The sequence below is a fragment of the Homalodisca vitripennis genome, chromosome 4 (assembly GCF_021130785.1).
Source record: "Homalodisca vitripennis isolate AUS2020 chromosome 4, UT_GWSS_2.1, whole genome shotgun sequence".
NCBI classification, from domain to species: Eukaryota; Metazoa; Arthropoda; class Insecta; order Hemiptera; family Cicadellidae; genus Homalodisca; species Homalodisca vitripennis.
Window position 1 is genome coordinate 202720043 of NC_060210.1, and position 144179 is coordinate 202864221.

Sequence of the window (144179 nt, forward strand, 5' to 3'; positions counted from 1 at the left end):
GATTGGAGTTGAAAGAGACCTGTTATATTTGTTGGTTCCTCACTAACATTTGTTTAATACTAAAGCAGCTGAAACTAGGGCAACTCTGTACTCGGGATTGGCAAACATTGTGCTGGTAATGTAGTAGCGAGTAGAGTGAAGAGATATCTGTGATATTTGTTGGTTCCTCACAAATATTTGTTGAATATTAAGCAACTGAAACTAGGACAACTCTGTACTCGGGATTGGCAAACTTTGTGCTGGTAATGTAGTAGCGAGTAGAGTGAAGAGACCTGTTATATTTGTTGGTTCCTCACTAATATTTGTTGAATACTAAAGCAACTGAAACTAGGACAACTCTGTACTCGGGATTGGCAAACTTTGTGCTGGTAATGTAGTAGCGAGTAGAGTGAAGAGATATCTGTGATATTTGTTGGTTCCTCACTAATATTTGTTGAATACTAAAGCAACTGAAACTAGGACAACTCTGTACTCGGGATTGGCAAACTTTGTGCTGGTAATGTAGTAGCGAGTGGAGTGAAGAGAGATCTGTTATATTTGTTGGTTCCTCACTAACATTTGTTGAATACTAAAGCAACTGAAACTAGGACAACTCTGTACTCGGGATTGGCAAACTTTGTGCTGGTAATGTAGTAGCGAGTAGAGTGAAGAGATATCTGTGATATTTGTTGGTTCCTCACTAATATTTGTTGAATACTAAAGCAACTGAAACTAGGACAACTCTGTACTCGGGATTGGCAAACTTTGTGCTGGTAATGTAGTAGCGAGTAGAGTGAAGAGAGATCTGTTATATTTGTTGGTTCCTCACTAACATTTGTTGAATACTAAAGCAACTGAAACTAGGACAACTCTGTACTCGGGATTGGCAAACTTTGTGCTGGTAATGTAGTAGCGAGTAGAGTGAAGAGAGATCTGTGATATTTGTTGGTTCCTCACTAATATTTGTTGAATACTAAAGCAACTGAAACTAGAGCAACTCTGTACTCGGGATTGGCAAACTTTGTGCTGGTAATGTAGTAGCGATTGGAGTTGAAAGAGACCTGTTATATTTGTTGGTTCCTCACTAACATTTGTTTAATACTAAAGCAGCTGAAACTAGGGCAACTCTGTACTCGGGATTGGCAAACATTGTGCTGGTAATGTAGTAGCGAGTAGAGTGAAGAGATATCTGTGATATTTGTTGGTTCCTCACTAATATTTGTTGAATACTAAAGCAACTGAAACTAGGACAACTCTGTACTCGGGATTGGCAAACTTTGTGCTGGTAATGTAGTAGCGAGTAGAGTGAAGAGAGACCTGTGATATTTGTTGGTTCCTCACTAATATTTGTTGAATACTAAAGCAACTGAAACTAGGACAACTCTGTACTCGGGATTGGCAAACTTTGTGCTGGTTAATGTAGTAGCGAGTAGAGTGAAGAGAGATCTGTGATATTTGTTGGTTCCTCACTAACATTTGTTGAATACTAAAGCAACTGAAACTAGGACAACTCTGTACTCGGGATTGGCAAACTTTGTGCTGGTAATGTAGTAGCGAGTGGAGTTGAAGAGAGACCTGTTATATTTGTTGGTTCCTCACTAACATTTGTTGAATACTAAAGCAACTGAAACTAGGACAACTCTGTACTCGGGATTGGCAAACTTTGTGCTGGTAATGTAGTAGCGAGTAGAGTGAAGAGAGATCTGTTATATTTGTTGGTTCCTCACTAACATTTGTTGAATACTAAAGCAACTGAAACTAGGACAACTCTGTACTCGGGATTGGCAAACTTTGTGCTGGTAATGTAGTAGCGAGTAGAGTGAAGAGAGATCTGTGATATTTGTTGGTTCCTCACTAACATTTGTTGAATACTAAAGCAACTGAAACTAGGACAACTCTGTACTCGGGATTGGCAAACTTTGTGCTGGTAATGTAGTAGCGAGTAGAGTGAAGAGATATCTGTGATATTTGTTGGTTCCTCACTAATATTTGTTGAATACTAAAGCAACTGAAACTAGGACAACTCTGTACTCGGGATTGGCAAACTTTGTGCTGGTAATGTAGTAGCGAGTAGAGTGAAGAGATATCTGTGATATTTGTTGGTTCCTCACTAATATTTGTTGAATACTAAAGCAACTGAAACTAGGACAACTCTGTACTCGGGATTGGCAAACTTTGTGCTGGTAATGTAGTAGCGAGTAGAGTTGAAGAGACCTGTTATATTTGTTGGTTCCTCACTAACATTTGTTGAATACTAAAGCAACTGAAACTAGGACAACTCTGTACTCGGGATTGGCAAACTTTGTGCTGGTAATGTAGTAGCGAGTAGAGTGAAGAGAGATCTGTGATATTTGTTGGTTCCTCACTAATATTTGTTGAATACTAAAGCAACTGAAACTAGGACAACTCTGTACTCGGGATTGGCAAACTTTGTGCTGGTAATGTAGTAGCGAGTAGAGTGAAGAGAGATCTGTTATATTTGTTGGTTCCTCACTAACATTTGTTGAATACTAAAGCAACTGAAACTAGGACAACTCTGTACTCGGGATTGGCAAACTTTGTGCTGGTAATGTAGTAGCGAGTAGAGTTGAAGAGAGACCTGTTATATTTGTTGGTTCCTCACTAACATTTGTTGAATACTAAAGCAACTGAAACTAGAGCAACTCTGTACTCGGGATTGGCAAACTTTGTGCTGGTAATGTAGTAGCGATTGGAGTTGAAAGAGACCTGTTATATTTGTTGGTTCCTCACTAACATTTGTTTAATACTAAAGCAGCTGAAACTAGGGCAACTCTGTACTCGGGATTGGCAAACATTGTGCTGGTAATGTAGTAGCGAGTAGAGTGAAGAGATATCTGTGATATTTGTTGGTTCCTCACTAATATTTGTTGAATACTAAAGCAACTGAAACTAGGACAACTCTGTACTCGGGATTGGCAAACTTTGTGCTGGTAATGTAGTAGCGAGTAGAGTGAAGAGAGACCTGTTATATTTGTTGGTTCCTCACTAATATTTGTTGAATACTAAAGCAACTGAAACTAGGACAACTCTGTACTCGGGATTGGCAAACTTTGTGCTGGTCATGTAGTAGCGAGTAGAGTGAAGAGATATCTGTGATATTTGTTGGTTCCTCACTAATATTTGTTGAATACTAAAGCAACTGAAACTAGGACAACTCTGTACTCGGGATTGGCAAACTTTGTGTTGTTAATGTAGTAGCGAGTGGAGTTGAGAGAGATCTGTTATATTTGTTGGTTCCTCACTAACATTTGTTGAATACTAAAGCAACTGAAACTAGGACAACTCTGTACTCGGGATTGGCAAACTTTGTGCTGGTAATGTAGTAGCGAGTAGAGTGAAGAGAGACCTGTTATATTTGTTGGTTCCTCACTAACATTTGTTGAATACTAAAGCAACTGAAACTAGGACAACTCTGTACTCGGGATTGGCAAACTTTGTGCTGGTAATGTAGTAGCGAGTAGAGTGAAGAGAGATCTGTTATATTTGTTGGTTCCTCACTAACATTTGTTGAATACTAAAGCAACTGAAACTAGGACAACTCTGTACTCGGGATTGGCAAACTTTGTGCTGGTAATGTAGTAGCGAGTAGAGTGAAGAGATATCTGTGATATTTGTTGGTTCCTCACTAATATTTGTTGAATACTAAAGCAACTGAAACTAGGACAACTCTGTACTCGGGATTGGCAAACTTTGTGCTGGTAATGTAGTAGCGAGTAGAGTGAAGAGAGATCTGTGATATTTGTTGGTTCCTCACTAACATTTGTTTAATACTAAAGCAACTGAAACTAGGACAACTCTGTACTCGGGATTGGCAAACTTTGTGCTGGTAATGTAGTAGCGAGTAGAGTGAGAAGAGATCTGTTATATTTGTTGGTTCCTCACTAACATTTGTTGAATACTAAAGCAACTGAAACTAGGACAACTCTGTACTCGGGATTGGCAAACTTTGTGCTGGTAATGTAGTAGCGAGTAGAGTGAAGAGAGATCTGTTATATTTGTTGGTTCCTCACTAACATTTGTTGAATACTAAAGCAACTGAAACTAGGACAACTCTGTACTCGGGATTGGCAAACTTTGTGCTGGTAATGTAGTAGCGAGTAGAGTGAAGAGAGATCTGTTATATTTGTTGGTTCCTCACTAACATTTGTTGAATACTAAAGCAACTGAAACTAGGACAACTCTGTACTCGGGATTGGCAAACTTTGTGCTGGTAATGTAGTAGCGAGTAGAGTGAAGAGATATCTGTGATATTTGTTGGTTCCTCACTAATATTTGTTGAATACTAAAGCAACTGAAACTAGGACAACTCTGTACTCGGGATTGGCAAACTTTGTGCTGGTAATGTAGTAGCGAGTAGAGTGAAGAGAGATCTGTGATATTTGTTGGTTCCTCACTAACATTTGTTGAATACTAAAGCAACTGAAACTAGGACAACTCTGTACTCGGGATTGGCAAACTTTGTGCTGGTAATGTAGTAGCGAGTGGAGTTGAGAGAGATCTGTTATATTTGTTGGTTCCTCACTAACATTTGTTGAATACTAAAGCAACTGAAACTAGGACAACTCTGTACTCGGGATTGGCAAACTTTGTGCTGGTAATGTAGTAGCGATTGGAGTTGAAAGAGACCTGTTATATTTGTTGGTTCCTCACTAACATTTGTTTAATACTAAAGCAGCTGAAACTAGGGACAACTCTGTACTCGGGATTGGCAAACTTTGTGCTGGTAATGTAGTAGCGAGTAGAGTGAAGAGAGATCTGTGATATTTGTTGGTTCCTCACTAACATTTGTTGAATACTAAAGCAACTGAAACTAGGACAACTCTGTACTCGGGATTGGCAAACTTTGTGCTGGTAATGTAGTAGCGAGTAGAGTGAAGAGATATCTGTGATATTTGTTGGTTCCTCACTAATATTTGTTGAATACTAAAGCAACTGAAACTAGGACAACTCTGTACTCGGGATTGGCAAACTTTGTGCTGGTAATGTAGTAGCGAGTAGAGTGAAGAGATCTGTTATATTTGTTGGTTCCTCACTAATATTTGTTGAATACTAAAGCAACTGAAACTAGGACAACTCTGTACTCGGGATTGGCAAACTTTGTGCTGGTAATGTAGTAGCGAGTAGAGTGAGAGAGATCTGTTATATTTGTTGGTTCCTCACTAACATTTGTTGAATACTAAAGCAACTGAAACTAGGACAACTCTGTACTCGGGATTGGCAAACTTTGTGCTGGTAATGTAGTAGCGAGTAGAGTGAAGAGAGATCTGTTATATTTGTTGGTTCCTCACTAACATTTGTTGAATACTAAAGCAACTGAAACTAGGACAACTCTGTACTCGGGATTGGCAAACTTTGTGCTGGTAATGTAGTAGCGAGTAGAGTGAAGAGAGATCTGTTATATTTGTTGGTTCCTCACTAACATTTGTTGAATACTAAAGCAACTGAAACTAGGACAACTCTGTACTCGGGATTGGCAAACTTTGTGCTGGTAATGTAGTAGCGAGTAGAGTGAAGAGATATCTGTGATATTTGTTGGTTCCTCACTAACATTTGTTGAATACTAAAGCAACTGAAACTAGGACAACTCTGTACTCGGGATTGGCAAACTTTGTGCTGGTAATGTAGTAGCGAGTAGAGTGAAGAGAGATCTGTGATATTTGTTGGTTCCTCACTAATATTTGTTGAATACTAAAGCAACTGAAACTAGGACAACTCTGTACTCGGGATTGGCAAACTTTGTGCTGGTAATGTAGTAGCGAGTAGAGTTGAAGAGAGATCTGTGATATTTGTTGGTTCCTCACTAACATTTGTTTGAATACTAAAGCAACTGAAACTAGGACAACTCTGTACTCGGGATTGGCAAACTTTGTGCTGGTAATGTAGTAGCGAGTAGAGTTGAAGAGAGATCTGTTATATTTGTTGGTTCCTCACTAACATTTGTTTGAATACTAAAGCAACTGAAACTAGGACAACTCTGTACTCGGGATTGGCAAACTTTGTGCTGGTAATGTAGTAGCGAGTAGAGTGAAGAGAGACCTGTTATATTTGTTGGTTCCTCACTAACATTTGTTGAATACTAAAGCAACTAAAACTAGGACAACTCTGTACTCGGGATTGGCAAACTTTGTGCTGGTAATGTAGTAGCGAGTAGAGTGAAGAGAGATCTGTTATATTTGTTGGTTCCTCACTAACATTTGTTGAATACTAAAGCAACTGAAACTAGGACAACTCTGTACTCGGGATTGGCAAACTTTGAGCTGGTAATGTAGTAGCGAGTAGAGTGAAGAGATATCTGTGATATTTGTTGGTTCCTCACTAACATTTGTTGAATACTAAAGCAACTGAAACTAGGACAACTCTGTACTCAGGATTGGCAAACTTTGTGCTGGTAATGTAGTATCGAGTGGAGTTGAGAGAGAGATCAGTGATATTTGTTGGTTCCTCACTAACATTTTTTGAATAACAAAGCAACTGAAACTAGGACAACTCTGTACTCAGGATTGGCAAAATTTGTGCTGGTAATGCAGTAGCGAGTAGAGTAAAAATATATCTGTGATATTGGTTGGTTCCTCACTAATATTTGTTGAATACTAAAGCAACTAAAACTAGAGCAACTCTGTACTCGGGATTGGCAAACTTTGTGCTGGTAATGTAGTAGCGAGTGGAGTTGAAAGAGACCTGTTATATTTGTTGGTTCCTCACTAACATTTGTTTAATACTAAAGCAACTGAAACTAGGACAACTCTGTACTCGGGATTGGCAAACATTGTGCTGGTAATGTAGTAGCGAGTAGAGTGAAGAGATATCTGTGATATTTGTTGGTTCCTCACTAACATTTGTTGAATACTAAAGCAACTAAAACTAGAGCAACTCTGTACTCGGGATTGGCAAACTTTGTGCTGGTAATGTAGTAGCGATTGGAGTTGAAAGAGACCTGTTATATTTGTTGGTTCCTCACTAACATTTGTTTAATACTAAAGCAGCTGAAACTAGGGCAACTCTGTACTCGGGATTGGCAAACATTGTGCTGGTAATGTAGTAGCGAGTAGAGTGAAGAGATATCTGTGATATTTGTTGGTTCCTCACAAATATTTGTTGAATACTAAAGCAACTGAAACTAGGACAACTCTGTACTCGGGATTGGCAAACTTTGTGCTGGTAATGTAGTAGCGAGTAGAGTGAAGAGATATCTGTTATATTTGTTGGTTCCTCACTAACATTTGTTGAATACTAAAGCAACTGAAACTAGGACAACTCTGTACTCGGGATTGGCAAACTTTGTGCTGGTAATGTAGTAGCGAGTAGAGTGAAGAGAGATCTGTTATATTTGTTGGTTCCTCACTAACATTTGTTGAATACTAAAGCAACTGAAACTAGGACAACTCTGTACTCGGGATTGGCAAACTTTGTGCTGGTAATGTAGTAGCGAGTAGAGTGAAGAGATATCTGTGATATTTGTTGGTTCCTCACTAACATTTGTTGAATACTAAAGCAACTGAAACTAGGACAACTCTGTACTCGGGATTGGCAAACTTTGTGCTGGTAATGTAGTATCGAGTAGTTGAGAGAGAGATCAGTGATATTTGTTGGTTCCTCACTAACATTTGTTGAATACTAAAGCAACTGAAACTAGGACAACTCTGTACTCGGGATTGGCAAACTTTGTGCTGGTAATGTAGTAGCGAGTAGAGTGAAGAGATATCTGTGATATTTGTTGGTTCCTCACTAATATTTGTTGAATACTAAAGCAACTGAAACTAGGACAACTCTGTACTCGGGATTGGCAAACTTTGTGCTGGTAATGTAGTAGCGATTGGAGTTGAAAGAGACCTGTTATATTTGTTGGTTCCTCACTAACATTTGTTTAATACTAAAGCAGCTGAAACTAGGGCAACTCTGTACTCGGGATTGGCAAACATTGTGCTGGTAATGTAGTAGCGAGTAGAGTGAAGAGATATCTGTGATATTTGTTGGTTCCTCACTAATATTTGTTGAATACTAAAGCAACTGAAACTAGGACAACTCTGTACTCGGGATTGGCAAACTTTGTGCTGGTAATGTAGTAGCGAGTAGAGTGAAGAGATATCTGTGATATTTGTTGGTTCCTCACTAATATTTGTTGAATACTAAAGCAACTGAAAATAGGACAACTCTGTACTCGGGATTGGCAAACTTTGTGTTGTTAATGTAGTAGCGAGTGGAGTTGAGAGAGATCTGTTATATTTGTTGGTTCCTCACTAACATTTGTTGAATACTAAAGCAACTGAATTTAGGACAACTCTGTACTCGGGATTGGCAAACTTTGTGCTGGTAATGTAGTAGCGAGTAGAGTGAAGAGAGATCTGTTATATTTGTTGGTTCCTCACTAACATTTGTTAAATACTAAAGTAACTGAAACTAGGACAACTCTGTACTCAGGATTGGCAAACTTTGTGCTGGTAATGTAGTATCGAGTGGAGTTGAGAGAGAGATCAGTGATATTTGTTGGTTCCTCACTAACAGTTGTTTAATACTAAAGCAACTGAAACTACAACAACTCTGTACTCAGGATTGGCAAACTTTGTGCTGGTAATGTAGTAACGAGTGGAATGGAGAGAGATCAGTGATTTTTGTTGGTTCCTCACTAACATTTGTTGAATAATAAAACAACTGAAACTAGGACAACTCTGTACTCGGGATTGGCAAACTTTGTGTTGTTAATGTAGTAGCGAGTGGAGTTGAGAGAGATCTGTTATATTTGTTGGTTCCTCACTAACATTTGTTGAATACTAAAACAACTGAATTTAGGACAACTCTGTACTCGGGATTGGCAAACTTTGTGCTGGTAATGTAGTAGCGAGTAGAGTGAAGAGAGATCTGTTATATTTGTTGGTTCCTCACTAATATTTGTTGAATACTAAAGCAACTGAAACTAGAGCAACTCTGTACTCGGGATGTGCAAACTTTGTGCTGGTAATGTAGTAGCGAGTGAAGTTGAGAGAGATCTTTGATATTTGTTGGTCCTCACTAACATTTGTTGAATAATAAAACAACTGAAACTAGGACAACTCTGTACTCGGGATTGGCAAAATTTGTGTTGTTAATGTAGTAGGGAGTGGAGTTGAGAGAGATCTGTGATATTTGTTGGTTCCTCACTAACATTTGTTGAATACTAAAGCAACTGAAACTGGAACAACTCTGTACTCGGGATGTGCAAACTTTGTGCTGGTAATGTAGTAGCCAGTGGAGTTGAGAGAGATCTGTTATATTTGTTGGTTCCTCACTAACATTTGTTGAATACTAAAGCAACTGAAACTGGAACAACTCTGTTCTCGGGGCTTTAAACTTTATGCTGAAAATGCAGTAGCGAGTGGAGTGTAGGGAGATCTGTGATGTTTGATGGTTCTTTACTGGCTTTGTTTCAATACTAGTTGTTGAATTTCTTTGTACTTTATACACATCTTACACATTTCCGGCGGTTTATTGTAATATAAATAAGAAATCTTTTATCTCTATAATATGGAACTTAACTATATTATTTGCACCTGACTTTAGAAAAGAGCTTATTTACAAAGAGTCACAACTGCATGGTAATGTGCGTTCTCCCGCTCCCAAATATTTCACTCTGGGAGTTATTTGAGCTTAAGTTTATAAATAATGTTGTATCATGTGAAATATAGGTGGTTACAGTAAAGATCTGACTTAAAACATTACAATTAACTTTTTGTGTTCAGTATGAATGAATGAATATTTATTTATTTCCTCTCTCATAGTTACAAAGATCTCAACATACATGCAAAAACAGGAAATGATCTCCACATGGGCATAGCCTGTGTGTGGAGATCGAGACGCGATCAGCAGCATGAATATGTACTCATCAACATAAAAAGTAATGTTAATCTCCGTATACAAAAACAAAACAACGTAATGACAACATGAACATCTCTCTCTCTCTCTCTCTTCTCTCTCTCTCTCTCTCTCCTCTCCCTCTCCCTCTATCTCTCTCTCTTCTCTCTCTCTCTCTCCTCTCCTCTCCCTCTCCCTCTCCCTCTCCCTCTCTCTCTCCTCTCTCTCTCTCTCTCTCTCTCTCTCTCTCTCTCTCTCTCTCTCTCTCTCTCTCTCTCTCTCTCTCTTTTGTTTAGTTTGTATATAAATAGGATAAGTGATAATATATTGTTTCGTAATACGATGATGTATGCGGATGACATGCAACTATATATTCATTGTGACGTAGATAAATTGAATCATACAATTACGAACCATCTTAATATTGACCTTATGACTGTGTACTTTTGGTGTAGAGATCATGGCTTGAACCTAAATATAACGAAATGTAAACCAATTTTAATTGGATCTTCTAGACTAATGAACAATGTTTTACACAATAACATAGCTCCGATAAAAATTGGAGAGCAGACTATTAAGCTTGAAAGGGATGTTATTAACTTAGGTCTAAGGCTCAGTGATTCATTGTCTTGGAATAATCAAGTTAATTATGTCACTAAAAGGATATATCAATGTTTATATCAATTTAGACGTTTACGTTTTAGACCTTCTTTGGATGTAAGAAAGCAACTAGTTTCGGCTTTAGTGTTTCCTATAATTGATTACGGTATTGCAGCTTACTGTGATGTTAACAGTGTACTAACGAATCAATTACAAAAAGCTCAGAATGCTTGCATACGTTATATTTATAACTTGAAATACGATGAGCATGTAACACCGTACTATAAACAAATGAAATGGCTAAAAGTGCAGGAAAGAAGGGAACTTAGTGTACTGAATTTAGCTTTTAAGATTTTAAAATATAAAAAACCAGAATATTTATTTGAATGTTATAATGTAATGCACAATGTCCATTTAAGAGCAACCAGATTTGGCGATGAGATGTTTCAGTTTCCAATTCACAGGACTGTCACGTACACAAAATCGTTTTTAGTGACATCAATAAGATTGTTGAATAGTCTGGATAGTAGTATAAAGAGAATTGAAAAATAACACATATTTGCTGGTAAAGTAAAAGATTTATTGTTACTAAGATATGAGAACTAACAAAAAGAAAAATAATTTAAAAAAATGTAATTCCTGAGTTATATAAGATATGTATGTTTAGAAATAGTGATCGATTGTTATCAGTGATATAACTGTCAGCTCAATGTAATTGCAGCAACATCATAACTTTTGTAAGATAATATTGATATAGTGAATAGATAATCGTGTAATAGTTAACGCCAAATAATTTGTCCTCTATGATGTGTTGTAAGTGTATAATTAATGATAAAATAAGGACAACTGTATTGATTTTAGGATTTTTAGAGTTGTACAAAAAAGCGATCTAACTTGTAATATGAAATGTATTTAGGGTGTAGTAATATGTGCTATATAATATATAATATATTTGTATTTAGCAACAATAGTAAGACAAAACCCGCAATTGTAATGTTTTGTAATATTCTGTATATTTTTCTGCCTGTTCTGGTGTAAGAGTGGACCGTTGTTCTAAACCAGGGCAGGTTAAATAAATAATTTATCAATTTATCTCTCTCTCTCTCTCTCTCTCTCTCTCTCCTCTCCCTCTCCCTCTCCCTCTCCCTCCCCCCTCTCTATCCCCCTTGCTCCCCTTTACTTTTATCTCCCCCTTCCTGTCCCTACATTTACCACCATCAAAAGACACTCTATCAACACTCAATCCTACATAGTTACAACATCATGACACCAACCCACTGTCAATGCTACCGATGAACGAACATAGGTTCAACAATTATGCTAATGTGCATACAAAGAAGTTATAAAATATTCTAACTCAAACTTTATAAGTGATGGATTTGTACACACTTGGTAGCTTAAGACAATCTGGTAATTTAGGAAAAATTATATTTGCAATGTAGTGTGAATTTGTGCAATTGATGGACTTCTCTAATTTCGGGGCAATAATCCCAGAGGACACTGCCAATCTGGTCGAGTAACTATGGCTTACTTGATTAAAAATATTACTGTGGTTTTTGAACATGTACATTATAATATTTCTAACATATAAATGTCTAACGTTAAAAACCTTAAATTCATCAAATAACAAATCTGAAGGATAAAGACGATTTTTTTTCAAGGCAGCTTTAATAATTGCTTTTTGGACGATTTCTAAAGGTAACAGCGAGCTCTTAAATGTCCCACCCCAAGTAATAATTCCGTACTGCAGAATAGACTGTACGAATGCGTAATAAACCATTTTTAGTAAATCAAATGTTAATGTATTACAAAGTTTTTTAAAAATAAAAATGTGTTTCCTCAACTTACTTCTTATATATTGGATATGAGCTGTCAATTTCAACCGATTATCAAAAAAATACTCCTAAATACTCAGATACACGCTCTACACATTCACATGACATGCAGCCAGCTACTCCGCCACAAGTGTGAAGCCTCAGGTGTAAATTGTCCGGATCATGACCCGTCCGAAGTGCCACTGCCATGCACTTTGTTTTTTTGACGTTGATGGTGAGTCCATTTTGGTCAAACCAGCGCTTTACAGTGTTTAGACCACGCTCAGCCGCCCCATACACCTCTGGCCAGCTGGACCCCTCGAACAAAGAGCTGTGTCATCCGCGTATAAAAATATTTTACCATTTGCCATATTTATTTTACCTAAATTGTTCATATATATCAAGAATAATATAGGACCTAAAGTACTTCCTTGAATTACACCGTACTGCATGGTCTTCCTCGAACTCAGCTCCCCCTGAATTGTGACCACCTGACTTCTGTCTCGGAAGTAGTCTTTAAACCAGTTCAAGGTTGTATCGTGAGCCCCCAAGAAATGTAGTTTCTTAATTAATAAGTCCTGATTAATTGTGTCAAACGCTTTATCCAAATCAATAAATACCAATAGAGCCTTCCTGTTTTTGCCCACAGCATCATGTAACTCTTTAGTCAACAAATATAAAGCACCATTCAAATTTCTATCGCTCCTAAATCCAAATTGGTTTTGATAAATTATATTGTTGATTTTTAAATAATTTACAAGTTGGATCTTAACACATTTCTCTAAGACTTTTGCAAGTATCGTACACTAGATAAAGTAATAGGTCTATAGCTTACACACTCATGTTTCGGACCCCCCTTAAAAATTGGAATAACTTTACCCACTTTGAAAACATTCGGATAGATCCCTTTTAAAACACTACAGTTAAAAATGTGTAACAGTGGTTTTATTAGTTCGGTAATATTGTCTTTGACGATCTTAGCGGGAATCCCGTCAATCCCCGGAGCGGAGCCCCCCCTGAGTTCGGTGACACTCCGAAAAATATCATCCTCAGTGAGGGGAACCAACCTGAGGGCCGAATCAACCGCGAAGTCACCATCATCAATAACAAGCTCAGTCACGGGAGGGACAGCACTGGCTAGCCCTGCCCCAACACTGACATAATAATCATTGAAAGTGTCCGCAACCTTAATCACGTCACTTTTATCAGGCTCCCTATTCCCTTCCAAAAATGGGTCAATTTTGAAAGCTTCTTTTCGTTTAGTATTACCGGTAATTTCGCTAATACTTCTCCATAGGAATTTCGTGTTATTCTTGTTCACGTTAATATTATTACGAAAATAGTCTTCTTTCGCCGTTTTAATAAGGTTACTAAGTACATTCCGGTAGGATTTAAACTAAGCAATAAGAATAAGATTGAAAGGTTGTTTTTTTAAATTGCTAATCTTATCTCTGTGTCTGACCGACTTAACCAATCCTCTAGTCATCCACGGTTTTATTTTCATTTCTTTCGCGGGAATGTGTTTATCTTCTGTAGAGTTTTTCAATATTTTCTGTATCTGATGAACAAATAGCTCGCTAGAAGTGTTGACGTCGTCTGTTTCTACTACATACTCTCAATTAGTTAGGGAAATGAGATGTGCTACTTTTTCGAAATCTATAAAAATGTGTGTATGTTTTACTAAGTTTAGAATTGGTAATATTGTTATTAATTGCAGCAACTGTAAAATAATGATCCGTCATTTCTGCTTTAATTACACCGCATCTTACATCTTTCGTGGTACGTGAGTCGACAAAAATATGATCAATGCAGCTACTTGTATTTGTGGTGACACGAGTGGGTACGTTAATACCACAGACATAGCCCGCGCCGTAGAGCACATCCAGGTAACGTTGAGACGTTGGGTTATGTGTATCCGGCAGAATACAGCAGTTCACGTCACCTATCAGCCAGTGTGTCCTGTCCCACGGCCTGCTATCATAATACGACTCCAGATTATCAATAAACAGTTCAAGGTCAAGGTCAGGTGATGGGCTGCGGTACACAGCCAGGATACTGTGCCGGCCACTACCAGTTACTACGACTATTTTAATGCTAGTTGCCCCGTGTAAACTAACTTCCTCACTACTCACATTCAGATTTTCCCTTACATACACAATCACTCCATCATTCTGATTCCTACGCTTTTTGTTAACTAAAATATCGTAACCATGCATTCGCTCAAACACGCTACTTTCATCCATCCAAGTCTCCGTTAGAACTATAATATCAAATTTCTGGTTATAACTACGGTACTTAATATTAACATCAATATGCTTGTTGTAACTACGAATATTACAATGAAATATTGTCATTATCAGAGGCACTGTAAACATCATCATTCTTGAAAAAACAAAAGGAATTTATTCCCTCAAATAATTCGGTATTAATCGCAAAAGAGCCAATTTCTTCGATAAGATTTGGATTCATTAAAAAAGTATATACCCATGGCCGACCCACGCAAAAAAAACACATACAATGCTTACAGTAATACTTAATACTAAAAGTTCGTTCACTTATATAAAGATGTTAAACGTGATAGTACAACCATATGAAAAACTCGATTTAATAATACACTAAGTATGTGCTTTATATTTATTTAACTTATTTCATAATTTAGGTTTCTGAAAATGTAACAATTACAGATACATTATTGTTATTTCACTGAAGCTTTAAAATTGTATTTACAACAAAATGTATTTGAGTCAAAATTGTGGTCAATTAAAACAAATACTATTAGCAATAAGTGCAGGTTTTGATTAATTAATTATCATTGGAGTGAATTGATTAGACTATGGATAAATGTACAAGATAATCAAGACAAAAAACGTGATACCTAGAACCATTTTTTGAGAGTAATTAAATGAAAAAGATGTATCCTGTACTTAAACTAAAACAAAATACAAACCAATGCACAGATAGTACATAAACAATTTATAATTGAAACCAAAAACTTTTCAATATATTTTATTGTACAAAATAACTAAAAAGGAGAATTATTTTGAACTATTGGCTATCTTTTAAAGCATAATTATTATAGCCAATACTAAACTAATACATATATAAGTAAAGAATAGTATTAACATGTAATGAAAACTTAAAATAAAAATAGTTATACTGCAATGACACATTAAAAAAAATCTTTCGTGGGCATAAAACGAAACCCTTACATACCACACTAACATTTGATAATACGTATGATGTCAGCGTATTAGCTAGTGAATAATAAACATCCTATTATATCTTGTACAGTAGTTAGATCTAAATTTAGTTCATACACATTTATGATTACATGTTTATGTAATTATATTTTAGAAAAATATATTGGCAAACATTATGTTATTCTTCTGTTAGATCAATACACAACTCTTTACTATCTCTAGCAAAAATTAAATACTAAATCAACAAGGTGTCGATACCAACAAGGTATACAACTTACTAAAAGACCCGCCAATTTGGATTTATGAAATTTGATATAAAAATTTAATAATATGGTGAATACTTACATGGTTAACTACATTTAATAGAAATAGACATAGCAACTAAACAGACTAACTTTACAGTGTTAATGAAAAAACAATATTGTTCTTTAACACGTAATTGTATGACGGAAAAAACTGTATGGTCGATTATATTGGCCAGATACAATACTTAGTTGTAGGTGACATACTTGGTAGGATGAACAGCAGTCTCCCCTATTTCTCATTGCGAGTATGCTGTTATGATATATAAAAACAAAAAAAATATATACTCACTCATAACACTTTCTCGACAATTTTAACGTTTTCGAGCATACAACTTTGCGCACATATTGTGATATGATTGAGATGAGTACTATTAAAGTATTGAATGTTCACCCCTTAAGTGTGCTCAGCATAGAAAACTAAGTTGACGTAATGTTGCCAACATCAATTTCACTGTGACTATATATCTGTGATATTGGTTGGTTCCTCACTAATATTTGTTGAATACTAAAGCAACTGAAACTAGGACAACTCTGTCTCGGGATTTGGCAAACTTTGTGCTGGTAATGTAGTAGCGATTGGAGGTGGAGTTGAAAGAGACCTGTTATATTTTGTTGGTTCCTCACTAACATTTGTTTAATACTAAAGCAGCTGAAACTAGGGCAACTCTGTACTCGGGATTGGCAAACATTGTGCTGGTAATGTAGTAGCGAGTAGAGTGAAGAGAGATCTGTTATTTTTGTTGGTTCCTCACTAACATTTGTTGAATACTAAAGCATCTAAAACTAGGACTAAAACTCTGTACTCGGGATTGGCAAACTTTGTGCTGGTAATGTAGTAGCGAGTAGAGTGAAGAGATATCTGTGTTATTTTGTTGGTTCCTCACTAACATTTGTTGAATACTAAAAGCAACTGAAACTAGGACAACTCTGTACTCAGGATTGGCAAAACTTTGTGCTGGTAATTGTAGTATCGAGTAGAGTTTGAGAGAGAGATCAGTGATATTTGTTGGTTCCTCACTAACATTTTTTGAATAACAAAGCAAACTGAAACTAGGACAACTCTGTACTCAGGATTGGCAAAATTTGTGCTGGTAATGCAGTAGCGAGTAGAGTAAAAATATATCTTTGATATTGGTTTGGTTCCTCACTAATATTTGTTGAATACTAAAGCTAACTAAAACTAGAGCAACTCTGTACTCGGGATTGGCAAACTTTGTGCTGGTAAAAGTAGTAGCGATTGGAGTTGAAAGAGACCTGTTATATTTGTTGGTTCCTCACCTAACATTTGTTTAATACTAAAGCAGCTGAAACTAGGGCAAACTCTGTACTCGGGGATTGGCAAACATTGTGCTGGTAAGTAGTAACGAGTAGAGTTGAAGAGATATCTGTGATATTGTTTGGTTCCTTCCTCACTAATATTTGTTGAATACTAAAGCAACTGAAACATAGGACAACTCTGTACTCGGGATTGGCAAACTTTGTGCTAGGTAATGTAGTAGCGAGTAGAGGTGAAAGAGATATCTGTGATATTTTGTTGGTTTCCTCACTAATATTTGTTGAATACTCAAGCAACTGAAACTAGAGGACAACTCTGTACTCGGGATTGGCAAACTTTGTGTTGTTAATGTAGTAGCGAGTGGAGTTTGAGAGAGATCTGTTATATTTTTGTGTTGTTCCTCACTAACATTTTGTTGAATACTAAAGCAACTGAATTTAGGACAACTCTTGTACTCGTGATTGGCAAACTTTGTGCTGGGTAATGTAGTAGCGAGTAGAGTGAAGAGAGATCTGTTATATTTTGTTGGTTCCTCACTAACATTTGTTAAATACTAAAGTACTGAAAACTAGGACAACTCTGTACTCAGGATTGGCAAATCTTTGTGCTGGTAATGTAGTATCGAGTTGGAAGTTGAGAGGAGATCAGTGATATTTGTTGGTTCCTCACTAACAGTTTTTTTAATAACTAAAGCAACTGAAACTACAACAACTCTGTACTCAGGATTGGCAAAACTTTGTGCTGGTAATGTTAGTAACGAGTGGGAATGGAGAAATAATATCTGTGATATTTGTTGGTTCCTCACTAATATTTGTTGAATAAACTAAAACAACTGAAAACTAGGAAACTCTGTACACTCGGGATTGGCAAACTTTGTGTTGTTAATGTAGTAGCGAGTGGAGTTGAAAGAGCGATCTGTTATATTTGGTTGGTTCCTCACTAACATTTGTTTGTTGAATACTAAAGCAACTGAATTTAGACAACTCTGTACTCGGGATTGGCAAGAACTTTGTGCTGGTAATGTAGTAGCGAGTAGAGTGAAGAGAGATCTGTGATATTTTGTTGGTTCCTCACAACATTTGTTGAAGACTAAAAGTAAACTGAAACTAGGACAACTCTGTACTCAGGATTGGCAAACTTTGTGCTGGTAATGTAATAGCGAGTAGAGTTGAGAGAGAGGATATCAGTGATATTTTGTTGGTTCCTCACTAACATTTTTTGAATACTAAAGCAACTGAAACTAGGACAAACTCTGTACTCATGGATTGGCAAAACTTTGTGCTGGTAATGCAGTAGCGAGTAGGAGTTAAAGGAATATATCTGTTATTGGTTGGTTCCTCATAACATTTGTTTGAATACTAAAGCAGGATGCAGCTAAAAAAAACTAGAGCAACTCTGTACTCGGGATTGGCAAACTTTGTTTGCTGGTAATGTAGTAGCGATTGGAGTTGGAAGAGACCTGTGTATATTTGTTGGTTCCTCACTAAACATTTGTTTAATACTAAGCAGCTGAAACTGGGTACTCTGTTACTCGGGAATGGCAAACATTGTGCTGGTAATGTAGTAGCGAGTAGAGTGAAGAGATATCTGTGATATTTGTTGGTTCCTCACTAAATATTTGTTGAAGACTAAAGCAGCTGAAACTAGGGACAACTCTGTATCGGGATTTGGCAAATTTTGTGCTGGTAATGTAATAGCGAGTAGAGTGAAGAGGATATCTGTGATATTTGTTTGGTTCCTCACTAATATTTGTTTGAATACTAAAGCAACTGAAACTAGGACAACTCTGTAACTCGGGATTGGCAAAACTCTTTGTGCTGGTAATGTAGTAGTAGCGATTGGAGTTGAAAGAGATATTCTGTTATATTTGTTGGTTCCTCACTAATTATTTGTTTAAATTACTAAAGCAGCTGAAACTAGGGCAACTCTGTACTCGGGATTGGCAAACAAGTTGAGCTGGTAATGTAGTAGCGACAGTAGAGTGAAGAGATATCTGTGATATTTGTTGGTTTCCTCACTAATATTTGTTGAATACTAAAGCAACTGAAACTAGGACAACTCTGTACTCGGGATTGGCAAACTTTGTGCTGGTAATGTAGTAGCGATTGGAGTTGAAAGAGACCTGTTATATTTGTTGGTTCCTCACTAACATTGTTGTTTAATACTAAAGCAGTCTGAAACATAGGGGCAAACTCTGTACTCGGGATTGGCAAACTTTGTGCTGGTAATGTAGTAGCGAGTAGAGTTGAAGAGATATCTGTGATATTTGTTGGTTCCTCACTAACATTTGTTAAAATACTAAAGCAACTGAAACTAACAACAACCTCTCCTGTACTCAGGGATTGGCAAACTTTGTGCTGGTAATGTAGTAGCGAGTGGAACTGTGAATTGAGATACTCTGTGATTTGTGTTGGTTCCTCACTAATATTTGTTGTGGGTAAATACTAAAGCAACTGAAAACTAGAGCAACTCTGTACTCGGGATTGGCAAACTTTGTGTTGTTAATGTAGTAGCGAGTGGAGTTGAGAGAGATCTGTTTTATATTTGTTGGTTCCTCACTAACATTTGTTGAATACTAAAAGCAACTGAATTTAGGACAACTCTGTACTCGGGATTGGCAAACTTTGTGCTGGTAATGTAGTAGCGAGTAGAGTGAGGAGAGATCTGCTTATAATTTTTGTTGGGTTTCCTCACTAAACATTTGTTAAATACCTAAAAGTAACTGAAACTAGGACAACTCTGGTACTCAGGATTGGCAAACTTTGTGCTGGTAATGTAGTATCGAGTGGAGTTGAGAGAGAGATCAGTTGATATTTGTTTGGTTTCCTCACTAAACAGTTGTTTAATACTAAAGCAACTGAAACTACAACAACTCTGTACTCGGGATTGGCAAACTTTGTGCTGGTTAATGTAGTAGCGAGTGGAATGGAGGAGAGATCAAGTTTGATTTTTGTTGGTTCCTCACTAACATTTGTTGAATATAATAAAACAACTGAAAACTAGGACAAACTCTGTACTCGGGATTTGGCAAACTTTGTGTTGTTAATGTAGTAGCGAGTGGAGTTGAGAGAGATCTGTTATATTTGGTTGGTATCCTCACTAACATTTGTTGAATAACTAAAAGCAACTGAATTTTAGGACAACTCTGTACTCGGGATATTGGGCAAACTTTGTGCTGGTAATGTAGTAGCGAGTAGAGTGAGAGAGATCTGTTATATTTGTTGGTTCCTCACTAATATTTGTTGAATACTAAAGCAACTGAAAACTAGAGCAACTCTGTACTCGGATGTGCAACTTTGTGCTGGTAATGTAATTAGCGTGTGAAGTTGCGAGAGATCTCTTTGATATTTGTTGGTCCTCACTAAACATTTGTTGAATTAATAAAACAACTGAACTGAGGACAAACTCTGTACTCGGCGTATTGTCAAAATTTTGTGTTGTTAATATAGGGAAAGTGGAGTTGAGGAGAGATCTGTGATATTTGTTTGTTTCCTATAATAACAATTTGTTGGAATACTAAAGCAACTTACTGGAACAACTCTGTACTCGGATGTGCAAAAACTTTGGTGCCTGGTAATGTAGTAGCCAAATAACTGAGATCTGTTATATTTTGTGCGTTCCTCACTAACATTTGTTGGAATACTAAAGCAACTGAAACGTGGCAATCAACTCTGTTCTCGGGGCTCTTTAAATTTTATGCTGAATAATGCAGTATGCGAATGGAGTGTAGGGAGATCTGTGATGGTTTGATGGTTCTTTACTGGCGTTTCCAATACTAGTTGTTGAATTTCTGTACTTTATACACATCTTACACATTTTCCGGCGGTTTATTGTAATTATAAATAAGAAATCTTTTATCTCTATAATATGGAACTTAACTATATTAGATGCACCTGACTTTAGAAAAGAGCTTATTTACAAAGAGTCAAAACATGGTAATGTGCGTTCGCCCCTCATCCCGCTCCAATAATCTTTCACCTCTGGGAGTTATTTGAAGCTTTAAGTCTTAAGTTTAGAAATAAAAAATGTTGTATTCATGTGGAAATATAGGTGGTTACAGTATAAGATCTCAACTTAAAACATTACAATTAACTTTTGAGTTCCAGTATGAATTACAATGAATATTTATTTATTTCTCTCTCATAGTACAAAGATCTCAACATACATGCAAAAACAGGATAATGATCTCCACTCATAGCCTGTGTGTGGAGATCGAGACGCGATCAGCAGCATGAATATGGTACTCATCAACATAAAAAGTAATGTTAATCTCCGTATACAAAAACAAAACAACGTAATGACATAACATGAACATCTCTCTCTCTCTCTCTCTCTTCTTCTCTCTCTCTCTCCTCTCTCTCCTCTCCCTCTCCCTCTCCCTCTCCCTCTCTCTCTCTCTCTCTCTCTCTCTCTCCCTCTCCCCCTATCTCCCTCCTCCCTCTCCCTCTTCTCTCCCTCTCCTCTCTCTCTCTCTCTCTCTTCTCCTCTCTCTCTCTCTCTTTTGTTTAGTTTGTATATAAATAGGATAAAGTGATAATATATTTGTTTCGTAATACGATGATGTAATGCGGATGACATGCAACTATATATCATTGTGACGTAGATAAATTGAATCATACAAAAAAATATCATTTTTTTTAAAATACATTACGAACCATCTTAATATTGACCTTATGACTGTGTACTTTTGGGTGTAGAGATCATGGCTTGAACCTAAATATAACGAAATGTAAAACCAATTTTAATTGGATCTTTCTAGACTAATGAACAATGTTTTACACAATAACATAGCTCCGATAAAAATTGGAGAGCAGACTATTAAGCTTGAAAGGGATGTTATTAACTTAGGTCTAAGGCTCAGTGATTCATTGTCTTGGAATAATCAAGTTAATTATGTCACTAAAAGGATATATCAATGTTTATATCAATTTAGACGTTTTACGTTTTAGACCTTCCTTTGGATGTAAGAAAGCAACTAGTTTCGGCTTTAGTGTTTCCTATAATTGATTACGGTATTGCAGCTTACTGTGATGTTAAACAGTGTACTAACGAATCAATTACAAAAAGCTCAGAATGCTTGCCTTGCATACGTTATATTTATAACTTGAAATACGATGAGCATGTAATAACACCGTACTATAAACAAATGAAATGGCTAAAAGTGCAGGAAGGAAAAGAAGGGAACTTAGTGTACTGAATTTAGCTTTTAAGATTTTAAAATATAAAAAACCAGAATATTTATTTGAATGTTATAATGTAATGCACAATGTCCATTTAAGAGCAACCAGATTTGGCGATGAGATGTTTCAGTTTCCAATTCACAGACTGTCACGTACACACAAATCGTTTTTAGTGACATCAATAAGATTGTTGAATAGTCTGGATAGTAGTATAAAGAGAATTGAAAATAACACATATTTGCTGGGTAAAGTAAAAGATTTATTGTTACTAAGATATGAGAACTAACAAAAAGAAAAATAATTTAAAAAAATGTAATTCCTGAGTTATATAAGATATGTATGTTTAGAAATAGTGATCGATTGTTATTCAGTGATATAACTTGTCAGCTCAATGTAATTGCAGCAACATCATAACTTTTGTAAGATAATATTTGATATAGTGAATAGATAATCGTGTAATAGTTAACGCCAAATTAATTTGTCCTCTATGATGTGTTGTAAGTGTATAATTAATGATAAAATAAGGACAACTGTATTGATTTTATTTTTTTTTTTTTTTGGATTTTTAGAGTTGTACAAAAAAGCGATCTAACTTGTAATATGAAATGTATTTAGGGTGTAGTAATATGTGCTATATAATATATAATATATTCGTATTTAGCAACAATAGTAAGACAAAACCCGCAATTGTAATGTTTTGTAATATTCTGTATATTTTTCTGCCTGTTCTGGTGTAAGAGTGGACCGTTGTTCTAAACCAGGGCCAGGTTAAATAAATAATTTATCAATTTATCTCTCTCTCTCCTCTCTCTCTCTCTCCCTCTCCCTCTCCCTCTCCCTCCCCCCTCTCTCTATCCCCCTTGCTCCCCTTTACTTTTATCTCCCCCTTCCTGTCCCTACATTTACCACCATCAAAAGACACTCTATCAACACTCAATCCTACATTAGTTACAACATCATGACACACAACCAAGTATTAACATGTAATGAAAACTTAAAATAAAAATAGTTTATACTGCAATGACACATTAAAAAAAAATCTTTCGTGGGCATAAAACGAAAACCCTTACAATACCACACTAACATTTGATAATACGTATGATGTCAGCGTATTAGCTAGTGAATAATAAACATCCTAATTATATCTTGTACAGTAGATTTAGATCTAAATTTAGTTCATACACATTTATGATTTTTTTTTTTTTTTTTTTTTACATGTTTATGTAATTATATTTTAGAAAAATATATTGGCAAACATTTATGTTATTCTTCTGTTAGATCAATACACAACTCTGTTTACTATCTCTAGCAAAAATTAAATACTAAATCAACAAGGTGTCGATACCAACAAGGTATACAAACTTACTAAAAGACCCGCAATTTGGATTTATGAAATTTGATATAAAAATTTAATAATATGGTGAATACTTACATGGTTAACTACATTTAATAGAAATAGACATAGCAACTAAACAGACTAACTTTACAGTGTTAATGAAAAAACAATATTGTTCTTTAACACGTAATTGTATGACGGAAAAAACTGTATGGTCGATTATATTGGCCAGATACAATACTTAGTTGTAGGTGACATACTTGGTAGGATGAACAGCAGTCTCCCCTATTTCTCATTGCGAGTATGCTGTTATGATATATAAAAACAAAAAAATAAATACTCACTCATAACACTTTCTCGACAATTTTAACGTTTTCGAGCATACAACTTTGCGCACATATTGTGATATGATTGAGATGAGTACTATTAAAGTATTGAATGTTCACCCCTTAAGTGTGCTCAGCATAGAAAACTAAGTTGACGTAATGTTGCCAAATTCAATTTGACGAATAGCTGATCTAAGATCCTTCACTTTACGTCATAATCCACGTACTACCTTGAAAGTTGTAACGCGTGGGCCTCATGGCTTAAGTAAACGATTAAGTATTACCATAAATATAGTGATATGCCAATTCAAATAAATATGCCAATTATGACCTTCACTCTGGGCCATACTTCACTCAAAGTAGTTCAAGTGTTACTTGCCATTATTACTTGCACCAGGATTACTGGTGACAGGTTGTCCTCCACTGTGGCCTAAATGAATTCAAGTGTTACCTACATCGTTGCAGCTATTTATACAAAACTATCGCAGGAGTCCGTAATATTCCACCATTATTACTTGCACCAGGATTACTGGTGACAGGTTGTCCTCCACTGTGGCCTAAAGTAGTTCAAGTGTTACCTACATCGTTGCAGCTATTTATACAAAATTATCACAGGAGTCCGTAATATTCCACCATTATTACCTGCACCAGGATTACTGGTGACAGGTTGTCCTCCACTGTGGCCTAAAGTAGTTCAAGTGTTACCTACACCGTTGCAGCTATTTATACAAAACTATCACAGGAGTCCGTAATATTCCACCATTATTACCTGCACCAGGATTACTGGTGACAGGTTGTCCTCCACTGTGGCCTAAAGTAGTTCAAGTGTTACCTACATCGTTGCAGCTATTTATACAAAACTATCACAGGAGTCCGTAATATTCCACCATTATTACCTGCACCAGGATTACTGGTGACAGGTTGTCCTCCACTGTGGCCTAAAGTAGTTCAAGTGTTACCTACATCGTTGCAGCTATTTATACAAACTATCACAGGAGTCCGTAATATTCCACCATTATTACCTGCACCAGGATTACTGGTGACAGGTTGTCCTCCACTGTGGCCTAAAGTAGTTCAAGTGTTACCTACACCGTTGCAGCTATTTATACAAAACTATCACAGGAGTCCGTAATATTCCACCATTATTACCTGCACCAGGATTACTGGTGACAGGTTGTCCTCCACTGTGGCCTAAAGTAGTTCAAGTGTTACCTACATCGTTGCAGCTATTTATACAAAACTATCACAGGAGTCCGTAATATTCCACCATTATTACCTGCACCAGGATTACTGGTGACAGGTTGTCCTCCACTGTGGCCTAAAGTAGTTCAAGTGTTACCTACATCGTTGCAGCTATTTATACAAAACTATCACAGGAGTCCGTAATATTCCACCATTATTACCTGCACCAGGATTACTGGTGACAGGTTGTCCTCCACTGTGGCCTAAAGTAGTTCAAGTGTTACCTACACCGTTGCAGCTATTTATACAAAACTATCACAGGAGTCCGTAATATTCCACCATTATTACCTGCACCAGGATTACTGGTGACAGGTTGTCCTCCACTGTGGCCTAAAGTAGTTCAAGTGTTACCTACACCGTTGCAGCTATTTATACAAAACTATCACAGGAGTCCGTAATATTCCACCATTATTACCTGCACCAGGATTACTGGTGACAGGTTGTCCTCCACTGTGGCCTAAAGTAGTTCAAGTGTTACCTACATCGTTGCAGCTATTTATACAAAACTATCACAGGAGTCCGTAATATTCCACCATTATTACCTGCACCAGGATTACTGGTGACAGGTTGTCCTCCACTGTGGCCTAAAGTAGTTCGTGTTACCTACATCGTTGCAGCTATTTATACAAAACTATCACAGGAGTCCGTAATATTCCATCATTATTACCTGCACCAGGATTACTGGTGACAGGTTGTCCTCCACTGTGGCCTAAAGTAGTTCGTGTTACCTACATCGTTGCAGCTATTTATACAAAACTATCACAGGAGTCCGTAATATTCCATCATTATTACCTGCACCAGGATTACTGGTGACAGGTTGTCCTCCACTGTGGCCTAAAGTAGTTCGTGTTACCTACATCGTTGCAGCTATTTATACAAAACTATCGCAGGAGTCCGTAATATTCCACCATTATTACTTGCACCAGGATTACTGGTGACAGGTTGTCCTCCACTGTGGCCTAAAGTAGTTCAAGTGTTACCTACATCGTTGCAGCTATTTATACAAAACTATCACAGGAGTCCGTAATATTCCACCATTATTACCTGCACCAGGATTACTGGTGACAGGTTGTCCTCCACTGTGGCCTAAAGTAGTTCAAGTGTTACCTACATCGTTGCAGCTATTTATACAAACTATCGCAGGAGTCCGTAATATTCCACCATTATTACTTGCACCAGGATTACTGGTGACAGGTTGTCCTCCACTGTGGCCTAAAGTAGTTCAAGTGTTACCTACATCGTTGCAGCTATTTATACAAACTATCGCAGGAGTCCGTAATATTCCACCATTATTACTTGCACCAGGATTACTGGTGACAGGTTGTCCTCCACTGTGGCCTAAAGTAGTTCAAGTGTTACCTACATCGTTGCAGCTATTTATACAAAACTATCGCAGGAGTCCGTAATATTCCACCATTATTACTTGCACCAGGATTACTGGTGACAGGTTGTCCTCCACTGTGGCCTAAAGTAGTTCAAGTGTTACCTACATCGTTGCAGCTATTTATACAAAACTATCGCAGGAGTCCGTAATATTCCACCATTATTACTTGCACCAGGATTACTGGTGACAGGTTGTCCTCCACTGTGGCCTAAAGTAGTTCGTGTTACCTACATCGTTGCAGCTATTTATACAAACTATCGCAGGAGTCCGTAATATTCCACCATTATTACTTGCACCAGGATTACTGGTGACAGGTTGTCCTCCACTGTGGCCTAAAGTAGTTCAAGTGTTACCTACATCGTTGCAGCTATTTATACAAACTATCGCAGGAGTCCGTAATATTCCACCATTATTACTTGCACCAGGATTACTGGTGACAGGTTGTCCTCCACTGTGGCCTAAAGTAGTTCAAGTGTTACCTACATCGTTGCAGCTATTTATACAAACTATCACAGGAGTCCGTAATATTCCACCATTATTACTTGCACCAGGATTACTGGTGACAGGTTGTCCTCCACTGTGGCCTAAATGAATTCAAGTGTTACCTACATCGTTGCAGCTATTTATACAAAACTATCACAGGAGTCCGTAATATTCCACCATTATTACCTGCACCAGGATTACTGGTGACAGGTTGTCCTCCACTGTGGCCTAAAGTAGTTCGTGTTACCTACATCGTTGCAGCTATTTATACAAAACTATCACAGGAGTCCGTAATATTCCACCATTATTACCTGCACCAGGATTACTGGTGACAGGTTGTCCTCCACTGTGGCCTAAAGTAGTTCAAGTGTTACCTACATCGTTGCAGATATTTATACAAACTATCACAGGAGTCCGTAATATTCCACCATTATTACCTGCACCAGGATTACTGGTGACAGGTTGTCCTCCACTGTGGCCTAAAGTAGTTCAAGTGTTACCTACATCGTTGCAGCTATTTATACAAAACTATCACAGGAGTCCGTAATATTCCACCATTATTACCTGCACCAGGATTACTGGTGACAGGTTGTCCTCAGCCAATGAAGTGATTTAATTGAATCTTATTGATAATATTTGAAAATATTGTTTATTACATTTGAGATATTATTTGCACATACCACAGTTTATTATTGGGAGGATTTATTAATACTTCTCTAACGAACCACGTTACGGTAACTTAATACTACCAAAATTATTATACATTTTTGAAATTTTTTTACTCTTAAGTGCGTAGTGCTAAAGTATAGTTTTAATATTACTTTTATAAAGCCATTTTATGTTTATTATAATATATTTTAAATTGAAATGATAACAGATTTCGGACATTTGCCATCGTTATAGATTATAAAATATACAACACATTGTTTCGAGGATTGGAATCTATCCTCTTCGTCACCAATTTATGTGTATATTGATTCTACAGTTGATTCGACGTAAACTATGGAAAGAAAATAAAACTGTTTGCCATTTATCCCTATCTAACTATTATCTAAGAAGACATCACGTTAAAATATTTGCATCCAAAAGATTCGTTCCTTTAACTTCACATTTACATACAGTTTATTAATGTACTACTTAATGGAGAAATAATGTATTAAATTTGACTCTTCAGTTTAATGAATGTGGCTGGTTAGGAAGAACTCGCTGCAGCTTAAAGAAAGTTCCAAACAAACTTGAATGAATAATTATAATATGTGGGGTTTAGCTGGGAACTTGATAACGAGCTTTAAGTGCTTCTCGAGTAATTCTTTATCTTTCTTCATGAATGTTTCACGACCGGCTTTAACAGGCTGAAGCTTTATTTATTACGAGTTTGTGTAAATAGAGCTGTTGAACAGCACTACTCACTTGTACAAACATTTGTACAGTAAAATTCATATCTTGCGACACTGAACTCATAGCAATATCATATATACATAGTATTTACAAACCTGTTTCTTTTAACAATATTGTTAACATCTTTTTATTTCACAGTGGGGGTTTAAAATGGCAACGTTTCACAGTTATTAAGGGATAAGATTTAAACCACTTTTCATAATTGGGGGCTGAAAATGCTATTTCATCATCGAGGGCCAAAATGTCGCTATTTTACAATCGGGGGCTACTGAAGCATTAAATTTAGGGCTACAATGGCGCTATTTTACAATTATGGGTTACAAAGGCGCTATTTTACTATCGAAAACTACAATAGCGCTATTTCAACCATTAAGGGTTACAAAGATTTTTAGAATGTTTTTAAGCACTGTTCAAGAAATGATAGCGAACTCGAGTTCCATATACTCGTCTTATTTTACAATTGTTTTCTGGACATCAAAGCTAGAAATGGTGAGATAGATTTTATTGAGAAATACTTTACAGTAAAGCTTTGGTATTCGATTTAAACATCTAGCGTGTAATAATAAATGTTAAGTGTGAGTAGATATGTAGCTTCAAGATACACGAAGGTTATAGACGTTCTATAACATTAAGATGTGTATCCTGATCATAGGAACCTGCTCAAACTTGCCTATTGCACTTCCTTTTATCTCAGTTACAAAATACCGTGAAGAAGCTTCTTGCCACATTTTTGTTTTTACTTGTATACTTTAAATCTAAAATGTTATTGAATTTTAATTTTTAACATCACATAATTTGTTTCTTAATTTACGTAATTTGTATTCCTTCCTGTATTAATTCCTGTACGTTCGTGTTCATTGTTCACCGTACTCCACTTCCAACACAAATCCAATTACTGCTTTAGAAATAGATAATGTGTTTTATATTATAATTTTACGTAGATCTCAGCGTAATATTTATAGTTTATAGAACAGATAGAGTGGTAAACATTTCATAATGGATAGAAATAATTATTAACAATATCAAGGACCTCCTGTTGGGTCAGACACTGTTCTTGAAAAACAAGTAAGATGGATTCCTCAACTTTTGGAGAAAACGCCTGACGTCTAGTTTATTTTTATCATCAGTATTTTAGATTGGCTTTTTGAAATGTTCAGTTCTACTAGAACACCAATTAAGTTGTTATCGATTATACCGGGTGTCCCACAAATAGGTTTAAACTTTTGATTTTATTTCACTTGCCTTTCATTAAATAGGTTTTACAAATATTCTGTGATATTGTAGCTCTCTAGCGATTGTCGAATCAAAATGGTGGCATTTTTAAAACATATACATTAAAAAACAGTATTTGTGGTTTTGTAAAATTATTTATTTTCATATTCTAGAGAAATAAAGCGTATTAAATCAGGAAATTAGAACTAGCCTAAAAAAACTTCCATCCATCCTCAGCGACACACTGATAACAGACCTTAAAAAATGAATCGTAAGCTCTTACAAAGAAATTCTGCGGTAGCCAGAAAAGTTTCTCTTCAATTGATTTTTTTAATTCCTCATCATTATTGAAGCTACGAATATAAATTTGTTCCTCTAAATAACCCCGTACAAAGAAATCAAACACAGTTAAATCTGGGGATCGGGGTGGTCAACCTAAAAAATCACTTCAACGACCAATCCAATGGCCATAAAGGCTATCATTTAGTAATCGCTTGACAGGATTTGGGAAATAAGTAGGAGCACCATCTTGTTGGAAGATTGCTTGATCCATTTATGGAACCGTAAAATGAGGCAAGAATTGTTCATTTAGAACCAGTTCATACCTATTCCCAGTCAATGTACTGTCTGAAATGTCGTAAGATAGAACCCCATTACAACTGACAGCTGTCCAAACAGTAATTCCTTTTAATTTGATTAGAGTATGTTCAAGAAAGTGTGTGGATTGCCAGTGTTGTAATATTGTAATTATGCCTATTAATTACAGCACCATTGCGGTAGAAAGTGGACTCGTCTGAAAATCCAATTTGAGTATGTCAATTAGGATCTAGCTCATGAAACTCAATGATACGAGAACCAAATTCCACTCTCCTGTCCAGATCATCTTCAAGAAGATTATGGACTAGGTGGCATTTGTATAATTTAATTTTGGGTTTCTTAATTATTCTCTGTACTGAAAACTTCGGAACACCAGTTTCAAGTTCAACCTTCCTTAGATAGCGGAACATTGATGCGCATACCAGTACTCCCCTTTCCTCATTAGATCCTAGTCCTGAGTACTATTTTACGACACTTCCAGTTTCTAACAAAAGATTTTTCACTTAGTTATTGTTGGATTGCTATGTGGTTATACTCCTGGGTAGGCATCCTGAAATCGTCTAATTACTCCTGTGATGTCAAAAGTAATAGCCCATGCACAACACTTCACTTTTTGTTCAACAATAAAAGTAATTTCTAGAATATCAGTAAAACTGTAATGTAGAAGATTGTGCGTTTTTACAGCACAAGCAATATTTTTCAATCAAACAGCTATTTTCGAAAATGAGCGTTAGTAAACAGCTGTTCTTTAATTAAACTGCAACGAAGTAATCAAATCAGATCATTCAAGAAATGAAATTTTATAGGAAGCAAAATGGTAAAATTTTCAATATGTCACCATTTAGTTTCTAAAATTTTAAGGGAGCTTTGATTTTCACAGAATATTTTTTAAAGCTATTTTATTAATTTTGTAGTGTTTGAAAGTGTTCGGTGTATAAATGGGCAAGTAATATAAAATCAAAGTTTAAACCTCTTCGTGAGACACTTTGTAATTTTAACTGAGGGGTTTTAAATATTGAATGCTCAACATTCAAAATAATGGTCGTTATTTAAATCTATGATACGGACTCATATTATGAATTTCAGTTCGTACAGTTTATTATATTGAAGTGGCACTTACGGTTATAGGTTTACGACACGTATTGTGTAACTGTAAAACCTGCAAGTGATAATCGGTTGATTACAGTGAAAAATAGCAAACAATAAATACATATTAAATAGCATATACCTATATATATATATATATATATATATATATATATATATATATATATATATATATATATAATATATATATATTCTGAAATATAAATAATGAGTGAGATAATGTAAGGTGATAACACTCATTAATACATTATATGTGTAGATCAGGTGCTAGCAAACTAAAAGCCATCTGCTAGCAGCTTATTCCCAATGTTGTCTAGCAGTAACAGCTTATTCGCAATGTTGTCTAGCAGTAGCAGCTTATTCTCAGTGTTATCTATTGGAAACATCTTATCGCCAATATTGTCTAGCAGTAGCAGTTTGTTGCTAATGTAGTCTAGCAGTATCAGCTTATTGCCAATGTTTTCTAGCAGTATCAGCTTATTGCCAATGTTGTCTAACAGTAGCAGTTTGTTGCCAATGTAGTCTAGCAGTATCAGCTTATTGCTAATGTTTATTAGCAGTATCAGCTTATTGCCAATGTTGTCTAGCAGTAGCGGTTTGTTGCCAATGTTGTCTATTGGTTAGCAGTGCATTGTCCATGTTGTCTAGCAGTATCAGCTTATTGCCAATGTTGTCTAGCACTAGGAGTTTGTTGCCAATGTTTATTAGCAGTATCAGCTTATTGCCATTGTTGTCTAGCACTAGCAGTTTGTTGCCAATGTTTATTAGCAGTATCAGTGTATTGCCAATGTTTATTAGCAGTATCAGCTTATTGCCAATGTTGTCTAGCACTAGCAGTTTGTTGCCAATGTTGTCTAGCACTAGCAGTTTGTTGCTAATGTTGTCTAGCACTAGCAGTTTGTTGCCAATGTTGTCTAGCACTAGCAGTTTGTTGCCAATGTTGTCTAGCACTAGCAGTTTGTTGCCAATGTGTATTAGCAGTATCAGTGTATTGCCAATGTTTATTAGCAGTATCAGCTTATTGCCAATGTTGTCTAGCACTAGCAATTTATTGCCAATGTATATTAGCAGTATCAGCGTATTGCCAATGTTGTCTAGCACTAGCAGCTTATTGTCAATGTTTATTAGCAATGTTGTCTAGCACTAGCAGCTTATTGTCAATGTTTATTAGCAGTATCAGCTTATTGCCAATGTTGTCTAGCACTAGCGGTTTGTTGCCAATGTTGTCTAGGAGTAGCAGGTTATTGCCAGGTGCAGGCCACTGAACTGGGCGAGCTATTCATCAAATCCTTGCTCCAATACTCCTTGATTAACATGTAGATTGAGGGATACCAATAGGTGTTCATCACCAGTAACTGATAATATACAAGGCTCTAATTATGTATATCTAAATAATCAGATGAGTCATCCTATAATTGATTTGGTAAGCAATGTATTGCTGGAAACATTAGTATCTGATTAACTTATAACATTTACTAAAATTTCAGAATAATAGAGTACTGAAATAACTCTTGTACAAATTGTTATTATATTTGGTATAAGAAGAATGATTTTAAAAATATAAAAATGAAATCAGAACGTATAAACTAACGCGAATCGGCATGGCTATAAACACCGGGAGTTTTATAAACCGCAAGATATTTTATGAGTAGCCATAGTTGAAAGCTTAGATACTAGAAGATAGTTTGAGTGTTTTTGCTGGACATTACGATTTCTGTGGTTATTTTAGTATCATAGTTTAATTCCCTAAATTTCCGTAAAGTCATATCATATAAAAACATATCTGTCTATCAGTAAGACATCTCGAAAATTTTCTGACTTACAGACTTGACAGTTTACATGAACATTAATCTATATATATATATATATATATATATATATATATATATATATATATACATGTTATGTATATGTTAAAAATACTACATCTATGCAGTTTAAATTATTCATAAATCTTTATTTCTATATAGACAAAGGTCAGTTCAGGGTAATTTTCGGTAAAGTGTACAGTTTCGTGTATTGGCCTACATTATCTACAAATAACGATATAAAAATATATTGATTTCTATTAACTAATTTAATCAATTATAATAACGCGATGTGGCGTGCAGAACTTGTAACATAAAGATAGTCGTGACTGTTGTACTCAAGGTGACAACAAGTATTCATTACCTCTTATTAATGTGAGTTGTTGAGCATTAAAAAGATTCATAAATCGTAATTACGTCACTCAACACAATGTGACGAACAGAACTTGTAACATAAAGATAGTCGTGATTGTTGTACTCAAGGTGACAACAAGTATTCATCACCCCTTATTAATGTGAGTTGTTGAATATTAAAAAGATTCATAAATCGTAATTACGTCACTCAACACAATGTGACGAACAGAACTTGTAACATAAAGATAGTCGTGATTGTTGTACTCAAGGTGACAACAAGTATTCATCACCCCTTATTAATGTGAGTTGTTGAATATTAAAGTTAAAGATTCATAAATCGTAATTACGTCATTCAACACAATGTGACGAGCTGAACTTGTGCCATGAAGATAGTCATGAAGGTCGTGGTCGTTGAAGTCAAGATCTTGGTTTTTGCAGTCAAGGTCGTGGTTGATGTAGTCAAGGTCGTGGTTGTTGCAGTCAAGGTTTGTGGTCGTTGAAGTCAAGGTCGTGGTTGTTGTAGTCAAGGTCGTGATTGTTGTAGTCAAGGTCGTGGTTGTTGTAGTCAAGGTCGTGATTGTTGTAGTCAAGGTCGTGGTTGTTGAAGTCAAGGTCGTGATTGTTGAAGTCAATTTCGTGATTGTTGTAGTCAAGGTCGTGGTTGTTGTAGTCAAGGTCGTGATTGTTGTAGTCAAGGTCGTGATTGTTGTAGTCAAGGTCGTGATTGTTGTAGTCAAGATCTTGGTTGTTGTAGTCAAGGTCGTGGTTGTTGTAGTCAAGGTCGTGATTGTTGTAGTCAAGGTCGTGGTTGTTGTAGTTAAGGTCGTGTTTGTTGTAGTCAAGGTTGTGGTTGTTGTAGTTAAGGTCGTTTTTGTTGTAGTCAAGGTCGTGGTTGTTGTAGTCAAGGTAGTGATTGTTGTAGTTAAGGTCGTGATTGTTGAAGTCAATGTCGTGATTGTTGTAGTCAAAGTCGTGGTTGTTGTAGTCAAGGTCGTGATTGTTGTAGTCAAGGTCGTGATTGTTGTAGTCAAGGTCGTGATTGTTGTAGTGATTGTTGTAGTCAAGATCTTGGTTGTTGTAGTCAAGGTCGTGATTGTTGTAGTCAAGGTCGTGGTTGTTGTAGTTAAGGTCATGGTTGTTGTAGTCAAAGTCGTGGTTGTTGTAGTCAAGGTCGTGATTGTTGTAGTCAAGGTCGTGATTGTTGTAGTCAAGGTCGTGATTGTTGTAGTCAAGGTCGTGATTGTTGTAGTCAAGATCTTGGTTGTTGTAGTCAAGGTCGTGATTGTTGTACTCAAGGTGACAACAAGTATTCATCACCCCTTATTAATGTGAGTTGTTGAATATTAAAGTTAAAGATTCATAAATCGTAATTACGTCATTCAACACAATGTGACGAGCTGAACTTGTGCCATGAAGATAGTCATGAAGGTCGTGGTCGTTGAAGTCAAGATCTTGGTTTTTGCAGTCAAGGTCGTGGTTGATGTAGTCAAGGTCGTGGTTGTTGCAGTCAAGGTTTGTGGTCGTTGAAGTCAAGGTCGTGGTTGTTGTAGTCAAGGTCGTGATTGTTGTAGTCAAGGTCGTGGTTGTTGTAGTCAAGGTCGTGATTGTTGTAGTCAAGGTCGTGGTTGTTGAAGTCAAGGTCGTGATTGTTGAAGTCAATTTCGTGATTGTTGTAGTCAAGGTCGTGGTTGTTGTAGTCAAGGTCGTGATTGTTGTAGTATTGTAGTCAAGGTCGTGATTGTTGTAGTCAAGATCTTGGTTGTTGTAGTCAAGGTCGTGGGTTGTTGTAGTCAAGGTCGTGATTGTTGTAGTCAAGGTCGTTGTAGTCAAGGTCGTGGTTGTTGTAGTTAAGGTCGTGTTTGTTGTAGTCAAGGTTGTGGTTGTTGTAGTTAAGGTCGTTTTTGTTGTAGTCAAGGTCGTGGTTGTTGTAGTCAAGGTCGTGATTGTTGTAGTTAAGGTCGTGATTGTTGAAGTCAATGTCGTGATTGTTGTAGTCAAAGTCGTGGTTGTTGTAGTCAAGGTCGTGATTGTTGTAGTCAAGGTCGTGATTGTTGTAGTCAAGGTCGTGATTGTTGTAGTCAAGGTCGTGATTGTTGTAGTCAAGATCTTGGTTGTTGTAGTCAAGGTCGTGATTGTTGTAGTCAAGGTCGTGGTTGTTGTAGTTAAGGTCATGGTTGTTGTAACAAGTATTCACTGCCCATTATTAATAACGTGAGCTGATGAGAAGTTGTAGAAGTTGAGTAATCATTCCACAACTTTGAGAGTTTATGGTTCTCTGAAATCTTTTACATCAGATGTCGCACATTAACTGCACTTAAATTCTTAACATAAATTTTTCGTATATTTATGACTATTCATATTGAACCCCAGTATTGCAGAATAGGAGGAGCAAATTTACTCAATTGTTTTTATTCTGCGGTGTCATAAGATCTTTAGTACATCATAAAGCGGTATTATGTCAAATGCTATGAAAACTTTATTGATATACTATTATGTTTTAAAAGTAACTATAATAAGCGTGTTGATTGTTTGTGTTTTTATATCACACATACTTTAAACCCTCTATAACCCTACTAACGACACTAAACGGCCATTTAATTAATACTCATTCTACAGTTATAAAGATTCTTGTAGTACGTTCCTTGTGTGTCCGGCGTTATCCGACGTTCAACGTTAGCGCTCGTACGTAGAAACATTTATTAAAGATGAACAATGTTAGCTAACACGAAAATATTCATAGAAACAATTACGTTGTTGAGAACAATCACATTTTAAGAGCAACCCAACTGTAAATATTAAATAACAGAAATAAAGCTTTCTTCTGTTTTTACTGGACCATTTAAATGAACTCTGTTGAACAAATATTATAAATCCTAAACAATACATTTCGTTCCTGTTTGTATTCAAACAGTAACTTAAAAAACGTTAAAAGCCATTCTTCGTGTAATTGCATAACGGTCAGCGGTCTTATTCAACACCCCCACACGGAATGGGTGATGAAGCACTAACCACACACGTGAACCTGTTATTTTAACAGCTTGTATTCTATTTGTTGTTTCAGGTTTTTTGTTTGTCTTTCATTTCAATATTCTAAAAGCAAAAGTTCATCAAATTCATCCGTTTCATAATTTCACGGCCTAAAAACTGTAGAACAGAGAAACGAAACGGAATAGTTGAAAAAGTCAATAGTTTAATGTGGTAGGAGATAAGTTTATACTTACTATTGTGATCTATCATGAAGTAAAATAAATGCTTTAGGCTCGACCTCGGGTGATAAAATCTAAACTCTCTACTGCTGAAAATATATGTCTCATAAAAATATATTTTAAAGTACTCCGTTATCAAACTCTGCGCCATCGAACATTGGTGACATCCACAAACGTTTATATTTCAGTGATTTTTGCCCTATTTATTTTTTAGGACTATAAATTGTTCTTTCTGCGGCAGGTGCTTTGGGCCGAAGGTGAAGAGAGACGCATCGATTCTTTTGTGTTTCAGAGACACGGCCTCTTCTCGTATGAGACAAAGACTTCTCTAGAGCTCAATTTTATGTTCTTTATTAAAAGAATAAAACAGGTCCTACAAACGCAAGCCATTCTTTTACAAATAATTTACACGCCAATAAATAACTAAAAGCTTCGGCTGGTTGGTTTTGAACATAAGGTGCTTCAGTAATATTATAATAAAAACACGTTTCTTAAAAAAAACGAAATCTTAAAATTTGTGCTTCAGAAAGAACGAGAACAGCATTTTATTTCCATTAAAGGTAAATTTAATTTCTTTTCAAGATGAAATGCCACACCAACGCGATATCTACTTGATCGCGATAGACACACTGTAGCCGGTTCCTGTGTGAAAATGCCTGTTTGGTTACACATTAAGCTGAAGCAAACCTTCTATTATGTTAGTTGCAGTATTTCTGAACGTGATGGCTTATGTTGTGAGAAGGATAACTTTTAACGTGCATCTGTATTATTTGTAGTGCGCATATCTTATGTACTTTTAGTAATTCAAGGAAAACATCAGATTATTATAAATATCCACTGTGATCATTCTGGCAATTCAACCATAAAACTTCCATAAAGACTCAGATATCGGACACAATTATCTGGAACATACAGTAAAATTTTGCTATATAAAATATTGTGAGTATATTTTCATTGCTAGTGGTGCCAGATGGCCATATAAAAGCCCTTAAGTCTCTAGATATTCTGTACGCTTGGGAAGAGGTCTAGAAGTATTTAATTATAAACGCTGCCTGTATGGGCACCGTTACATGGGCTGTGTTAAAGCAAAGCTTCAAGATCGTATTGGTTGGTTGTATCTCCTCTCCAACTCGATCTCCTTTACACGTTTCTCGATTTCTTCGAAAAAAATTGTAAAATGTAAAAGAATAAATTGATAAAAGTTAATTGAAATCGAAACAAAAATTTGTTATAAATGCTCTGTAAAAGCGGTTTAGTTAATCCGACAATAATATTACAACAAACCCAATACTTTAGATTTTTTGAATACCCAGTTTTTTTTATTGCCTTTTTACTCTTCAAATTCGTTATATTAATAAATTAATAATTTTAATAGAAATAAACAACTAAAATATCGATTTAGACACAACACGATTTTAATTATATAACAGACGCTAAATAGTTTAAGAAACCATTCAATCAAAGACTTCTTCGACTAAATATTATTATAAAATTTGTATTTAATGGGGCTTCAACGCATGTTAAAATAATATATTAAAATTCTACCCATTTAATAGTCATATAACTATTTATAAATGAACCTTAACAAAATATTAATGTATATTCAGTTGCATATTTCAATATCACAGTCACAAATGAGATCCATCTTTCTTTTCGGTTGAGGCCGACGTAGTAACAAACTCAGTCAGGATCTACATTTCAGTACTTAATACAAGTTCGTGTAGACGCATACATTATATGATCTACATTACAAAGTTAATGGATGTTACGGCTACAAAATATATATTATAACAAAAGTAAAGTAACATTTAGATTGCGAATTGGACTGTACACGCACAAGGATACTTGAGATGGGGATTGAGATGAAGGAACGGGACAACCGACAAGGAAACGATGAAATGACGAGCGGGTAATGTGAGTGTCCTGGGAGCTGGCACAGTGTTACTGTTACCTTACTGACTCGTGTTACTCGACTAGAGGCAAAGTCAAAATATTTTCCACAGCTGTGAAATAAATAATCGAAAATTGTATTTATTTTGTTTCATATCTTAACAATCAATTATAATATTGGTTAGTATGTAGCCTATATAAAATATGGCATAAAGAAATGCTTAATGTAACGGTGGTGATTTTGTTCAGTTTTAAAGGTAAGTTAATAGCAACATTAACAATTACTTAACCATATGTGTATTCTACTCGTTCACTTTTTATGTATATAGAACGTTAGATAATATATATATAATATATATATATATATATATATATATATATATATACTAGCAGAAAAGTATAAGCACCTGTTTCTTTTTTTATGTTTGGTGGCAGCCTGTTATATACTACAGTACATATGTACTGTGGCCCTTTTTGAAAAAATGTAGTCGAATGTTGCCGCACTGTCAGTCGCTGCGCGCCCCTCGTTGAATACGAGTGGCAAGCCCCGCCAGCAGTAAACAGAGTGGGATTATTTCTAACAAACATGCAGCACTCATACCCCACCAGACCAGCCAACGTCATTATGTTTAATTCTTTAAACACCAACTGACAAGATTCCCTTCTGGTCATTTTCAACATTGCTCTTATACACCATTTTTGAATTTTGAAAACTCTTTGAAAATTTTTGTTACTTGACATACCCCAAAAAATAATTCCATACCTTAAAATTGATTCAACATAGGAGAAATATACAGCGAGAAGGACTCGGATGCTGCATACCTGAGCAAGGCGGCCGAGAGCATAGCAGACTGGGCGGAGCCTTTTGCAGATGACATCTACATGAGATTCCCAGAGATTGTCCATAGAACAATTGGTGAAACTTCATCTTTGCAATCTGCATTACACTACTAATCAAGCACTTTAGAATAACAATTTTCTAAATTTTAAATGTAAACAAATGTTTCTGCCTCTTTGATGAACTTCGGCTGAAAGTATTAACAGCTGTTTTAAGTAACAGTTCACTTTGTATTACGTATCGTAGCGCAGTCTGGCGGATCCAATGTAAAACACACCAACATCAACAACAAATTTATTATTAAAAAATTAATTAAATAAACTATTAAAATTGGACCGATTTATGAATCTAAACCATTCTCGGATCCACCTGAAGACACACAAAAAGTTTCATTAAAATCGGTCCACCCGTTTAGGAGGAGTTCAGGCCCATACCCACGCACACAAGAAATATATATATATATACTAGCAGACCCGACAGACGTTGTCCTGTACACACGTCTTTAATTCGAAAATTTTAAACTTTGATTAATCTGTAACAATCTGGGATGTTTTGATAAAAATGTATATTAAAAAGTTATTACAATATCTAACTTCATCACGTGTACATTTAATCACACTTCGACCAACCGATAGTGTGTGAGTATAGCATGAGTGATGTGAAATGTAGAGGATGTTTTAAATGAGAACTTACTTAATCTGAAGGTAAAAAAGTTGAAACAAACTATTTTATAACAGGTATATTTTTTCAATTTACAACTTAATTTATCGTAATGCCATTGAATGTACAATATTTTTGTTAATCCTTCAGGAGTATACACAAACAAATTAGATGATTTTCCGATAAGGCTGAAGTATAATAAGTGACCTCTATCACAATCGAATTTTGATATTTCTGAATAGCCTATATAACTACTATCCAAATTAGATTATAGTTATGTAAAGGCTGAAGTATAATAAGCGGCCACCATCACAATCGAATTATTGATATTTCTGAACAGTCTATCTAAATTACCGAATTTCATTATAGTTATTTAAAATTACAGTATAGTATCGGAACTGGACAACAGAATTTAATTTATCAAAAATACTAAAGAAGTATTCCGTATAGGGCTGAAGTATAATAAGTGGCCACCATCACAATCGAATTATAGATATTTCTGAATAGCCTATCTAAACTACTAAAATGACAAACTGAATTAGATTATAGTTATTTAAAGACTGAATTATAATAAGGAGCTTAACTCCTCCTAAATGGGTGGACCATCTTGGAATGTTTTACATTGTATCCAGCAGAATGCGCTACGATCACAGTTTCAAATGTTTTATATTTTAATTCCTGGTTTTCCTGACAGTTTGTGCTGCTATCAAATATGTGTGTTGTTTTGTAACATCGTGTAATTATTGTGTGAGTGCTAATTGTAATATTACATTAATAGAGATTGAAGATGTTTGAAGTACATAAAAAACTATAGATGTTTATTGAAGTTATTGAACTAATTTTGAAAATTTATTGAACGAAGTGAGTATATTGGTCGCATAACCTAAGTAGCATACAAATCAAAAGGTTGTGTTTCTATGTGTGAATAACTATTGTTAACAGTTTGGTCACATAAGTTCAAATTAAGTAGCATATAAATCACATGATTGAATAACTATTCGTCCTCTTCCACGAAGACGTGGCATTTTTCAGTAAATATAAAATTCTGTATAATAGTACACAATGAATATGAGTAACTTACTGAATATGTAATTTTAATTAAGTAACTTCTAGATAAAAATGTATAACAACGTAGACTACGGTATCTAAAATACTAAATAAGTATTCCCTATAGGTCTGAAGTACAATAAGTGGCCACCATCACAATCGAATTATTGATATATCTGAATAGCCCACCTAAACTACTAAAATGACGATCCGAATCAGGTTATAGTTATTTAAAGGCTGAAGTATAATAAGCGGCCACGATTTCAATTGAATTATTGATATGTCTGAATAGCCTATCTAAACTACTAAAATGACGATCCGAATTAGATTATAGTTATTTAAAGGCTGAAGTATAATAAGCGGCCACCCTCACAATCAACTTATTGATATTTCTGATTAGTCTATCTAAACTACTGAATTACATTATAGTTATTTAAAATTACTGTATAGTATCGAAACTGGCCAACAGAATTTAATTTATCTAATATACTAAATAAGTATTCCCTATAGGTCTGAAGTACAATAAGTGGCCACCATCACATTCGAATTATTGATATTTCTGATTAGCATATCTAAACTACTGAATTTCATTATAGTTATTTAAAATTACAGTATAGTATCAGAACTGGCCAACAGAATTTAATTTAAAACCAATTCCTACATTATTAACAATAGTTATTGACACATTCATGTGATTCTCTATTAATTTTATATTACAATTAGCACGATCACACAATAATTACACGATGATACAAAACAACACACAAATTTGATAGCAGCACAAACTGTCGGGAAAACCTGGAATTAAAATAGAAAAACATTTGAAACTGTGATTGTAGCGCATTCTGCTGGATCCAATTTAAAACATACCAGGATAAAAAACAATTTATTTATAAACAAAAAATTAACTGATCAATCGCTGCACACTCAATATTTAGGAATTTCAGTTAAAAGTGTATTTTAATAAAACTGCCTATTTTATATCTGGATAACCACTATTGATATTCCTGATTAGCCTATCTAAACTACCGAATTTCATTATAGTTATTTAAAATTACAGTATAGTATCAGAAATGGCCAACAGAATTTAATTGCTAACCAATTCCTACACTATTAACAATAGTTATTCACACATGTGATTTGTATGCTACTTAATTTGAACTTATCTGACCAATTTTGACTGCAGATTAAAAATGTAAATTACAACAAATTATTTTAAATCCATTAGTTTAAAACTTGATTATCTAAAATGTTAACAATAGTTATTCACACATAGAAAACACAACCTTTTGATTTGTATGCTACTTAGGTTATTTGAGGTAATGCGACCAATAATCTCTATTCATGTACTATTACAATTTTAGCACTCACACAATAATTACACGATGTTTTATTTTTTTTGTCTTCTTTTTGCCTGTTGGCTTTTATAAACTTATAAAGCGGCCACGTTGTACACTTTTTATAACTTCATTCTATTATATTTTAATGTTATTTGCCGTATTTACTTTTGAAACATGAACTTTACAAAACAACACACACACATTGATAGCAGCACAAACTGTCAATTTCAGTTAAAAGCTAAAACTTCCAATTTTATATCTGGATAATCTCTATCCTCCAAAGTGAGTACAGAATATATTGAAATAAGAAGTGGTGTTATTTTTATATGTTTATGCTTACTGTATGCTTTCAAGACTATTATTGATGAAACGTATGGCTGTGTTGTAATATTATAATGTTTACATAGAACAATTGGTGAAAATTTAACTTTGCAATCTGCATTAGACTCCTAATCAAGCACTTTATAATAATGTAATCTAAATGTAAACAAATGTTTCTGCCTCTTTGGTGAACTTCAGCTGAAAATATTCACAGCTGTTAAGTATCAGTTCACTTTGTATTACGTGTCGTAGCGCAGTCTGTCGGATCCAATATAAAACACTCCAACATCAACAACAATTTATAATTAAAAATTTAATTAAATTTGACCAAATAAATAACTATAATGAAATTCAGTAGTTCGGATAGGCTATTCAGAAATATCAATAATTCGATTGTGATGGTGGCTGCTTATTATACTTCAGCCATTAAATAACTATAATCCAATTTGGATAGTAGTTTGGATAGGCTATTCAGAAATATCAATAATTCAATTGTGATGGAGGCCACTTATTATACTTCAGCCCTATCAGAAAACCATCTCATTTGTTTATGTACACTCCTGAAGGATTAACAAAAAATATTGTACATTCAATAGCATTACGATAAATTAACTTGTAAATTAAAAAAATATACTTGTTATAAAATTAGTAATTTAAAATTACAGTATAACATCGGAACTGGCCAACAGAATTTAATTTAAAACCAATTCCTACACTATTAACAATAAGTAGTTATTCACACATGTGATTTGTATGCTACTTAATTTGAACTTATGTGACCAATTCTGACTGCAGATTAAAAAATGTAAATTACAACAAATTATTTAAAATCCAATTAGTTTAAAACTTGATTATCTAAACTGTTAACAATATTCACACATAGAAACACAACCTTTTGATTTGTATGCTACTTAGGTTATTTGAGGTATGCGACCAATATACTCACTTCAATAAATTTGCAACATGAGTACAATAACTTCAATGAATAACTATAGTTTGTTATGCACTTCAAACATCTTCAATCTCTATTAATGTATTATTACAATTAACACTTAGCACAATAATTAGGCTACACGATGTTACAAAACAACACACAAATTTGATAGCAGCACAACTGTCGAGACAACCTAGAAATTAAAATAGAAAAATATTATGGCTGTGTTGTAATATTATAATGTTTACATAGAACAATTGGTGAAACTTCATCTTTGCAATCTGCATTACACTACTGATCAAGCACTTTACAAATTTAAAATATGAATTTTCTAAATTTTAAATGTGAACAAATGTTTCTGCCTCTTTGATGAACTTCAGCTGAAAATATTCACAGTTTGTTGTTAAGTAACAGTTCACTTTGTATTACGTGTCGTGGCGCAGTCTGGCGGATCCAATGTAAAACACTCCACCATCAACAACAATTTATTATTAAAAAATTAATTAAATAAACTATTGAAATTGTACTGAATTATGAATCTAAACCATTCTCGGATCCAACTGAAGACACACAAAAAGTTTCATTAACATCGGTCCACCCGTTTAGGAGGAGTTCAGTAACATACACACGCACACAAGAAATATATATATATATATACGATCGCATAAATGCGCCAGAATGTACTTCAGCCCTATAGGAAATACTTATTTAGTATTTTAGATAAGTCAAATTCTGTTGGCCAGTTCCGATACTATACTGTAATTTTAAATAACTATAATGAAATTCGGTAGTTTAGATAGGCTAATCAGAAATATCAATAATTCGATTGTGATGGAAGCCACTTATTATACTTCATCCCTATCGGAAAACCATCTAATTTGTTTGTGTATACTCCTGAAGGATTGACAAAATTTATTGTAAATTCAATGGCATTATGTTAAATTAAGTTGTAAATTGAAAAAAAATACCTGTTATAAAATTAGTTATAGGTAGGGTACGATAAGCGGACCCGGTTTTTTATATCGAAAATGGCAAACAATATTACTTAATCATAACCACCGATATAATCAATCGATACTGATTGATTATTTTGAACAAATAACTTAAATAATCTACATCAACAGCTGTAAACACTTTAAAATAATACTTGTAAGGTAATATTTCAATTTTACATATTAATAAGTAACATTTGATTATTAAAAATGGCAGTCATTTTAGAAAACTACACGACATTGCTTTGAAAGATGATAAGACATGTTTTACGTGGCTTCAACATGTTGGACTCGTACCGAAAAATCTAAGAACAACTGTAACTGTGAGAGGAGCAAATATGGTCGTCTTAAGTTTTCCTAATTTTGTTTATGATAATTTTTTTTCATCACTGTAAATATTAAATCCATATTTTAATTTTAAACATATGATTGTTATTGAGGACTATAGATACTTTTATATCGATTGATAGTCTAGGATTTGAGATGTGGATATTAGGTATCGATGATTACATTCTTCAATATAAAAAAACCGGGTCCGCTTATCGTACCCTAACCATAGTTATTTAAAATTACAGTATATGTTGGACTCGTACCGAAAAATCCATTATGTGAAATTTGTGGGAAAGAACAACTGTAACTGTGAGAGGAGCAAATATGGTCGTCTTCAGTTTTCCTAATTTTGTTTATAACAATTTTTTTCATCACTGTAAATATTAAATCTATATTTTAATTTTAAACATATGATTGTTATTGAGGACTATAGATACTTTTATATCGATTGATAGTCTAGGATTTGAGATGTGAATATTAGGTATCGATGATTACATTCTTCAATATAAAAAACCGGGTCCGCTTATCGTACCCTAACCTTAATTATTTAAAATTACAGTATAGGCTAGTATCGGAACTGACCAACAGAATTTAATTTATAACCAATTCCTACAATATTAACAATAGTTATTCACACATGTGATTAGTATGCTAGGCCTACTTAATTTGAACTTATGTGACTAATTTTGACTGGAGATTAAAAATGTACATTACAACAAATTATTTTTAATCCAATTAGTTTAAACTTGATTATCTAAACTGTTAACAATAGTTATTCACACATAGAAACACAACCTTTTGATTTGCATGCTACTTAGGTTACTTGAGGTTATGCGACCAATATACTCACTTCATTAAATTTGCAAAATTTTTTATGCACTTCAAACATCTTCAATCTCTATTAATGTATTATTACAATTAGCACTTAGCACAATAATTACACGATGTTACAAAACAACACACAAATTTGATAGCAGCACAAACTGTCGGGACAACCTGGAATTAGAATAGAAAAACATTATGGCTGTGTTATAATATTATAATGTTTACATAATAATAATAGTATTAATATTTTATTCGTTCAAATTACAATACAGTTGAACACATCAAAGTAAGAACAAATATAACAAGTAAAATACAGTTTACATGTCTTGTATAAAGTCCTTCTTATAAAAGCCTTTTGTTACAAAATACTCTCTTAAAAGTCTTTTAAAAGTATAAGCACCTGTTTCTTTTTTTATGTTTGGTGGCAGCCTGTTATATACTACAGTACATATGTACTGTGGCCCTTTTTGAAAAAATGTAGTCGAATGTTGCCGCACTGTCAGTCGCTGCGCGCCCCTCGTTGAATACGAGTGGCAAGCCCCGCCAGCAGTAAACAGAGTGGGATTATTTCTAACAAACATGCAGCACTCATACCCCACCAGACCAGCCAACGTCATTATGTTTAATTCTTTAAACACCAACTGACAAGATTCCCTTCTGGTCATTTTCAACATTGCTCTTATACACCATTTTTGAATTTTGAAAACTCTTTGAAAATTTTTGTTACTTGACATACCCCAAAAAATAATTCCATACCTTAAAATTGATTCAACATAGGAGAAATATACAGCGAGAAGGACTCGGATGCTGCATACCTGAGCAAGGCGGCCGAGAGCATAGCAGACTGGGCGGAGCCTTTTGCAGATGACATCTACATGAGATTCCCAGAGATTGTCCATAGAACAATTGGTGAAACTTCATCTTTGCAATCTGCATTACACTACTAATCAAGCACTTTAGAATAACAATTTTCTAAATTTTAAATGTAAACAAATGTTTCTGCCTCTTTGATGAACTTCGGCTGAAAGTATTAACAGCTGTTTTAAGTAACAGTTCACTTTGTATTACGTATCGTAGCGCAGTCTGGCGGATCCAATGTAAAACACACCAACATCAACAACAAATTTATTATTAAAAAATTAATTAAATAAACTATTAAAATTGGACCGATTTATGAATCTAAACCATTCTCGGATCCACCTGAAGACACACAAAAAGTTTCATTAAAATCGGTCCACCCGTTTAGGAGGAGTTCAGGCCCATACACACGCACACAAGAAATATATATATATATACTAGCAGACCCGACAGACGTTGTCCTGTACACACGTCTTTAATTCGAAAATTTTAAACTTTGATTAATCTGTAACAATCTGGGATGTTTTGATAAAAATGTATATTAAAAAGTTATTACAATATCTAACTTCATCACGTGTACATTTAATCACACTTCGACCAACCGATAGTGTGTGAGTATAGCATGAGTGATGTGAAATGTAGAGGATGTTTTAAATGAGAACTTACTTAATCTGAAGGTAAAAAAGTTGAAACAAACTATTTTATAACAGGTATATTTTTTCAATTTACAACTTAATTTATCGTAATGCCATTGAATGTACAATATTTTTGTTAATCCTTCAGGAGTATACACAAACAAATTAGATGATTTTCCGATAAGGCTGAAGTATAATAAGTGACCTCTATCACAATCGAATTTTGATATTTCTGAATAGCCTATATAACTACTATCCAAATTAGATTATAGTTATGTAAAGGCTGAAGTATAATAAGCGGCCACCATCACAATCGAATTATTGATATTTCTGAACAGTCTATCTAAATTACCGAATTTCATTATAGTTATTTAAAATTACAGTATAGTATCGGAACTGGACAACAGAATTTAATTTATCAAAAATACTAAAGAAGTATTCCGTATAGGGCTGAAGTATAATAAGTGGCCACCATCACAATCGAATTATAGATATTTCTGAATAGCCTATCTAAACTACTAAAATGACAAACTGAATTAGATTATAGTTATTTAAAGACTGAATTATAATAAGGAGCTTAACTCCTCCTAAATGGGTGGACCATCTTGGAATGTTTTACATTGTATCCAGCAGAATGCGCTACGATCACAGTTTCAAATGTTTTATATTTTAATTCCTGGTTTTCCTGACAGTTTGTGCTGCTATCAAATATGTGTGTTGTTTTGTAACATCGTGTAATTATTGTGTGAGTGCTAATTGTAATATTACATTAATAGAGATTGAAGATGTTTGAAGTACATAAAAAACTATAGATGTTTATTGAAGTTATTGAACTAATTTTGAAAATTTATTGAACGAAGTGAGTATATTGGTCGCATAACCTAAGTAGCATACAAATCAAAAGGTTGTGTTTCTATGTGTGAATAACTATTGTTAACAGTTTGGTCACATAAGTTCAAATTAAGTAGCATATAAATCACATGATTGAATAACTATTCGTCCTCTTCCACGAAGACGTGGCATTTTTCAGTAAATATAAAATTCTGTATAATAGTACACAATGAATATGAGTAACTTACTGAATATGTAATTTTAATTAAGTAACTTCTAGATAAAAATGTATAACAACGTAGACTACGGTATCTAAAATACTAAATAAGTATTCCCTATAGGTCTGAAGTACAATAAGTGGCCACCATCACAATCGAATTATTGATATATCTGAATAGCCCACCTAAACTACTAAAATGACGATCCGAATCAGGTTATAGTTATTTAAAGGCTGAAGTATAATAAGCGGCCACGATTTCAATTGAATTATTGATATGTCTGAATAGCCTATCTAAACTACTAAAATGACGATCCGAATTAGATTATAGTTATTTAAAGGCTGAAGTATAATAAGCGGCCACCCTCACAATCAACTTATTGATATTTCTGATTAGTCTATCTAAACTACTGAATTACATTATAGTTATTTAAAATTACTGTATAGTATCGAAACTGGCCAACAGAATTTAATTTATCTAATATACTAAATAAGTATTCCCTATAGGTCTGAAGTACAATAAGTGGCCACCATCACATTCGAATTATTGATATTTCTGATTAGCATATCTAAACTACTGAATTTCATTATAGTTATTTAAAATTACAGTATAGTATCAGAACTGGCCAACAGAATTTAATTTAAAACCAATTCCTACATTATTAACAATAGTTATTGACACATTCATGTGATTCTCTATTAATTTTATATTACAATTAGCACGATCACACAATAATTACACGATGATACAAAACAACACACAAATTTGATAGCAGCACAAACTGTCGGGAAAACCTGGAATTAAAATAGAAAAACATTTGAATCTGTGATTGTAGCGCATTCTGCTGGATCCAATTTAAAACATACCAAGATAAAAAAACAATTTATTTATAAACAAAAAATTAACCGATCAATCGCTGCACACTCAATATTTAGGAATTTCAGTTAAAAGTGTATTTTAATAAAACTGCCAATTTTATATCTGGATAACCACTATTGATATTCCTGATTAGCCTATCTAAACTACCGAATTTCATTATAGTTATTTAAAATTACAGTATAGTATCAGAAATGGCCAACAGAATTTAATTGCTAACCAATTCCTACACTATTAACAATAGTTATTCACACATGTGATTTGTATGCTACTTAATTTGAACTTATCTGACCAATTTTGACTGCAGATTAAAAATGTAAATTACAACAAATTATTTTAAATCCATTAGTTTAAAACTTGATTATCTAAAATGTTAACAATAGTTATTCACACATAGAAACACAACCTTTTGATTTGTATGCTACTTAGGTTATTTGAGGTAATGTGACCAATAATCTCTATTCATGTACTATTACAATTTTAGCACTCACACAATAATTACACGATGTTTTATTTTTTTTGTCTTCTTTTTGCCTGTTGGCTTTTATAAACTTATAAAGCGGCCACGTTGTACACTTTTTATAACTTCATTCTATTATATTTTAATGTTATTTGCCGTATTTACTTTTGAAACATGAACTTTACAAAACAACACACACACATTGATAGCAGCACAAACTGTCAATTTCAGTTAAAAGCTAAAACTTCCAATTTTATATCTGGATAATCTCTATCCTCCAAAGTGAGTACAGAATATATTGAAATAAGAAGTGGTGTTATTTTTATATGTTTATGCTTACTGTATGCTTTCAAGACTATTATTGATGAAACGCAGTCATTTTAGAAAACTACACGGCATTGCTTTGAAAGATGATAAGACATGTTTTACGTGGCTTCAACATGTTGGACTCGTACCGAAAAATCCAAGAACAACTGTAACTGTGAGAGGAGCAAATATGGTCGTCTTCAGTTTTCCTAATTTTGTTTATAACAATTTTTTTCATCACTGTAAATATTAAATCTATATTTTAATTTTAAACATATGATTGTTATTGAGGACTATAGATACTTTTATATCGATTGATAGTCTAGGATTTGAGATGTGAATATTAGGTATCGATGATTACATTCTTCAATATAAAAAACCGGGTCCGCTTATCGTACCCTAACCTTAGTTATTTAAAATTACAGTATAGGCTAGTATCGGAACTGACCAACAGAAATTGCTAACCAATTCCTACAATATTAACAATAGTTATTCACACATGTGATTAGTATGCTAGGCCTACTTAATTTGAACTTATGTGACTAATTTTGACTGGAGAATAAAAATGTACATTACAACAAATTATTTTTAATCCAATTAGTTTAAACTTGATTATCTAAACTGTTAACAATAGTTATTCACACATAGAAACACAACCTTTTGATTTGTATACTACTTAGGTTATTTGAGGTTATGCGTCCAATATACTCACTTCATTAAATTTGCAAAATGAGTTCAATAACTTCAATAAATAACTATAGTTTTTTATGCACTTCAAACATCTTCAATCTGTATTAATGTATTATTACAATTAGCACTTAGCACAATAATTACACGATGTTACAAAACAACACACAAATTTGATAGCAGCACAAACTGTCGGGACAACCTGGAATTAGAATAGAAAAACATTATGGCTGTGTTATAATATTATAATGTTTACATAGAACAATTGGTGAAACTTCATCTTTGCAATCTGCATTACACTACTAATCAAGCACTTTAGAATAACAATTTTCTAAATTTTAAATGTAAACAAATGTTTCTGCCTCTTTGATGAACTTCGGCTGAAAGTATTAACAGCTGTTTTAAGTAACAGTTCACTTTGTATTACGTATCGTAGCGCAGTCTGGCGGATCCAATGTAAAACACACCAACATCAACAACAAATTTATTATTAAAAAAATATTAAATAAACTATTGAAATTGGACCGATTTATGAATCTAAACCATTCTCGGATCCACCTGAAGACACACAAAAAGTTTCATTAAAATCGGTCCACCCGTTTAGGAGGAGTTCAGGCCCATACACACGCACACAAGAAATATATATAAAGATATATATACGATCGCATAAATGCGCCAGAAAGTAATTCGTTTTAAAACGTAGAGTTATGGGTTCCACGATTAGGAATAATAATAATACAGACAACTATACTCATTGAGTGACCGTTACCGATGAAAATGGAAACATTTCATTTCTGTCTCACTTCAGACAATCAATAAATATATATATATGGAGAACGAGTTGACTTGTAGACTTGAAATATTGCATGGATCTTTGTTTCTATAAAAGCAACACTGCGTTCTATGATAGGGTATGTTACTCCAAGAGACTTGGCTGAGCATTAGTGAATATTGTTATATTGGTCGTATGGGCAACCATGATGGCATTGTAAACATAGTTGAGACGTATGGCAACAAGTGATATATATATATATATATATATATATATATATATATATATATATATTGTATACACTTGTATACATAGAGTATTAAGCAAAACAAATAATAGAGTGGAAGTCAATGTTAATATTCGGTGAAAGATTTAATCTCGGCGAAATATTAGGTTGTAGTGCACTGCCTACCGTACCAGAACTGCTATGAAGCCTGACTAGTTTGTCTGTATGTGAATGTGACATGTGGCAAGATATGTTGGGAAAACTGCACATGTAGAGATATGCACGAACTATTAGGTTGTAGTGCACTGCCTACCGTACCAGAACTGCTATGAAGCCTGACTAGTTTGTCTGTATGTGAATGTGACATGTGGCAAGATATGTTGGGAAAACTGCATATGTAGAGATATGCACGAACTATTAGGTTGTAGTGCACTGCCTACCGTACCAGAACTGCTATGAAGCCTGACTAGTTTGTCTGTATGTGAGTGTGACATGTGGCAAGATATGTTGGGAAAACTGCATATGTAGAGATATGCACGAACTATTAGGTTGTAGTGCACTGCCTACCGTACCAGAACTGCTATGAAGCCTGACTAGTTTGTCTGTATGTGAATGTGACATGTGGCAAGATATGTTGGGAAAACTGCATATGTAGAGATATGCACGAACTATTAGGTTGTAGTGCATTGCCTACCGTACCAGAACTGCTATGAAGCCTGACTAGTTTGTCTGTATGTGAATGTGACATGTGGCAAGATATGTTGGGAAAACTGCATATGTAGAGATATGCACGAACTATTAGGTTGTAGTGCACTGCCTACCGTACCAGAACTGCTATGAAGCCTGACTAGTTTGTCTGTATGTGAATGTGACATGTGGCAAGATATGTTGGGAAAACTGCATATGTAGAGATATGCACGAACTATTAGGTTGTAGTGCACTGCCTACAGCACTAGAACTGCTATGAAGCCTGACTAGTTTGTCTGTATGTGAAAGTGACATGTGGCAAGATATGTTGGGAAAACTGCATATGTAGAGATATGCACGAACTATTAGGTTGTAGTGCACTGCCTACCGTAACAGAACTGCTATGAAGCCTGACTAGTTTGTCTGTATGTGAAAGTGACATGTGGCAAGATATGTTGGGAAAAACTGCATATGTAGAGATATGCACGAACTATTAGGTTGTAGTGCATTGCCTACCGTACCAGAACTGCTATGAAGCCTGACTAGTTTGTCTGTATGTGAATGTGACATGTGGCAAGATATTTTGGGAAAACTGCATATGTAGAGATATGCACGAACTATTAGGTTGTAGTGCACTGCCTACCGTACTAGAAACTGCTATGAAGCCTGACTAGTTTGTCTGTATGTGAAGTGTGACATGTGGCAAGATATGTTGGGAAAACTGCATATGTAGAGATATGCACGAACTATTAGGTTGTAGTGCACTGCCTACCGTACTAGAACTGCTATGAAGCCTGACTAGTTTGTCTGTATGTGAATGTGACATGTGGCAAGATATGTTGGGAAAACTGCATATGTAGAGATATGCACGAACTATTAGGTTGTAGTGCACTGCCTACAGTACTAGAACTGCTATGAAGCCTGACTAGTTTGTCTGTATGTGAAAGTGACATGTGGCAAGATATGTTGGGAAAACTGCATATGTAGAGATATGCACGAACTATTAGGTTGTAGTGCATTGCCTACCGTACCAGAACTGCTATGAAGCCTGACTAGTTTGTCTGTATGTGAATGTGACATGTGGCAAGATATGTTGGGAAAACTGCATATGTAGAGATATGCACGAACTATTAGGTTGTAGTGCACTGCCTACCGTACTAGAACTGCTATGAAGCCTGACTAGTTTGTCTGTATGTGAATGTGACATGTGGCAAGATATGTTGGGAAAACTGCATATGTAGAGATATGCACGAACTATTAGGTTGTAGTGCACTGCCTACCGTACCAGAACTGCTATGAAGCCTGACTAGTTTGTCTGTATGTGAATGTGACATGTGGCAAGATATGTTGGGAAAACTGCATATGTAGAGATATGCACGAACTATTAGGTTGTAGTGCACTGCCTACAGTACTAGAACTGCTATGAAGCCTGACTAGTTTGTCTGTATGTGAATGTGACATGTGGCAAGATATGTTGGGAAAACTGCATATGTAGAGATATGCACGAACTATTAGGTTGTAGTGCACTGCCTACCGTACTAGAACTGCTATGAAGCCTGACTAGTTTGTCTGTATGTGAATGTGACATGTGGCAAGATATGTTGGGAAAACTGCATATGTAGAGATATGCACGAACTATTAGGTTGTAGTGCACTGCCTACAGTACTAGAACTGCTATGAAGCCTGACTAGTTTGTCTGTATGTGAATGTGACATGTGGCAAGATATGTTGGGAAAACTGCATATGTAGAGATATGCACGAACTATTAGGTTGTAGTGCACTGCCTACAGTACTAGAACTGCTATGAAGCCTGACTAGTTTGTCTGTATGTGAATGTGACATGTGGCAAGATATGTTGGGAAAAACTGCATATGTAGAGATATGCACGAACTATTAGGTTGTAGTGCACTGCCTACAGTACTAGAACTGCTATGAAGCCTGACTAGTTTGTCTGTATGTGAATGTGACATGTGGCAAGATATGTTGGGAAAACTGCATATGTAGAGATATGCACGAACTATTAGGTTGTAGTGCACTGCCTACCGTACTAGAACTGCTATGAAGCCTGACTAGTTTGTCTGTATGTGAAAGTGACATGTGGCAAGATATGTTGGGAAAACTGCATATGTAGAGATATGCACGAACTATTAGGTTGTAGTGCACTGCCTACCGTACTAGAACTGCTATGAAGCCTGACTAGTTTGTCTGTATGTGAATGTGACATGTGGCAAGATATGTTGGGAAAACTGCATATGTAGAGATATGCACGAACTATTAGGTTGTAGTGCACTGCCTACCGTACTAGAACTGCTATGAAGCCTGACTAGTTTGTCTGTATGTGAATGTGACATGTGGCAAGATATGTTGGGAAAACTGCATATGTAGAGATATGCACGAACTAGTAGGTTGTAGTGCACTGCCTACCGTACCAGAACTGCTATGAAGCCTGACTAGTTTGTCTGTATGTGAGTGACATGATATGTGGCAAGATATGTTGGGAAAACTGCATATGTAGAGATATGTGCACGAACTATTAGGTTGTAGTGCACTGCCTACCGTACTAGAACTGCTATGAAGCCTGACTAGTTTGTCTGTATGTGAATGTGACATGTGGCAAGATATGTTGGGAAAACTGCATATGTAGAGATATGCACGAACTATTAGGTTGTAGTGCACTGCCTACCGTACTAGAACTGCTATGAAGCCTGACTAGTTTGTCTGTATGTGAATGTGACATGTGGCAAGATATGTTGGGAAAACTGCATATGTAGAGATATGCACGAACTATTAGGTTGTAGTGCACTGCCTACAGTACTAGAACTGCTATGAAGCCTGACTAGTTTGTCTGTATGTGAATGTGACATGTGGCAAGATATGTTGGGAAAACTGCATATGTAGAGATATGCACGAACTATTAGGTTGTAGTGCACTGCCTACAGTACTAGAACTGCTATGAAGCCTGACTAGTTTGTCTGTATGTGAATGTGACATGTGGCAAGATATGTTGGGAAAACTGCATATGTAGAGATATGCACGAACTATTAGGTTGTAGTGCACTGCCTACAGTACTAGAACTGCTATGAAGCCTGACTAGTTTGTCTGTATGTGAATGTGACATGTGGCAAGATATGTTGGGAAAACTGCATATGTAGAGATATGCACGAACTATTAGGTTGTAGTGCACTGCCTACAGTACTAGAACTGCTATGAAGCCTGACTAGTTTGTCTGTATGTGAAATGTGACATGTGGCAAGATATGTTGGGAAAACTGCATATGTAGAGATATGCACGAACTATTAGGTTGTAGTGCACTGCCTACCGTACTAGAACTGCTATGAAGCCTGACTAGTTTGTCTGTATGTGAAGTGACATGTGGCAAGATATGTTGGGAAAACTGCATATGTAGAGATATGCACGAACTATTAGGTTGTAGTGCACTGCCTACCGTACTAGAACTGCTATGAAGCCTGACTAGTATGTGTGAATGACATGTGGCAAGATATGTTGGGAAAACTGCATATGTAGAGATATGCACGAACTATTAGGTTGTAGTGCACTGCCTACCGTACCAGAACTGCTATGAAGCCTGACTAGTTTGTCTGTATGTGAATGTGACATGTGGCAAGATATGTTGGGAAAACTGCATATGTAGAGATATGCACGAACTATTAGGTTGTAGTGCACTGCCTACCGTACTAGAACTGCTATGAAGCCTGACTAGTTTGTCTGTATGTGAGTGTGATATGTGGCAAGATATGTTGGGAAAACTGCATATGTAGAGATATGCACGAACTATTAGGTTGTAGTGCACTGCCTACCGTACCAGAACTGCTATGAAGCCTGACTAGTTTGTCTGTATGTGAGTGTGACATGTGGCAAGATATGTTGGGAAAACTGCATATGTAGAGATATGCACGAACTATTAGGTTGTAGTGCACTGCCTACCGTACTAGAACTGCTATGAAGCCTGACTAGTTTGTCTGTATGTGAATGTGACATGTGGCAAGATATGTTGGGAAAACTGCATATGTAGAGATATGCACGAACTATTAGGTTGTAGTGCACTGCCTACCGTACCAGAACTGCTATGAAGCCTGACTAGTTTGTCTGTATGTGAGTGTGACATGTGGCAAGATATGTTGGGAAAACTGCATATGTAGAGATATGCACGAACTATTAGGTTGTAGTGCACTGCCTACCGTACCAGAACTGCTATGAAGCCTGACTAGTTTGTCTGTATGTGAATGTGACATGTGGCAAGATATGTTGGGAAAACTGCATATGTAGAGATATGCACGAACTATTAGGTTGTAGTGCACTGCCTACCGTACCAGAACTGCTATGAAGCCTGACTAGTTTGTCTGTATGTGAAATGTGACATGTGGCAAGATATGTTGGGAAAACTGCATATGTAGAGATATGCACGAACTATTAGGTTGTAGTGCACTGCCTACAGTACTAGAACTGCTATGAAGCCTGACTAGTTTGTCTGTATGTGAATGTGACATGTGGCAAGATATGTTGGTAAAACTGCATATGTAGAGATATGCACGAACTATTAGGTTGTAGTGCACTGCCTACCGTACCAGAACTGCTAAGAAGCCTGACTAGTTTGTCTGTATGTGAATGTGACATGTGGCAAGATATGTTGGGAAAACTGCATATGTAGAGATATGTACGAACTATTAGGTTGTAGTGCACTGCCTACCGTACTGCTATGAATGAAGCCTGACTAGTTTGTCTGTATGTGAGTGTGACATGTGGCAAGATATGTTGGTAAAACTGCATATGTAGAGATATGCACGAACTATTAGGTTGTAGTGCACTGCCTACCGTACCAGAACTGCTAAGAAGCCTGACTAGTTTGTCTGTATGTGAATGTGACATGTGGCAAGATATGTTGGGAAAACTGCATATGTAGAGATATGCACGAACTATTAGGTTGTAGTGCACTGCCTACCGTACCAGAACTGCTATGAAGCCTGACTAGTTTGTCTGTATGTGAGTGTGACATGTGGCAAGATATGTTGGGAAAACTGCATATGTAGAGATACGCACGAACGTTTAGCTTGCAGATTTAAGCCAAGTTTGTAAAACGCTTGATATAGTATTCAGGTTCAGTTACACGATGCTACTTAGACAAGACTGACTGGACAGAACATGTACTACCAACAGTTTCGCTGAGCATCACTGATCTTTGCAACTCCTTGATAACGTTCACTCATTAAATATATTCAGGAGGATAATATTTAGTTATTTTATAAAAAGTTAACTTGATATATAGTCATAACTTTCCAGCGCTAACAAGGAACAGGTGGCTGTCACCTCATATTTTAGAATGGAAGATGAATTCATTATTAGATATTGATCTTAATTTGCACAGCACTGATGATGATAACGACTCTTTGTTGTTTACAAGTTAATATTCAAATTGGGTTTAATTGAACTACAGAGTTTTGAATGTTGTTCGTTAGCCAGTTAGAATAAATATAGTGTTTCTTTACAGCAACCGTTTGCTTTTCCAAAATACTTTATGCATCGAAACTACTCTCCAATAAACCACAAACCTACGTATTGTAATTTTAAATTATATTATCAATTATTTTCAATATATTTTTGTCTAGTAAATTTCGATACAGTTTAAGATAAAGTTCAAATGCAGTGGCTGTTCAGTTTCTAAAAGGAAAGGTAGTATTTTAGTTTGTAAAGTGAATAAAAAAAAGTCTAATCGGATTTAGAAGAATGCCATTAAAACTTTTTATTTCTTAAGGTTTCAAAATAGTGACAATACAAACATTAAGAAATATTCAAAGGACTACAAATGCTCGTATAAGTGTGTACGGGATGTAAAATAACATAAAATATTTGCATGTGAATATGTTAACAGACACTACAACTTAAATAGACTATCTACCTGCGTAAATAATACCAGTGTCAAGTTACATCACAATCCGCTATAAATTAAAGCAATAATCTTGGTCACTCCTATTTCCACTACGTTATTGTATATTGGAAGTTTTTAAATCCACTATTCTAAGACCTTACAATATGCAAAAAATTGAAGAAAACATTTTATTTTAAATTACTTTAACTTCCTTTTGCTCTATCGAGATAAAACAATTTATTTAAAAATATTTGGTTATCATTGTGAAATCTTAAACGATATTAACACATGAACTGAGTCGCAGTTGTCTAAGAAGTGCTTAATATTTCTAAAACTTTTTATTTCGTGTTGAAGTTGGGAAATGGTTAAAATTAAAATTTCGAGGCAATGCAAACTGCTGCTATCTTAACATGAGTGGGATTCCAATAGGCAAAAAGATTTTGGTTTGAAATTTACTTACAATATGATAAATAAACAATGGATCGATGTACAATAAAGCATGCCACCCCCACCCCTCACGATGAATGTTCAATATCCCCGATCTGTGAAGGAGAACAGTTGAAGTATTAAAGTTAATATGAAGGTTGAAGGCTGGAGTCCACCGAGAACTGGCACAGGAAATTACAACACAAGAGATTGTTAAACATCGGAAATGAAACACTGACATCGTCGGCTCGGAAATGTTTCCTTTACTTTAATACTCTTAATAAAAACCTCTCATTCTGTTTCATTGTGAAGAGCTCGTACATTAGTTATGTAGCGATAAAATCGTGTAACCTTGTAACATCGTGCAGTTCTGAATAAGCAGCAGCCGAGGGAGTAAATAAACATTAGCCATGACATCTCAGTCGTAAGAAACGATTGACTTATAGATTGTATCTATCTCACATTTTCATATTAAAAAAAATTTCCATTAGCCAAACTGGAAGATTTGTTGTACAGCTGTAAAGTTTAAACTCATAAAATAGTGTATAATAATATATGTAACTATATATAAACTACAGAATGTTAAGAAGACAACAATATCAAATGCTTCATACGTTAACTGTACAAATATTTAGTAGAAATTTTAAAAGAATGCTTCCAAACATGAAAAAGTACCTGGACACTAAAGTAATTTCTGATTGATAGATCTAGGAGGAAGATTAAGAGATGAAGAACGGGTAGAAACATTTCCCGTTACTCCAAGTGGATGTTGACGCGTCATCGTTAGTTAACAGAAGCCGCTATGCTGATGCGATGTAGCGGTTTGTGTGTGGAATACCGAAATAGACACAACCTTAAGATATGAGGAAACTCACTATGAATTTATCAGAGGAAATAAACGCTTCCTAGTGAATACTTTTTATACGATAACGTGTAGTCACTTAGAGTGGCGACATTAGAACTGTACACTATAGGCAGAGATGACATTGAGGTGACGTCGATGTGGTTAAGTTAGTTTTAGGAATGAGGGAAGATACAAAGTAGAGAGTTGTAGTAACGAGGGGAGATACAAAGTACATCACGCGAGAGAGTTTTAGGAACGAGGGGATATACAAAGTATATCCGTGAGAGAGTTTTAGGAACGAGGGGAGTTACAAAGTACATCGCGTGAGAGAGTTTTAGTAACAAGGGGAGATACAAAGTACATCACGCGAGAGAGTTTTAAGAACGAGGGGAGATACAAATTACATCACGTAAGAGAGTTTTTAGGAACGAGGGGAGATACAAATTACATCACGTAAGAGAGTTTTAGGAACGAGGGGAGTTACAAAGTACATCACGTGAGAGAGTTTTAGTAACGAGGAGAGATACAAAGTACATCACGTGAAAGAGTTTTAGGAACGAGGGGAGATACAAAGTATATCACGTGAGAGAGTTTTAGGAACGAGAGGAGATATACAGTACATCACGTGAGAGAGTTTTAGGAACGACCGGAGATACAAAGTATATCACGTGAGAGAGTTTTAGTAACGAGGGGACATACAAAGTACATCACGTGAGAGAGTTTTAGGAACGAGGGGAGATACAAAGTATATCACGTGAGAGAGTTTTAGGAACGAGGTGAGATACAGAGTACATCACGTGAGAGAGTTTTAGTAACGAGAGGAGATACAAAGTACATCACGTTAGAGAGTTTTAGGAACTAGGGGAGATACAAAGTATATCACGTGAGAGAGTTTTAGGAACGAGGGGATATAAAAGTACATCACGTGAGAGACTTTTAGGAACGAGGGGAGATATAAAGTACATCACGTGAGAGAGTTGTAGGAACGAGGGGAGATACTAAGTACATCACGTGAGAGAGTTTTTTAGGAACGAGGGGAGATACTAAGTACATCACGTGAGAGAGTTTTTTAGGAACGAGGGGAGATACAAAGTATATCACGTGAGAGAGTTTTAGTAACGAGGCGAGATACAAAGTACATCACGTGAGAGAGTTTTAGGAACGAGGGGAGATATAAAGTACATCACGTAAGAGAGTTGTAGGAACGAGGGGAGATACTAAGTACATCACGTGAGAGAGTTTTTTAGGAACGAGGGGAGATACAAAGTATATCACGTGAGAGAGTTTTAGTAACGAGGGGAGATACAAAGTACATCACGTGAGAGAGTTTTAGGAACGAGGGGAGATACAAAGTATATCCGTGAGAGAGTTTTAGGAACGAGGGGAGATACAAAGTACATCGCGTGAGAGAGTTTTAGTAACAAGGGGAGATACAAAGTACATCACGCGAGAGAGTTTTAAGAACGAGGGGAGATACAAATTACATCACGTAAGAGAGTTTTAGGAACGAGGGGAGATACAAATTACATCACGTAAGAGAGTTTTAGGAACGAGGGGAGTTACAAAGTACATCACGTGAGAGAGTTTTAGTAACGAGGAGAGATACAAAGTACATCACGTGAAAGAGTTTTAGGAACGAGGGGAGATACAAAGTATATCACGTGAGAGAGTTTTAGGAACGAGAGGAGATATACAGTACATCACGTGAGAGAGTTTTAGGAACGACCGGAGATACAAAGTATATCACGTGAGAGAGTTTTAGTAACGAGGGGACATACAAAGTACATCACGTGAGAGAGTTTTAGGAACGAGGGGAGATACAAAGTATATCACGTGAGAGAGTTTTAGGAACGAGGTGAGATACAGAGTACATCACGTGAGAGAGTTTTAGTAACGAGAGGAGATACAAAGTACATCACGTTAGAGAGTTTTAGGAACTAGGGGAGATACAAAGTATATCACGTGAGAGAGTTTTAGGAACGAGGGGATATAAAAGTACATCACGTGAGAGACTTTTAGGAACGAGGGGAGATATAAAGTACATCACGTGAGAGAGTTGTAGGAACGAGGGGAGATACTAAGTACATCACGTGAGAGAGTTTTTTAGGAACGAGGGGAGATACTAAGTACATCACGTGAGAGAGTTTTTTAGGAACGAGGGGAGATACAAAGTATATCACGTGAGAGAGTTTTAGTAACGAGGCGAGATACAAAGTACATCACGTGAGAGAGTTTTAGGAACGAGGGGAGATATAAAGTACATCACGTAAGAGAGTTGTAGGAACGAGGGGAGATACTAAGTACATCACGTGAGAGAGTTTTTTAGGAACGAGGGGAGATACAAAGTATATCACGTGAGAGAGTTTTAGTAACGAGGGGAGATACAAAGTACATCACGTGAGAGAGTTTTAGGAACGAGGGGAGATACAAAGTACATCACTTGAGAGAGTTTTAGGAACGAGGGGAGATACAAAGTACATCACGTGAGAGGGAATTATTATTTTACTATACAATGTATGCAAAGTATTAAGATCACTTGCAAATACACAACATCAACCTCAGGGAATACACTCAGCTAGTGGTTAGGTCATATGAATACTTAGAAATGTTTCTTTTCAATACATTTATCAATCTTTCAATACTTTCTTGACTATAACGTTAACAAACTTTTTTGGCTATAATTATATCGCGTAACTGCGACCATAGCAGAGTTACATTGTAGTACAATCATGGCTAAACCTTAGGTGTTACTTACAGCAATGAAAATAACATGTCTTATTAATATTTACTCATTTGATACTAATTACTCATAACAATACTGTAACATGCTTTCTACTTAATTTAGTATATGTCCCCAAATGAGCCTGATCAACTCATTAGAATATCTAGTTAAAGAGCTAGCCTTTAACGTTAGGACGGAATACTCAAGCCTGGAAGTGTTGCATTTTGCCTAACCTACCATAAGGGCGCAGGAGAAATTCATTTTGCGAGTGAAGGACATCGGCTACTGCTAACAGTAGGTCAACAGCTGTTTACCGGTAGGGCAGGCTGTTGATAGTGATATTGACATTGGTAGATTGATAGCGGCATCCCTGTTTAGACATGCTTACCAGTAAGGAACATTCTAGTGGCTTCTGGGCATTGATGATACGACATCGGGACTAGATGAACCCTCTACACTACGGTGGATTACTTTGGTTTTCAGAAGAACATTTTAGAGGTAAGCAGGTGTCCTTATTAATAATATGTATAATCATGGACAGAATATCCATTACCGATTTTATAAATTCAAGCCCCAACCATAATTAAAGTATCTGTAATATTTTGAGTAAAGGGTCGATTGGCCGTAGTAGGCGGAAGCGTCACCTCGTGGCGTTGCCGAAAATATTTTCATGTCTGGAAAAGATAACTATATATTCACAAAATATATCCCAATAATTTCATAAAGGTGTAAAAAAATTCATTTATATAATAGAATTGTTGGTTTCTGTATGTAAATTATTAATGATTATGTACGTTGCCTTGTTAATTATGGATGTTATAATATTTTCCCATTGTGGCCTAAGCAATTTAAAGCCTAATAAATATTAGATAATTTTATCTTGATCGCCAAAATGTAGAAAAGATAGTTTCTGTTCATATAATTTTATTATTTTACTGAAAGCCTCCCATTACTTCATGTAACTGCCCTACTTCAGTAGGTTAAAAATAATTCATCATGGTTGTAATAATTCATTTTACTTCTAGTATAAAATCCATTTCAAATGTTATAAAGAAATCATAATGAATACAATTAATCAGTCATGATAATTACAAAAATGTTTGTCTAACCTAATTAATTATATAGTAATTACAAATAAATAAATAAAACTAAATCTGTTTTATGTTTAGTATACATGCCATCTAAATTAGTAGTATACAATAGCACTCTTATTTAACAATACATTTAAAGTATAGTCATGTCCAAGTACAGTGTGCAACTTAGGTAAATGCTCAGATGAAAGTAGACACATAGTTCACTACTTGTTTCAAATATAGAGAACTTTCATTAAGTTATCATTCGTTGAGATAAATTAATTAAGTAATTTTAGTTATACGATCGTTGTAACAGGAGGATTAGAAAACCTATTCAGAGTTGTTGTGTTAATGTAATTTATTTAACGGTTGTCGTACAGTAGATGTTAAACAAGATAAACTATAAAACAACTTTGAATTAAAGCTTAATTAATTAAATAATTATTAATGCTAATTTGATTAAACCAATTTATAATTTTTATGTCTTGTAAAACAATGTCGTCATGTCACAAGTCTATATATCACCATGAAAAATCTTTGTAAATAATAATTGTGTATTCTAAGCTTATTTTCTATGTCACTAAATTTAATGTTTGCTCGCTCAGTAACATGGTAATTCCCTCGAAAATAATATATACCTGTATAATCTTTTAGTATCTAGTATTGGTATTGCACTGTGCAATGTGTGATTGATTGTTATTTTAATAAAACTGTTTCTTTGAAAATAATTAATAATACAGGCAGTAATAATGCTAAACTTTGTAAATACTAAAAGCAATTTAGTCCAAAAGCACTCCATTTTTAGTCACAAGACTATTCCGCTATGATACTTGTACCTTTTAGTAACTGTAATTGATGTTGCAATCCCGTAAAGATGCTGTGACTGTTACTTATAAAATATGTATTTTACTGTTGACTTGAATTATTATTCGTTATGGTGCTTTCGTTATTGTATTTAATATTCAGTGTAGTTAAAAACTTTGAATACGTTGTGTTGTAAGTAATTTAAAGAGCTGGGCTATCATCTTTGTACATTGTGCAGGGTTTTATTCCCTGGAGTCTGATCGTGGCTGCTGGACTGAGGATAATCTGTTAGTCCCACTGTTGCTGCGCTCTCCGAGTTGCTGTTGCCGGCTCCCGCCTGTTTGTCTGCCGTGCCGTACCGACCGACACTGCCGTACCGCACATCCGGTTCACCCGCGGTCGTGTGCTTCCTCTCGGTTCGGTCGACTTCGTTGAAGTTACCGGGCGTGGACTTGTCGTCTTCTGGTGAGTGACTTACAAATTTTTTGGTGATCTCTCAGGTTATACTGTATTCCTCTTCGAGACGGGGACCATTCCTCTCGATATACCTCTCGAAGGATACTCAGCGCCTGGGACTCCACAAATAAGAGTTGCATCAATTATTACTCTTTTACTGTCTTTAGGTAGTTAAGTTGGTTTATGTTAAATGTTTAATTATATATCTGTATTGTAAGAAGGGTTTAATTATCTTAAGGTATCTTATCTAAGTCTGTGTGGTTATATCAGTAATAGTCTTGGTTATATATATATATATGGAGTTGTTTTTTTGTTTCACTGTAGCGCAGATTAGAGGCAATACTGTCTGCAACTGTTATAAAATGATATAGGATACGTTTTTGCCCTTTACGGGAATTATTGCAATAAACTCGAGTCTGTAAAGTTCTGTAGTCTTGAGTTTTCCCGTCTTCACAGCTTAACTATTAGTTTCCTATACTTTTACTATACAGTACTCTACTAAGATCAACGAAAAGCTAAGGATTCAAATTTATAGTTATAGTAATATAGTTGGAGTCGCACCAAACATTTTCCTACTTACTAAATTTATAAATATATTCTTATTCTCACAATTAAATTTAACTTTTATTGTAAACGGTTCATCGACCTTTGGTAATTCTCTTGGGTCCCTACACCTGCTTACCCTGGTGAAGTCCCGGAACCTGGAAAGGACTGGTTCCTTGTTACAGTCCCTGGAGTCTCCTTCCAAAACAAGGTGGCGCCTCAAAATAAATATTGAACATTTTCGTCGTTGTTGTGGACTTCGCCTAGGACTTGGAACAACTTACCCCCCTTTCCCCTGAGCTAGCCAGCATCAGTAACAGAGACTGGTGTGGACTGTTACAATACATACAAAATATTGTTTTAACTTCAATTTGCTTCTTTACAGCTACGTCACTGTGTTATCATGTATAATTTTACTAATAAATAAGAAAAACAGTAATACATTTCTCTTGGTATGAAAGCACATATTTCACGCGTTATATAAACGACTAATCAAAGCTATGGACGAGACTTTAATAAAATGTACGATCGGTTTTTATCAACACATTTTCTGCGAGCTGTGGTCCTCTGTTGAAGGTTACTCTGTTACTTGTTCATTTCAAACATCCACGTCCTATTTAACATTGCAAATGCGATAGTTTCTGAAAAATAATGTTTGAATGTTTTGATATTTTTACACATTTGGTTGTTTGATACTCAATCACATAAAATCTAGTGGACACAATTAGACGTCAATTGGAATAGACACTATATATGAGAATAATACAAGTACATATTTTAACCTCAAATACTACCAATTATATAAATACAAATTCCAGATTTTGCATTTCCCTTATCAAAATGCGATCTGACATAATGTGCTGCAGATACATTGTGATAATAGTTGCGTTTGATATTTACTATAAAGGGTACCCGTGAGGAATTCAAAATATTGCGTACATAAGAAAACCATTGATGTATTGGAACAGCATATTTACAACTGATGAGGAAACAAACGGACGTAGGGACTCCGTAACCATTGCAAATGGAATCACAAAGCAATGTATGAACACAAACTGTTGTGCGTTGTGTGTGTGTGTGTGTGTGTGTGTGTGTCCGCACATTATCCAGAGAACTGCTTGATGCACAGTTGAGAGATTTAACAAACAATGATTATAATGTAATGTAAGAATAAGGCACATCTTATTATGTTGTTCACTCTATCCCTTCTACAGAAGAAACTAGCGACAGAAATATGTGTTTTGACCGAAGTAGGCCTCTTCCCTAAACTATATTTTCTTGATCGAGACATGAATGCAAACTCATTTGTGGCTACGGAAATATAGTTCATTCGAACCAGAAGTGGTTGTACAAGAGGTAAATCTAAATAGTAAAAGCCAGACGCAAATTCGTCTTACCTTTGACCCTCTTTATCGTAAACACTTGAATAATACTTCCGTTTTAAAATCATGTACAGCTCATCATTTTCATCATTCAATTTTTAAGTCTAAGGACTCGATTTTATTATAACTGCACACTAAAACATTTTCAAGTGTTACTGAAATCATTGCAGTAATTCTTAGAGAAGTTCGATTTACTTTATTGATCAATAATCATAAACATAAAAACTGTTTCACAAAGAAAGTACATTTGTAAATGTATCAGGAGATCAGAACCACCACTTATCTCATCAGTGTTTAATACGTCATTAAAGAGGATGTTGCTTTTACAAGCAAAGCCGCAGGTAATCTGCTGTTGCTTATAAAATATATACACTATTAAAAAAGGGGAAACTTTGATCAACGATAGTTCAAAACACACTTGAATACAAGTGGTTTCAGGTGAAATGCATAAGGAATTAAAATGTATTATAAATTAGCCGTAACCCACGACTTCGCACGCAATTTTGTAGATCTTGCACCTATATGAGTATTTCTGGTTCGAGTGAATTATATTTCCGACGCCAATGTTGAGTTTTCCTTTTTGCTGCATTCAACTAAATATGATACAAACTGTATATTTGTGGCCATTATAATTTACTTTGGTCTTTATTTTTTCTTCAATCATTGATTTTGCCTTTGTCCCTAACAAGAAAATATATATATAAATACACAGATTTGAAAAGTATCTTTTTGTCAAAAGACAACTAAGATAGGTTTTATAACAGTCTTTGAATTTATATTAAAAGTTAAAAAGTAACTTTGTCTTTTATATGTAATATTTAATATTTCCTAAAAATGTACGGTTAAAAGTATATTAACCATGACACTATTTACGTGTTTGTCTCTTTACAAACTGAATTTGTTTAAAATATTTTATAACATTTAGAGCTGGAATTGGTACTTACGTTAGTTTGCACGTCCACCAAACCTTCATCTAGCATAGGCCTAGTTCTTGCCGACTGCTTCAAAGGCAATCCTCCGTATCAAATTCTCATTATCCTATGTTTTACGACATTTAATACAGTACATTAGATTTGTAAGGTAGAGAATGTACTTATCTAATCGCTTAAATCTAAAAACGGAATATAAACTAATATTTACTCCTAAGAGAATTAGCACGCTATAAATGTAAACAAATAGTGGTTAAATTTATTAAAATTGTTGTGCTGTCATTATTAAGGTTTTCAGCTACTCACATTTGACAGGCTCTTTCAATTAATATTTTAACTGTAGAGACCGACGTGGGAATTTACGCTACTTTAAGGACCAGTGGGGCGTAGCCCGGGGAGAGTTTTGAAATAACAATAATAAAGACGTCACACAGTGGTTAATACTCTTATTCTTCCCGCAGCTAGGAACGTTCATAAGTCTATCTTCCCGCAGCTAGGAACGTTCACAAGTCAACTAGGAAGATTCACAAGTCAAAATATGGTAGAAACAATTTGATATGATGATGCTTCAAATATATATTTGAACAAATATAATATTTGTTAATTTTTAAAATCTTCACTGAATTATAAAACATACAATAATGGAGAGCACTTAGATAAAATAGTTTTGTCCTTGAATCCTAATGTACGTTTGTTACAAAAATATTTATGCGTTATATCGCGGAAAGGTAGTGTATACAATCAGAACTCTACACCACATATTTCAGTTAACTCTTTAACCAAAGACGTTTTAAATTTACAATACCCAATGTGAGAGTCATTTTGGCAATGTCGTCATTTACAGACCAATATCAACTAAATTTGCTATTGAAATGGTCAGTAACAGATTTTATTATTATTAACTAAGGGGGTAACAGATTTATACAATTTGAAACATATTTGTGCACTTACCAATAAAACCTAATGTTGTAAAATTTCTAAATATGTAATCATATTTTATCAGTTTTGATTTTAGCATGGTTTTACATGTGGAGAACAATGCCCAATAAAAAAATTAGACGATGCTTGTTGACTTTAAATTTTCTATTTAATTCCTGACCTTTGCCCATGGGTTGAATGAAGATCACAGCTTATAATACAATAAGTAGTTAGCAGGTTTGTCCAAGAGGTGACAGCTGGCAGTCGGGATATCCGTCCGAGTCAACCACATTTCCGAACTCGAAATCCTATGTACTGTGTGAACGTAGTGAAAGGATAGTAGACCAATATAGTATTGCTTCATATATAAGTCGCTTTACTTTTTATCACCATATTTCAAGTAAAATGTAGTATATATTATGAGTTTTTAAAGAATTATTTCTGCTTAAATGTTCAGCGTCAAAGTATTTTTTATATAAATTAAATTAAACTATAAGTGGAATACGATAAATCCAGCATTAGTTACATTGGAGTAAAAGAGAGAGTAAAGCAGTATTCTGGCCGGCCATTAGAGATCGAACTCCTCTGCAGGCAATAAAACACAAGCGGAGTGGTGGTGAAAGCCGGACTCACTCCCTCACCCCCGCTCCACCACCGCTCCACAATTGTTTTCCCACAGCCAAAACTCGGTTCTTGTTTGTGGTGGACTTGTTTGTTAATTTTAGTTCTTCTTTTTTGAAAAGTGATTGCAGTTGACCGACTAACATAAAGTATACGTGACATTTCATATAACATACGGTCGACCACAGCTCATGTTGACATCTTCAAGCGAAGCGTGTCATTGCCATTATAAACTATTTTTGTATAAACATAGTTTTGTATAATGAAATACAGTATCGCTATGACGAATTGTTTGCTGGGAGTTCTAGTTCGAGACGCTAGGTGCGCTAGTAGTTATAAGACGATGTAAATTGTAAATATCTACGTCTCTTAAAATAAATAGTTTATAGGTATGGCAGGAGAACAAAATTCGACTAAATAATATATGTATCATTCCTTTCCAACCCCTCGAGTATTCCTTCGTGAATTATGATGACGGCTGTGTAGATTAAGATCTCAGGTAGAGATGAGGGTTAGTTCTACTATTATTCAAGAGTATACCTTGAAAAAGTAATCCTGTAAAAGAACTAAATCAACCATGACCACATAATCTCACTTTAGCGAAGTAGTTAAAACAAACATTAAACTAAAGCCAACGTTCCTCACAACATTTTTCTTAAAAGAGGGTTTATAATTCACATCGTACATATTCGCTATTAACATTTACATTCAATTTGCCAAACTCTAACTCTAATACACATAAATACATTTTTAATAAAAGACTACTAGAACAATACACGTAGAGTATAGAGAATGCACTGTGTAAAAATAATTTATCCAAGTTTGAAGTTATACTATCAGATTAATGTGAACGGAGATAGCTCAATAAAGTGTTGTGTCCACAGTCCTGCCAACTTACTGTTATGCACTGCTGTAGCAATTATTTGTTATCAATGTTTGTTCTGTACTAATTTTCACTACACTTTTAGAGAACTGTTGTCATTAACGTCATAGTTTCCTTTTATGCACTGCTGTAGCAATTATTTGTTATCAATGTTTGTTCTGCACTAATTTTCACTACACTTTTAGGGAACTATTATCATTAACGTCATAGTTTCCTTTTATGCACTGCTGTAGCAATTATTTGTTATCAATGTTTGTTCTGTACTAATTTTCACTACACTTTTAGGGAACTATTATCATTAACGTCATAGTTTCCTTTTATGCACTGCTGTAGCAATTATTTGTTATCAATGTTTGTTCTGTACTAATTTTCACTACACTTTTAGAGAACTGTTGTCATTAACGTCATAGTTTCCTTTTATGCACTGCTGTAGCAATTATTTGTTATCAATGTTTGTTCTGTACTAATTTTCACTACACTTTTAGGGAACTATTATCATTAACGTCATAGTTTCCTTTTATGCACTGCTGTAGCAATTATTTGTTATCAATGTTTGTTCTGTACTAATTTTCACTACACTTTTAGGGAACTATTATCATTAACGTCATAGTTTCCTTTTATGCACTGCTGTAGCAATTATTTGTTATCAATGTTTGTTCTGTACTAATTTTCACTACACTTTTAGAGAACTGTTGTCATTAACGTCATAGTTTCCTTTTATGCACTGCTGTAGCAATTATTTGTTATCAATGTTTGTTCTGTACTAATTTTCACTACACTTTTAGGGAACTATTATCATTAACGTCATAGTTTCCTTTTATGCACTGCTGTAGCAATTATTTGTTATCAATGTTTGTTCTGTACTAATTTTCACTACACTTTTAGAGAACTGTTGTCATTAACGTCATAGTTTCCTTTTATGCACTGCTGTAGCAATTATTTGTTATCAATGTTTGTTCTGTACTAATTTTCACTACACTTTTAGGGAACTATTATCATTAACGTCATAGTTTCCTTTTATGCACCCCTGTAACAATTAATTGTTATCAATGTTTGCTTTTCTGTCGTAGCATTGAAGGCAAAACTCCCAGATATATAATTTGTCTTTTGTGTCAGAAATAATGTCAATGATACACTGCTTGCTCCCTTTTTGAACAAAATAATTTTTAATATTTCCGATTTGTAATATTAATAAGGCAGGTTTGCAATAACATCTTCGCCAAAAAATCTTTTCTTAAACAGTGAAATATATTTGGAGAATCAATATTTAATTTTCTTGTGAAGTAGGTTCTCTTCTTATTTCGTATCGTAATATTTAACTGTTTCCTAATTACTTTGAAATGTTCCCATGTCTGTGGTATATCTGATTCTCCCAAATTTTATTTCGAAATTTATTTTTCAGTTCAGTGAGTCTCTGATTTCTTGGTCCGCCGGGGGCCCCTGGTAATAACCCTCTGATAACCTTTTTGCAGACAACAGGCGCATGTTTATCATATATATTCTAATATTAGTGGTAATGAATCTCTGAATTTCATCATCAGTTTCTATTTCAGTGGTCTCAACCCACTTTATCTCTGATATAAGTACAAATACTTGACTTGGGTCAAAATTGGAGAAATTCCGACAACTTACAAGCTTTAAACTGGGGTCTCTTTCTTACAACCAATGCCACATTAATCGATCTTGCTGTCAGTAATTCTTACACGTCTGTGATCAACAATACTGGGAGCATCTATAACATCGGTCCTTTTGACCTCGACCGACTTGTCCACTATAATGTGGTCTAACAAATTTGCCGAGGTTTTTGTAACTCTTGTTGGTTCATTAACAGTCTTAACAGCACTAGATTTCTTCAAGTTTCTGCGTAAGTACTCTGTTATCTTGATCTGCATTCATATTCGTATCTCCCAAGTATATTACTGAACTGGCTTCCATCGCTAAATCAACAAACATGGCCTGAAACCAATCCTCTAGACGAGTGCACCTAATGCAGGGTGGCATACCTGTATACACTAAACACAAGCCGAGCCTGACTTCCTTCACTATCAGGAAAACGGAAACATGTTCAATACCATTGTCCTGATGAAGCCAGGTCTCCTTCACCCCAAGGACTGAAGGAGCTGCCAGCTACCAGACTTATACACCACACACAAGCCGAGCCTGACTTCCTTCACTCTCAGGAAAACGGAAACATGTTCAATACCATTGTCCTGATGAAGCCAGGTCTCCTTCACCCCAAGGACTGAAGGAGCAGTTCCGTCGTCTTGGAGGCCCCAGGCTGTGGCTGCTCTCAGCTATACTCATATTCAGGATCCTCGTTAGCCGTCAGGAAATCCTCATTTCTATAAGTTCACGATCTTCCTAAAGTTTCATTAAGATCCTCTGACCCAGGTTACCACAACTATTTTTTAATATGAGTATCGCGTAATTTAGGAAAAATATTTCTGTTTTCAAACCAAACGCAATACGTAAATTGAAAGCCTTAGAACTGTTGCTGTTACATTTTCCAGATTAAGTTTGAAAGTGTCTGTACTGGCAAAGTCAGCTTTGAAATTATGAATATAACGGATGTATTTTTTACTATTCGGTTACTGTACGAAGGCTATAACTAATTATGATTACACGCTTTGTTCACAATCAAACTAGGTACAGACATTAGATATATTCACAAATAACTAACTCAAGTTTCTCTTAGAAACCGGTGGGATTCATCTAGATCTCGCCTTATTTACAACCCTGTATTACGCACACCTATCTATGCCAGGTATCTCGTGTACGAAGTTAAATGAGTTTTTGATAATTATAAACTATGGATTGCAGTAAGTTATCTGCAACCTTCTGCAGACGTGAGTACAGAAAAAAGTTATCTGCAACATCCTGCAGCCGTGAATCCAGCAGAAAGTTATCTGCAACGTCCTGCAGACGTGAGTACAGCAGAAAGTTATCTGCAACCTTCTGCAGACGTGAGTACAGCAAAAAGTTATCTGCAACCTTCTGCATACGTGAGTACAGCAAAAAGTTATCTGCAACCTTCTGCATACGTGAGTACAGCAGAAAGTTATCTGCAACCTTCTGCAGACGTGAGTACAGCAGAAAGTTATCTGCAACCTTCTGCAGACGTGAGTACAGCAAAAAGTTATCTGCAACATCCTGCAGCCGTGAATCCAGCAGAAAGTTATCTGCAACGTCCTGCAGCCGTGAATCCAGCAGAAAGTTATCTGCAACCTTCTGCAGACGTGAGTACAGCAAAAAGTTATCTGCAACATCCTGCAGCCGTGAATCCAGCAGAAAGTTATCTGCAACCTTCTGCAGACGTGAGTACAGCAAAAAGTTATCTGCAACGTCCTGCAGCCGTGAATCCAGCAGAAAGTTATCTGCAACCTTCTGCAGACGTGAGTGCAGCAAAAAGTTATCTGCAACATCCTGCAGCCGTGAATCCAGCAGAAAGTTATCTGCAACATGCTGCAGACGTGAGTCCAGCGAGTGAACAGATTCCTTGCCGAAAATTCAACTACCAAATTAAATTATTCAATTGCAATAATGTATATCTAATGGGGTTTAACTCTTCACATACAAATAAAATTAGAATAATAAAATCATGGTGCATCTTCCATAATTGAATATTTTGTTCAGTAAAATATATATTTAACAAAATTAGGTAAATATATGGTACAAATCTAAAATGTACAATGTCGACATTCAAATTTAACGTTTAATTCCTATACATTGCATTTGAAACGTTAACTGTGCTAAAGTCTATAATGCAAAATTAACGTCTAAAGTCTGTGAAACAAAGCGAACAGCTGTTGTCAGTAATTTCGTTAGTTTCGCAGCCACCAGTGTTTGCCCAATGCTTCATCTACTATTCTCTTTGAATGTGTTTGATTAAAAGTGACCACAGACCGATATAACCCCACAACAATGTGGAACAACCGCGCTGGCTAATAAAAACTTCATTACTTTCCGATACAAATGTATCGTCTTCTCGACGAGAAAAATGTAACATGCTTTTTACTGACATTATTTGTGGAAAAGTATGTATGAAAGTACGTTTTCATTATTGTAATAAAAACAAGTTATTAACAGTTATTATGATGTTTCAGGGGTATTATTAATATTAATCAAACGTTTGAACAATGTATTTATGAAAATTACAAGCAATTCACAACGCTGCTATACTTGTGCAAGGTAATCACGCTGACAATATGTCCAGCGGCTTGTGACGGGATCGCGGTCAAGCATTAGTTATTGGAACTTACGATGATTGCTTACATTGTTGGAATGTGGTTAAATCTGTATAATTTCGTTCACACAATGTTATAGTTATAGATAATTGTCGAACCGTCAATATTTCCCAGCAGCTTGTGACGGGATCGCGGTCAAGCATTAGTTATTGGAACTTACGATGATTGCTTACATTGTTGGAATGTGGTTAAATCTGTATAATTTCGTTCACACAATGTTATAGTTATAGATAATTGTCGAACCGTCAATATTTCCCAGCGGCTTGTGACGGGATCGCGGTCAAGCATTAGTTATTGGAACTTACGATGATTGCTTACATTGTTGGAATGTGGTTAAATCTGTATAATTTCGTTCACACAATGTTATAGTTATAGATAATTGTCGAACCGTCAATATTTCCCAGCGGCTTGTGACGGGATCGCGGTCAAGCATTAGTTATTGGAACTTACGATGATTGCTTACATTGTTGGAATGTGGTTAAATCTGTATAATTGCGTTCACACAATGTTATAGTTATAGATAATTGTCGAACCGTCAATATTTCCCAGCGGCTTGTGACGGGATCGCGGTCAAGCATTAGTTATTGGAACTTACGGTGATTGCTTACATTGTTGGAATGTGGTTACAGCTTTATAATTGCGTTCACACAATGTTATATTTATAGATAATCGTCGAACCGTCAATATTTCCCAGCGGCTTGTGACGGGATCGCGGTCAAGCATTAGTTATTGGAACTTACGGTGATTGCATACATTGTTGGAATGTGGTTACAGCTTTATAATTGCGTTCACACAATGTTATAGTTATAGATAATTGTCGAACCGTCAATATTTCCCAGCGGCTTGTGACGGGATCGCGGTCAAGCATTAGTTATTGGAACTTACGATGATTGCTTACATTGTTGGAATGTGGTTAAATCTGTATAATTGCGTTCACACAATGTTATATTTATAGATAATCGTCGAACCGTCAATATTTCCCAGCGGCTTGTGACAGGATCGCGGTCAAGCATTAGTTATTGGAACTTACGGTGATTGCCTACATTGTTGGAATGTGGTTAAATCTTTATAATTGCGTTCACACACTGTTATGTTTATAGATAATTGTCGAACTGTCAATATTTCCCAGCGGCTTGTGACAGGATTGCGGTCAAGCATTAGTTATTGGAACTTACGGTGATTGCTTACATTGTTGGAATGTGGTTGTATTTGTATCCCTTACTTGTTTCGTGTAATCAGATTTTCCTTTTCTTTCTTCTATTTGTACCTAATGTTGCTTATGTAAATATCCACAGTTGAATCCACTGTAGTTAGTATAAATATCAGTATACTGATGTCGTGTTTGTCAGCGTGAGCTGTAATTGTGTGTATCTTACAATTATATAGCGTAATGACATTATCTTTATATCTCTGTTAATTGTTCGTATTATTTAAAGCTTATGTAAATACCCAAATTTGAAAACACTATAGTTAGTATACTGATTTTTTGTTAAGCGTGAGCTGTAATTATGTGTATCTCATACTTGTATCGTGTAATCCACTTAAATTCACTACGTTCTCTACGTGTTCCGTTGTGAGTATATCGCTTGACTTCACTAAGCTCTTCTCGCGTTCCGTTGTGAGTATATCACTTGACATCACTACGTTCTTGACGTGTTCCGTTGTGAGTATATCGATTGACTTCACTACGTTCTTGTCAGGTCCAGTTGTGAATATATCGCTTGACATCACTACGTTCTTCTCGTGTTCCGTTGTGAGTATATCGCTTGACTAAAGAACGTTCTTGTCATGTCCAGTTGTGAATATATCACTTGACATCACTACGTTCTTGTCGTGTAAAGTTATGCATATAACACTTGACATCACTACGTTCTTGTCATGTCCAGTTGTGAATATAACACTTGACATCACTACGTTCCTGTCATGTCCAGTTGTGAATATATCGCTTGACATCACTACGTTCTTCTCGTGTTCCGTTGTGAGTATATCGCCTTGACTTCACTACGTTCTTCTCGTGTTCCGTTGTGAGTATATCGCTTGACTTCACTACGTTCTTGTCATGTCCAGTTGTGAGTTTATCACTTGACATCACTACGTTCTTGACGTGTTCCGTTGTGAGTATATCGATTGACTTCACTACGTTCTTGTCATGTCCAGTTGTGAATATATCGCTTGACATCACTACGTTCTGATCGTGTTCCGTTGTGAGTATATCGCTTGACTTAAGTACGTTCTTGTCATGTCCAGTTGTGAATATATCACTTGACATCACTACGTTCTTGTTGTGTAAAGTTATGAATATAACACTTGACATCACTACGTTCTTGTCATGTTAAGTTGTGAGTATATCACTTGACATCACTACGTTCTTGACGTGTTCCGTTGTGTGTATATCGCTTGACTTCACTACGTTCTTGTCGTGTTCCGTTGTGAGTATATCGATTGACTTCACTACGTTCTTGTCATGTCCAGTTGTGAATATATCGCTTGACATCACTACGTTCTTCTCGTGTTCCGTTGTGAGTATATCGCTTGACTTCACTACGTTCTTCTCCTGTTCCATTGTGAGTATATCGCTTGACTTCACTACGTTCTTCTCGTGTTCCGTTGTGTGTATATCGCTTGACTTCACTACGTTCTTGTCGTGTTCCGTTGTGAGTATATCGCTTGACTTCACTACGTTCTTCTCCTGTTCCATTGTGAGTATATCGCTTTACTTCACTACGTTCTTCTCGTGTTCCGTTGTGTGTATATCGCTTGACTTCACTACGTTCTTGTCGTGTTCCGTTGTGTGTATATCGCTTGACTTCACTACGTTCTTGTCGTGTTCCGTTGTGAGTATATCGCCTTGACATCACTACGTTCTTCTCGTGTTCCGTTGTGTGTATATCGCTTGACTTCACTACGTTCTTGTCGTGTTCCGTTGTGAGTATATCGACTGACTTCACTACGTTCTTGTCATGTCCAGTTGTGAATATATCGCTTGACATCACTACGTTCTTCTCGTGTTCCGTTGTGAGTATATCGCTTGACTTCACTACGTTCTTCTCCTGTTCCATTGTGAGTATATCGCTTTACTTCACTACGTTCTTCTCGTGTTCCGTTGTGAGTATATCGCTTGACTTCACTACGTTCTTGTCATGTCCAGTTGTGAATATATCACTTGACATCACTACGTGCTTGTCGTGTAAAGTTATGAATATAACACTTGACATCACTACGTTCTTGTCACGTCCAGTTGTGAATATATCGCTTGGCATCACTACGTTCTTGTCCTTGTCAAGTCCAGTTGTGAATATATCGCTTGACATCATTAAGTTCTTCTCGTGTTCCGTTGTGAGTATATCGCTTGACTTCACTACGTTCTTCTCGTGTTCCGTTGTGAGTATATCGCTTGACTTCACTACGTTCTTGTCATGTCCAGTTGTGAATATATCACTTGACATCACTACGTTCTTGTCGTGTTCCGTTGTGAGTATGTCGCTTGACTTCACTACTTTCTTGACGTGTTCAGTTGTGAATATATCGTTTCACTTAACTATCTTCTTGTCGTGAACATACCGCTTGACTTCACTACGTTTTGACGTGTTCAATTGTGAATATATCGTTTCACTTAAATATGTTCTTGTCGTGAACATATCGCTTGACTTCACTACGTTTTTGTCGTGAGTAAATCGCTTGACTTCACTATGTTTTTGTCATGAATATATCGCTTGACTTCACTACGTTCTTGTCATATTTAGTTACGACTACATGTGATGGTATCTCTGTTTCTGTTCGTCGAAACGTCAAAAAGGTATATAACACTTTAGGACTATGAGAAGAATTAGGTGACTCTGAATTAAGGCAAAGCCTTATAAGTTTTATCATGAATTATTAAGCTTTAACTTACCAAGGCTAGTCGTATGGCCCGAGGAAATGTACAAACCTGAAAAAATATTACACATTAATTAAATAAAAATGCTAATTATTCAATAAGTGCAACTACATGTGGAAAGTATTTGAGCGAATACGAAGCAATAGGGATGTCTTTTTTAGTTATACCTATCCAAACCGTTATTAAGAGTATTATTTTCCATTATTCATGTTATTTTCAACGTCAATAAAAATTATGGAATTCTGTTTATGATATCACATTTAGAAGACGTAAATTAAACACTTGTGGTCCTGGAGGATACAGAAACCTCATAATTTAATGATTGGTGTAGTTTTAAAGACTTGTTTTATATAGAAATAAAAATATTTATTTTTAAGGACTATTGAGTATAACCAGGTCATATTCTAAGGATATCATGTACATTACAAGCATATTTGTTATTGCAATCTGTAAAATAACAATCCATTTGGGAAAGAGAACATCAAAAACTCTTAAGAACACATTTAAGTAATTATATTTGAGTAGAAAACTAAAAGAGTGTTTCAAACCAACGGCAACGTGTCGTGTCTGGAAACAAGTGACAGACCCCATGGTACTCGCCACACGAAACAAGTATCAGACCCCATGGTACTCGCCACACGAAACAAGTATCAGACCCCATGGTACTCACCAAACGAAACAAGTATCAGACCCCATGGTACTCGCCACACGAAACAAGAATATCAGACCTCATGGTACTCGCCACACGAAACAAGTATCAGACCCCATGGTACTCGCCACACGAAACAAGTATCAGACCCCGTGGTATTCGCCACACGAAACAAGAATATCAGACCTCATGGTACTCGCCACACGAAACAAGTATCAGACCACATGGTATTCGCCACACGAAACAAGAATATCAGACCTCATGGTACTCGCCACACGAAACAAGTATCAGACCTCATGGTATTCGCCATACGAAACAAGAATATCAGACTTCATGGTAATCGCCACACGAAACAAGAATATCAGACCTCATGGTACTCGCCACACGAAGCAAGTATCAGACCCCATGGTACTCCCCACACGAAACTCGTGGAGACAGTGGAGTGTTGGGATGAATTAATTTGGCGCCATGTCTCCTTGTTCCTATAATTCCGCCCAACGTTTCTGAGATTTATACAGCAGCCTTGATTTATCGGTGTTTTATTTTGTCTTCAGTAGCTGTGGGGAAGAAAGGAATATATTTGTGACATAATACCTTCACGTGGTTACTGATATACCCCTCACACACTTATCACCTTATTTAGTCAATCGGAGAGACACATTTACACATTGTTGGAAACGTCACCTAGCAGTACAAATGAAATAGTGATAGCTGGATTTATTAAACTAGTTATATATTGTACATCGTTATAGTTTAGTGACGACTTACTGAACAGTGCCAAATGTCCAGAAAAATTGTGTTTTATTCTCGATTAAAATATATTGTTAATTAGAAAATGTTTCATTAAAGAGCTAGTGATCGACTTTATGACTGTCAGCAAATGTTAACTAGTTATATATTGTACATAGTTATAGTTTAGTGACGATTTACTGAACAGTGCCAAATGTCCAGAAAAATTGTGTTTTATTCTCGATTAAAATATATTGTTAATTAGAAAATGTTTCATTAAAGAGCTAGTGATCGACTTTATGACTGTCAGCAAATGTTAACTAGTTATATATTGTACATAGTTATAGTTTAGTGACGATTTACTGAACAGTGCCAAATGTCCAGAAAAATTGTGTTTTATTCTCGATTAAAATATATTGTTAATTAGAAAATGTTTCATTAAAGAGCTAGTGATCGACTTTATGACTGTCAGCAAATGTTAACTAGTTATATATTGTACATAGTTATAGTTTAGTGACGATTTACTGAACAGTGCCAAATGTCCAGAAAATTTGTGTTTTATTCTCGATTAAAATATATTGTTAATTAGAAAATGTTTCATTAAAGAGCTAGTGATCGACTTTATGACTGTCAGCAAATGTTAACTTCTCCGTTATATTAACTGACAACAAACACGTTGGCTACACATATACGGCGTCGGCGCTGTACTTAGAGCTCATCACCACCGGTTTGTAGTACGTCGGTCTGGACGACGCGACGCTAACACAAGATATTTATAATTGCTTCAATTTTTTGCGTAAATTTAAATTGATTTTCAATTTTAAAATAATTGCTAGTTGAGATATTTGTGCCCTACTTATTTATAGAAGCTGTCTAAAATCAGCCATGGTGGTGTTTCTAAAATGTTAAGATGCAATAATGCGGCACTTATAACTTCTGTTACACTCTGCTAGAGATTGTCACAGAAGATATTTGTACCCTAATTATTTATAGAAGCTGTCTAAAATCAGCCATGGTGGTGTTTCAAAAATGTTAAGATGCAATAAGGCGGCACTTATAACGTGTCTGTTACTTACACTCTGCTAGAGATTGTCAGAGATTATTACAATTAATTGTGAAATTTCCTATCCAATATTTTCATAATAAATGTGCCCTCTACAGGAACGTTGTTAAGGGGTTGTGGTAACTCATGTTACCACTAAAACGTGCCCTTTTATAACACTTCAACTTTACAATCAATCAATCTATCAAAATAATTTATTTCTCATTGACGTTAACATGTATCGAGTATGGTCAATACGTATAAAATAACTAAATACTAAAAACATTCTTATTATAGTTTTGTGTCATAACAGTTTCTGATGTGCAAATAATTATAAGAGCTATACACAAACAGACAGGCACTACATGTATTAATAGTTCACATCGTATAACATATATTATAAATAAATACGAGTACATCATATACTGATAATCTTTATATTATATTATAAGAGACTGATGTGAAGGGGACCACCAACACTATATCCCCATAAGAACTATGTTAAAACTAATGCACTTCTATGTACTATTTTGGTCGTAGAATCATGGATGCGTCTCATGTTACAGGCATAACTAATACGTATCCATACGCTCTTACATTATTCAACACATTAGTTAGTTATAGAAATAATTTGTGTTTTATTGTTTTACACTGAAGTAGAACATTTGTGTCGATGTGTATAAGTTGCTGTTTAAACGAAAACAAAAAATTGTTTCACCACAACCTAGCCGGTTCATAAAACAAAGTACCGAAATACGAAATTAGTTTGAATACCTATGAGTTGCAGTTATGGTGAACACTAAAAGTATAAAAATAAAATAATAGCTTGTTTCAACTACAGCCGCCTAGTAGTACAAAGTACCGAAATACGAAATTAGTTTGAATACCTATGAGTTGCAGTTATGGTGAACACTAAAAGTATAAAAATAAAATAATAGCTTGTTTCAACTACAGCCGCCTAGTAGTACAAAGTACCGAAATACGAAATTAGTTTGAATACCTATGAGTTGCAGTTATGGTGAACACTAAAAGTATAAAAATAAAAAAATAGCTTGTTTCACTACAGCCGCCTCGCAGTACGAAGTACCGACTTGAACTATTGAATTCTCTTTATAAAATACAAATTACACTCTATAACTAGAACGTAACATTTGTATATAGTACTACTTTTCTTAAACTATGTTACTTTATTTAAATGGGTTTTTAACATCATTTTAGAGTGTAATATTACACTTCCAGCTATATTGGGTTCACGAATAAGGTTTTATACGTTCTTCGGAAATAGATAAACGTACAGCGTATCTCCTGTGTGTCATACAATCTTTCCTTTCTTCTCCTTTATCGTGAATTGACATGGATATTTCAAACATATATGCTATATCGTAATGTATATAACATTTTCATGATAAGAATACAAGAACATCATTATTATTAATAAAAGAACATACTTTTGGATGATGCCAAATGCATTACAGTCAGTGATCAGCGATGTTCATAAGTACCTTTATTCGCACACCTCGTGAAACAAAGGCGTTTGGGAACGAGTTTCCTTAATAGATACAAAATTGATTTCTTATAATGGCCACAGTTTAAATACGTTAATTTATTTACAGTTTTTTATTTGATACATAATCGCGTGAGCCTCTCACGGCACGTGCGGTATTCAGAACACGCATTGTTAATGGCCACAGTTCAAATACGTTAATTTATTTACAGTTTGTTATTTGATACATAATCGCGTGAGCCTCTCACGGCACGTGCGGTATTCAGAACACGCATTGTTAATGGCCACAGTTCAAATACGTTAATTTATTTACAGTTTGTTATTTGATACATAATCGCGTGAGCCTCTCACGGCACGTGCGGTATTCAGAACACGCATTGTTAATGGCCACAGTTCAAATACGTTAATTTATTTACAGTTTGTTATTTGATACATAATCGCGTGAGCCTCTCACGGCACGTGCGGTATTCAGAACACGCATTGTTAATGGCCACAGTTCAAATACGTTAATTTATTTACAGTTTGTTATTTGATACATAATCGCGTGAGCCTCTCACGGCACGTGCGGTATTCAGAACACGCATTGTTAATGGCCACAGTTCAAATACGTTAATTTATTTACAGTTTGTTATTTGATACATAATCGCGTGAGCCTCTCACGGCACGTGCGGTATTCAGAACACGCATTGTTAATGGCCACAGTTCAAATACGTTAATTTATTTACAGTTTTTTATTTGATACATAATCGCGTGAGCCTCTCACGGCACGTGCGGTATTCAGAACACGCATTGTTAATGGCCACAGTTCAAATACGTTAATTTATTTACAGTTTTGTTATTTGATACATAATCGCGTGAGCCTCTCACGGCACGTGCGGGATTCAGAACACGCATTGTTAATGGCCACAGTTCAAATACGTTAATTTATTTACAGTTTGTTATTTGATACATAATCGCGTGAGCCTCTCACGGCACGTGCGGTATTCAGAACACGCATTGTTAATGGCCACAGTTCAAATACGTTAATTTATTTACAGTTTGTTATTTGATACATAATCGCGTGAGCCTCTCACGGCACGTGCGGGTATTCAGAACACACATTGTTAATGGCCACAGTTCAAATACGTTAATTTATTTACAGTTTGTTATTTGATACATAATCGCGTGAGCCTCTCACGGCACGTGCGGTATTCAGAACACGCATTGTTAATGGCCACAGTTCAAATACGTTAATTTATTTACAGTTTGTTATTTGATACATAATCGCGTGAGCCTCTCACGGCACGTGCGGTATTCAGAACACACATTGTTAATGGCCACAGTTCAAATACGTTAATTTATTTACAGTTTGTTATTTGATACATAATCGCGTGAGCCTCTCACGGCACGTGCGGTATTCAGAACACGCATTGTTAATGGCCACAGTTCAAATACGTTAATTTATTTACAGTTTGTTATTTGATACATAATCGCGTGAGCCTCTCACGGCACGTGCGGTATTCAGAACACGCATTGTTAATGGCCACAGTTCAAATACGTTAATTTATTTAAAGTTTGTTATTTGATACATAATCGCGTGAGCCTCTCACGGCACGTGCGGGATTCAGAACACGCATTGTTAATGGCCACAGTTCAAATACGTTAATTTATTTAAAGTTTGTTATTTGATACATAATCACGTGAGCCTCTCACTGCGGCATCAGAACACGCGCATAATGGCCACAGTTCAAATACGTTAATTTATTTACAGTTTGTTATTTGTACATATGAGCCTCTCACGGCACGTGCGGGATTCAGAACACGCATTGTTAATGGATACGTTAATTTATTTAAAGTTTGTTATTTGATACATAATCGCGTGAGCCTCTCACGGCACGTGCGGTATTCAGAACACGCATTGTTAATGGCCACAGTTCAAATACGTTAATTTATTTACAGTTTGTTATTTGATACATAATCACGTGAGCCTCTCACGGCACGTGCGGTATTCAGAACACGCATTGTTAATGGCCACAGTTCAAATACGTTAATTTATTTACAGTTTGTTATTTGATACATAATCGCGTGAGCCTCTCACGGCACGTGCGGTATTCAGAACACGCATTGTTAATGGCTATCAAAGTCCACTCTTAATGTCTAGAATATTTATTTCATTTTACCTGATTACCATCTAATTGCTTAAAGTCTCAGTGAAGGTCATTAACGTCAATCATTTGAATTGTTTTTTTTTCAATATCCAACATTCTCTTATCATTAAAACCCAAAGATTGTAAGTATCAAATACCTAGTAGTCCGCAATACAGAATTTGGATTTCACGTTTTTACGGAAGCTAGCGATAAAAGGTAAGTCGAGTAGAAACAAAAAAGAGGAAAGAACTACAGGAAGTCAGTAAAACTGGGCAGAAAGTGAATTCAGACTTTCTACAATGTCACCGACAACTTTCTTGTTACAACTTTTGAGAATGGAATCGAGATAAAATACGTAACTGAAAATAACATATTAAATACGAAATATTTCTCTATACTCAGCTATAAGACTACAACGCGATGTACAATTCAAGGATGTAAATGACAATATTTTAGTTAATTATAACGTAATAGTCTGGTCGCAGTATACGAGTATATGTGTAAACAGACTAATCTGTTAAGTAGATGACATTTCGTTAACCAACTTTTCTACTGTATGAATTGGTGAAGTGGCATTCTTTTCTTCCCTCAGCACATAACATATGGGAAAATCTTGTAGTGACGACTTTAATTGTGGGAAGTAACAGTTAGATTTGAAGTAAGAGACAATTACGTTAATAGGTTAACAACATAACATTAAAGTACGAGAAGATTCAAAAAACTTATTGTAATCATGTATTTAGTCCCAAGCCATTATTCAATATACAAAGTTGCATATCAAAGGACCTTTAATTATGTTATTAAAATTAAAATCCTAGAATTATTGTATATTTAGTTTTATATTTAACAAGAGATATTTGGACTGCAATTTTTAAACTTCTCTACTGTTTCTGTACTAAATGGAAAAGGAAATATTTCTTAGAGAATAAATATTAATAATTTTAAATAGATTAAATTAAGATATTTTAAAACGTTATAAAAGGGATAAAAATGTGAGACTGTTTTGTCAATATCCGAGCATCTAAACCACTTAGCTTTCAGGTAAGATAACAATGCAGGGACAAATATCAAGCGAGCCTGTCAGGCGGAATTCTTGTATTTATTTTACGTGTAAAAGTAGGAAGTTGGGAGCATGTGCTATGGCCTATGGGCTGATACATCTGCGTGCTACAACTACTTCACCGGCTTAGTGATCGTATCTTAGTATAAAATAAAATAACGTGTTATGATTTAGAGACTACGACATACACTTCCGCTCTGAGTAGGATCAAATCAAATCAAATCTTTAATTGCTCGCATCAATTTCTTCACATTGTATGGCAAACGTCATAATTATTTCTAACTTTTAAACTCTCATACCACACAACTACCACATTCAAACTTACATAATTTTCATACATTCCAGTCTCGTTCATCCTTCACCAATTTCAACCCACTTACAGCGCTGGAGTCAGTTATCGAATTGGGTGGTCTCCCAGTTAAACGCCAGAAACTCGTCAACGCTGTAGAATGCCTTTGACACCAGAAAACGCTTTAGACGAGCTTTTGACGCCTTGGGCGTTTGGGCGTTTTTCATAGAATTTGGCAATCTGTTGATGAATTGAACACCCGCTTGCGAAGGCAAGTGCTCATAAACTACCGTTCTGTGTCTTCCAGTTCGGTAGTTATCTTTGCCTCTAGTCTCATACCCGTGTATGTCACGTCCTCTGGTAAGGGCACATTTAGACAAACAGAAAAAAGATGTTTCTAAAATGTAGAGACTGGCCAAAGTCAACAGTTTCAAATTTTTGAATGCTGTCCTGCACGACTCTCTGAAATTCAACTTTGCGATAATACGAATCGCTTTTATTGTAATTTGAATACCCCCAGGAAATTGTTGCCTGCACAGGCCCCCCACAACACCACCCCATAGGAAAGGTGGGAGTGAATTAGCCCATAATATGCCGCAATCAATACCTGACTGGGGCAATACCGGGCCAAGGACCTCAAAACATATATTCCTGAGGACAGTTTGGTACACACATGGTCAATGTGGTTATTCCATGTCAACCCTCGATCGAAGTGTATTCCAAGGAATTTTGCGGAGTAGACTTCTTCCAATATGGAATCTGCCAACATGACAGCTGACCCACATTGGGAGTCCACTGGGCGCAGCGCGAAAGTTAGCACGTTGGATTTAGAAGAATTTGTTTGAAGGTTGAGGCTGTTGAAATATTGAACACAGTTGTTGATATTGACAAAAGGTTTGTAGTTCCAAACCTTCTTGTGAGTTATCTCTGAAACAGAGAGTCGTGTCATCAGCATACTGCACGATTTTGCCATGCAGCAGCGATGAATGTACGTCGTTGACATACAAGAACAGGATTGGGCTGAGTATAGATCCCTGGGGAACTCCATAGCTCAGTTGCATTGGTTTGGAAAATTGGTTTGAGATCTGAACCACTTGAGCTCTCTGACTTAAAAATGATTTAAGCCATAAGAGCGGCACGCCTCTGATGCCATGAGATTGTAGTTTGTCAAGCAGTATTTCATGGTCAACGCAAGTTGGGAGCATGTGCTATGGACGTGAACACTGTGCTGCATCTCGGAAGATACATCTGTGTGCTACAACTACTTCACCGGCTTAGTGAACGTATCTTAGTATAACATAAAATCACGTTTAATGATTTAGAGACTACGACATACACTTCCGCTCTGAGTAGGAAGTTGGGAGAATGTGCTATGAACGTGAACACTGTGCTGCATCTCGGAAGATACATCTGTGTGCTACAACTACTTCACCGCCTTAGTGATCGTATCTTAGTATAACATAAAATCAGGTGTAATGATTTTGAGACTACGACATACACTTCCGCTCTGAGTAGGAAGTTGGGAGAATGTGCTATGAACGTGAACACTGTGCTGCATCTCGGAAGATACATCTGCGTGCTACAGCTACTTCACCGGCTTAGTGATCGTATCTTAGTATTACATAAAATCAGGTGTAATGATTTAGAGACTACGACATACACTTCCGCTCTGAGTAGGAAGTTGGGAGAATGTGCTATGAACGTGAACACTGTGCTGCATCTCGGAAGATACATCTGCGTGCTACAGCTACTTCACCGGCTTAGTGATCGTATCTTAGTATTACATAAAATCAGGTGTAATGATTTAGAGACTACGACATACACTTCCGCTCTGAGTAGGAAGTTGGGAGAATGTGCTATGGACGTGAACAGTGTGCTGTATCTCGGAAGATACATCTGCGTGCTACAGCTACTTCACCGGCTTAGTGATCGTATCTTAGTATTACATAAAATCAGGTGTAATGATTTAGAGACTACGACATACACTTCCGCTCTGAGTAGGAAGTTGGGAGAATGTGCTATGGACGTGAACAGTGTGCTGTATCTCGGAAGATACATCTGCGTGCTACAGCTACTTCACCGGCTTAGTGATCGTATCTTAGTATTACATAAAATCAGGTGTAATGATTTAGAGACTACGACATACACTTCCGCTCTGAGTAGGAAGTTGGGAGAATGTGCTATGGACGTGAACAGTGTGCTGTATCTCGGAAGATACATCTGCGTGCTACAGCTACTTCACCGGCTTAGTGATCGTATCTTAGTATTACATAAAATCAGGTATAATGATTTAGAGACTACGACATACACTTCCGCTCTGAGTAGGAAGTTGGGAGAATGTGCTATGAACGTGAACACTGTGCTGCATCTCGGAAGATACATCTGCGTGCTACAGCTACTTCACCGGCTTAGTGATCGTATCTTAGTATTACATAAAATCAGGTATAATGATTTAGAGACTACGACATACACTTCCGCTCTGAGTAGGAAGTTGGGAGCATGTGCTATGGACGTGAACACTGTGCTGCATCTCGGAAGATACATCTGTGTGCTACAGCTACTTCACCGGCTTAGTGATCGTATCTTAGTATTACATAAAATCAGGTATAATGATTTAGAGACTACGACATACACTTCCGCTCTGAGTAGGAAGTTGGGAGCATGTGCTATGGACGTGAACACTGTGCTGCACTCGGAAGATACATCTGTGTGCTACAACTACTTCACCGGCTTAGTGAATGTAAAGCATATATTCTGTATGTCAGTTTTAGTAAACGTGTCTTACTATAATATACCACGTCTGAAAACTAAATCGAGGAATTGTCCCTGTGTTTGAAAAGCTGTTGAAAGCGACACGTGTAGTATGATTACAAGAAACCAGGTTGGCTATTAATAACGTAAAGATTCTTCGTACACAACCAGAAATCTGAGGTGAGTTACGTGCCTAAATAACATTCTTGCATGGACCTTTTCAACCGTGAAGACCTATATTTTCACAAAAAGTCGCCTAAAGTGAAAATAAACAGCTCATTTCCTAAATAAATATCTTTAAATATTTTATTTACTTATATACAATTTAAAAAATAGTTGTGCGTGACAAGTTTGCATATTTTGTAGAAAGTTGGACATATGAGTATATATTCGACAAGTTCTGGTTACTATAAGGCCAATTCCAGTAAATTGGATACCTTCAGACATATTGACGTCTTGTTACATTGGTGTAACACTTCACACGGCGTCACACATCTGACTGTATGTATCTCTCAACATATTATAAATCAATTGTAAAAATGTTTACGGAAGTAATACTGACCAGATTAAGAAAACTGAGGCTGACAAATAAACATTAACACGGTGTATCATTAACTACTCACACGTTTTATCTTTAGTCGAAATATATTTTTACAAATTGCCAATGGTGCAATCTCGGATAAAAGGTTTTATTATCTGACGGCTATATTAATTTGTAACCAAATACGTCCATACACTTTACTTGATTAATATTGTTGCCGAAAAAGCAACATTAACAATATTAACAAAAATCTGTGAATTTAATATATTTCTAATATATGTAAAAGACTTGTTAATCTTGTTATGTAAGGTCCCTCTTAAACTTCCTCACTGAAGTTTTGGGGCAATTTTAATTGGATTTATACTTTGGTGATCCCCGAGAGACAGTTACCAAAAAATGGTATTTGCTTTTGTGCTTCACAACTTAGCGTCCAAGCACTCGGAATTTTCTCAACTCTGGTAAAATAATATCCATCGCAACTTGGGTTAAAGTTCATCATGTAACTCAAAAACATTCAATCATTGTTCGATTTGTTCCTAGAGCAAATATATATATATATATATATATATATATATATATATATATATATTAGTAGATAGTAATATGGGGTTCCTAGCGCACTTTCGGAGCCAACAGAAAATCAAGGGAAAATACTGTTTAAAGGACAATAAACGAATCTGTAAAATCAAACAGTAAACCACGAATGAAAAATTAACCGAATCCGTTCCAAAAGCGACCCAGAATCCCCTACTGACCAAAAATGAAAAATCACGAATGAAAAATTAACCGAATCTATAGCTGTTTGCTTCTACTTTCTCAAATCAATCTATTTGAAATGTCTGCTACGAATAAACTATAAATTAAAACTTATAAACGGAAATGATGGAATTTGCTAACAATCACTCGAGAAGTCGGGGAGAATGTGAGTAAAACCACATTCTTTTGACGAGGTTCTTCATTTAATTTCTCCAAATGTACTATAAAATCATCAAAGATTTCAGGCTTAAAATCGTAATCAAATTCAATATCCAAATAGTGAAAGATTATAGGTAAAATCTTCTCATAATAAACATGTGTATCGATACCTACAAACCTAATGTATTCTTTGAAAAGGAAAATAATTTTTTCAACGGTTCTAAGAGATAAGTAAAAATTTTTATTCTGTTTTCTAAATTCTGTAACAAATTTTGTTTGTTTTTTACCTCCATATTGCAATTTTGTAAGCAGATTATTCAAATGTGTTAGTTTATTTCGAAATTTCTTAGGTTTAGGTCTTTCGTACAAAATTAAATTACAATCTCTACAAACTAAATATCTTTTATCGATAATTTCTCCTCTATTAGAACACTTGTAACAGTTGGCATTATACTCTTCCATTTAAACAGAAAGATTTTTTGTTTAAATGGAGATTATGGAACTAACTCTGCCGAGATATAAATTTTTCAGCGCAAATGTTTGTGTTTACATTTCTACAACAGAGATAAATATAAATAATTTCATTCTATTGTACAACTATTTAGGATATTTTGTCTATGACTACAAAGATTATTCCGGAAGAAATCGAGATTTTTCATCAGCGAAAGAGTATATTTTTGAAGTTTTAGAAGGAATGAAAGAGAATAATATGAACATAATCAATTATTGTAAAAGACAAAATGAATGATTGTGTCTCTGGTGTAGTGTTGTTAGTGTGCGTGTTTGCGCTATGGGAATCACATCACATTCAACTTCTACGGTGTCTATTGTTTAGAGACTTGGCCCTGCACTGCTACTGTCCAACCAAGTTAATGGCTAGGAGCTGTAATTCGGGCCTTAGACTCTGGAATTTTTTTGTTCCCAAGTCTCATTTTTTCTTTGGTAACTACTGTGTAGAAGTTGATGGAGAGATTCAATTAGGGAATTTGTGTCGGGTGTTTTGTAAGTGTAATGTTGTATTAATGAACGATGTGAATGATGAATGTAATGAACGAATTAAGGAAGAGAAGGAATTAAGGAATGAAGTGGAAAGGTGAGGAAGCAAATGGCGCGCCAACCACAGTTGTCATTACTCGGCTTGTTCTATAGTCATTACACTATGGCCACTCGTGTAAAGACTTGTCCCCAACCACTGAACGACAACCATGTCTTCCTCAATAAAAAGCGCGCCTGAAGCTCTGGGATTTGAACCCAGAACCTCAGGCTTTGAAGGCAAGCGTCTTACCAACTGAGCTACGGAGAGTCTCGAAAGTTATAAGCTATATCTCTGCTATATAAGTTGTTCAATTAGGATTGCTAGTTTACAAGTTTATTAATAATTTTATATTTCAAAAACCACTCAACCGATTTTAATGAAATTTGGTACACATATAGTAAATACTTAACTCTTTCGACTTAACTTATCCATAAGGGTGAAATCATCCCCTATTTCTTAATATTCATAAAAAAATAAAAAAAATAATCAGAAAAATCTGAAACTTCAAAAACAAGCGAGTTCAACTTAAAATTTCATGAAAATAACAAAAATTTCAAAATCTACCCCAATCATCCCTTATCTTAAAACTCTTATATCTCGAGAACTATTGGAGCTTTTTTGCTGAAATTTGGTATATAGGATCAGTAAATATTAAAGTATTTTTTAAAATCATAACTTCCGGTCCAACCCTTAAGATGACCTTGGAATAGTTTTTTGTTAATATCATCCCCATTTTTTAAGATATTCTTTTGAAATTAAAAATGAATACTTATATCAATGTCTTTAATAATTCTGTAAAGTTGTAGAATTATCCAATGAATAATATAGACAATAAGACGATTTTTTCAAAAATTTTACTGAATTTCTCTAATATCGTTCTTAATCACATCATAGGCTAAAAATTTCTCAGAAACCACAACCACATAACAAATCGCGTTTGTAACAGCTTTTTGAAAATCCATATTGATAATTATATCGTTCTTTGAACCAGAAATATTTGTCATACTCTTTGTTGTATCAATGACATAAATAGGTCTATTCGCTAAAAATTCTTTAGGATTGTAATACATTTCCTTATTATTACAGTAAACTTTCTTAAAATCTTGATACATCTGATACATGATTCTGAAAAGACCTCCTGAAATGTTTAAATTTTGTAATTCATCTGGATAATAAGAACCGTTCAATTTTACTCTGATATTTTTTACATCCAAACTATCAAACTTTGAAGGATTTTTTTCTTGATTATTCTGTCTATCTGTTTGAAAACCTATGATAACGAACTTGGGATTGAAGATATTTCTATAAATATTTGTAATATCGAACGAATAAGTTGTTCCGGAAATACCTTTTTGTTCAATACATTGCCAATCTAGAAAATTAAACATAATGTTTTGACTTTTTGTAATTTCATCAATCAACCTAATTTTACTCGTGGTTTTATAATCAATCATTGGAACTCTAATAAAAAAATCTGTAATTGTTATTTTTCCATCAACAGGCATAACATTTCCAGTTGCAGTCTTCAGAATCACATCATTGTCTTCTGCTCTTATAAAACTTAGATAAAATCCTCCTTTATAGATCGGAATAGTAACATTTTCAAAAAATCCTAATCCAAAATGAGATAAATTTCCAGCTGCTTCAAAAACACCAAATTTAAAATCTGATTCAAAGCCATTAGAAGTTTGAGAAATAACATCACTTTTTGAATACGAAATAGTTCCTTTAATTGTGCTTAATTGGCCACAGTTTTCGACTTCTTCTATCAATTTATTGTGTTTTCTTACTTCAATCTTAGAAAATAAAAACGGTATAAAATTATCGATTAATCTAACATTATCAGTTCCAAGATATGCTTGACCATCTTGTTTTGTTAAAGTTCCAGAAATATAAAACTGGAAGTTAGACGAGCAAAAGTTATCTCCAAAATCAATATTAAACTCAGTTCTTTTATTCGGTTCATTCAAATGTTGTTTACTAATTGGATAGAAATTTTTAAACTCCGCCCTTTCAATATCACTAGCATATTTTCTGTAGTCCGCCATTTAATAAGAGAAAATTTAGAAATTTTAAACATCATGTATAAGAAAGATATCATTTTTTCATCGATCTAATGTACGTTTTTATAAGAAAAGATATAAATTTTAGTCATTTTTAATGATCTACTTCGTCATATTCGGGATTCTCTTCCTTAAATTTTGCGATCTCGGTCACATATTTCAATAAAATTTGCACAGGATAGTAACCGCTATCTATAATATTGTTCCAATCAACTGTATCTTTATTTTCATCCAAAAATTTTATACTCAAGTGTTGATAGAGACAAAGAACAGACATATGATCTTTTAATTGATAATGTATATTTTCTTGAATGAACTCTGGGGACAGATTTTGATATTTAGCAATGTTATACCAATTCAATTTGTTTACGTATAATCTCATCATATCTTCGGATAATTCATATTTTTGAGAAATATCATCCCAATGTTCTTTTTTCAAATCTCTTTCGTGTTGCATTATAAAAAGATCGAAAGCACTGTAATGTCCCGCCATCTCTATTTATTAGGAAAAAATTTCAAGTTTTTAAAAATTGGCTCTTTTTAGCGTTACATTCAGCACATTTTCCAGAAACTCTTTTAAGTCCATTGATGTTTGCATAGTATTTTATATCATTTGTTTCAGTTTTTGCCTTACACCTCACACAGTATATGAGCGCCATTTATATAAGGAAATTTTATCATGCATAAAACCCTGCGAGAATACCTATTTCAGTAAGATCTTCCTCGAACTTATTAATTTTTTCTTCTAATTTTTGAAATTTGACAGCATAAGAATCATTGTATTCAACAAATTTATGACCAATATTCTCAAAAGTTTTCGTAGCATCTAAACTAAACTTATCAAAAGACTCTTTAAATCTAGTAAGTTTTTCATTAATTTCACCAACATCGTCTACTGATCTTTTACTTCTTTCATCAAGTTTTTCATAGACTTCTGTTGTAAAATCTTTAACATGCTGTTTATGATTCTCATAATTTTGTTTTAGTTCATTAAACATTTTAATAGGATCTTCTAATTGAATCATTACAACAACATCAAATGGATTAATTCCTTTACTAACACTGCTAATTCTTTTTCCTTTAAAATCTAAGGCATTTTTAACATTCGGATCATGTAAATCAACAATATCGATGTTTTCTGATAATTTTAGAGGTTTTAAAATTTGTTCTTTAACAACAACATCATGTTTGTCAATACCAGGTCGAACACCGACAATTATTTTTTTATTAGCCAAACTAACATAATTCTTTACAACTTTGATCGCTTCAGTAATTTTATCAGCTTTTTCGATATGAGACATTAAATTGGTAAATATTTTTTTTGCACCATCTTCAAATTCTTTTTTCAATGTTTTTATTTTATCAGCAACTTCATTTGAACTCATGAAATTTGCAAGTTTGTTATCATATTCTGCTTTAAAATCTTCAATCTCGACAGCAAACATATATGAATCTGGAAGGTTTTGTAATAAATTTTCTAACTTGTTATCAAACTCATTTCTCAAACTATCAAAATTCAAACTATTATCTACATTTTGAATAATTTGTGTTCCAAATACGTCAAAAATATTTTGTGAATCCATATTTATTAAGTAATAATTTGTTAACAACTTCTTTAAAATCTTTACCATCACTCAGTTCATTCAACACAAAAACACATAAATGACCACAAATTGGGGGATCTTTATAGTCTTGAATCTGAGAATCATTGTAGTAGACGCTTGATTTTTTCAAATATTTAATCAATTCTATAGGTGGTTTGTCCTCAATTCTTCCATACGAATCAAAATAACATGCATTCTTATCATTTTTATAATAACAAATCCAATGCGTTCCACTTCCCATAATCGAGTCTAAATTCACAATTCCACATTCAAATTTCTTAACTTTTTCAGGTAATGTATCTCTCATGAAGATTCCTCTAAAATGTTTAATATTTTTGCAGATTTCTTCCAATTCCCCGAATGTTAAAGGTTTGATTTCAAATTTTTTTTAATGTTTGATTTCACGTAATTCAAAGTTTTTTCATCTAATCCAGATCCTGTAACATCTTCCAACTCTTTATCTAACCAAAATGTTTCGAACAATAGGAATCACATCCTTTTTAACGATTGGAGCAGCTTTACGAACATAAGGAACAACATTTTTAACAACTGGAATATTTTCTCCAAAATCTAATAAATCTTTCAAAAGTCCACCATTTTTAAGTTCTTTCAACTGATTATAAGAAAATTCTATTCTGGTTCCTTTATTGTTTTTCTTATGTTTTTCGAGTTTATTGTATTGTCTATTTGTTAAAAATATCTTATCTTCGCCATTTTTTAGTTGATCTATTTTAAATTGAATACTAACGGGTATTTTCTTCTTAAAAGCGGATTTTATTTTTTCTTTCTGATTTTTGCTGAAATTTACATTCACCTCCATTTATATAGTTAAAATTTCAAGTTCTCTTCGATTCCCATTCCTAGTTTTCTCTTCAAAAACATTGCTCCAGCTGTTGGAAGCGCAACAAATCTTTCACCTAAACTAGCATCTTTTGATAAAAATCTATCCATTTCTTTATCTTGCAAAACTTTATCTGCTATATGTCTGGAATTTGTGTCTCTATGTTTTGCATAAAAAATATCGTGTTCCATAGCAGCTTGATCTAATTTATTTATACCAGGATCTCCTCTTTTTAGTCTTTTTTCGAGTTTTGTGCCAGGCCCCAGATACTGATAAGTTGGTACGTGTAATTCAAAAGGTAAATTGTTGATAAAATCATTCAAAAGTCCACTACCCTCAATCATAGATGAACTTATTGCCGGCAAAACTCGTTTTAAATATTTAATTCCATCAGGCTTTTCAATCATTTCGTCAAGTTTGTTCGAAATAAAATCTTTAATTGCTTTCTTTTCATTCAAAAAATTGTTATTTCCAGCCTTCTCTTGAGCATAAATATAATTAATAATTCCATCGAGTTTTGTCAAATCGTCGATATATCTGTATTCAATCTTATTATCACTGTATTTTCTTACACCTGATCCTTCGATTCGTTTTTCCCAAATTGGTTTAATTAATTTAATATATTTTTTACCTCTACTTGACTTAGGCTTCTTAGTAGATGGATCATTATTTTTGTAAATTGAGTCAGATTCCCATAAAATTTCTGTATACTTTTTCAAATCTTCTTCAGAATATAAATTATCTTTTGGAGCGTCATAGTCTGTTAATAATCTCCATAAACCTTGAGTTCCTTCATACGTTTTTTCATTAATAATGATATCATTATGCTCAAAATTCACGGGCAAATTTCCAATCATAAAACTTCTCTTTTTTCTGTCCCAATACAAACCAAATTTATCATCCTTTGCTCTAGGAAGGAATTTTTTACCAATTTCACCAATTATTATATCCGTTGTTCCAGGACTTATTGGTTCAACTATGGTAGAGTCTTCAATGATTCGAGGTCTAAATGGTGTCGACGATGGTAATTTTGGCAATTCAAACTCAGATTCTGGTATCGAAATATCGGCAAACTGTCGTACAACTGGAACCAAATTCATCAAATTTTGATTATCACTTAAAACATTTTCAATTTTGCCCTCAACGTTTTTTATTGCAGAAGTTACAGGTTGATTGATTTTTTGAATAAATTCTTGTTCTTTTTCATCAATTCGAATCTGTTCTTTAAATTCTTTGATTAATTTCTTTTCGATTTGATCAAGTTTTTTCGCTTCTTCAGAAGTTACGTTCACCATTTATTTAGGAAAATTTTGAAACGTGAACGAGAACGAGAACGAGAACGTGAACGAGAACGAGAACGTGAACGAGAACGAGAACGAGAACGAGAACGTGAACGTGGAACGTAAAACGTGAACACGAAGCGTGAAAACGTGAACGTGGAACGTAAAACGTGAACACGAAGCGTGAAAACGTGAACAGATTTACCGTTTTTCAGTTGTTTTCTGAATATTTTCAAATCTTTGTTGTAATTTTTTGTATACGTCTTGTTCTAAAGATTTACTAAAAACATACAAATTGGAATAAGGAATCAACCTATTGTAGATAAAATTCAATAATAAAGTTGTTTTTCCACATCCACTTGAACCAACAATTAACAATCTGATTGGTTGATCTTTCTTATTTTCTTCAAACGTTTGAAGTTTTATCTGATCTTTTTGCTTTAAAAATTTCTCCATTTAAATAGCGAAAATGAAGCTGTTCAAGTTGACTTCAGAAAGCTCTCAATTATTTTTAAACTTGGAACATCCTATTCATTTAGAGGAAGAATCAAATTATTTTATCGGTTTAAGCGGTTTTTATTCTGACAATTTTGTAATAAATATTAGTGAAAGTTCTCCTTATTGTATAGGATTTAGTGAGAAGAACATAACAAAATATTATGGTTTAAACAAAGGATATTATACTTTCGATCAAATAAAAAATTCCCTTAAAAATTATCTGAAAACATTCAAACAATCAGATAAATCTTTAAACTTTGACGAAAACAAGTTTGAAATGCAAAAAAATTATCTCTCTAATAAAATTCAAATAAAATCACCAGTAAGAATAATGTTTTCAGCAATTATAGTAGATTTATTAGGGTTTGTTCAAGAAACTATTGAGCCAAATCAGGTATATTTAGGAAATAAAACGCCAAAATTTAGACCGTTCGATGTAATTGAAGTACATTGTAATCTCGTTGAACCTAGTTTTGAAAATCATACCGAACATCTTCACAAAGAATCGGAAATTTTGTACACTTTCTTTCCAAATGTTGCTTATGGATAAAAAATTAGTGAAAAACCGAATGAAATAGACTATATTCCAATTAGAAAAAATATGAAAAGAATTCAAAAAATCGTCTTAACTGTTCAAGACTCTGAAGGTAATTTATTGAAAAATGAGAGTAAAACTACAATTTACTTAAGATTGTTGAAGCAACGGACATGAATCATGGGGAGCTATTGAATAGCTTACCTTCAAACTTTCAAGAAAACACTGTTTTCAACCTTTACACTCAAATAATAGCTTGTTAAATTTTTTCTATCTAAATGGAGTCTGTTGTGGATCTACTCAATAATCAACTTACATTCAATAATAAAGACATTTGCACGATTGTTGACGAAAATAATGAAATTTGGTTTAAGGCTAAAGATGTTGCAGAAATATTGGAATTTAAAAATACGAGACAAGCTATCATAGATCATGTTAAAGAAAAATACAAAAAAAGCTTTGAAAACATAGATTCTGACAAGGGTATCGAATCGCGACTCTTACAAAAATTACATCCAGACACTATTTTCATCAATGAACCAGGCATATATTCTCGAAATAAAAATTACTAGTTAAATTTCTTATCTATCTAAATGGAGTCAGTTGTAGACCTACTCAATAATCAACTCAAATTCAATAATACAGAAATTTTTACGATTGTTGACGAAAATAACGAAATTTGGTTCAAAGCAAAAGATGTTGCAGAAATTTTAGAATATGAAAACACGAGGCAAGCTATCATAAATAATGTCGATAATGACGATAAAACAACGTTTGAATGTATAAATTACAGGAGTCTATCCCATAGACCCCGAGAAAATATTCAAAAACATACTATTTTCGTTAATGAATCTGGTTTATATTCTTTAATTTTGAGATCTAATAAGCCAGAATCGAAATTGTTTAAAAAGTGGGTTACAAAAGAAGTTTTGCCAAGTATTCGTAAATTTGGTGAGTACAAACTTGAAAACAAGATTAAATATTTAGAGGACGAAGTTAAACACTTGCAAATTAAAGATGAAATCAAAACGGAAATAATCGCAAAACAAAGTGTAAAAATTGACTTAATGAAACCAGACCTTGTTTGTAAAGATTTTGATAAGAAAAAACACCATGTTTTTGTGTTAATTAAGAAGAATCACATGTGGGAATGGCCTTATTACGTTATCAGAGCTCAGAAACGAGAAATACCAAACCGATTAAAACATCTAAAAATAAATTATCCTGAATTAGAGATTTTGTTCATTGATGACGAACCAAATTCTATCAATCTGTATAACCAAATGAAAGAATCTTTGAATATTTTATACAACGGAAATCATTTTACTACAAATATGGCAGAATCTCGACTGATTTATAGAATATCTAAATTGCACGTTGAAAATGTTTCTAAATTTTACTAAACATTCGAATTATGATATTTTGTTTGTAAATGTCTTTTAAGACTAGGTAACCATTGAAGAGTTCTTCCACATTCGCAATGAGTCGGTTTATTTTGACTTTCTCGGAAAATTCTTCTAGCACAATCTCTACAAAAAGCCTTCTTTTTATCTTTACTATAATGCCAATCACAAAATTTGGAAATATCCTTAATTTCTTTACAAATACAACATTCTTTCTCTTCTAAAGTTAATTTTTCCATTTTATCGTATAATTCTCTTTCATATTTTTTATTACAATCCTTACAATAACAGTATAATCCATCTTTTCTAGTCTTATCATGATAAAACTTTGATAAACTTTAAATTCTTGACACTTGTAACATTTCTTTTGGGCCTCCATTTATATAGAAAAAAATTATAGCTTTGACTTTCTCAATTCATATTCATAAAACTTTCCGGTTATTTCTTCATTATTTAAATCTTTTATACTATAAGTTACAGGATCTGTGTTATTAATTTGATAAATCACAAAGATTTCTCTTGACCAATTGTTCTTATATTTGTTCGAAAATGTTTGTTTTTTACTAACAATTCTTACATGATCATCGACTTTAAATTTAGTTTTCGTGTGAATTTCAGGTGGAACATACTTGAAAACGGTCTCTAAAAACTCCTTTTCTGCATCCTTATCTACGTCTTTGAGCTTCATTTTGATTGTGCTGTGAACCGTATCATTGTAATTTGTGACTATTTTTTGAAGAATATCGATCCATTTAAAGTTTTTATTAATCTCAAAAATAACTTTCATCCTTTCGTTTTGAGTTCTGTTATATCTCTCTACGATACTTGATTTCTCTTCGTTTTCAGTATGATAAATCTTGATGTCGTATTTTCTCAAAACATCATTAAATTCTTTATTTTTAAACTCTAAACCCTTATCTGTATGAAGTAAATTTGGAGGTTTATGCCTGATTTTTATCGCGTCTTTTACTATATCTTCGAAAGCTTTTGAAACATCCTTGCCGTTTTTTCTTTTGATAGCTCTTGACCAAGCATATTTTGAGAAAGTATCAATAACATTTAACATATACTTGAATCCATCATTTTGATCCGAATAATTAGACATTATAACTAAATCTGCTGCCCATAAATCGTCAATTCCTAAAGTTATAATTTTTCTCTTTTTAAACTTTTTTCGTACTGGTGCATGAATTTCTCTAGCTTCAATCTCGATTTCTTCCTTATTCTTAGATTCTTTCTTTACTTGTTTTTCATAAGGATTCTTTATAAATTGACTCTTATTTGTCTTACATTTGGAACATTTTGCAGCAATTCTATACAACCCGTTTTGAGTTTGAACGATTTTAGAATCTATATTTTTCGTTTTTTTCTTGCATTTGTGGCAGTGAATCAAATCATCTTCCATTTACATGTCAAAGTTTCCAAGTTTATTTAACTCATCTAATATATCAGATTTTGCTTCATTTTTATAGCCATACGGTACTGTATCGATCTTATTTTCTAGGACAATTCTCTTATCATCTTTAGCGTTCAGTGCTAACTTGTTTATAGTGACGGTGTACAACTCATGTTTGTAGCTTTTGATTACTGTCATCTCCCTAAATTCTTCTTTATCTTCGAACAAACATTTCTTCAAGTTTTCGATATTTATTGTTTTATTTACAACGCTTCTCTTAATCCCTTTGCATCTTACTGGATTTTTGTCTAGATATTTGTACGAGTACATTTTCGATCTCAATCCACAAAATTCTTCTAAAACTTCGCTATTTAACTCATCTTTGAATTTCCCTATTACCTTCTTATTTTTAGTAGTGAAACATTCGTGATCTTTTGGATAATCGCTCGTATCAAAGTCATCTATATTTTCTTTAATAATTTTAAAAGGATCTCGTTTCAATTCTAGAAAATAACTGTCTGTATCCATGTAACAAAGATTCAAATCTGGATCAAACTTCTTTAATTTATCGTAATAAAACTCGTACATTAACAATTTTGATAGGTCAAGAACTGAAAATCCTATGTAGATCGGTTTGTTAAATTTAACCTTTTGTTTGAACATGTGACTCGCTATACAGTTGTCATCAAAGATATTAAAGCATTTGAAGTTTGTTTTCTTGGCCTGTTTAATTGAAAATTCTTCATTTCCTAGTTTGATATCACATCTATTTCGCACATTTTCCATACTTTTTCCAAAAACTGAGTTGTTCATCAGCTTATAAAAGTCCTTTTCGAAGTCACTTGTAGCTTTGGTTCTCATGTTTGTGTTAAAATCAATGTACTTTTTCATAAAAGGCTTCTGATCGAATGCAATAACTCTATTCACATGTTTCAAAATCATACCTTGTTCCAGATAAAATTTCAAATTTCTTGAATGAACAACGTATTCAGTTTTATCCAGTAAAGTTGTGCAAAGTTTGTTTTTAAAATGTTCGGGAGCAAGAGGTAAATCCTTGTGATGTTCATGTAAATTTGTTGGATATGCTAGATCAACTTCGAGAATATAGCCATAATCTTCGTCGCCAGTGAGTTCTAAAATTGTTTCTTGCCATTCTGCTGTTGTATATGTTTTCGGGTTCATCCACTTGATTTCGTTATATGGTAAATTTTGCATAAGCCCGTAACCATAAAGGTTGTTTGCATCGACGTACAACAGATAGTTTTCAGGTTTTGTCTTATCAAAATCTCTCAAATATTTGTTATTTGCTTTAACATATCGTTTAATACATTGAGAAATTCCTCCACGAATACCTTTTTCAATCATTAAATACATATTATAATCACTAATCAATTGTAATTCTATTTTCGTTAATTTTAACATAGCATCCCATGCGAGGCTTGGAGCTGTTAGATAATGTGCTGGATCAAGTTTGTAACAATTTAGACAAATATTTCTGAAATTTTCGAATATATCAGCGAGCAATAATACATCTTGGATATTGTACAAATCAGAGTAATTTCCAAGATTTTTCTCTTTTAATTTGTTCCAAACGCTCAAGTAGTGTTGATAATCTTTCTCAGATATGCTCTCATCTGTTAAAAGTGAATAGAAATCTTGAATTTTTAGCTCTTCTGTGTAATCAAGTTTTTCAATACTATCGATAAATTCATAGGGAAATATTCCTTTTCCAGATAGAATTTTAAAAATCTCGTTGTCGTCATTTGGCTGTCTTTTTAGAATTTCATTCAATATTCGTCCATCTTGTATAAAATGATTTGTATGCTTGAAATCATCTTTTTTGAGGTTTTTAGCTAACTTTTCAATAGATGATGCCATAAATCTGAACGTATCTACGAAAGAAAACTTGATGAACTTTCTTGGTTTATCATCTTCAAACTCATACCCATATCCTGAATTTACTGAATAATTTATATATTTTTCATCTGTGTTTGCGATCAAATCAACATTTCCATATTGTTTAGCCAATTCTTTTATGTACAAATGAGTATCGTAATTTGACATATTGTGACAGAAAACTGGAATATTTTGAGGAAATTTGAGATTCAGATTACAAGATAAATGAGCAGCACCTCGAAATTTACCTGTTAAATGACAATGATCTCGTACTTTTTTTCTTGTTTGATTATCAAAACCCTCACATTCACAAATATGACAAAGACTGGAATTTTGGTACGCTAATTCTTCTTCTTCGGTCAATTTCATAGGTTTTTTGTTCTTAGAATTATACTTTTTAGCTATGTATTTTGATATTTTATTGAGCTCTTCAAACAATTGTGTAGGAACATTAGGTAAATCGTCTTCATTTTTTGCTCTATAACATATAGGTTTATACATGCGATTGGTCACATTAGACACTAAATATAGAGTAAAACCATAAGGAATATGCTTCTGAATCTTGGTTGTAGTCGATTTTTGCGGATTGTTTTTGCATGTGGGAATCTTCTCTAATATGCTTTCAAAATCCATATAAATAACGTAAGGATGAGAAAATTTCTTTTGATAATTAGTAAATGTTGTTGTTTGACCTGGAAACGGCATAATTGACTTACAAACTTCATGTTGTTTGCAAATTTCTAAATGATCTGTTAAATCTCCAGATTTGTAGAAATGGCTTAAACATCTTCTACAAAGAAATTTTCTTTCCTTATGCTTGGATAACTGAGAACTCACGAGTTTATTTAGATCGGTTATCAAAACATAATGAGATTTGTCTTCTTGTTTAACATACAATAAATCGATTTCTAACTCGGCATCATATTTTTCAGAAATTTGTAACGGAACAATATTGAGTTTCTCATCATAACTGTAGATATTTATAGACATTTTTGGATATTTGTACTTGGAATTGTGACTTCGTTTTTCAAATAATTGTATATCTTTTAAGGACATTGGATACTCGAAACCTGAAAATATCTCGTCATTTACAAATTTTTCATATTGTTTTGATCTTTCGCAGTCTCTTTCGGGTTTTTCAATAGCACATCGGATAGAATAAATAAAGCAATAGTCATCTTTATTTTTGATATTTATACAAGCTTTTTTATCTTTGATTTTCTTTGGTAAATCGATATATGATCCTGCGTTCATCATTTCGTGTTTATTAATGCTCAAAACTAGTTGTTTGCATCTTTTAAATGTCCATCCAGAACCCTTATTTGGATGATTTGTCTGTTCTCGATGTGATAATTTATTAAATTGTTTAGAAATAAAGTCGTTTACGTCAAATATTTCGTCTGCTTTTATAGTAAAATACATTGGGCAAGTTTGTCGTTCACCGTTTACTAAAGTTCGTTCGTATTCGCATTCCAAAGAGAGATAACCCTTCATATTTTTAACATTTTCTTGAAATTTTTCGATTAAACTTTTAATTTCAGGCCTCATAATTGATAGATATTTGTAAATTGACATGAACTTATCGTTTAAATTCGTTAAAATGTATTGCTTGAAAAGACCGTGTATTGAGGATAAAACTTCTACATCAATGATATTTTCGGATTTTACTTTAAGAGTTTTATCAATTTCTTCGATCATTTCAGACTTAGTTTTATCGTTAGTTTCGATAGCCAACTTTTCAGCTATAGAATGAATTTTTTCATCATTAAATAGATTAAGATCTTTTTTATCTTCCTTAAAGTTTTTCTTTAATTCTCGTAATTTTTCTATATTGTACATCTTTTCATGATCGACAATTTGATTTTCTTTAGCCCATTGTCTTAAAAAATTCAGTTCTTTCTCGTAAATTTCTTTGTTTTTTAAATGGATTTTGGAGCCATAATGTCGATCATAGTTTTTTCTTAAAATTTCTTTTTTGCAAAACGGACATGTTACTTTTTCACCCTCCATTTATATAAGAAAAATTTTAACTAGCGATTTTTACTATATTGGTTTGCAGGAGGTAATTTAAATTCTATAATACTATTTTTTCAATATTTTTAGAATTTGAAAAAGTAATGATTTTTACTTGAATTTGACAGAAATCAGCACAATTTCTGGTGAAACAGTGATAGATTCTTCTATTTATTATAGAAAAATCTGTAAACTAAGACTTAAAATTATTGAAAAAATAGTATAGTTATAGGACAAAATAGTACTTTTATTACTATATTGGTTTGTAGGAGGTAATTTAAATTCTATAATACTATTTTTTCAATATTTTTTTCTTATGTAAATGGAGCTACTAAAGGAATTAAATGAGGTTGGTGATTTAAAGTTCAAAGAATATAAGAAATTGATTGATTTAGAAGAAAATAAGAAGTATAAAATTGTGACATTGGATAAAATGAAAGATAAATTCGGGCTTACAATAATTGCCGAGTTGGAAGATTTCAAAGTACATTTGCCGAACAGATTTTTGACTGTTTTGGATGAAAAAAAGATTAAAGAATTGAATAAACATGATAAATTACACTTGGTTGTTACTGGAAAGAAGACTATTAAAGATAAAGACTGTGTTACTATCAATTTTGTAGAGTAGAAGATTTTTCGTCGTAGCAGACATTTCCGATAGATTGATTTGAGAAAGTAGAAGCAAACAGCTATAGATTCGGTTAATTTTTCATTCGTGATTTTTCATTTTTGGTCAGTAGGGGATTCTGGGTCGCTTTTGGAACGGATTCAGTTAATTTTTCATTCGTGAGTTACTGTTTGATTTTACAGATTCGTTTATTGTCCTTTAAACAGTATTTTCCCTTGATTTTCTGTTGGCTCCAAAAGTGCGCTAGGAACCCCATATTACTATCTACTTATATTTATATATATAAGTAAAAATAAATTTTTATCTTATCTTAAGTTGGTCAAGTAAATAATATTGCTTTCCAGTCAAATATAAATTAAAAACTCAAAGTGAGAAGAAGATAAGAGCACTTTAAATAACGACGAGAGGAGAGACAAGGGCCGAGGAAAGATTAAATGACGAGCAGATAATGTGAGAGTCTTGGAACTTGGCAAAGTGCCTTACTGAACTGAGTCACTTCTGGTGCGAATACCATTTCATTTTTTGTATGAAATGAAAAATTAGTTAGAATAATAACGTGTATATATTGACATGGTGACTCCAGTAGCCTATTCACATTACGAATCCGTAAGAACAACTCTATGGAAGGTTAACATCAAGGTCTTCAACAACGTGCGTTTTTAACTGTAGGCATCTCGGAATCCAGTTTTTATACTATACAGGATCTAAGCCACTTATATTTAAAATGTTGAGTAACAAGTGACTCCGACGCAACCTTACAATGTGATAAATCGACTATTATTATAGTTATCTTTACGCTGTTAAGTAAACGAGTCACTCCACCACAACCGTACAATGCGAACAATCGATTGTTGTAATAGTTATCTTTACGATGTTGAGTGTTGAGTCACTCCACCACAACCGTACAATGCGAACAATCGATTGTTGTAATAGTTATCTTTACGATGTTGAGTGTTGAGTCACTCCACCCACAACTGTACAATGCGAACAATCGATTGTTGTAATAGTTATCTTTACGATGTTGAGTGTTGAGTCACTCCACCCACAACTGTACAATGCGAACAATCGATTCTTGTGATAGTTATCTTTACGATGTTGAGTGTTGAGTCACTCCACCACAACCGTACAATGCGAACAATCGATTCTTGTGATAGTTATCTTTACGATGTTGAGTATTGAGTCACTCCACCACAACCGTACAATGCGAACAATCGATTGTTGTAATAGTTATCTTTACGATGTTGAGTGTTGAGTCAATCCACCACAACTGTACAATGCGAACAATCGATTGTTGTAATAGTTATCTTTACGATGTTGAGTGTTGAGTCTCTCCACCACAACCGTACAATGCGAACAATCGATTCTTGTGATAGTTATCTTTACGATGTTGAGTATTGAGTCACTCCACCACAACCGTACAATGCGAACAATCGATTGTTGTAATAGTTATCTTTACGATGTTAAGTGTTGAGTCAATCCACCACAACTGTACAATGCGAACAATCGATTGTTGTAATAGTTATCTTTACGATGTTGAGTGTTGAGTCTCTCCACCACAACTGTACAATGCGAACAATCGATTGTTGTAATAGTTATCTTTACGATGTTGAGTGTTGAGTCAATCCACCACAACTGTACAATGCGAACAATCGATTGTTGTAATAGTTATCTTTACGATGTTGAGTGTTGAGTCACTCCACCACAACCCTACAATGCGAACAATCGATTCTTGTAATAGTTATATTTGAGTTTCATAGTTAATTAATGTGACACCACTTAACAATTAGCTGTTCTGAATCTCAATTGAGTAGTTAACGATGCAGACCTATAACTTGTGAGGCCGAACATCAGTGTAGTAATAAGCGATTTCAAGCATTTTCTCTTTATCCAGTCAACTAATTAAAATGAACTAACTAACGTTTGTAGCTACGACCGTATTTTTTTAACAAAATAAAAATATCCAAAAATATTTAAATACCTCAAATACGTTTTCTTGCAATTCTGAATATTCAAATTTTGTACCTAAATATTTTGTATTGCTTAAACCAATTTACAAACGTTTTTATTCATATTTGTTGTATCCATGAAATACAAAATTTTATTAATATCGTATAAACATTCCTTATAAACAATATTAAGGCTTGAAATAGCATTGAATATATATTACCTGAGATTTTACTGAAACGTATTCGATGTATTTTCATGTGTACAAGTCGGTGGCTTAACCCCGGTAAGTTGTTCAGGTAGGCTGTACTACTTACTGTACTTACGTACTGTTACTAAATAACCATAAAAATAATTCTTCATAATTTAAGTCAATTTTATTGTGAACGGAACCAAACAGACTGAGAAATTTACTTTTATTTGAGTTTTATTGTAAAAGTTCGTATCGCCATAAGAAAGTTGGCAAGGACTTTCAATAAAAGTCAGCCTTTTTACTGTCTGAATTCTTTTTGCAGACTTTCTCTACACTTTACTTCTGTTTCTACTTTAAGTTCGATGCTCGTAACTTATAGAAATTGGCTCAAAGATCAACGGAAATACTTTTAGTGTTAAACAATTTGTATCTAAGTATATGGCGAAAAATTAGCCAAATTTAGTTAAAGCTACGATAAATTTGTACCGAAGCAGAATGATTAGGAAGAATATCCCATGTCTAAGAAGTACGACCTAATAAAAGGAAAACGTTGAGGCAAACATTCACGTAAGAGTGACGTTCTCAGCAGTCCCTAGCATCATCTGTTCAAGTCTAGTGGTCAGTCTAGTATTGAACAGTTCCTTAGATGGTAAATTAACTATCGGTTACATAAGGAAACATGCAATTCACTATATCCGATCTGTGAAGGCGAACAGTTGAAGTAATTACATTAATATGAAGGCTAGAGTCCACCGAGAACTGGCACAGGGAATTACTTTAACACTCTTAATAAAAACCTCTCATTCTGGTTCGTTTTTGGAAAGAGAATATTAAATAAATACACAAGAGATTGTTAACGTCGGAAATGAAACACTGACATCGTCGGCTCGTAAATGTTTCCTTTACTTTAATACTCAATAAAAACCTCTCATTCTGGTTCGATTTTGGAAATAGAGTATTAAATACATACACAAGAGATTGTTAACATCGGAAATGAAACACTGACATCGTCGGCTCGGAAATGTTTCCTTTACTTTAATACTCAATAAAAACCTCTCATTCTGGTTCGATTTTGGAAATAGAGTATTAAATACATACACAAGAGATTGTTAACATCGGAAATGAAAAACTGACATCGTTGGCTCGGAAATGTTTCCTTTACTTTAATACTCAATAAAAACCTCTCATTCTGGTTCGATTTTGGAAATAGAGTAATAAATACATACACAAGAGATTGTTAACATCGGAAATGAAAAACTGACATCGTTGGCTCGGAAATGTTTCCTTTACTTTAATACTCAATAAAAACCTCTCATTCTGGTTCGATTTTGGAAATAGAGTATTAAATACATACACAAGAGATTGTTAACATCGGAAATGAAAAACTGACATCGTTGGCTCGGAAATGCTTCCTTTACTTTAACACTCAATAAAAACCTCTCATTCTGGTTCGATTTTGGAAATAGAGTATTAAATACATACACAAGAGATTGTTAACATCGGAAATGAAAAAACTGACATCGTTGGCTCGGAAATGCTTCCTTTACTTTAACACTCAATAAAAACCTCTCATTCTGGTTCGATTTTGGAAATAGAGTATTAAATACATACACAAGAGATTGTTAACATCGGAAATGAAACCTGACATCGTTGGCTCGGAAATGTTTCCTTTACTTTAATACTCAATAAAAACCTCTCATTCTGGTTCGATTTTGGAAATAGAGTATTAAATACATACACAAGAGATTGTTAACATCGGAAATGAAAAACTGACATCGTTGGCTCGGAAATGTTTCCTTTACTTTAATACTCAATAAAAACCTCTTATTCTGGTTCGATTTTGGAAATAGAGTATTAAATAAATACACAAGAGATTGTTAACATCGGAAATGAAAAACTGACATCGTTGGCTCGGAAATGTTTCCTTTACTTTAATACTCAATAAAAACCTCTCATTCTGGTTCGATTTTGGAAATAGAGTATTAAATACATACACAAGAGATTGTTAACATCGGAAATAAACACTGACATCGTCGGCTCGGAAATGTTTCCTTTACTTTAACACTCTTAATAAAAACCTCTCATTCTGGTTCGGTTTTGGAAAGAGAATATTAAATATATACACAAGAGATTGTTAACATCGGAAATGAAACACTGACATCGTTGGCTCGGAAATGTTTCCTTTACTTTAACACTCTTAATAAAAACCTCTCATTCTGGTTCGGTTTTGGAAAGAGAATATTAAATATATACACAAGAGATTGTTAACATCGGAAATGAAAAACTGACATAGTTGGCTCGGAAATGTTTCCTTTACTTTAATACTCAATAAAAACCTCTCATTCTGGTTCGATTTTGGAAATAGAGTAATAAATACATACACAAGAGATTGTTAACATCGGAAATGAAAAACTGACATCGTTGGCTCGGAAATGTTTCCTTTACTTTAATACTCAATAAAAACCTCTCATTCTGGTTCGATTTTGGAAATAGAGTATTAAATACATACACAAGAGATTGTTAACATCGGAAATGAAAAACTGACATCGTTGGCTCGGAAATGTTTCCTTTACTTTAATACTCAATAAAAACCTCTCATTCTGGTTTGATTTTGGAAATAGAGTATTAAATACATACACAAGAGATTGTTAACATCGGAAATGAAAAACTGACATCGTTGGCTCGGAAATGTTTCCTTTAATACTCTTAAGGGGGTTCGGTATGCCCTATCCTTCCCATGTTAATTTGGCCAATTTTATGAACCTTTTTCTCAGAAACCTTTAATGCTATCATCATCAAACTTTAGGACACTACTATTTAGACCTTTGTTTACATTTAGAGCGGAACAAAGTTTAAAAAAAGAAGTTTTTATTTCATTTGTTGTAAATAAAAAATTTATTAATTTTTTCTAAAATAATTTATAATTATAATTTTTTTAATAAATATTTAAAATAGATTTTTATAATGTCTTCCGTTCTAAATGTTAACAAAGGTCTAAATAGTAGTGTCCTAAAGTTTGATGATGATAGCTTTAAAGGTTTCTGAGAAAAAGGTACATAAAATTGGCCAAATTAACATGAGAAGGATAGAGCATACCGAACCCCCTTAATAAAAACCTCTCATTCTGGTTCGATTTTGGAAATAGAGTATTAAATACATACACAAGAGATTGTTAACATCGGAAATAAAAACTGACATCGTTGGCTCGGAAATGTTTCCTTTACTTTAATACTCAATAAAAACCTCTCATTCTGGTTCGATTTTGGAAATAGAGTATTAAATACCTACACATGAGATTGTTAACATCGGAAATGAAAAACTGACATCGTTGGCTCGGAAATGTTTCCTTTACTTTAATACTCAATAAAAACCTCTCATTCTGGTTCGATTTTGGAAATAGAGTATTAAATACATACACAAGAGATTGTTAACATCGGAAATGAAAAACTGACATCGTTGGCTCGGAAATGTTTCCTTTACTTTAATACTCAATAAAAACCTCTCATTCTGGTTCGATTTTGGAAATAGAGTATTAAATACATACACAAGAGATTGTTAACATCGGAAATGAAAAACTGACATCGTTGGCTCGGAAATGTTTCCTTTACTTTAATACTCAATAAAAACCTCTCATTCTGGTTCGATTTTGGAAATAGAGTATTAAATACATACACAAGAGATTGTTAACATCGGAAATGAAAAACTGACATCGTTGGCTCGGAAATGTTTCCTTTACTTTAATACTCAATAAAAACCTCTCATTCTGGTTCGATTTTGGAAATAGAGTATTAAATACATACACAAGAGATTGTTAACATCGGAAATGAAAAACTGACATCGTTGGCTCGGAAATGTTTCCTTTACTTTAATACTCAATAAAAACCTCTCATTCTGGTTCGATTTTGGAAATAGAGTATTAAATACATACACAAGAGATTGTTAACATCGGAAATGAAAAACTGACATCGTTGGCTCGGAAATGTTTCCTTTACTTTAATACTCAATAAAAACCTCTCATTCTGGTTCGATTTTGGAAATAGAGTATTAAATACATACACAAGAGATTGTTAACATCGGAAATGAAAAACTGACATCGTTGGCTCGGAAATGTTTCCTTTACTTTAATACTCAATAAAAACCTCTCATTCTGGTTCGATTTTGGAAATAGAGTATTAAATACATACACAAGAGATTGTTAACATCGGAAATGAAAAACTGACATCGTTGGCTCGGAAATGTTTCCTTTAATACTCTTAAGGGGGTTCGGTATGCCCTATCCTTCCCATGTTAATTTGGCCAATTTTATGAACCTTTTTCTCAGAAACCTTTAATGCTATCATCATCAAACTTTAGGACACTACTATTTAGACCTTTGTTTACATTTAGAGCGGAACAAAGTTTAAAAAAAGAAGTTTTTATTTAATTTGTTGTAAATAAAAAATTTATTAATTTTTTCTAAAATAATTTATAATTATAATTTTTTTAATAAATATTTAAAATAGATTTTTATAATGTCTTCCGTTCTAAATGTTAACAAAGGTCTAAATAGTAGTGTCCTAAAGTTTGATGATGATAGCTTTAAAGGTTTCTGAGAAAAAGGTACATAAAATTGGCCAAATTAACATGAGAAGGATAGAGCATACCGAACCCCCTTAATAAAAACCTCTCATTCTGGTTCGATTTTGGAAATAGAGTATTAAATACATACACAAGAGATTGTTAACATCGGAAATAAACACTGACATCGTTGGCTCGGAAATGTTTCCTTTACTTTAATACTCAATAAAAACCTCTCATTCTGGTTCGATTTTGGAAATAGAGTATTAAATACCTACACATGAGATTGTTAACATCGGAAATGAAAAACTGACATCGTTGGCTCGGAAATGTTTCCTTTACTTTAATACTCAATAAAAACCTCTCTTTCTGGTTCGATTTTGAAAATAGAGTATTAAATACATACACATGAGATTGTTAACATCGGAAATGAAAAAACTGACATCGTTGGCTCGGAAATGTTTCCTTTACTTTAATACTCAATAAAAACCTCTCATTCTGGTTCGATTTTGGAAATAGAGTATTAAATACATACACAAGAGATTGTTAACATCGGAAATGAAAAACTGACATCGTTGGCTCGGAAATGTTTCCTTTACTTTAATACTCAATAAAAACCTCTCATTCTGGTTTCGATTTTGGAAATAGAGTATTAAATACATACACAAGAGATTGTTAACATCGGAAATGAAAAACTGACATCGTTGGCTCGGAAATGTTTTCCTTTACTTTAATACTCAATAAAAACCTCTCATTCTGGTTCGATTTTGGAAATAGAGTATTAAATACATACACAAGAGATTGTTAACATCGGAAATGAAAAACTGACATCGTTGGCTCGGAAATGTTTCCTTTACTTTAATACTCAATAAAAACCTCTCATTCTGGTTCGATTTTGGAAATAGAGTATTAAATACATACACAAGAGATTGTTAACATCGGAAATGAAAAACTGACATCGTTGGCTCGGAAATGTTTCCTTTACTTTAATACTCAATAAAAACCTCTCATTCTGGTTCGATTTTGGAAATAGAGTATTAAATACATACACAAGAGATTGTTAACATCGGAAATGAAAAACTGACATCGTTGGCTCGGAAATGTTTCCTTTACTTTAATACTCAATAAAAAACCTCTCATTCTGGTTCGATTTTGGAAATAGAGTATTAAATACATACACAAGAGATTGTTAACATCGGAAATGAAAAACTGACATCGTTGGTTTGGAAATGTTTCCTTTAATACTCTTAAGGGGGTCGGTAATCCCTCATTCCCATGGTTGGCCAATTTTTGGAAATAGAAATATTAAATACATACACAAGAGATTGTTAACATCGGAAATGAAAAACTTTACATTTGGCTCGGAAATGTTTCCTTTACTTTAATACTCAATAAAAAATTTTATTCTGGTTCGATTTTGGAAATAGAGTATTAAATACATAACAAGAGATTGTTAACATCGGAAATGAAAAACTGACATAGTTGGCTCGGAAATGTTTCCTTTACTTTAATACTCAATAAAAACCTCTCATTCTGGTTCGATTTTGGAAATAGAGTATTAAATACATACACAAGAGATTGTTAACATCGGAAATAAAAAACTGACATCGTTGGCTCGGAAATGTTTCCTTTACTTTAATACTCAATAAAAACCTCTCATTCTGGTTCGATTTTGGAAATAGAGTATTAAATACCATACACAAGAGATTGTTAACATCGGAAATGAAAAACTGACATCGTTGGCTCGGAAATGTTTCCTTTACTTTAATACTCAATAAAAACCTCTCATTCTGGTTCGATTTTGGAAATAGAGTATTAAATACATACACATGAGATTGTTAACATCGGAAATGAAACTGACATCGTTGGCTCGGAAATGCATCGTTTCTCGGAAAAATATTTACTTTAATACTCAATACTCTCTCTTTCTGGTTCGATTTTGAAAATATGAGTAAATAATACACATGAGATTGTTAACATCGGAAATGAAAAACTGACATCGTTGGCTCGGAAATGTTTCCTTTACTTTAATACTCAATAAAAACCTCTCATTCTGGTTCGATTTTGGAAATAGAGTATTAAATACATACACAAGAGATTGTTAACATCGGAAATGAAAAACTGACATCGTTGGCTCGGAAATGTTTTCTTTACTTTAATACTCAATAAAAACCTCTCATTCTGGTTCGATTTTGGAAATAGAGTATTAAATACATACACAAGAGATTGTTAACATCGGAAATGAAAAACTGACATCGTTGGATCGGAAATGTTTCCTTTACTTTAATACTCAATAAAAACCTCTCATTCTGGTTCGATTTTGGAAATAGAGTATTAAATACATACACAAGAGATTGTTAACTTCGGAAATGAAAAACTGACATCGTTGGCTCGGAAATGTTTCCTTTACTTTAATACTCTTAATAAAAACCTCTCATTCTGGTTCGATTTTGGAAATAGAGTATTAAATACATACACAAGAGATTGTTAACATCGGAAATGGAAAACTGACATCGTTGGCTCGGAAATGTTTCCTTTAGAGAAATGTTCCTCGAGATTAGCTCTTAACAGAACGTTTAGTGATTTTTTATTTATAACTTAATAATTAGTGGAGCCCATCACACTAGGAGCTGGGATGGTTTCATTTCTATTTGTCTGCCTGTCTGCATCAACAACAAATTAACTGACTTGGATAATGGAATTTGTGTATGGTTCATTTTTATTTATCCATCATTGAATTGGATGAAAGTCCACAGATGTGATGGCTTATCTATAAGATTTTGCTGGGCGTACGAAGCCTGTCACTCAGTAGGGTGATTACAACAAAACTTGTTAACAGTCTGACTTGGACTTTATAATTTCTATTCTCTACAATTTTCTGTTTTTTATGAAGAACATGTCGAGATGGAAATGAGCTACAGCTATAAGAGTGGTATTTCGTTTTCCTCGGGTACTTTTGAAATTTTAAGTTTAGAGCTAAAACATTCACAATTCTTTTTCCTCTTAACTATTCGAGGCAAAATCGTCACTAAATCAGCGGTAACATAAATCACAGAAATAACTCACTGAAACATTGGGAGACATTATAGGAACAAGGAGGCAGAGAGCCAAATTAATTTATCCCAACAGCCCATCGAGTGAAACCACTTCTGTCTCTTGTTACATTCCATAGGCGATATCATTGTTTGGATTTATATATTTTCTCTCATAAAAATTGTTTACTGTAACAGGAAACATAAATTTCCTTGTAAGTTAAAATTATAAAACGCAGCTAGTGCACATTGCAGCCGCACGTCATGACCACACATAGGATATGACAGCTCAGGTGCTCCGAATAGCATACACGTCCACTGTTAGATGATCTGTGACTAGGAATGGGAACCCATCCAGCTGTTTGATATCCAATCTCATATCATTGACATTCGTGTTCATTACCATCAGAGACTACATAAGACCGATAGAAGGACTTTGCATTTATACATCTGGCATTACATCAGCGGAAATCATGTCCGCCACCTTGTTGGCAAATAACACAAATCCACACTCATAACGGTGCAACATTTCAATGCTCTTGTATCAAGCAACTCGTGGTCTATCCTTATATCAAATATAACGTGTTAAACCTTTGCATGTATACATCTGGCATTACATCAGCGGAAATCATGTCCGCCATCTTGTTGGCAAACAACTCAAATCCACACTCAGAACGGTGCAACATTTCAATGCTCTTGTATCAAACAACTCGTGGTCTATCCTTATATCAAATATAACGTGTTAAACCTTTGCATGTATAAAGCTGGATGGCCAAGGACACTGATCGTGCAATCCAAACAACAGTTGTTTATATTTTGAAATATTCAAAGTGAATACCTTCATATAAGTTATTATATACGTGAAATGAGAAAGTAACTGGCTAGTACGTATTTTAAATTTTTTTACAGTTGAGTTTAAAAACTGTACAATTGTATCGGAGAATTCCACTGTATGGCAAATGTAATTCCGTAAATTACGCAATAATTTCGATTGTATTGCGCGTCGGGCACTTACTCTCGACATACTAGTTCATATTTATACCATAATAAACTAAATAACACTTTCTAGGGTTCATGGGAAAACAACTAAACTATACAAACAAATAGGAAAAGTTGTCCAATAAAAACTCATTAACTAACTGTTTTCACTAAACTAAAAACGCTGCAGTCGCTATAAGATAGTTTGTAAGCCCCTTCTGATGAATGTCTGTAAAGATTTACTATTTGAAATATGTTGATTAGGCACGCAGAAAATGTCAACATATCTTTCTTATGAGCGTCTTTATTTTATTAGCTGAGTGTGACCGTGACATAGCCTTACTAAACAATACACTATTACGATGAAGCGAAAAATTAAATATAATTCAAAGTATAAAAAGCTTTTTAATAACTGAAATTTAAACAATAATAACCTTTTTAATAATTAAAATAACAATAAAAATTTCAAAAAATTGAATTTATCGAAAAAAAACCTGCGTTGTAAAATTTTATGAAAAAAAAGACTGAATATGTTCACCACATCAGTCGGTAGTATATCTACACAGCTGTAGTACATAAAGACTGAATATGTTCGCCACATCATTCCGTAGTGGATCTACACAGCTGAAGCACACAAAGACTGAATATGTTCGCCACATCAGTACGTAGTATATCTACACAGCTGAAGCACACAAAGACTGAATATGTTCGCCACATCAGTCCGTAGTGAATCTACACAGCTGTAGCACACAAAGACTGAATATGTTCGCCACATCAGTCCGTAGTGGATCTACACAGCTGTAGCACACAAAGACTGAATATGTTCGCCACATCATTCCGTAGTGGATCTACACAGCTGTATCACGCAAAGACTGAATATGTTCGCCACATCAGTCGGTAGTATATCTACACAGCTGTAGTACATAAAGACTGAATATGTTCGCCACATCATTCCGTGGTATATCTACACAGCTGTAGCACACAAAGACTGAATATGTTCGCCACATCAGTCCGTAGTGGATCTACACAGCTGTAGCACACAAAGACTGAATATGTTCGCCACATCATTCCGTAGTGGATCTACACAGCTGTATCACGCAAAGACTGAATATGTTCGCCACATCAGTCCGTAGTGGATCTACACAGCTGTAGCACACAAAGACTGAATATGTTCGCCACATCAGTCCGTAGTGAATCTACACAGCTGTAGCACACAAAGACTGATTATGTTCGCCACATCAGTCCGTAGTGGATCTACACAGCTGAAGCACACAAAGACTGAATATGTTCGCCACATCAGTCCGTAGTGGATCTACACAGCTGTAGCACACAAAGACTGAATATGTTCGCCACATCAGTCCGTAGTGGATCTACACAGCTGTAGCACACGAAGACTGAATATGTTCACCAAATTAGTCTGCAGTGGATGTACCAGCTGTAGCACACAATTGTATGTTTTAATATATCAATAAGAACGCTAACATGTTCTAATTAAATACATGTTTGGGAATTGATGAGATGAGATCTACAATATAAATCTTTCAAGAGCTAAAATATACGGTTTCAGTTGAAATAAGTATGAATCTCATTTTTTTATTTCTATGTATGTTTTCTATTTTACACGGGATAAAAACACCTAGCGGGATATACTCAATCGATTAACTTACAGTAGTTTGTGTTTTATTTGTAGAGATTCGTTGAATTAGTTTATTTCGTTCCCTTAAATAAAATTAGTATTTAGGTAGTATAGACACGTATCTAATATTTCCATCCACTAAGTAATTAAAATTAAACTGTAAACTAATCAATTAATAATTTAACCGATTATAGATATTTGCAAGTTCTTTATATTTCTTTCCATAGTTTAACTGTGCATTGTTTTTATTAATAATGAGATGAATCTAGTAAATATAGTTCTTTACCTGTGGTATTTATTCCTTGTATGTTTTCTCTGTTCATACAGCCTTAATGGCAGAGTGCGATCAATCACCGGTGACCAGTCATATGTGGAGTAAGCGTAAGGCGTGCGCGTGACGTGTGAGGAATATTACAAATCTGATACTAGTTTCCTTCCACTGAATTCTGAACCTTAGAGGATGGGGAGACATATAACAAGAATTGTAAGAGCGCATGTGCACTCGTGCTACCTGGATACGTAAATATAAATATTACAAATCTGATATTAGTTTCCTTCCACTGAATGCTGAACCTTTGAGGCTGGGAACACATATAACAAGAATTGTAGGTCAAGAGCACATGTGCACTCGTGCTACCTGGATACATAAATATAAATATTACAAATTTGATATTAGTTTCTTTCCACTGAATGCTGAACCTTTGAGGCTGGGGAGACATATAACAAGAATTGTAGGTCAAGAGCACATGTGCACTCGTGCTACCTGGATACGTAAATATAAATATTACAAATTTGATATTAGTTTCCTTCCACTGAATGCTGAACCTTTGAGGCTGGGGAAGACATATAACAAGAATTGTAAGAGCACATGTGCACTCGTGCTACCTGGATACGTAAATATAAATATTACAAATTTGATATTAGTTTCTTTCCACTGAATGCTGAACCTTTGAGGCTGGGAAGACATATAACAAGAATTGTAAGAGCACATGTGCACTCGTGCTACCTGGATACGTAAATATAAATATTACAAATTTGATATTAGTTTCTTTCCACTGAATGCTGAACCTTTGAGGCTGGGGAGACATATAACAAGAATTGTAGGTTAAGAGCACATGTGCCACTCGTGCTTACCTGGATACATAAATATAAATATTACAAATTTGATATTAGTTTCTTTCCACTGAATGCTGAACCTTTGAGGCTGGGGAGACATATAACAAGAATTGTAGGTCAAGAGCACATGTGCACTCGTGCTTACCTGGATACATAAATATAAATATTACAAATTTGATATTAGTTTCCTTCCACTGAATGCTGAACCTTTGAGGCTGGGGAGACATATAACAAGAATTGTAGGTCAAGAGCACATGTGCACTCGTGCTTACCTGGATACATAAATATAAATATTACAAATTTGATATTAGTTTCTTTCCACTGAATGCTGAACCTTTGAGGCTGGGAACACATATAACAAGAATTGTAGGTCAAGAGCACATGTGCACTCGTGCTACCTGGATACATAAATATAAATATTACAAATTTGATATTAGTTTCTTTCCACTGAATGCTGAACCTTTGAGGCTGGGGAGACATATAACAAGAATTGTAGGTCAAGAGCACATGTGCACTCGTGCTTACCTGGACACGTAAATATAAATATTACAAATTTGATACTAGTTTCCTTCCACTGAATGCTATACCTTTGAGGCTAGGATATAACAAGAATCGTAGTTCAAGAGCACATGTGCACTCGAGCGCGGTGTACGTACCTTTATTGTGCTGTTTGTATATTGTGATATCAATAAAACAATTGGAAAACTGTATCAACTCAGCCGTGTTGACATCATATTCCAAATGCAAACTCGTATCTGTATGTGTCTGTTTAAGTGTGTCTGTCTGGAACATCGATTCCGCGTAACTAGAAAAGTTTATCCAAATATGTTTTTCTTTTGAGAATCGTCATTTTGGATATTTATAATCTGAAAAGAAACTTTTATTAACATCCAACTGTACACAAATTACAGATATATGTTTGGCATACGTGTTATTTGTGTATAATGGTCGAGGTTACGTCGATTGATTTAAATTATTACTAGAAATTGATACACAAATAAGATGAATGTAATTATCCAGCGTAGTGTTTGTAAGCATTTGATTTTTTTAAATAATGCTTTAGTGTATTAACACCTTTGATGTAATCACCTCTCACATTTCACAAGAGTACACCCAATCTATATTTAATTGACTATTACAAGTTTTGCTGAGAGTACTTTCAAGTTCTTTATTTAAACCGTTTATTGATTTTACTGATCATTCAAATTAGACAGTCCAAGGATTTATAAGGACAGACGCAGAATTTTTCAGTAATAGAAGTTGAAGAAGGCTTACGGAACTTTATTGTTTTTAAACCTATCAACATTTTTCAATAAAGTTACTATTTTTGGAGCTATCAATCATTTGTTATCAGATGTAAGGCTATAATGTTAACAAGTACCACATGATTAAATATTGGCAAAAATTAGCCAATTAATATCTGAAAGCATAAGAAACGTGTCATATAATAGACAAATCCCTTTAAAATTACATAGCAAACATGTCTGAGATAATTGATGGTTACTGGAAGATATAAAATCTGATATATTTTCGAATACTTAGATTTGGATTTTAAAGAGCAATATTCGGAGTCCTGTAAGGTTTATGTTTTATGGACCTCATTTTCGGAAGTTGGATTGATCACCCAACTAGACGTTTCCACTGCGGTAGCTAGCCCGCAAAGTTGGCCGATGCATTCCCTAAAACTTGAGCTTGCAGTATTTGCCTATTAGAGTTATGTTGGGCGCTGAGAAATTGCCGTAAGCGCTGTTGCCTAGCCAGAGCCGCCACTTTGGACCTTAGAACGGTTGCGCGCAAGTTTAATCCTGAGCGGGTGATATGGCATTGTCTCGACAATTAGGCTTGTTTTGGATGAGCTGTTCACATGGATTGTGGAAGCCCTCTTCACGTCGTGGATTTTCAGCATTTTCTTCAGGGAAAATTTGCTTAGAGGTAAGGCAGACCGTCATTTTCTATAATTCAAATCTTTGTCAAAAGCAATATTTAAAAGCTTCAAATTTTAATCATTATTAGACTTTTGCAATCATTAAAATAGGTTCTCTTTATTCATGCTTGGACAATCCTAAGTAAGGCACGTGGCACATAAGAACGATGTTTAATGTATGATTACTTATTTTACAAGTAATTAGGGTTTCGTTTATTGTGTTATCAATATTTTATGTTGTGTGATAAACTGCCCAATTTGCATTTTATTGGGAAAGAGCTGAATATGAAAATAATACTGTCTGTTTAATGAGTATAGCGATATAAAATTCACTCATATAAATCTAACTGTAGCTTAAAATGAATACGAGCCAATTATGCAATATTAATTTTTAAGGAAGAAACTTGGAGTAGAATTTAGGTAGTTAAAATTTGTTTCAGTAATATTTTGTAGCCATAAAATGTCTAATGTTAAAGTAAATGTATATTTATAAAAAAAAAAATCAAGTACGTTCTTGTTTGTGAATATAAATGTCTCATTTGTTTTGTATGTTTAAAGTACGGTGTAATTTGTAAAATGTAAAGTTGTAAATTTGTCAATTTTGAGACAACGATTGTGGTTTGTACACAATTGTTCGATGACAATGAATATTGCAGTAACCTTATTGAATATTGCCAGTAACTTGATTTTATTTGTGCCACAGAATATGAGTGTTGTTATCAATATATTTATCTTGAAAATATTTACCTTTAGTCGTTGAGAACAGGTTATTAGCTGCTCTACTAGCTAACTGTCCGTATAAAATATTTAATTATTGTCCACTATTTACAGAGCCAAATTTATTAATGTTTCATATCTCTGATATATCTCGTAGTAATGATTTTAAATGACAATTAATGATTTTGTTTAGTAAAGTTCTAATGTGTCTAAATAATAACCTTATTTTCGTACTTGTGATTTTGTACAAACTGTCCAATACTAGATTATCATTTATCTTTTACATGTTATTTTGTGAGCTCGTGAGTTATGATGCAGTTAAGCTGCACAAGTATTATTTTATAGAAAAGGATTAACATGTTTTGAAGTAACTGAAACAATAATATACTGTATATATATCGATATTATGAAGTTTAGAATTTTATGTAAATAAATGTAAACAGTAACAGTTTTAAAGATTAAATTCAGGTTTTAATTAAATGAATCCCAATTATTAAAAATATAAATAATATTATAACATTAAACATATATAAAAAAAATTAATGCTTTAGTAAATAGATTTATTAAAATGTTTAATATGAATCTGCAAAATATTTGTTTTATACCATTGTAGTTAATTATGTAGTTTAATTATTTGCCTACCAAAAATACTATATATATTATTGAATATGTAGGGTTTATTTTTACGTTCCGGGCATCGTCAAGCGAACGGAACGGTTGGTTGACAGCCACAGCCATCAGCATCACGTCGCATCGCCGCTCCCGTGTCGTCGCCGCTGACCGGTGGCCGTGGTGACATTGGCCCTCCCCCCGCCGCACCGCACTGCCTCTGCCGTGTGCCTACTCACTGGGACTTCACTCACCGTATCGCCTGTCACGAACCGATAAGTGATAGAATAGTCATTCTTTTCCACTTGGTGAACTTGAATAAATATTATTTTGGATTTGGCTGGCCAGCACGGACTTAGACTGTGATAGTCAAAGTTAAATACAACGATTCTATTTCATATTGGTGCGGTTATGAGACTTCTGGACATTCCAGGGGACATTTCTGGACTCTGCCAGTGATGCAATTCGTCGCTTCATTTGTCAATTATGTTAGTTATTAAATGTCTCACTGTTCATTTAAATGTTTAATGTTTGTTTTCATGAGTACTCTTTTCAGCGGTGGCCACCTGCTTTGTTGTTTATTGTCATAATTGAATGTTGATTATAGCTATTAAGTATTGATTATTTATTATTGTGATAGATTTTGATTATTGTCCGCCATGGTGAGTTCTGATATATTCTGGGGATTTATCATACTTTATTGAAATTAATTGTTGTGAATACTTGTGAATTCGACCTAAGGTCACTGATTAAGAATATTTACTTCCTCTCATTGAGTTTATTAGAAAGTTGAACTGATACTTATCAGGTTGATGAGCTGAATATGTTTCCTGTCTTTTTGGAGTTTTGAAATGGGTTCTTAATTTGATCATGTTTAAATAAATCCAAGATTTTCTGATATATATACAGTATTTAATTTTCCTTGATAATTTAGTGATAGTTTTGTGGAATTTAAAAATATAACAAGCACAATTAGATTGAATAAATTGATATATGCCAATTAAATTTAAATAATTATGCTGGGTAACTTAGAGTCCCCTCAGGACTTGATTACAATTAGTTATCAGCACTTCACACTTAAGGATGGAGTTGTGCCGAGATACACAAACATAGTGGTTTAGTAAAATTTGAGTTTATCAAGGTGAAATAACTTTAGATGCTATTAGTGGATTTCCAGGAAACTAATAGTGTATTATTGGGGTTCATATCATAGCTTGTGAACCGAGCATGAATAAATGTTAGGGCTTTGGGTCTGCCTTACTGTGTGCTTTTGGAAGGGTTTCTTCTCCGTCGTTACCCTCCGCAACCTTACCAACGGGGTGGCGCCCATTAAACAAATAATTTCAACAACAACTCGAAGAACACAGTTAGGTTAGAGCCTTAGCACCTGGGACTTGGAGTTTTGCGCACAAGTATTATCAGAACCTACCCTTCTCCCTGAGTCTGAGTCGGAGCAATGTTGCCTCATGCTTTTGTGGCATGGCAGTCCCTGAAGTCGAGGAGTGAAACAGGTTTTATAAGTACCAATGAATTAATTGTTATTTTCTCTCTCTGCAGCAGTTCGTGATATTCAATAAAATAACTAAAATTATTTCAGAAACAAACTACACGTTTTAGGGCAGTGTGGATGAATAATAAAGTGATTATGATATTTAAAACGGAAATGTATAACAACATATCAGCATAGGAGTACAGTTCAGTAATGATATACTCTTATATATTCCTAATAGATGTCGTATTTCTCCAGTGTAAAAAGGATATAGTGACCCCTCGCTGGTTTTGTGCTACAACAAAGATTACTATGTGTCTCTCGTTGGAACACTCGTTTCTCTTCAGAGGACAGATTTCATTGAGTCATGCTAGTGCCTACAGTTCTGTGAATACGCTATTCCACAACATCAAAGATTACTGTGTGTTTCGAACACCCGTTTCTCTTCAGAGGACACATTTAGTTGAGTCATGCTAGTGCCTACAGTTCTGTGAATACGCTATTCCACAACATCAAAGATTACTGTGTGTTTGGAACACCCGTTTCTCTTCAGAGGACACATTTAGTTGAGTCATGCTAGTGCCTACAGTTCTGTGAATACGCTATTCCACAACATCAAAGATTACTGTGTGTTTGGAACACCCGTTTCTCTTCCGAGGACACATTTAGTTGAGTCATGTTAGTGCCTACGGTTTTGTGAATACGCTATTCCACAACATCAAAGATTACTGTGTGTTTGGAACACCCGTTTCTCTTCCGAGGACACATTTAGTTGAGTCATGTTAGTGCCTACGGTTTTGTGAATACGCTATTCCACAACATCAAAGATTACTGTGTGTTTGGAACACCCGTTTCTCTTCCGAGGACACATTTAGTTGAGTCATGTTAGTGCCTACGGTTTTGTGAATACGCTATTCCACAACATCAAAGATTACTGTGTGTTTGGAACACCCGTTTCTCTTCCGAGGACACAATTTAGTTGAGTCATGTTAGTGCCTACAGTTTTGTGAATACGCTATTCCACAATATCAAAGATTTACTGTGTGTTTGGAAACACCCGTTTCTCTTCCGAGGACACATTTAGTTGAGTCATGTTAGTGCCTACGGTTTTGTGAATACGCTATTCCACAACATCAAAAGATTACTGTGTGTTTGGAACACCCGTTTCTCTTCCGAGGACACATTTAGTTGAGTCATGTTAGTGCCTACGGTTTTGTGAATACGCTATTCCACAACATCAAAGATTACTGTGTGTTTGGAACACCCGTTTTCTCTTACGAGGACACATTTAGTTGAGTCATGTTTAGTGCCTACGGTTTTGTGAATACGCTATTCCACAACATCAAAGATTACTGTGTGTTTGGAACACCCGTTTCTCTTCCGAGGACACATTTAGTTGAGTCATGTTAGTGCCTACAGTTCTGTGAATACGCTATTCCACAACATCAAAGATTACTGTGTGTTTGGAACACCCGTTTCTCTTCAGAGGACACATTTAGTTGAGTCATGTTAGTGCCTACGGTTTTGTGAATACAGTATTCCACAACATTCAAAGATTACTGTGTGTTTGGAACACCCGTTTTCTCTTCCGAGGACACATTTAGTTGAGTCATGTTAGTGCCTACGGTTTTGTGAATACTCAGTATTCCACAACATCAAAGATTACTGTGTGTTTGGAACACCCGTTTCTCTTTCCGAGGACACATTTAGTTGAGTCATGTTAGTGCCTACGGTTTTGTGAATACGTATTCCACAAACATCAAAGATTACTGTGTGTTTGGAACACCCGTTTCTCTTCCGAGGACACATTTAGTTGAGTCATGCTAGTGCCTACAGTTTTGTGAATACAGTATTCCACAACATCAAAGATTACTGTGTGTTTGGAACACCCGTTTCTCTTCCGAGGACACATTTAGTTGAGTCATGTTAGTGCCTACGGTTTTGTGAATACAGTATTCCACAACATCAAAGATTACTGTGTGTTTGGAACACCCGTTTCTATTCCGAGGACACATTTAGTTGAGTCATGTTAGTGCCTACGGTTTTGTGAATACAGCTATTCCACAACATCAAAGATTACTGTGTGTTTGGAACACCCGTTTCTCTTCCGAGGACACATTTAGTTGAGTCATGTTAGTGCCTACGGTTTTGTGAATACAGTATTCCACAACATCAAAGATTACTGTGTGTTTGGAACACCCGTTTCTCTTCCGAGGACACATTTAGTTGAGTCATGTTAGTGCCTACGGTTTTGTGAATACAGTATTCCACAACATCAAAGGATTACTGTGTGTTTGGAAAACCACCCGTTTTCTATTCCGAGGACACATTTAGTTGAGTCATGTTAGTGCCTACGGTTTTGTGAATACAGCTATTCCACAACATCAAAGATTACTGTGTGTTTGGAACACACCGTTTCTCTTCCGAGGACACATTTAGTTGAGTCATGTTAGTGCCTACGGTTTTGTGGAATACGCTATTCCACAACAACAAAGATTACTGTGTGTTTGGAACACCCGTTTCTATTCCGAGGACACATTTAGTTGAGGTCATGTTAGTGCCTACAGTTTTGTGAATACGCTATTCCACAACATCAAAGATTACTGTGTGTTTGGAACACCCGTTTCTCTTCCGAGGACACATTTAGTTGAGTCATGTTAGTGCCTACGGTTTTGTGAATACGCTATTCCACAACATCAAAGATTACTGTGTGTTTGGAACACCCGTTTCTCTTCCGAGGACACATTTAGTTGAGTCATGTTAGTGCCTACGGTTTTGTGAATACGCTATTCCACAACATCAAAGATTACTGTGTGTTTGGAACACCCGTTTCTCTTCCGAGGACACATTTAGTTGAGTCATGTTAGTGCCTACGGTTTTTGTGAATACAGTATTCCACAACATCAAAGATTACTGTGTGTTTGGAACACCCGTTTCTATTCCGAGGACACATTTAGTTGAGTCATGTTTGTGCCTACGGTTTTGTGAATACGCTATTCCACAACATCAAAGATTACTGTGTGTTTGGAACACCCGTTTCTATTCCGAGGACACATTTAGTTGAGTCATGTTAGTGCCTACGGTTTTGTGAATACAGTATTCCACAACATCAAAGATACTGTGTGTTTGGAACACCCGTTTCTATTCCGAGGACACATTTAGTTGAGTCATGTTAGTGCCTACAGTTTTGTGAATACGCTAATTCCACAACATCAAAGATTACTGTGTGTTTGGAACACCCGTTTCTATTCCGAGGACACATTTAGTTGAGTCATGTTAGTGCCTACAGTTTTGTGAATACGCTATTCCACAACATCAAAGATTACTGTGTGTGTTTGGAACACCCGTTTCTATTCCGAGGACACATTTAGTTGAGTCATGTTAGTGCCTACAGTTTTGTGAATACACTATTCCACAACAACAAAGATTACTGTGTGTTTGGAACACCCGTTTCTCTTCAGAGGACACATTTAGTTGAGTCATGTTAGTGCCTACGGTTTTGTGAATACGCTATTCCACAACATCAAAGATTACTGTGTGTTTGGAACACCCGTTTCTATTCCGAGGACACATTTAGTTGAGTCATGTTAGTGCCTACAGTTTTGTGAATACGCTATTCCACAACATCAAAGATTACTGTGTGTTTGGAAACACCCGTTTTCTATTCCGAGGACACATTTAGTTGAGTCATGTTAGTGCCTACAGTTTTTGTGAATACACTATTCCACAACATCAAAGATTACTGTGTGTTTGAAACACCCGTTTCTCTTCAGAGGACACATTTAGTTGAGTCATGTTAGTGCCTACGGTTTTTGTGAATACAGTATTCCACAACATCAAAGATTACTGTGTGTTTGGAACACCCGTTTCTATTCCGAGGACACATTTAGTTGAGTCATGTTAGTGCCTACGGTTTTGTGAATACGCTATTCCACAACATCAAAGATTACTGTGTGTTTGGAACACCCGTTTCTCTTCCGAGGACACATTTAGTTGAGTCATGTTAGTGCCTACAGTTTTGTGAATACACTATTCCACAACATCAAAGATTACTGTGTGTTTGGAACACCCGTTTCTCTTCAGAGGACACATTTAGTTGAGTCATGTTAGTGCCTACAGTTTTGTGAATACGCTATTCCACAACAATCAAAGATTACTGTGTGTTTGGAACACCCGTTTCTCTTCCGAGGACACATTTAGTTGAGTCATGTTAGTGCCTACGGTTTTGTGAATACGCTATTCCACAACATCAAAGATTACTGTGTGTTTGGAACACCCGTTTTTTCTTCCGAGGACACATTTAGTTGAGTCATGTTAGTGCCTACAGTTTTGTGAATACGCTATTCCACAACACTGTGTGTTTGGAACACCCGTGTCTCTTCAGAGGACACATTTAGTTGAGTCATGTTAGTGCCTACAGTTTGGAACAACATCGTTTCTGGAACACCCGTTTCTCTTCCGAGGACACATTTAGTTGAGTCATGTTAGTGCCTACGGTTTTGTGAATACAGTATTCCACAATATTTAAAGAAACTGGTTTCGAGTATAACAATTTACTCATGGTTATAAGGATGGATAATACTACTGCCAAACTGTTTGCAGCACACTATGATATATGATATTTTGTCTTTATGCAACTACAAATTGTAGGATAAGTAGTTTATAGTAAATATTATTTGGAATATACACATATCTACGTATTATTTGTTTGAACAATGTGTGTGCCGAATTATATCTAAATGTATCAACTAGGTAGTTCGTTTGAGTACCTAAACATACAATTATCCTATTATACCAACACCATTCTAAACAAACCCTCACGTTTATAATATTAATAGGACTTTACAGGTTTTGAAATGTTATTTTATTACATAAAAACGCCCAGAGTATTATTCATAATATTAAAACGTGGCTGCAATATTATTGTAGTATAATTAATTGGATTAGAAGAGGCAATGTTGTAATAACGGCCTATTTTACTTTCTAGGAAGGATCCGTCTGTGTGAGACTCCGTAATTACAATTACAAAGATCAAATAGGCCCGGATAAGCTGTGTCACCTTGCTCCTTGTTTCTTGGAGGCTTCACAAGGGTATTGTATGTAATGAGTTTATTTTCCTTTTATTTACATTTGTTAATTGCTCTTGTCTCTCATTTCTCTTTCGTTCCATTTTTATTACACGCCTTAGTCAAACCGTGGTAACAGTTTAATAACTTGTATAAACAAGTTGTTGTTTTCCTATGTTCCTTTTTTATAGAATAGAATAGCAAAATTATTTATTTCCAAAAACATATACACATACGCACTTATTATAAATTGTAAATTACCATTTTACTATACTTACTAAGCGGCGATAAAATAAAACATTTTAATTTTAATTACAGTAGTTTGATAAATATTATTTATATAAATTAAGTATTATTTATTAAACTATATATTACAGATAAACATATAGTCTATAATGGAAATTAGCCTACATGGGCAAGCAGCCTGTGCGTAGGCTAGAGTCGTACTAAAAAGTGTAAAATTCGAATAAATTTAAGTGCTGAAAACTGTTTCATATGTTTCTAAATAGAATATGTGAAATATAGTAAGTATTGGTTTTTGAAAGGGTTGTATCTAATCTAATTACATGGATACCAACATGTTCTGAATATCTTGTTTGGTAAGAGTGCAAAACTTCTGGGAATAGCATTTTTATATATGTAAATAAGTAAATTTTTTTTATATATAACTGTCGGAGTGAAAGTAGGGAGGATTCCTGAAAGAGAGAGTCAGTTGGATAACGCACGTTTTTCCTCAACCCTGCCTTTAGTATGCTCTTTTGCGTCATGAAAATAGGTTCGAGAAGCGTTTTAGACGAACCGCCCCACGCAATGTTACCGAACGAAAGAAGTGACTGGGCGTAAGCAAAATAGCTAATTGTATCTCGTTTCGTCTAAAATTTCACTTAGATTCCTAAAAATGCATAAATATACTTTCTAATTTTGTTTAGGACATATTGAACGTGCTCAGACCATTTTAAGCAAGAGTCAAAAGCACAAGAGTCCTATGGGTTAAGGTTAAAGGTTTCCGTGAAGGTATGAGAATTATAAATAATTTGGTCACGCCTTAGCCTCTTAATACGGTGATGAAAGATGTATTACCTGATTGTATTCGGGTATACCTGTACACACTGTATTGTGTATATACAGTATACACACTGTACACACTGTATAGTGTATATACAGTATACACACTGTACACACTGTATAGTGTATATAGGTTCTATTTGTATTACCAACAGTGTAAAACTGCACAAGCTGATATGGGATAATACTGTATAAGGCCGAAAGCCGAGTGTTCATCTGCATGTGGCCGGATATTAGGCAAGTGATATAAAAGAGAACAGTTTTATTGCAGTGTCAAGTGTGCAGCGGTCTGCTGACCCGATTCCTGATGACATTCTGATGCAAATTGTTTACAATGGGACACAACTACAATAATGAAAATTTATTTTTCTTATAAAATGGTTTTTTGTGTTTTATTTGATTTGAGTAAAACATAGTTGGTAATGGATGGGCTAAAAAAAATGACAGTCCCCTCATTAACCCTTAATTTTACAGACATCTGAATAAGTATTTAAAAACAACTAAAACTTGTAAAATAAATGGACGCATAAACTGCATGATAAAAGGACAATTTGGTAGGTTAGATCATAAATACACATTAACATGTACTTAATAGTGATTCCTCACGTCTTGTCGCAATCCGTACGTTTTATTCCACATATTAACATGTATTTGATAGTGATTCCTCACGTCGTGTCGCACTCTGTACGTTTTATTCAACATATTAACATGTATTTGACAGTGATTCCTCACGTCGTGTTGCTCTCTGTACGTGTTGTTCACATATTAACATGTATTTGATAGCGATTTCTCACGGCGTGTCGCAATCCGTACGTTTTATTCCACATATTAACATGTATTTGATAGTGATTCCTCACGTCGGGTCGCTCTCTGTACGTTTTATTCACATATTAACATGTATTTGATAGCGATTTCTCACGGCGCGTGTCGCAATTCGTACGTTTTATTCCACATATTAACATGTATTTGATAGTGATTCCTCACATCGTGTCGCACTCTGTACGTTTTTTTCTACATATTAACATGTTTTTGATAGCGATTTCTCACGGCGTGTCGCAATCCGTACGTTTTATTCCACATATTAACATGTATTTGATAGTGATTCCTCACGTCGGGTCGCTCTCTGTACGTTTTATTCACATATTAACATGTATTTGATAGCGATTTCTCACGGCGTGTCGCAATCCGTACGTTTTATTCCACATATTAACATGTATTTGATAGTGATTCCTCACGTCGGGTCGCTCTCTGTACGTGTTGTTCACATATTAACATGTATTTGATAGTGATTCCTCACGTCGTGTCGCACTCTGTACGTTTTGTTCCACATATTAACATGTATTTGATAGTGCTTCCTCACGTCGTGTCGCACTCTGTACGTTTTTTTTCCACATATTAACATGTATTTGATAGTGATTCCTCACGTCGTGTCGCACTCTGTACGTTTTGTTCCACATATTAACATGTATTTGATAGTGATTCCTCACGTCGGGTCGCACTCTGTAAGTTTTGTTCCACATATTAACATGTATTTGATAGTGATTCCTCACGTCTTGTCGCACTCTGTACGTTTTGTTCACATAAACATGTATTTGATAGTGATTCCTCACGTCGTGTCGCACTCTGTACGTTTTGTTCACATAAACATGTATTTGATAGTGATTCCTCACGTCGTTTCGCACTCTGTACGTTTTATTCACATATTAACATGTATTTGATAGTGCTTCCTCACGTCGTGTCGCACTCTGTACGTTTTTTTCCACATATTAACATGTATTTGATAGTGATTCCTCACATCGTGTCGCACTCTGTACGTTTTGTTCCACATATTAACATGTATTTGATAGTGATTCCTCACGTCGTGTCGCACTCTGTACGTTTTGTTCCACATATTAACATGTATTTGATAGCGATTCCTCACGTCGTGTCGCACTCTGTACGTTTTATTCACATATTAACATGTATTTGATAGTGATTCCTCACGTCGTGTCGCACTCTGTACGTTTTATTCACATATTAACATGTATTTGATAGCGACTTCTCACGTCGTGTCGCACTCTGTACGTTTTTTTCCACATATTAACATGTATTTGATAGTGATTCCTCACGTCGTGTCGCACTCTGTACGTTTTTTTTCCACATATTAACATGTATTTGATAGTGTTTCCTCACGTCGTGTCGCACTCTGTACGTTTTTTTTCCACATATTAACATGTATTTGATAGCGATTTCTCACGGCGTGTCGCAATTCGTACGTTTTATTCCACATATTAACATGTATTTGATAGTGATTCCTCACATCGTGTCGCACTCTGTACGTTTTGTTCCACATATTAACATGTATTTGATAGTGATTCCTCACGTCGTGTCGCACTCTGTACGTTTTGTTCCACATATTAACATGTATTTGATAGCGATTCCTCACGTCGTGTCGCACTCTGTACGTTTTATTCACATATTAACATGTATTTGATAGTGATTCCTCACGTCGTGTCGCACTCTGTACGTTTTATTCACATATTAACATGTATTTGATAGCGACTTCTCACGTCGTGTCGCACTCTGTACGTTTTTTTCCACATATTAACATGTATTTGATAGTGATTCCTCACGTCGTGTCGCACTCTGTACGTTTTTTTTCCACATATTAACATGTATTTGATAGTGCTTCCTCACGTCGTGTCGCACTCTGTACGTTTTTTTCCACATATTAACATGTATTTGATAGTGATTCCTCACGTCGTGTCGCACTCTGTACGTTTTATTCCACATATTAACATGTATTTGATAGTGATTCCTCACGTCGTGCCGCACTCTGTACGTTTTGTTCCACATATTAACATGTATTTGATAGTGCTTCCTCACGTCGTGTCGCAATCCGTACGTTTTATTCCACATTTTTACATGTATTTGATAGTCGTATGTCTGACATTATTGTAACCCTGATATGTCGTTTAACATCAAATCTTTAAATACATAAACGTAAATAATAGATAATTTTAAACCGGCTTAGTATGGTCAAGGATCACATTATACATATTTTCAACAAGAGATGCTCCTTTCGTGCGATAAGCAAGACACGATAGAAACTGTGTTTATAGGAGAGAGTGGCTGCGCCGCGAGAGAAGGTATTTAGTATGCTAGGGGACAATGCGAGGAGATTGAGATGATTACAGCGCAGCGTCTGCCCTCCTACAGCTGCCTACACCCTGAGTGATGCACTACTCTAGTTGTTACAGCGCAGCGTCTGCCCTCCTACAGCTGCCTACACCCTGAGTGATGCACTACTCTAGTTGTTACAGCGCAGCGTCTGCCCTCCTACAGCTGCCTACACCCTGAGTGATGCACTACTCTAGTTGTTACAGCGCAGCGTCTGCCCTCCTACAGCTGCCTACACCCTGAGTGATGCACTACTCTAGTTGTTACAGCGCAGCGTCTGCCCTCCTACAGCTGCCTACACCCTGAGTGATGCACTACTCTAGTTGTTACAGCGCAGCGTCTGCCCTCCTACAGCTGCCTACACCCTGAGTGATGCACTACTCTAGTTGTTACAGATGCTGACTTTCATTCTCAGCGTGGGTATGACGCACATTGACGCACTTAGCGTGTCACATATCCTTATTGTCTTATTCTCCCTATTTCAAGTTGTAACGTCAACCTACCAATAGCAATGGCAATCATTGCAGAGCGAAGGACAAGCCCAAAGTAGCTTTTAACCCGATGTTCTGTGCACAGCTAAATCACTATATCTTCACAATCTATGGTTCTCTGCCACGCAGTGGTGGCATTTGTAAGATGGTTTTAGGCCAAAATGTTTAAAGAAACACATAACAATATTTATTGTTCAGGCGATCCACGTTACCAGATGTGTATTTATTTCTTCACAATTAACAGTGCGTGTTTAGTGAAGATTAACTAAGAATCTAGGTCAGTTGATAACTTCGACATACATAAAAATAATGTATTATTTTATAAATAATTATAAAAAAAGTACGCTTATTACGTTTTACGAATAAAAGTACTAAATAAGTTCTTCTGAGGCTCAGAGACACGTGGTTGGTTCGAATATTCGGCAGGAATAATGCTTTGAATATAATTTCGATGGTTTAATAATATTAATATAAATACGTAAGTAAAGATATTGTATTCCTTTTATAGACAACACTAGAAACGTATTACACTAAAATTTCTATTTCTAAAACGTATTAATAGATCCAGCGATTTGTAACGCCCAGAGAAAATTATAAATCCAAAACTTTTCCCAAAAAAGGATATTGAGGAGCTTGCTTACGCTAATGTGAAGTACCAACACAATCTCATCGCCCAGCCACGAGACGAGACAAGTTGATGTCAGATAGAGTAGATGGCAAACTCTGGTATAAGAAAGAACTTTCTAACTGCTATTTCATACATTTGAACGAATTTAAAGAAGGATTGGAGACATTTGGGGTTGGCCTAACAAGAAGAAACCTACGAGGGGACTGCAGCAACACTGATCTAAGAGTAGGATAAACAACATCGCACTATACCTACTGAGTTGATGGACACAAGAATAATGGGAGAAACTGCAACAACACTGATATAAGAGTAGGATCAACAACATCGCACTATACCTACTGAGTTGATGGACACAAGAATAATGGGAGAAACTGCAGCAACACTGATCTAAGAGTAGGATCAACAACATCGCACTATACCTACTGAGTTGATGGACACAAGAATAATGGGGAGAAAACTGCAACAACACTGATCTAAGAGTAGGATCAACAACATCGCACTATACCTACTGAGTTGATGGACACAAGAATAATGGGAGAAACTGCAACAACACTGATCTAAGAGTAGGATCAACAACATCGCACTATACCTACTGAGCTGATGGACACAAGAATAATGGGAGAAACTGCAGCAACACTGATCTAAGAGTAGGATCAACAACATCGCACTATACCTACTGAGTTGATGGACACAAGAATAATGGGAGAGAAACTGCAGCAACACTGATCTAAGAGTAGGATCAACAACATCGCACTATACCTACTGAGTTGATGGACACAAGAATAATGGGAGAAACTGCAGCAACACTGATCTAAGAGTATGATCAACAACATCGCACTATACCTACTGAGTTGATGGACACAAGAATAATGGGAGAAGAAACTGCAGCAACACTGATCTAAGAGTATGATCAACAACATCGCACTATACCTACTGAGTTGATGGACACAAGAATAATGGGAGAAACTGCAGCAACACTGATGTAAGAGTAGGTTCAACAACATCGCACTATACCTACTGTGTTGATGGACACAAGAATAATGGGAGAAACTGCAGCAACACTGATCTAAGAGTAGGATCAACAACATCGCACTATACCTACTGTGTTGATTGGGACACAAGAATAATGGGAGAAACTGCAGCAACACTGATCTAAGAGTAGGATCAACAACATCGCACTATACCTACTGAGTTGATGGACACAAGAATAATGGGAGAAACTGCAGCAACACTGATCTAAGAGTATGATCAACAACATCGCACTATACCTACTGAGTTGATGGACACAAGAATAATGGGAGAGAAGAAACTGCAGCAACACTGATCTAAGAGTAGGATCAACAACATCGCACTATACCTACTGAGTTGATGGACACAAGAATAATGGGAGAAACTGCAGCAACACTGATCTAAGAGTAGGATCAACAACATCGCACTATACCTACTGAGTTGATGGACACAAGAATAATGGGAGAAACTGCAGCAACACTGATGTAAGAGTAGGATCAACAACATCGCACTATACCTACTGTGTTGATGGACACAAGAATAATGGGAGAAACTGCAGCAACACTGATGTAAGAGTAGGTTCAACAACATCGCACTATACCTACTGAGTTGATGGACACAAGAATAATGGGAGAAACTGCAGCAACACTGATCTAAGAGTAGGATCAACAACATCGCACTATACCTACTGAGTTGATGGACACAAGAATAATGGGAGAAAACTGCAGCAACACTGATGTAAGAGTAGGTTCAACAACATCGCACTATACCTACTGTGTTGATTGGACACAAGAATAATGGGAGAAACTGCAGCAACACTGATCTAAGAGTAGGATCAACAACATCGCACTATACCTACTGAGTTGATGGACACAAGAATAATGGGAGAAAACTGCAGCAACACTGATCTAAGAGTAGGATCAACAACATCGCACTATACCTACTGAGTTGATGGACACAAGAATAATGGGAGAAACTGCAGCAACACTGATCTAAGAGTAGGATCAACAACATCGCACTATACCTACTGAGTTGATGGACACAAGAATAATGGGAGAAGAAACTGCAGCAACACTGATCTAAGAGTAGGATCAACAACATCGCACTATACCTACTGTGTTGATGGACACAAGAATAATGGGAGAAACTGCAGCAACACTGATCTAAGAGTAGGATCAACAACATCGCACTATACCTACTGAGTTGATGGACACAAGAATAATGGGAGAAACTGCAGCAACACTGATCTAAGAGTAGGTATCAACAACATCGCACTATACCTACTGAGTTGATGGACACAAGAATAATGGAGAGAGAAAACTGCAGCAACACTGATCTAAGAGTAGGATCAACAACATCGCACTATACCTACTGAGTTGATGGACACAAGAATAATGGGAGAAACTGCAGCAACACTGATCTAAGAGTAGGATCAACAACATCGCACTATACCTACTGAGTTGATGGACACAAGAATAATGGGAGAAACTGCAGCAACACTGATCTAAGAGTAGGATCAACAACATCGCACTATACCTACTGAGTTGATGGACACAAGAATAATGGGAGAAACTGCGCAACACTGATCTAAGAGTAGGATCAACAACATCGCACTATACCTACTGAGTTGATGGACACAAGAATAATGGGAGAAACTGCAGCAACACTGATCTAAGAGTAGGATCAACAACATCGCACTATACCTACTGTGTTGATGGACACAAGAATAATGGGAGAAACTGCAGCAACACTGATCTAAGAGTAGGTTCAACAACATCGCACTATACCTACTGTGTTGATGGACACAAGAATAATGGGAGAAACTGCAGCAACACTGATCTAAGAGTAGGATCAACAACATCGCACTATACCTACTGAGTTGATGGACACAAGAATAATGGGAGAAACTGCAGCAACACTGATCTAAGAGTAGGATCAACAACATCGCACTATACCTACTGAGTTGATGGACACAAGAATAATGGGAGAAGAAACTGCAGCAACACTGATCTAAGAGTAGGATCAACAACATCGCACTATACCTACTGAGTTGATGGACACAAGAATAATGGGAGAAACTGCAGCAACACTGATCTAAGAGTAGGATCAACAACATCGCACTATACCTACTGTGTTGATGGACACAAGAATAATGGGAGAAACTGCAGCAACACTGATGTAAGAGTAGGTTCAACAACATCGCACTATACCTACTGTGTTGATGGACACAAGAATAAATGGGGGAGAAACTGCAGCAACACTGATCTAAGAGTAGGATCAACAACATCGCACTATACCTACTGTGTTGATGGACACAAGAATAATGGGAGAAACTGCAGCAACACTGATCTAAGAGTAGGATCAAACAACATCGCACTATACCTACTGTGTTGATGGACACAAGAATAATGGGAGAAACTGCAGCAACACTGATGTAAGAGTAGGATCAACAACATCGCACTATACCTACTGTGTTGATGGACACAAGAATAATGGGAGAAACTGCAGCAACACTGATCTAAGAGTAGGATCAACAACATCGCACTATACCTACTGAGTTGATGGACACAAGAATAATGGGAGAAACTGCAGCAACACTGATCTAAGAGTAGGATCAACAACATCGCACTATACCTACTGAGTTGATGGACACACGACCCCCCCCCCCCACCCCCCCCCCCCCCCACCCCCCCCCCCCCCCACCCCCCCCCCCCCCCACCCCCCCCCCCCCCCACCCCCCCCCCCCCCCACCCCCCCAGCTACGTAAAATTGCGATTAATCTGTTTAAAAAACTCCCTATGCAACCTCCAAACAGAGTCAAATCATTTAAAATTTAGAAAAAGAACTCAGTTATTTCTCCTTGATAAATGTTTTTTTACAGCGTTCGTGAATTCCTGACTGACGGCTAATTGGACAACATGATAGTTTTTAAGATATCTTAAGAGTTCAAGTCGTTTTATTTATTTATTGACGATTTTAATATGTTGTAAAAAGTTATCTGACATGACCAATGCATGTAATTGTGTCACTTTGGTTGAATAAACAAGTTATTGAGTTCATAATAGACAAAATAGGTATTACTACATTAAATTTACATCAAATGCTTTGAGTCTTAGGTACGAAATACAACTCTTCAATTCTGCCTTATTGATTATTATATCATGCAGAATACATGGACTACCTAAATAAAAAGCAAAATAGCCACTTCAGAAAAGGCAACAGTGACAGAATGACAACAAGAGTCAAGGGAGTTTGCTGCGACAGTTGACACTTTGTGGGTGATAATCCTCGAGTTGTGTGCTCTACTGACGTGGCCACTGTGATTGTACAAAAATGATGAATAATTTCAGTGTCAAATCCGTTTTAATCGTCCTGTGTCCGACACTAGTACAGTTGTGTGCTCTACTGACGTGGCCACTGTGATTGTACAAAAATGATGAATAATTTCAGTGTCAAAATCCGTTCTAATCGTCCTGTGTCCGACACTAGTACAGTTGTGTGCTCTACTGACGTGGCCACTGTGATTGTACAAAAATGATGAATAATTTCAGTGTCAAATCCGTTCTAATCGTCCTGTGTCCGACACTAGTACAGTTGTGTGCTCTACTGACGTGGCCACTGTGATTGTACAAAAATGATGAATAATTTCAGTGTCAAATCCGTTCTAATCGTCCTGTGTCCGACACTAGTACAGTTGTGTGCTCTACTGACGTGGCCACTGTGATTGTACAAAAATGATGAATAATTTCAGTGTCAAATCCGTTCTAATCGTCCTGTGTCCGACACTAGTACAGTTGTGTGCTCTAACTGACGTGGCCACTGTGATTGTACAAAAATGATGAATAATTTCAGTGTCAAAATCCGTTCTAATCGTCCTGTGTCCGACACTAGTACAGTTGTGTGCTCTACTGACGTGGCCACTGTGATTGTACAAAAATGATGAATAATTTCAGTGTCAAATCCGTTCTAATCGTCCTGTGTCCGACACTAGTACAGTTGTGTGCTCTACTGACGTGGCCACTGTGATTGTACAAAAATGATGAATAATTTCAGTGTCAAATCCGTTCTAATCGTCCTGTGTCCGACACTAGTACAGTTGTGTGCTCTACTGACGTGGCCACTGTGATTGTACAAAAATGATGAATAATTTCAGTGTCAAATCCGTTCTAATCGTCCTGTGTCCGCCATTAGTACAGTTGTGTGCTCTACTGACGTGGCCACTGTGATTGTACAAAAATGATGAATAATTTCAGTGTCAAATCCGTTCTAATCGTCCTGTGTCCGACACTAGTACAGTTGTGTGCTCTACTGACGTGGCCACTGTGATTGTATAAAAATGATGAATAATTTTGGCGTCAAATCCGTTCTAATCGTCCTGTGTCCGCCATTAGTACAGTTTGTGTGCTCTACAGACGTGGCCACTGTGATTGTACAAAAATGATGAATAATTTTGGCGTCAAATCCGTTCTAATCGTCCTGTGTCCGCCATTAGTACAGTTGTGTGCTCTACAGACGTGGCCACTGTGATTGTACAAAAATGATGAATAATTTTGGCGTCAAATCCGTTCTAATCGTCCTGTGTCCGCCATTAGTACAGTTGTGTGCTCTACAGACGTGGCCACTGTGATTGTACAAAAATGATGAATAATTTTGGCGTCAAATCCGTTCTAATCGTCCTGTGTCCGCCATTAGTACAGTTGTGTGCTCTACAGACGTGGCCACTGTGATTGTACAAAAATGATGAATAATTTTGAGGGTCGAATCCGTTCTAATCGTCCTGTGTCCGACACTATGACAGTTGTGTGCTCTACAGACGTGGCCACTGTGATTGTACATATTATATTGAAATATTATAGGGAACAAAAAATAGAGGGAACAGAAAGTATGGAATGATATTAATATACTTCTTGAAAAGAGGAACCATAATAATGCACGCTCCTATTCTGAAGCCAGTAGTATAGCTTAGGAATGAATGTGATATAGCACAGGAATAGCAAGAGTATTTCACTGAGGGTGGTCTTACAACCCCCCCCCCCTCATACACAAGTAGCTGTAACGTAACTGAGACCACACTGATGATAATGCAAGCAAATTATTGCGGATTAGTTCCAGAGTTGACATCATCAGAATGAAAGACATCAAATGTATAACATAAAAAATCACGGAAACAATAACAAATCTAATACATTAAATAATTAGTTCAAAACCCTTCCTAGAATTCACGAAAAACATAAATACTTAGACGTATAAAGGTAAGGACAAATCGTTTTATCACAAGTACATACTAATAGAAATGCTGCCTTCTATAGAAAAAAAGTCTAGATCTGATCCCGATCCCAGTAGAAGTATGACAGGTAGTGTAGAGGGGTGACATGCCGCGCATGCTCCTCCACACTTCAAACACTAGTGGCTAAGTTACAAGTTTAAACACAGAAGTCAATGATTATGAATACGGTGCGTCATACAAGACGCTACGTGAACTTATAATAGTTTATTTGTTTAAACAGATATTGTCAGTAGATCCCAGTAGAAGTATGACATGTAGTGTAGAGGGGTGACATGCCGCGCATGCTCCTCCACACTTCAACACTAGTGGCTAAGTTACAAGTTTAAACACAGAAGTCAATGATTATGAATACGGTGCGTCATACAAGACGCTACGTGAACTTATAATAGTTTATTTGTTTAAACAGATATTGTCAGTAGATCCCAGTAGAAGTATGACAGGTAGTGTAGAGGGGTGACATGCCGCGCATGCTCCTCCACACTTCAACACTAGTGGCTAAGTTACAAGTATAAACACAGAAGTCCAATGATTATGAATACGGTGCGTCATACAAGACGCTACGTGAACTTATAGTAGTTTATTTGTTTAAACAGATATTGTCAGTAGATCCCAGTAGAAGTATGACAGGTAGTGTAGAGGGGTGACATGCCGCGCATGCTCCTCCACACTTCAACACTAGTGGCTAAGTTACAAGTTTAAACACAGAAGTCAATGATTATGAATACGGTGCGTCATACAAGACGCTACGTGAACTTATAGTAGTTTATTTGTTTAAACAGATATTGTCAGTAGATCCCAGTAGAAGTATGACAGGTAGTGTAGAGGGGTGACATGCCGCGCATGCTCCTCCACACTTCAACACTAGTGGCTAAGTTACAAGTTTAAACACAGAAGTCAATGATTATGAATACGGTGCGTCATACAAGACGCTACGTGAACTTATAGTAGTTTATTTGTTTTAAACAGATATTGTCAGTAGATCCCAGTAGAAGTATGACAGGTAGTGTAGAGGGGTGACATGCCGCGCATGCTCCTCCACACTTCAACACTAGTGGCTAAGTTACAAGTTTAAACACAGAAGTCAATGATTATGAATACGGTGCGTCATACAAGACGCTACGTGAACTTATAAGTAGTTTATTTGTTTAAACAGATATTGTCAGTAGATCCCAGTAGAAGTATGACAGGTAGTGTAGAGGGGTGACATGCCGCGCATGCTCCTCCACACTTCAACACTAGTGGCTAAGTTACAAGTTTTAAACACAGAAGTCAATGATTATGAATACGGTGCGTCATACAAGACGCTACGTGAACTTATAGTAGTTTATTTGTTTAAACAGATATTGTCAGTAGATCCCAGTAGAAGTATGACAGGTAGTGTAGAGGGGTGACATGCCGCGCATGCTCCTCCACACTTCAACACTAGTGGCTAAGTTACAAGTTTAAACACAGAAGTCAATGATTATGAATACGGTGCGTCATACAAGACGCTACGTGAACTTATAGTAGTTTATTTGTTTAAACAGATATTGTCAGTAGATCCCAGTAGAAGTATGACAGGTAGTGTAGAGGGGTGACATGCCGCGCATGCTCCTCCACACTTCAAACACTAGTGGCTAAGTTACAAGTTTAAACACAGAAGTCAATGATTATGAATACGGTGCGTCATACAAGACGCTACGTGAACTTATAGTAGTTTATTTGTTTAAACAGATATTGTCAGTAGATCCCAGTAGAAGTATGACAGGTAGTGTAGAGGGGTGACATGCCGCGCATGCTCCTCCACACTTCAACACTAGTGGCTAAGTTACAAGTTTAAACACAGAAGTCAATGATTATGAATACGGTGCGTCATACAAGACGCTACGTGAACTTATAGTAGTTTATTTGTTTGAACAGATATTGTCAGTAGATCCCAGTAGAAGTATGACAGGTAGTGTAGAGGGGTGACATGCCGCGAAAAGTGTCACGATCTCGATGTAGCGTCGCTTGGCTTTACTTCTGCACACGTGTTGATCATTAGACAGCTGACGCAACATCCTCTCCACCGTCATTTGTTATGATTTTAAAGGTATTGTTTTGTTATTAGATGATTTATGTCAACAAAGATAAATTTCAGAACTACTGCAAAGAGTAATGAATAGTAATGTACTGTTAATTGTCTTGTCAGAACGAGATAGAAACCTTTTTTTATCGAGATATTGATCGCGAGACTAAGAAAGTAGTTTACTCTTTCATTTGAATAGACTAATACATTATTTTAAGAACTGTTACCACGCCTATTCCTGAATCTACCGTAAACATCCGCAGTAGTAATGAATTTTAGATATCCATTATCAATCCACTATCTATATATCCATTATTACAATAATCACTATCGAATGCCGAAACCCTACTAAAGCACAATATTACCGATTGGGTGTTTACTGGAGTAGACTTATGCAGCTGCATTTGAAATGGTTTTTAAACCCCTTACTTAATTGTAAATCGAATTGGCAAATCCATACCTATCATCCACAGACAATTTGTACTTTACATTAGTACAATTTATTTTTTGTAAAAATAGATTATCATACAGTAAAGACATACACTGGTGAACATAATCTACCAATTGGTGGAAGTGTCTAAATCTCGAAACTCAATTTTCATAAAAATATTATTTTAAATATCAATCTCGCCACCAGTACACTAGCAGTAGGAGAGTACACGTTTCTTGGTGCGCTGGTAGTACCTTCATCTTCCAGACGTGCACAAGTAATCATCTGTTACTAAAATAAAAGTATTACAATCTTCAGATTAAATAGCTTTCATACAATATACTGTACTTTGTACAAAATGTACAACATAACATTTAGAGCATTGGAATCTATCCTATAAATACAAGTCTCGAGCACAAGTTACGGGTACGAGAAGCGCCACCACACAATACACCGGCACGGATGAAAGTGGGATACTAACTTGGGTGCTCGGTAAGATATTATTTGAATAAATCAGTAACCGTTGATAGTTATTTATGTGATGTTACACGGAGATGTCACGGGTTTCCTTGTGACAAATGGCGAGAAGACACTAGAGTATGTGGAACCAAGTGATACATCTATACAGTATAACAAAACATAATGATAATAATCTCTTGTTTATCAATATATCACAGGAAGGGTTTGATAATATTCTGACTAACTCATTCCCTAATCAAACTCATTACCGAAAACAATCATGTCACACATAAGATTTAAAATAACTTTAATCGCAGAATAAAATACTATTATAACATTTTAAGAGATTTAAATAATTATTAAGTTGATACAATTACGTTATCCAGAATTTCTTTTTGCGTTTGTTACGAAAAAACATATAGGAGCTTGAAATTGTATATAAATGAATTTAATAATTTATAATAACTATTATTGTAGTTAAACTGTTAAAACCGGGTTCAAACTGAAACCACACTTCTAATGTTATAATTACAACTGTCGTCAGTTACACATCTGCAGTGGTGTAATGATAGTAGGGATATTATCCCCAGCCGTCCCATCACCAGCGTGTTACCCTGTTAAGTATCGACAAACAAACCTCTACATCTGTCATCACTACACTCTAGCTATGCGTGTACAGGTATGATGCTATTATATCCTAGTGGTGTAATGATGGTAGAGATATTATCCCCAGCCGTCCCATCACCAGCGTGTTACCCTGTTAAGTATCGACAAACAAACCTCTACATCTGTCATCACTACACTCTAGCTATGCGTGTACAGGTATGATGCTATTATATCCTAGTGGTGTAATGATGGTAGAGATATTATCCCCAGCCGTCCCATCACCAGCGTGTTACCCTGTTAAGTATCGACAAACACACCTCTACATCTGTCATCACTACACTCTAGCTATGCGTGTACAGGTATGATGCTATTATATCCTAGTGGTGTAATGATGGTAGAGATATTATCCCCAGCCGTCCCATCACCAGCGTGTTACCCTGTTAAGTATCGACAAACACACCTCTACATCTGTCATCACTACACTCTAGCTATGCGTGTACAGGTATGATGCTATTATATCCTAGTGGTGTAATGATGGTAGAGATATTATCCCCAGCCGTCCCATCACCAGCGTGGTTACCCTGTTAAGTATCGACAAACACACCTCTACATCTGTCATCACTACACTCTAGCTATGCGTGTACAGGTATGATGCTATTATATCCTAGTGGTGTAATGATGGTAGAGATATTATCCCCAGCCGTCCCATCACCAGCGTGTTACCCTGTTAAGTATCGACAAACACACCTCTACATCTGTCATCACTACACTCTAGCTATGCGTGTACAGGTATGATGCCATTATCACCTAGTGGTGTAATGATGGTAGAGATATTATCCCCAGCCGTCCCATCACCAGCGTGTTACCCTGTTAAGTGTCAACAAACACACCTCTACATCTGTCATCACTACACTCTAGCTATGCGTGTACAGGTATGATGCCATTA